Source organism: Pecten maximus, chromosome 14 (assembly GCF_902652985.1).
Source record: "Pecten maximus chromosome 14, xPecMax1.1, whole genome shotgun sequence".
Classification (NCBI taxonomy): domain Eukaryota; kingdom Metazoa; phylum Mollusca; class Bivalvia; order Pectinida; family Pectinidae; genus Pecten; species Pecten maximus.
The window spans coordinates 2,930,098-3,045,432 of NC_047028.1; the positions used below are offsets into that span (position 1 = coordinate 2,930,098).

Genomic DNA, 115,335 nt, shown 5'->3' on the forward strand with positions numbered 1-115,335 from the left:
CACAACATAGGTAACGTTAATGTGCATATGATGACGTCAGAATAGATAAACGACGTGCGCAGCCGATTAAAAGCGTTCCAGGGAACATAACTCTAACGAGATTTACCGGATTGGAGGTCGATACCGAGTGTATACTACCTGAGTGAGGCACTGAACAGAGCTGCCAGGAACAGTCCAGGGAGACAGGGGGTATCCTGGAATATATCTCTTACCATCACTGCTATCAACTGTAAAATAAATCACAGACATTTAAGGATTGATTGTCAATTTTGTTGCTTGCATGGACTGATGAAGGGAAGTGAACCTCGTGCAAATGAAGTGAACTGCGAAGCAGTTCATGTACCATTTGCACGAGGTTCACTTCCCTTCATCAGTCCATGCAAGCAACAAAATTTATTTGCACGAGGTTCACTTCCCTTCATCAGTCCATGCAAGCAACAAAATTGACAATCAATCCTTATATTTACGTTAACCAAATTTAAAACTTCGCCACCAGATTGCAAAATTCGGTCGCAACAGTGTAACGTAAGTGCGTCACTTTGTAACATTGTTATACTTATCGTACATGTGTGCACAGTAGTGGAACAGCAGACAGTCAACTATTCTCGTCGCCAAGGCAACACAAAATATAGTGCCATACACGTTTTGATTATTACGATGTTGATACACAAAGATACGATATTTTCAAGGTAAAATATTCATTCATAACAAATATTTATGATTTTGTATAATAAAAACTTAGCAATACCCATATAAATACGAATTTAAAGTGCAGTGTTGACAGTATAGTATGTGTGTGATTTGGTCACTCGAGACACAGGGACTCGGTTAAAAAAAATGATGTGATACAGTCTAATAGCCGGGATATTCAGAGCTCGAGAAAAAGTGTAACAATGTGGATTTTAGTCGCAGGTTAGCTGGTGATGTACATGGTGATCTTGACATATTGGATTTCATTGTCGCACTGGCGTTTTGGGATGTAAATTCTGATAATAGTAAGTAAAGAAACATTGATTTGAAAATTGGCGGTATTCGACAGCCGGAAACTTGTGTCCTCCATATGTTTAGATTGAGTCAAATTACGACAATAATGTGTCCCTGTTCTCGATATAGCATACTTCTGCAACTAGTCTGTTTTGTGTTGTTAAATAGTGTTTAAATTGAGATTTATTTTCTGTGACCACTGAAATGGTATTAAGCATGGCATTCGAGATACAGCTAACGTTAGACCTACTGCGCTACGTAGGTCATGAGCTCGGTGCTATCGAGAGTGTCAGTGTTCTGTCAGATCCTGTTTTCTAAACTGTCTGCATTATACTGGCATTTTTATTAGCACATAAAGCGGCTATTCCGCTTGTGTTCATATACGTTTATAACAATGTTACACAATTCACAAAGTGAAAGTGCATTCAAATCTGAGGCGGTACAGAACTCGATCGCCATTGTAAACTCAGTTAATGTATTCACACGCCGGCAAGAAAGTGATTCGTCTCTCAGAACAGAAGCACGCGACCCAAAATCTTCAACGGGAAATGAAGTGATCTGAGTTTACTATGTTCATTGAGGCGGAGCGAAGTGAAAATGTAAATATTAACGATTCTATTTCCTAGACCGAATTTATATTTGTTCTTCATTATCATCGAGCTAACCTATTAAAATCAACTTTAAGCCATAGGAGCGATGACTGTGACGTTATCAACCAAAACATTTAATAAAACGTTTATGAAGTGACCTTAGACTGATTTTTTCAAATATGATTAGCTTTACCCTACATGCTCATATATCATGACGTCCACAATTCTAATGAATCTTCAATGGTAATAACAATAAAATGCAAAGGTCAGTAACTTTCTCGTCGCTGTACCTGGTTCTGGTTGTTGACTTGATTGGCTTCAAGAGGATCACAACCTTTGGAATGGTAATAAGCGAACATGACCGCCCCTTCCATGACCGCCAGTCCAGATATAAACACGAACATTATCGACGCAAGTAAAAACATTCTAGATATAAAGTAAAATATCATATTAAGTTCAAATAGGCAGATTAGCTATCATATAGTGATTTATTAAACTGATTAAGTTAAAACTGAAAAAGAACAGAAAAAATAGGGTGAGGGGTTCGATTAGACTACTAATCGGAACTTTCTATATATTTCATCGAGCATCGAAGGATGGCTGACGAAAAACAAATTGCAGCATTTTAACAATTATTAAAATATTTGAGATAAATTACAATGACAAATTTCCAGTGAGTAATACACTGAATTGAGTTCTACAAATACTTTAAACTATAATAGTATAAAACAATAATGTACGTCTGGTGTTCAAAATTACTTAATTTGGAAGATAACTCATAAAATGTGGTGAATATAGTGTGTTGAGCAATCCGTATAGCTTAAAGATATAAGTAAAATATGTACTAAGGATAAATATACAAAAATTACAAAGACGAATAGCCCATGAGGTAACACGGGAAAGTAAGGTACATTTGACATGACCTATTTTACCGTTTAGCCGATGCTAATGTAGGAGTTGCCTTAACCCTTTGGAATGTTGGTTGAGCAAACTGCAACCGCAATCCATTAATAAGACCCCCAACAAATAAGCTCCAGAAGGACTGACGTAAGGTTGGATCCGGGTTAAAACTGAAATTAATCAAAACATAACATAAAACAGTACTTTATTGTTTTACATAATACATGGTAAAACATGATGCACATCTCTATACATCATAAATTGTTTGTGGACTTGCTTTCGTGGTTTGGAACTTTCAAATTATTTCGTGGATATATATTTTCGGGGTTTGGAGCTTTCACATTATTTCGTTGGTATACAGTTTTGTGGTTTGGAGCTTTCAAATTGTTACGTGGGTTTAAAACTTCGTGGTTTGGAACTTTCAAATTATTTTGTGGGCATAAACCTCCGTGGTTTGAAGCTTTCAAATTATTTCTTGGTTATATATTTCCGTGGTTTGCTAGTGCAACATTAATATGACACACAACAACATGTATTGTATTCATATTCCTGGTTCCAAAGCAACCACGAAAACGAAAATTAATACACGACGAGCATTTCATGTTATACAATATTTATATGCAGATTTTTAACACTCCCTCGATAAATCATGTATTATTTTCAAATTTCTGTTTAGTTGCCAAAGCTTAATATATATGATACGTTTGGTAGTAGTTGGTGATATCGCGGTAAACCACAGGAGACTAATATTACTTATGTCCTGTCTGGGCTCTGCTTTACGATCTCGAGGTCAATGCCGCCTAGCTAGAATGATATAAAGCTGTGGATCACTGCGTAATGACGGCATCTCTATAGTTATATCGATGGATATCGAGGGCTGCACTGACATTCAGAATAGTGATATTATCTGTAGTGACAAAGCTTTTATGATTGTTTATTTCGTAATCCATGGAAAAATCACATATGGACAGGATATAAATATCTGTTTCATGCAAACAACCGCACCATCGCAAAATAATATAAGAAGGAAATACAAAACTCCCAATCTTGTACACCGGATACACAGTTATATATCAGTTGTATTTGTTCTCTTGCCTTACCATGTAACCGGTGTAATTATTTAATTGAATGCATGACGTTTACTATACTTACTCTAACATATTTACCCGTCCTTTTTCCCAGATTATGGTCCAAGTATTACTTAGTCCCCCAGCCTCCATAGTGCCCTGTGTGAAATAAATAATTTAAGATTTCAGTTTTTTTTTAACTATTTATTATTTTGTTACATTTGTTGATATATTCTAAAGAATAAGCATAATAATTTGTATCACTATCGAACATCAATATTTGTTTTTATAAACACGAATTTGATGATTGAAAACAGACAGGACTAAAATCTATGATAATTTAGGGCCATTTTCTCGACTAAGAACGTAAATACGACAGTGACATCTGAAATCAGATACATGTAGATAGGTCATTTATCACCCACAATCTGAACACATTTCACACATAATTTTATTCGACCAAAGTAGGAAATTATATCCCTTTAAGGAACAAGTTGAGCTTTATAAGGATTGTTTTTCTGGGATTTCATGGGTTTTCGATTTTTATAATTAGTATCGATTTTTTTATTTTGCTTAGCAAGAATTCGTTAAATATTAAAGTAATTCGTTGGCGTAAATATTAACGTATGCTAATTAGCATAAAACACTAACCTCCTGACTAGAAAAAAACGCATCTTATTTTAGCGAAAAGACGATGAATCAATCTGTGAAAGCATCAGGCAGGATACGTCAAATCGTATATCTTACAGGTAAAATAAATATCAATACTACCTTGATGAGAATCGCGAACATTCCTCCAAACATAAGAACGGCTTGAAAGACATCCGTCCATATCACCGCAGTAAAGCCGCCCTACAGAAAACGACATTTCAGAAATACATAAATGACTCCGGTGACAAAACAGTTTAGTATAGAAAACTTTACAAGAATTGGCCACACAAGTAAGTAAAAACAGTCATGGTTATGAAATACTTACAATAATGGTGTATATCAGGACAACGCCTGTCAGTGTGATAATAGAAATCCACATAGGTATACCGGTCACTGTAATAGAGTATATCATACTGGTCACAGTAATATAATATATAATACCGGTCACTGTAATAGGGTATATAATACCGGTCACTGTAATAGAGTATATAATACCGGTCACTGTAATATAGTATATCATAACGGTCACTATAATAGAGTATATAATACCGGTCACTGTAATAGAGTATATGATACCGGTCACTGTAATAGAGTATATCATACCAGTGACTGTAATATAGTATATAATACCGGTCACTGTAATAGAGTATATAATACCGGTCACTGTAATAGAGTTTATCATACCGGTCACTGTAATAGAGTATATCATACCGGTCACTATAATAGAGTATATGATACCGGTCACTGTAATAGAGTATATCATACCAGTGACTGTAATATAGTATATAATACCGGTCACTGTAATAGAGTATATAATACCGGTCACTGTAATAGAGTATATAATACCGGTCACTATAATAGAGTATATGATACCGGTCACTATAACAGAGTATATAATACCGGTCACTGTAATATAGTATATATAATACCGGTCACTGTAATATAATATATCATACCGGTCAATGTAATAGAGTATACAATACCGGTCACTATAATAGAATTTATCATACCGGTCACTGTAATAGAGTATATCATACCGGTCACTGTAATAGAGTATATCATACCGGTCACTATAATAGAGTATATAATACTGGTCACTGTAATATAGTATATATGATACCGGTCACTGTAATATATTATATCATACCGGTCACTGTAATATAGTTTATTATACCGGTCACAGTAATAGAGTTTATCATACCGGTCACTGTAATAGAGTATATCATACCAGTCACTATAATAGAGTATATAATACTGGTCACTGTAATATAGTATATATGATACCGGTCACTGTAATATAGTATATCATACCGGTCACTGTAATATAGTATATCATACCGGTCACTGTAATATAGTTTATTATACCGGTCACTGTAATAGAGTTTATCATACCGGTCAATGTAATAGAGTATATCATACCGGTCACTATAATAGAGTATATCATACCGGTCACTGTAATATAGTATATCATACCGGTCAATGTAATAGAGTATACAATACCGGTCACTATAATAGAGTTTATCATACCGGTCACTATAATAGAGTATATAATACCGGTCACTGTAATAGAGTATATAATACCGGTGACTGTAATAGAGTATATAATACCGGTCACTGTAATATAGTATATCATACCGGTCACTGTAATAGAGTATATAATACCGGTGACTGTAATAGAGTATATAATACCGGTCACTATAATATAGTATATCATACCGGTCACTGTAATAGAGTATATAATACCGGTGACTGTAATAGAGTATATAATACCGGTCACTATAATATAGTATATCATAACGGTCACTGTAATAGAGTATATAATACCGGTGACTGTAATAGAGTATATAATACCGGTCACTGTAATATAGTATATCATACCGGTCATTGTAATATAGTATAGTATACCGGTCACTGTAATAGAGTATATCATACCGGTCACTATAATAGAGTATGTAATACTGGTCACTGTAATATAGTATATATGATACCGGTCACTGTAATATAGTATATCATACCGGTCACCGTAATATAGTTTATTATACCGGTCACTGTAATAGAGTTTATCATACCGGTCACTGTAATAGAGTATATCATACCAGTCACTATAATAGAGTATATAATACTGGTCACTGTAATATAGTATATATGATACCGGTCACTGTAATATAGTATATTATACCGGTCACTGTAATAGAGTATATCATACCGGTCACTGTAATAGAGTATATCATACCGGTCACTGTAATAGAGTATATAATACCGGTCACTGTAATAGTGTATATCATACCGGTCACTATAATAGAGTATATAATACCGGTCACTGTAGTATAGTATATAATACTGGTCACTGTAATAGAGTATATAATACCAGTCACTGTAATATAGTATATCATAGCGGTCACTGTACTATATATTTTTTTTATATTTATGTTATTTTTAAGACATTATCAATACATAAATACATAAAAGTCACACACACAAACGCACATCGATTCCAGTATGACTGGTTTGTTATCAACATATAGTCTTAATTTCATCTTCAATGTCATAATTACTTATATTTTTCATCATCATAGTCTCATCATCCTACTTAAACATTAAAATCATCATCGTAATACTAATCATCATCATACTAATCGTCATCATCAACATACTCATCCCCATCATCATCATCATAATCATCCTCAAAGTCATCTTCATCATAATCTCATCATCATCATCATAATCATATTAATCATCCTACGAATCATTATCATCATAATCATCATACTCATAACCATCCTAAAATCATCATCATCATCATCATCATCATCATCCTCATCATATCATCATCATTATATCATATTCTCATCTTCACAATCATATCATTCTACGAATCATTACCATCATAACATCATAATCAGCATCATCATCATTAGTCATCATCACAATCTCATCATGATATCATCATCATCATAGTCATCATCATCATCATCATCATCATATTCTTATCTTCTTCATCATCATAATGATAATAATAAACCTTAAATCATCAGCATCATCATCATAATATCATCATGATATCATGTATATATAGTCATCATCATAATCATCATCACACTGTACTATATTATATAATACCGGTCACTATAATATAGTATATCATACCAGTCACTGTAATGGAATATATCATACCGGTCACTGTAATATAGTATATAATTCCGGTCACTCTAATAGAATATATAATACCGGTCACTGTAATATAGTATATATAATATAGTATATCATACCGGTCACTCTAATAAAGTATATAATACCGGTCACTGGAATAGAGTATATAATACCGGTCACTGTAATAGAGTATATAATACCGGTCACTATAATAGAGTATATCATACCGGTCACTGTAATATAGTATATAATACCGGTCACTGTAATAGAGTATATAATACCGGTCACTATAATATAGTATATAATACCGGTCACTGTAATAGAGTATATAATACCGGTCACTGTAATAGAGTATATAATACTGGTCACTGTAATATAGTATATAATACCGGTCACTGTAATATAGTATATCATACCGGTCACTCTAATAGAATATATAATACCGGTCACTATAATATAGTATATATAATACCGGTCACTGTAATATAGTATATCATACCGGTCACTCTAATAAAGTATATAATACCGGTCACTGGAATAGAGTATATAATACCGGTCACTGTAATAGAGTATATAATACCGGTCACTGGAATAGAGTATATAATACCGGTCACTGTAATATAGTATATCATACCGGTCACTCTAATAAAGTATATAATACCGGTCACTGTAATATATTATATAATACCGGTTACTATAATAGAGTATATCATACCGGTCACTGTTAAATAGTATATCATATCGGTCACTGTAATAGAGATTATAATACCGGTCACTGTAATAGAGTATTTAATACCGGTCACTGTAATATAGTATATCATACCGGTCACTGTACTATTGTATATAATACCGGTCACTGTCATATAGTATATAATACTGGTCACTATAATATAGTATATATAATACCTGTCACTGTAATATAGTTTATTATACCGGTCACTGTAATAGAGTATATCATAACGGTCACTGTAGTATAGTATATAATACCGGTCACTATAATAGAGTATATAATACCGGTCACTGTAATAGAGTATATCATACCAGTCACTGTAATATAGTATATCATACCGGTCACTGTAATAGAGTATATAATACCGGTCACTGTAATAGAGTATATCATACCAGTGACTGTAATATAGTATATAATACCGGTCACTGTAATAGAGTATATCATACCCGGTCACTGTAATAGAGTATATCATACCCGTCACTGTAATAGAGTATATCATACCCGTCACTGTAATAGAGTATATCATACCCGTCACTGTAATAGAGTATATCATACCCGTCACTGTAATAGAGTATATAATACATGTCACTGTAATTGATAGAGAGTATTTTATGACGGCAGCTTGTTCATAATTATATTGATACATTCAATTTGATGACGAAAGAAGGAATACAGAAAATGAGATAACACTATGTCAATTAGAATTGATAGAAACATGGCAAAATATGGAGTTGAATATTTGATCTGCGAGGGAATATCAAAAGCATTACCCATTTCCATTGTGACAGCTGGTACAAATACCACACTCCCAAGGTAGTTGGCCTGTTTAAAAAACAAAATTGCGAAATTGTAAAGTTGTCCATCGTGAATTTATAGATATCGCAACTTTTATTTGAATACTACCCCATACACACGAAGAGCCTACAAACACCCACCAAAACGCCTAGCCAGAAATACCCGCAGCTTATACTGCTGCACCACATCCTCGATATTAAAAAGAACGTTTCAATTGCGTATAGATGGTCTGTCCTATTTCCTGATATGATCACAGTGGAAGTCGTCTATTAGATGAAAGGAATACCCGGATCGCAATGTATAAATATATTTATCTATCCTCACAAACAAGCAATCCATTTAATCATAGTAACATGTCCTCATTTATATACCTATAATCATATTATATTAGTATCATAAAACCACATCTATGATCACATTCTATTAAAATATTAAAACACCATCTATAGTCACGTATAATATAACCACATATATAGTAATATTCTATTAGTATTATAAAACCACACCTAAAGTAACATTGCAATAGTATCATGAACAACATCTTTAGTCACACTATATTAGTACCATCAAACCACATTTATAGTAATATTCTATTAATATCATAAAACATCATATATAGTCACATTCTATAAGTATCATAAACAACATCTATAGTCACATTCTAATAGTATAATAAAACATCATGAATAGTCACATTCTATAAGTATCATAAACAACATCTATAGTCACATTCTAATAGTATAATAAAACATCATATATTGTCACATTCTATAAGTATCATAAACAACATATATAGTCACATTCTAATAGTATAATAAAACATCATGAATAGTCATATTCTTTTAGTATCATTAACACAACATCTATAGTTACATTCTATAAGTATCATAACACAACGCCTATATTAATAGTCTATTAGTATCATAAAACAATACCTATACTCATATTACATGGTGTTTGGTAGCTTATTCTATTTCAACTTTCATAATTTCATAAAATCAAGATCACTAACTTCCAGTATCAAAACATTCACATTGTAAATCTTCGTGAATCACAAAATCAAACCGCATACGCTTACCGATGAAAGCAAGCTGATTATTGTTGCAAATAGCCTGAGTTTACGGGATTTGTACCGAAGCTCGAAATACTACAAAGAGAAAAGAATATTTTAATATATTAGTATATTACTTATGTGGATTGTTCCAAACAATATTTGCAGTGTCGTCTAATGTGATTCCTTAGAAACAATGTGTTACACTGGTTATGTTGTTGTTGTTGTTATTGTTGTAATTTTTAAGCTTTTAACGTCGCAATATTTAAACGTAGGAAATCAAGGATGATATGGTATTACCACCCCTTCCTACTAAGTATATAAACATCACTGTTCTGACCTAAGTATATAAACATCACTGTTCTGACCTAAGTATATATACATCACTGTTCTGACCTAAGTATATAAACATCACTGTTCTGACCTAAGTATATATACATCAATGTTCTGACCTAAGTATATAAACATCACTGTTCTGACCTAAGTATATAAACATCACTGTTCTGACCTAAGTATATATACACCAATGTTCTGACCTAAGTATATAAACATCACTGTTCTGACCTAAGTATACATACATTAATGTTCTGACCTAAGTATATATACATCAATGTTCTGACCTAAGTATATATATATATACATCACTGTTCTGACCTAAGTATATATACATCAATGTTTTTATCTAAGTATATAAACATCACTGTTCTGACCTAAGTATATATACATCAATGTTCTGACCTAAGTATATATACATCAATGTTTTTACCTAAGTATATATACATCACTGTTCTGACCTAAGTATATATACGTCACTTTTCTGACCTATGTATATATACATCACTGTTCTGATCTAAGTATATATACATTAATGTTCTGACCTAAGTATATATACATCAATGTTCTGACCTAAGTATATATACATCACTGTTCTGAGCTAAGTATATAAACATCAATGTTGTGACCTAAGTATATATACATCACTGTTCTGAGCTAAGTATATAAACATCAATGTTCTGAGCTAAGTATATAAACATCACTGTTCTGACCTAAGTATATAAACATCACTGTTCTGACCTAAGTATATATACATTAATGTTCTGACCTAAGTATATATACATCACTGTTCTGACCTAAGTATATATACATCACTGTTCTGACCTAAGTATATAAACATCACTGTTCTGACCTAAGTATACATACATTAATGTTCTGACCTAAGTATATAAACATCACTGTTCTGATCTCAGTATATATACATTAATGTTCTGATCTCAGTATATAAACATCACTGTTCTGACCTAAGTATATAAACATCACTGTTCTGACCTAAGTATACATACATTAATGTTCTGATCTCAGTATATATACATTAATGTTCTGATCTCAGTATATATACATCAATGTTCTGACCTAAGTATATATACATTAATGTTCTGACCTAAGTATATATATATTAATGTTCTGATCTAAGTATATAAACATCACTGTTCTGACCTAAGTATATATATATATACATTAATGTTCTGACCTAAGTATATATATATATACATTAATGTTCTGACCTAAGTATATATACATTAATGTTCTGATCTAAGTATATATATATATACATTAATGTTCTGACCTAAGTATATATATATATACATCAATGTTCTGACCTAAGTATATAAACATTAATGTTCTGACCTAAGTATATATACATTATTGTTCTGACCTAAGTATATATACATTAATGTTCTGACCTAAGGATATATACATCAATGTTCTGACCTAAGTATATAAACATTAATGTTCTGACCTAAGTATATATACATCAATGTTCTGACCTAAGTATATATACAAAATGTACATTACTGTTCTGATCTAAGTATATATACATCAATGCTTTTATCTAAGTATATATACATTAATATTCTGACCTAAGTATATAAACATCACTGTTCTGACCTAAGTATATATACATCAATGTTCTGACCTAAGTATATATACATTAATGTTCTGACCTAAGTATATATACATCACTGTTCTGACCTAAGTATATAAACATCACTGTTCTGACCTAAGTATATAAACATCACTGTTCTGACCTAAGTATATATACATTAATGTTCTGACCTAAGTATATAAACATCACTGTTCTGACCTAAGTATATATACATCACTGTTCTGACCTAAGTATATATACATCAATGTTTTTACCTAAGTATATAAACATCAATGTTCTGACCTAAGTATATAAACATCAATGTTCTGACCTAAGTATATAAACATCAATGTTCTGACCTAAGTATATAAACATCAATGTTCTGACCTAATTATATAAACATCACTGTTCTGACCTAAGTATATAAACATCACTGTTCTGATCTAAGTATATAAACATCACTTTTTTTACCTAAGTATATATACATCAATGTTTTTACCTAAGTATATAAACATCACTATTCTGACCTTAGTATATATACATCACTGTTCTGACCTACGTATATATACATCACTGTTCTGACCTAAGTATATAAACATCAATGTTCTGACCTAAGTATATATACATTAATGTTCTGACCTAAGTATATATACATCACTGTTCTGACCTAAGTATATAAACATCAATGTTCTGACCTAAGTATATAAACATCACTGTTCTGACCTAAGTATATATACATTAATGTTCTGACCTAAGTATATATACATTAATGTTCTGACCTAAGTATATATACATCAATGTTCTGACCTAAGTATATATACATCAATGTTTTTATCTAAGTATATAAACATCACTGTTCTGACCTAAGTATATATACATCACTGTTCTGACCTTAGTATATATACATCAATGTTTTTACCTAAGTATATATACATCACTGTTCTGACCTAAGTATATATACGTCACTGTTCTGACCTATGTATATATACATCACTGTTCTGATCTAAGTATATATACATTAATGTTCTGACCTAAGTATATATACATCAATGTTCTGACCTAAGTATATATACATCACTGTTCTGAGCTAAGTATATAAACATCAATGTTGTGACCTAAGTATATATACATCAATGTTCTGACCTAAGTATATAAACATCACTGTTCTGACCTAAGTATATATACATCACTGTTCTGACCTATGTATATATACATCACTGTTCTGATCTAAGTATATATACATTAATGTTCTGACCTAAGTATATATACATCACTGTTCTGACCTAAGTATATAAACATCACTGTTCTGACCTAAGTATATATACATTAATGTTCTGACCTAAGTATATATACATCACTGTTCTGACCTAAGTATATAAACATCACTGTTCTGACCTAAGTATATATACATTAATGTTCTGACCTAAGTATATATACATCACTGTTCTGACCTAAGTATATATACATCACTGTTCTGACCTAAGTATATATACATCACTGTTCTGACCTAAGTATATAAACATCACTGTTCTGACCTAAGTATACATACATTAATGTTCTGACCTAAGTATATAAACATCACTGTTCTGACCTAAGTATACATACATTAATGTTCTGATCTCAGTATATATACATTAATGTTCTGATCTAAGTATATAAACATTAATGTTCTGATCTTAGTATATATACATTAATGTTCTGACCTAAGTATATAAACATTAATGTTCTGACCTAAGTATATATATATATACAGTAATGTTCTGACCTAAGTATATATATATTAATGTTCTGATCTAAGTATATAAACATCACTGTTCTGACCTAAGTATATATACACCAATGTTCTGACCTAAGTATATAAACATCACTGTTCTGACCTAAGTATACATACATTAATGTTCTGACCTAAGTATATATACATCAATGTTCTGACCTAAGTATATATATATATACATCACTGTTCTGACCTCAGTATATATACATCAATGTTTTTATCTAAGTATATAAACATCACTGTTCTGACCTAAGTATATATACATCAATGTTCTGACCTAAGTATATATACATCAATGTTTTTACCTAAGTATATATACATCACTGTTCTGACCTAAGTATATATACGTCACTGTTCTGACCTATGTATATATACATCACTGTTCTGATCTAAGTATATATACATTAATGTTCTGACCTAAGTATATATACATCAATGTTCTGACCTAAGTATATATACATCACTGTTCTGAGCTAAGTATATAAACATCAATGTTGTGACCTAAGTATATATACATCACTGTTCTGAGCTAAGTATATAAACATCAATGTTCTGAGCTAAGTATATAAACATCACTGTTCTGACCTAAGTATATAAACATCACTGTTCTGACCTAAGTATATATACATTAATGTTCTGACCTAAGTATATATACATCACTGTTCTGACCTAAGTATATATACATCACTGTTCTGACCTAAGTATATAAACATCACTGTTCTGACCTAAGTATACATACATTAATGTTCTGACCTAAGTATACAAACATCACTGTTCTGACCTAAGTATACATACATTAATGTTCTGACCTAAGTATATAAACATCACTGTTCTGATCTCAGTATATATACATTAATGTTCTGATCTCAGTATATAAACATCACTGTTCTGACCTAAGTATATAAACATCACTGTTCTGACCTAAGTATACATACATTAATGTTCTGATCTCAGTATATATACATTAATGTTCTGATCTCAGTATATATACATCAATGTTCTGACCTAAGTATATATACATTAATGTTCTGACCTAAGTATATATATATTAATGTTCTGATCTAAGTATATAAACATCACTGTTCTGACCTAAGTATATATATATATACATTAATGTTCTGACCTAAGTATATATATATATACATTAATGTTCTGACCTAAGTATATATACATTAATGTTCTGATCTAAGTATATATATATATACATTAATGTTCTGACCTAAGTATATATATATATACATCAATGTTCTGACCTAAGTATATAAACATTAATGTTCTGACCTAAGTATATATACATTAATGTTCTGACCTAAGTATATATACATTAATGTTCTGACCTAAGGATATATACATCAATGTTCTGACCTAAGTATATAAACATTAATGTTCTGACCTAAGTATATATACATCAATGTTCTGACCTAAGTATATATACAAAATGTACATTACTGTTCTGATCTAAGTATATATACATCAATGCTTTTATCTAAGTATATATACATTAATATTCTGACCTAAGTATATAAACATCACTGTTCTGACCTAAGTATATATACATCAATGTTCTGACCTAAGTATATATACATTAATGTTCTGACCTAAGTATATATACATCACTGTTCTGACCTAAGTATATAAACATCACTGTTCTGACCTAAGTATATAAACATCACTGTTCTGACCTAAGTATATATACATTAATGTTCTGACCTAAGTATATAAACATCACTGTTCTGACCTAAGTATATATACATCACTGTTCTGACCTAAGTATATATACATCAATGTTTTTACCTAAGTATATAAACATCAATGTTCTGACCTAAGTATATAAACATCAATGTTCTGACCTAAGTATATAAACATCAATGTTCTGACCTAAGTATATAAACATCAATGTTCTGACCTAATTATATAAACATCACTGTTCTGACCTAAGTATATAAACATCACTGTTCTGATCTAAGTATATAAACATCACTTTTTTTACCTAAGTATATATACATCACTGTTCTGACCTAAGTATATATACGTCACTGTTCTGACCTATGTATATATACATCACTGTTCTGATCTAAGTATATATACATTAATGTTCTGACCTAAGTATATATACATCAATGTTCTGACCTAAGTATATATACATCACTGTTCTGAGCTAAGTATATAAACATCAATGTTGTGACCTAAGTATATATACATCAATGTTCTGACCTAAGTATATAAACATCACTGTTCTGACCTAAGTATATATACATCACTGTTCTGACCTATGTATATATACATCACTGTTCTGATCTAAGTATATATACATTAATGTTCTGACCTAAGTATATATACATCACTGTTCTGACCTAAGTATATAAACATCACTGTTCTGACCTAAGTATATATACATTAATGTTCTGACCTAAGTATATATACATCACTGTTCTGACCTAAGTATATAAACATCACTGTTCTGACCTAAGTATATATACATTAATGTTCTGACCTAAGTATATATACATCACTGTTCTGACCTAAGTATATATACATCACTGTTCTGACCTAAGTATATATACATCACTGTTCTGACCTAAGTATATAAACATCACTGTTCTGACCTAAGTATACATACATTAATGTTCTGACCTAAGTATATAAACATCACTGTTCTGACCTAAGTATATAAACATTAATGTTCTGATCTTAGTATATATACATTAATGTTCTGATCTAAGTATATAAACATTAATGTTCTGATCTTAGTATATATACATTAATGTTCTGACCTAAGTATATAAACATTAATGTTCTGACCTAAGTATATATACATTAATGTTCTGACCTAAGTATATATATATTAATGTTCTGATCTAAGTATATAAACATCACTGTTCTGACCTAAGTATATATATATAAACATTAATGTTCTGACCTAAGTATATATACATTAATGTTCTGACCTAAGTATATATACATTAATGTTCTGACCTAAGTATATATACATCAATGTTCTGACCTAAGTATATAAACATTAATGTTCTGACCTAAGTATATATACATCAATGTTCTGACCTAAGTATATATACAAAATGTACATCACTGTTCTGATCTAAGTATATATACATCACTGTTCTGATCTAAGTATATATACATTAATATTCTGACCTAAGTATATGTACATCACTGTTCTGACCTAAGTATATATACATCAATGTTCTGACCTAAGTATATAAACATCACTGTTCTGACCTAAGTATATATACATCACTGTTCTGACCTATGTATATATACATCACTGTTCTGATCTAAGTATATATACATTAATGTTCTGACCTAAGTATATATACATCACTGTTCTGAGCTAAGTATATAAACATCACTGTTCTGACCTAAGTATATATACATTAATGTTCTGACCTAAGTATATATACATCACTGTTCTGACCTAAGTATATAAACATCACTGTTCTGACCTAAGTATATATACATTAATGTTCTGACCTAAGTATATATACATCACTGTTCTGACCTAAGTATATATACATCACTGTTCTGACCTAAGTATATATACATCACTGTTCTGACCTAAGTATATAAACATCACTGTTCTGACCTAAGTATACATACATTAATGTTCTGACCTAAGTATATAAACATCACTGTTCTGATCTAAGTATACATACATTAATGTTCTGATCTCAGTATATATACATTAATGTTCTGATCTAAGTATATAAACATTAATGTTCTGATCTCAGTATATATACATTAATGTTCTGACCTAAGTATATAAACATTAATGTTCTGACCTAAGTATATATATATATACAGTAATGTTCTGACCTAAGTATATATATATTAATGTTCTGATCTAAGTATATAAACATCACTGTTCTGACCTAAGTATATATATATAAACATTAATGTTCTGACCTAAGTATATATACATTAATGTTCTGACCTAAGTATATATACATTAATGTTCTGACCTAAGTATATATACATCAATGTTCTGACCTAAGTATATAAACATTAATGTTCTGACCTAAGTATATATACATCAATGTTCTGACCTAAGTATATATACAAAATGTACATCACTGTTCTGATCTAAGTATATATACATCACTGTTCTGATCTAAGTATATATACATTAATATTCTGACCTAAGTATATGTACATCACTGTTCTGACCTAAGTATATATACATCAATGTTCTGACCTAAGTATATATACATTAATGTTCTGACCTTAGTATATATACATCACTGTTCTGACCTAAGTATATAAACATCACTGTTCTGACCTAAGTATATAAACATCACTGTTCGGACCTAAGTATATAAACATCACTGTTCTGACCTAAGTATATAAACATCACTGTTCTGACCTAAGTATACATACATTAATGTTCTGACCTAAGTATATAAACATCACTGTTCTGACCTAAGTATATATACATTAATGTTCTGACCTAAGTATATAAACATCATTGTTCTAACCTAAGTATATATACATCACTGTTCTGACCTAAGTATATAAACATCACTGTTCTGACCTAAGTATATAAACATCAATGTTCTGACCTAAGTATATAAACATCAATGTTCTGACCTAAGTATATATACATCAATGTTCTGACCTAAGTATATAAACATCAATGTTCTGACCTAAGTATATATACATCAATGTTCTGACCTAAGTATATAAACATCAATGTTCTGACCTAAGTATATAAACATCAATGTTCTGACCTAAGTATATATACATCACTGTTCTGACCTAAGAATATAAACATCAATGTTCTGACCTAAGTATATAAACATCAATGTTCTGACCTAATTATATAAACATCACTGTTCTGACCTAAGTATATAAACATCACTGTTCTGATCTAAGTATATCAACATCACTTTTTTTTTACCTAAGTATATATACATCAATGTTTTTACCTAAGTATATAAACATCACTGTTCTGACCTTAGTATATATACATCACTGTTCTGACCTACGTATATATACATCACTGTTCTGACCTAAGTATATAAACATCAATGTTCTGACCTAAGTATATATACATTAATGTTCTGACCTAAGTATATATACATCACTGTTCTGACCTAAGTATATAAACATCAATGTTCTGACCTAAGTATATAAACATCACTGTTCTGACCTAAGTATATAAACATCAATGTTCTGACCTAAGTATATATACATCAATGTTCTAACCTAAGTATATATACATCAATGTTATTACCTGGTTCATACTCGTGATGGGCAGTTTCCTTTGTGACGGAATAAGTACATGTAGCGTCAACAAATGGGAAAAGAAACTCGCAATGCTGCTCATGAACCACTGCATCCCATACATGTACACTTCCGCCGGAACTCCCAGCATCATAACACCGGATTCATAAGAAACCATTAGAGACAGGGCTACCGGAAACGTCCACATATTTCATCTCCTAGTATAAATTGTTTAGTGGTTCTTTGTTTAGTTCCTCGTAAGGAATAAAATAGACCAATTCCCAACGAGAAAAACAAGGTAACTGCAAATATGACGTAGTCTTCCCATTTTAAAAATGTCATCTTGCCTACAGCAGTGGTATATGTTAAAGAGACCGTGGGGATGCTGAAAAGAAGACATGAAAGGATTTTGATTTAACTTATAATTGCATTCGGTTTTCCAAGCATTTTTTACTTGACATAATGATATAGATCATCCATACCAAACATCAGTCTTTCCATAGCAAACCTACCTAACTACATACATACATTAACAAGTCTCGCAATATATTTCACTTCATACATACAGAATACTAATGCAAATTACAGAGAATATAGCACGTAGAAAACTTTCACACCTTTCATCCAGACTCATTTGTATGTTCTAACCATAGTTAATCTCCCTGACCACCTATAGATATTTACAAGTCTCGCAATATATTTCATTTCATACTTACGAATTACTGATGTAGATTACAAAGTACATAACAAGTAGAAAACGTTCACACCTTTGATCCAGACTCATTTGTATGTTCTAACCATAGTTAACCTCCCTCACCACCTATATATATTTACATGTGCCGCAATATATTTCATTTCATATATACCAATTACTGATGTAGATTACAAAGTACATAACAAGTAGAAAACTTTCACACCTTTGATCCAGACTCATTTGTATGTTCTAACCATAGTTAACCTCCCTCACCACCTATATATATTTACATGTGCCGCAATATATTTCATTTCATATATACCAATTACTGATGTAGATTACAAAGTACATAACAAGTAGAAAACTTTCACACCTTTGATCCAGACTCATTTGTATGTTCTAACCATAGTTAACCTCCCTCACCACCTATATATATTTACATGTGCCGCAATATATTTCATTTCATATATACCAATTACTGATGTAGATTACAAAGTACATAACAAGTAGAAAACTTTCACACCTTTGATCCAGACTCATTTGTATGTTCTAACCATAGTTAACCTCCCTCACCACCTATATATATTTACATGTGCCGCAATATATTTCATTTCATATATACCAATTACTGATATAGATTACAAAGTACATAACAAGTAGAAAACCTTTCACACATGTCATCCAGACTCATTTGCATGTTCTAAACAATCGATATTCGTTCCAAAGTAATAAAGACCCAGACAGAAAGGACACCAGCTTTTAATTAACACATATAATTAGAGGTAAAGTCGAACACAAAACAAATTAGTGTACAATGAAGGAATAGACCGACAAGACATTCAAGTCGTCGTTTATAGGCCTGACAGAAAGATGATGTGCCTTCACTTCACCAAAGATCAATGCTACTTTTATGAATCTTAGCAATGCCATTGGTCTATTTAATATATCATACGTTCTATTTATGTATTGGAAGGACGTATGTGGTTACAATGTATATATATATTGTAATGATAATATTGATTGATGTTACTATTATATTATATTATAGCTTTGTTCATTCTCCTGTGGCCAATTTAACATTTTGTATATATGTAAATACCCTGTATACATATGTTTACACTGATGAGTCGTAAGACTTAAAGGAATAAATGAACTTGAACTTGAACTTGGTTCCTCTCACCTAACTCTTGTATAAATACATTTAACTTTCATACTTCACAATTATTCTCTAGGATCAATAGAGGGGGTGTAACATCTTTCTGTCAGGTCTAACCTGAAGTCATTCTGGAAGAAGACGTATATAGGCTTAGCCTGTTGTCTTATCCCTTTAGTAATGCTGTATTTGTATGCATAAATATTTGTATGTATTATATATGTATATGAGATATCCTTTTTATCAATGTTCTAGTAATGACAATGAATTCAGGTTTACAATCTTATAAGTTTATCCAGATCTTTCTGATGCTAACTATAGAGCGGCCTCAACGACCCAGCTGTGTTTTAGCCGGCTATATCAGCAATGAACAACTATTAAGCATTTTTTAGATGCTGCTGTATAACAATAGGATGTGATAGATATAAACAATGAAATAAGATAATTCATACCTGGAAAGTCACTGGCTTTGTGTAGATGCTGCTGTATAACAATATGATTATATTGATATAAACAATGAGAAGGCTAATTCATACCTGGAAAGTCACCGGCTTTGTGTAGAGGCTGTCGTATAACAATAGGATAGGATAGATATAAACAATGAAAAAAAGATAATTCATACCTTGAAAGTCACCGGCTTTGTGTACAGGCTGTCGTATAACAATAGGATTAGATAGGTATAAGCAATGAGAGAGATAATTCATACCTGGAATATTTGTTTTTTATGTTTGTTGCGGAATCGTGAGCTAACATTAAATTACAGGGATAATAAACATGATCATACAAATGTAACAGGCGATAACTTACTTGTCCAGACGTGAAAATGTACTGTATCAAGGTTCTGTACTCAAGGTTACGTACTGGTAGTAGAATATCACTGAATAATCAGGAAATGTAGATGCACATTCAATAATATAAGTAATATATTTATCATACTCTGTTGATATTTTACACAGCCTAAACAATGCCGCAACCTTTTCTACGTAAACACCTACTATATAACTTTGACTACATACACGCTTTGTAAACCACCCACAGAGAGAGAGAGAGAGAGAGAGACAGAGAGACAGAGAGACAGAGATAGAGACAGAGACAGAGAGAGGCAGAGAGACAGAGACAGAGAGACAGAGACAGACACAGAGATAGAGACAGAGACAGAGAGAGGCAGAGAAAGAGAGAGAGAGAGAGAGAGACAGAGACAGACAGACAGAGACAGAGACAGAGACAGAGACAGAGAGACAGAGATAGCAAGAGAGAGAGAGAGAGAGAGAGAGAGAGAGGACATGTAGACAGATAGACAGGTAGGCAGAAAGACAGATAGATAGGCACACAGACAGATAGACAGAAAGACGGATAGATAGGCAAACAGACATATACGACCGTTATTCATACCCTACACAACAATACGTAATATTAACTAATACATAGAAAGGTTGCTTACGGAAGAATAAATAGTTGAATTGAATAGAGTATTTACTCATGTTTTACATAAACTTATTAAAAGACTTTGTATCAAGCATTTGTTACATACTTACTTCTCTCACACATAAGTACATTCTAACATTTATAAGGGGAATGGTTATTTCTTTAGCTTCCCCGAAACACCTCGCACACTCATTTCTTTAAAAACCCAAATCATCCTCATATCAAATGAGCGCGTTCCCCAGTAGGCCACCACCCTCTTGCTGCTTTCTTAGAAAATATATATTCAACATGCCTCGAATGTACTCAACATATTATGATGTTGGTATATAATGCAGTGCCTTTTCTTCGGTCGCGAAAAGGCAAATTGATAGGAAACAAGATAGAGTGCTTGGTCAGATAATACTTATTTACTTACTGGTGGGAATCTGTTATTGACTCCTTGTGATATTAATGACGTTATTTTCGTGTATTGAATCAATTGGTCATATGTTGTCTATGAAGAATGTGTTTAGTGTTACTGACTAATGTTATAACCTCTGTGGTATTGTATGTACTTATTTCAAAGCTAAATTTGTATTAACCTGCCATCTGCTGTCAAATCGACCATCGGCATTGCATTGTTACTGTTACTGTAAAATTACATTAAAACAACATATGTGTCAAATGGTTTTTATTGTTAGACATTTGATGAATTAATATTACACACTTGGTCAATGTATTATTTTTTTCATTATTTGTAGACATTTGATGAATTTATGTTACACACTTGGTCAATGTTTTAAAGTTTTATTATTGTTAGACATTTGATGCATTGATATAACATACATTTGATGCATTGATATAACGTACTTGGCCGATGTATTAGATTATTAATATTTTTAAACATTTGATGCATTGATATAACATACTTGGTCAATGTATACAATTTTTATTACTGTTAGACAGTTGATGTATTGATATAACATACTTGGTCAATGTATACAATTTTTATTATTGTTAGACAGTTGATGTATTGATATAACGTACTTGGTCAATGTATACAATTTTTATTACTGTTAGACAGTTGATGTATTGGTGTTAAACACTTCATGTTACAAAAGATGAAATTTACTCTCTTAAATACTTGATCAAATATGTTAAACATGAAGAAATCATATTTACTCAAAAAAAAAGAGAAAGTGAGAGAAGAAAGGCGACAGAATTGGCAAATATACCGTTTATTTTTATCTTCCACAAAAAAGGAGTGACATTTATCTTCAAAGTCATCAATTAGTCGTTACTACTTTTGTATGTCTTACAGATTTTACCAAACGTGATTTACTTCGTGAAATCAAATTTGTATTCCCAATATAAACATTATCTGGATACATGTTTGCCAATTATCAAAGCATACTCATAGTTAATTACTTGTTGTGATTTGTAATAAAATATATATTTCAGCATATTTCAAAAAGTGTCAGTTTTGCATTTCTATTAGAGGCATTATACTTTATATAATTTGGTGTATATAGATCCGGTCAATCCATCCTCGGCTTTTTTTGTAGAAGTAGAATCAGGTCATACAATCCCCTGGTTGTTTTTATATATATTTTACACTCGTAAGTAACAGGTTTCAAAAGTTACTAAATCACTCATTAAAGCTGGTGTTTTTGTAACTTTTGAAAAACAACTATCGGGAGAGAAAGATATACCATACAAAACAACCATTCGGCGTGTAACCTCTTTATCTAATGTCAATCCTTATGGTGTGATACGAAATACAAGAAACGCACAATGTTGACAGATGGTGAATTTAATAACGTTCTGCTTGATATTGCGCCATGCTAGACAAGAATTGTTGTACATATTTTCTCGTTTAGTATTGTGAATATGTACTATATCATACGTGTTTGTATATACATTTTTAGGGATACCTTAATACAATTGATGTAGTTACCTTTACCATGGTAGTTTGTATTATAATTGTCTTCTACACACCAATGACGATTTTACCCTGACATCAGCCATTACTTTACAATATATTTCTTGTCAGCACGAATAGAGCATGTATGCATTTAGTGCCATGGTTTGCTTGAAACGTCCTAATAGTAATAGAAAAAAATGCATGCGTAATGGTATATCAATCGAATTCGTTAGGGAAATTAAGCTATGAAGAAGGAGATACCATCGGGGGATAATATTCATGATCCAGTCTGTCAAATTTTCGTAAAATTGTAAATATAATTCTGTAATAAATGTCATACGTATGCATGATATCCTGTCCCGGACCATTGGGTACTGTGGTACAACTGTCTCGTCAGAAAAGCGATATCAAGGGTTATAGCATCATAATGATGGCATATATGTTACAGTGAATGTCACGGGCGATTGGAGCCGGTATAAGTACGCACTAATGCAACATAAATTATCAATTAGGTAGTAACTACAATTGCGTGAGTTCTATCCATTGAATGCAGTGCCGATTGCGACGTCGAGGTTCCAAGGTGTACCATCAGAAGTCGTTAGTGGTGAGTATTCAAAATACCTTTCTTAACAGAATATTGTAGGCTTAAAAAATAAGAAGCTTGATGAATGAATTTCTCTTCATATATTGCCTTTGATTAATTTTAACCCCGTTTTTTTTATTATTCCTATGTAACAAACATCGTAATAAGATTATCACTGCTTCGCATGGCAAGAACTTTTATTATTATAACATCGGTTTAAATACAGACCAAGAACATTTCGAGGTAGCTTACCACACTATAGTATTTAACGTCGACTCTCACATATACATAACTCAGTATGTATGCAACACTTTTATCTGTTACCAGTGTACCACTGAAGACTATTTAAACCTTAAATAAGAAAAATAATCAAATTCTTTAAAGGCCTTTACCTACAGCATGTGCTGTTCCGGATGAATCTTACAAATAGAACCAAATATATGTTCAAGTAAGATAACAAATATAAAGAGTATGATTGTGTAAAGTCACACAGGTGTTTTTATCAAAACATTATTTGGACTTAAAGACAACAAGAAATATCTTTTAAAAAGATAAACGGCATAGTTTTAATGCTGATGGTTATAATGTAAAACTGCTGGTCAAATAAATTAATGAACTATAATGCGTTTTAGCACGGATAACAAAATAATATCAGTTTGAATTATTTTAGGTGCTAATAATACTGCATTTGAATCAGAAATATAATTTTATTAATGTGTCATTTGAATAGATACATCCACTTATTCATGTTGCATTCAATCTTAACTTTGTTTCGTTTTTTGCATTATGCATTTACCACTACATTGACCAATCACATACTTCATCTTGACCAGTAACGCCACATGTCGCCTCATATCCGGGGCCAAAAGAATATTATACGTCTATGCCGAAAAACGATTTAAATTCAACATATTTTTTATTGTGAAACAATTGGAGTGAACATTAGGATTCAGCCTAAACCAAAGTTATCTCCACAACATAGTAAATATATTACAAACAATGAATCTCAGCTTATAAGTCAGGAACGGAAAATATAGAATATATATTGATAGAGAGCTGATGAATATTTGTAAATGTTACATGTAACCCTGGTAAATACTAGCCGAAATCTACCGCTCGGCTAGAGAGATCTTCTCTATCAGTTGAGCGTAAGACTAGTACAAGTAAGCCAGAGGCCCCGGGTTCGATATTTAGCGGATGCAGTGATTTAAGTTTAGTTAATCATGCACTCTGTAACAATTATAACGATAATTTATGATATTGTAATACTTTTGTTCAGGAGACAGACAGTTGCTGGCTCAAAACCAAAGTTTCATTCATTAATATCTTTTGGTAATATTCAGTAGTCTTCCACCCATGCAGGGGTCAAAATAGGTGGTATTCCGTAGTCACTCGGATACCAAATTTCTCCTCGGGACACCAACCCTCCTTTCCCCGGTATTCTGTGCGGATTATCGATCTTTCGCGTACATCAATCGGTATACAATGTACATTAATGTATAAGAAGATCCCGTTTATTATGATATTTGTTTCTATCGTGACGGGGTTGTATTAGCTAATACTTCAGGCAAGTTGTTTGTGTAACCTGGACAATAGGTCTGGCTAATTACGTCGCCCGATGTGAATACATGTCAACTCTTCTGTAAATTTTGTGATCCTAATCGTGATCTTGAGGATGAATTACATTTTTTCCTTATATGTCCAGTTTATCAATATCTAAGGAAAGAATTTATAAAAAACAATAATTGGAGAAAGCCATGTGTATTTAAGCTTGTCCAACTATTAAGCACAACAAATGTAAAAGAGCTAAATCTTTTAAGTAAATTTGTGTACGACGCAAATAATTTGAGAACATCTCTGATGTAATGATGTTGTCCATTCTCTAATTAATTGATATAATTATATGTGCAGTGTCCCGTATGTACGTCAACTGAATTTTGTACTATTACATCTGTACAATGCAAATGAGCTGTAAAGCTAAATGCAATAAAGAAATTTGAAATTTGAAACTCGAGGTATTTTTTACACCTCGCTTCCACCCAGTCAGCCGATAACAAAAGTCAAAACAAAGTATCCGCGGTAATTAAGTGTCGTCTTAAATATACCGTAAGCCAATTGGTATTCAATTAATGAATTATCATTCTCATTTGAAAACAAGCATTCATTTCACGGTAAAATTTAACGATTACCTTGACAGACGCCTTGCGATATAAGCTGTGATTTTAATGAACATATTACTTTGGAAGGAAGACATGTGCTTTCAATCATTTTAGCTATAATTTCGTGATTGCATGAACAGTTAATTTCCTCGTATATTCGTGAATAAAGCGTCAAATCAGCACAAATAGGCCTACGTCCTGGCAGCATGATGCCAGAATTCGATTCAGAGTTCACTTTATTGTCCTTAAAAAACTGAAGACGACTGCTTTATTCATAATGTATGCCGTTTTAGATTTAAAAAATGACCGATAATTGGTTAAATCATTTTGTTTATTGGGTTAATCGGAGACGTATGTCACCAAGTTGACGATTTCACCGCACACTAGCTGGACGTGTGATCGTAACGTGATCGTAATACTTTGACATCACGAGGCAAAATAATAACGCAAGCAGCAGAAAACAATTACTGATCAATAAACAGAGATGCGATACCAGATATTCAGGCGGGATACTAGGTCACTGTATAATGGTATTCCGTCTGGAATACCACATGTTTCAGCTTAATTTCTACCCCTGCCATGAATTGATGAAACATGCATTTCCCTACCGCGTATAAATTGGTTCATTATAAGGTTTTAGAATGAATAGTAACAATCACTTAATTAATACCGCATAACCAACACAATTAAACCTTAAACCGTCCTTAAAATAGAGAGGGTCAACACGAGTGTCTTAAAATATTAGTGAAAATAATATACAATAACCATGGTTATTAAGCCTTTCTCAATGTAGAGATAGTTCTTAACAGGTGTTTTATCAAAATTTTATCAAAACATAGGTGGAAATTACAGACAATACCCCATATAATTAAACATTCCTTAAGGGCTGAGGGCTCTACACAGATATTTTATCAAAACATATAATTGAATAATCCATAAGTAAAACAAACATGATTGATTCTACCATTGTATTATAACATGTGATATGAAAAACAGTTACTATTTCCCAAAATTGTTCATATTAAACGCGTAGAGTCCAAGACAAATTTTCACAAAAACATCGTCCGTTTCGATTGATGTCACAGTACAATGTGTAATACACAACTAATTGAAACTTTATTTAATCTCCAATATTACGTAAAACGTTTGTTACGTCTGGTAAAATTAAAAATCGGTAGGTGATTATTAAATAAAGTCGAATGAAACTCATTCGTGTGAACTCCAAATAATCAGATAGCTTCATGTGCGCACCTGGTAAGCTGGAGTAAGATGTCAAAGAAAACCCCACGAGCCATGGTAGTAGCCGGCGAAAGAGGACAAAACTTTATTTGGCAATTTCATTGTTTACACAGATCCCTCTCTGTCATACAATGTATACATAAATGCCTATAACACAACCGGCACAGAAAATATACCTACAATGTATATATAGAGGATATATCTCGAAACTAACTAACTTTTGTAGCAATGCCAATCCATCGTTTCACGACAATCATACTTGTGTAAATCTTATTCTGGTTTAAAAAACACTCATCGTCACCACTGGATTACTCCAAGTATAGTAATAAATTTTAGGTCAGCGCGTTGGATTCTGGGATATCATCGATGCATAATTGATTAGCTTCGATTTCCGTTCAGCTTAAAACTATCACCAGTATCTAGTCAATTCCGTTTATATAAGTGAAAAATGAATTATTGTTATAGGTATTGATTTATTCATTACGTCATCATGAGAGTCTGTCCCGGAGAACTGAGCATCATTTTCACTCATGAATAATGTTTACTTTATGACTTTAAATGTGTCCGTGTGAACAGACTTTTTAAACAGAATTATGTGTTTTGTGAGATTGCGAACTCATAAATAGTACATCAGTTAGTTTATATTGATACAAGCCGTTAGAGATCGACTTCATATATCATTCTCTGAAATGTCTTTACTGACAACGCATTAAACTTTGTACATGTTACACCGACAATGGAGGGTTAGAATATCTATTTACAATTTGAAATGTTATAAAACATTAATTGAGGGTGGATCTAGTTTGCTTTAAATACTATTTTACTGTCTGTATATATACATGTATCGCGTGTTGTTTTTGTTATTCAAATCTTCCTTAATAAAAGCACAATCATACCGCAATTTATATTGACGGCCATCGTGGTACTATGATGTAAGGGTTTATGGATTTGTTACATATTTCAGATTCCAGATTATTTATATACTCGGTCACGCTTATAGTGTAAAACAAGGGGTCATTTGATTAAGCAAAATTGGCTGATAAATCCTTGACGTACACTAGCCATATCATCGTAGAGAAGGTTGACATACTTGGAGGGCGCAGGACTTGCGTCCCCTTGTATCAGGTGGCGCGGTGACGCACTCGGAGGGAGCGCAAAGCGTGAATATGGCGTGAGATACGAGCATGAACTTCTTTCGATCCGATCTCGGAGAGGGATATCGATAGCTAATTTAATTTTAATCATTTTTGTATGTTCAGCAATAACTAATCTATCGTTGTGGGGTGTTGGTTTCAGCGTAGAATTCAAGATTTACTGATCAAGCTAAGGCACATTAATGACGCGAGTGGAGACGAAGGATCGTTGTTTATGTTTTCACTGCTAAGAACAACAAGCCTGTGACGGTCTCGCGTATACTATAACTTCAGAAGTAATCAGATTTAGATGCTCAAGTTCAAGTTCAAGTTCCTTATTTCCTTGAGCCTTACGCTCATCGGTTCAACAAATATATACATGTACAGAAATGATACAATACAAAACCACACACTCGCATACACACACACAACCGGACAAACACATACATTGTAATCAGTAGTATTCTAACATGTTTTTGGAAGTTTACACATTTTGGTTCCTGTGAAACGTGTCAACTTCCATTGTAGAAATTATCACCTGTGTCTGTGTAATAACTGCATGTTTAAAATGTTCTGAACATAAAAGAAACACATATATAGTAAATAAGTTCTTGTAAGATAATCTGTCGTCTATCATCGCCGGAAATCTGTCTAATATTGACCCGAAAATTGACATATATTTAAATGGGAATGTAACAAAGACCATTTTTCAATCATATCTGCACTGTGTAAATTTTGAATTTTTAAAGCCATCTAAAACCTTATTCTCCTTGAACGTTTTAACGGTTCCCATGGAATCTATGTTAAATATTTTGGTGATACTTTGCCCTCTTTTAAGCGTTCGTTTTAATAACCAATCTTATAATACTGTACAAGTGATGGATTATAATAACTTTCAAGTATATTGGATATACATGTACTATTTTGGTAAAATATTCTATGACTGTAATAGCTTGGTCTTGATATTGCTTATATCATATGTTAAATATATAATATTAACAAAGATCGTAAGTTAATGAGAAACGGATTTGTAACACCGTGCATGTATTATTGCGAATACTGTCAAACCAACAGGAAATAAAATCATATTTTGATTTTCAGATTTGATTTCTTTTGCATTCAACTTTTTTGTACTTCATATTAATTACACAAGTAAATATGTATTAATGCAAAAGAATTGTAACTAGCTCAGTAGCTAGTTTTCTAATCCGATACAAAATGATAAATTATACTGTATCTTTAAACATTCAGTCAAAGACGATATACATCTGGTTAAAGTTATTATAAAGACAGTCTTAGGAATTAAAAATTTGTGTATATCTTGCAGGTGTAAAATGGAGATATATAGGTTATCAATTCAACTCCCTCCCAAATCCCCACTTCCCTTCTGGTACAGTTGTGAACCCTTTTGTAACTTGGACAGTACAGGTATAGCCTCGGGAAACCTTTCAATACACTGGTCAATTAGAGTAACACTGGCCTGTCAATTATCTTCCCAGGTGTGAAAAATTAATCTTCAAATATGGTAGAAATAACTTCAATAACTATGAATGTATAAGGTGGCTAAAAGCGTAGGATGGAGTAATTTATATAGTTGAAATATGTCTTATTGTTCAGTAAATCTACATAAAACAAGTTATACAAGCAAATATTTCATACAGAAATTGAATCTAATTAGTCAATTATATATAGTTCATGATTTTACATCAAGGTAAAGTAATTATATAAACTAGAAATGGCGTCACATTTATATTATTAATATAGAAGACCACATAAAAATGGAAATAATCACATTTTACAGTGCCCTGCACTCACTCTTTCTTATGTAATATGTATTTATGTCTAAATCTTCATCACGATAACAAAGTCACGACTTAGCTATGTTTTTTGCTACCTATAATGAGTCACAAGTATATAATATTTTATCAAGAACAACAGAGAAGATCTGTTTCCAGTAAATGTCATTTTATTAAATGACGAATAACATGGCAGGCATGGTAACAACAATGTCAGCCATGCCTGCCTTAACATATTTACAACATAAACAGTATCTTGATATTATATACAACATAAACAATATCTTGACATTATATAGCCAAAAAGGTGGAGCACAAAATACGTCAACAACATACAGTATTTTGATATTATTTACAACATAAGCACAAAATACGCCTATTATATAGCCAAAAAAGTGGAGCACAAACTACGCCTGAGATGAAGTACAGCTTCTAAAACGAAGGGTGGGATGGTGGGACAACGAAATTCCGAGCACCAGTCTTTTGAAAGTAAATATTAGAAATGATCACGTGGCATGAATCCGACTGTCTGATTGGATGTCGGATCATGTGTGGGTGTACTTGGTTCCCCTCCATCGTGTCATATTACCGTCATCGATTACGGGTTTTTTTGTGGGAGAACTCGATTTACTTCAGCCATGTTATATAAGTATTCACTCCATTAATTTGGCTACTTTACACACATACATAATATTACGATGTACAACATAAATTTATTTATTTGCATAAATTCCATAACAATGGATAATACTGTATCTTAAATCTTTTATTATTTTTCCTATTTTGTGTTATACACGTTCATGTGGAATTTGCACAATGAGCATGTTGGAATTATAAAACATAATTAAATGAAAGAGATATCTTCTAACATAGAAATAACATGATTCTGAAAAGTTAAATGATAAGCAACATTTGTGTTGATTATTGAATCATATACAGTTTATTCAAGTGTCTTCAATATTTTAGTATATGTCTTAATAATTATGTTATTTCAACAACATATATTAAATCAATATTCAACACGGACGGCATAGGGCCGCGAATCACGAATTATTAAAAAAAAGGTTTAGAATACTTCTCGGTAAAAAAAAACCCTCATATTTTACATACAATACAGTTGCGCAACATGAAGAACATTTTGGTCCATGATGCCAATTTCAACCCCAGTTTCCGCCGTGTCAGTAAATACACAAGTCCGTCTCGGCAAATTCCCCAGCCCAACCAAACACCGTTGTCAGCTCCATGTATTCTCCCTCATAACTCCGTCCCCCATTTCGCTAATTCATGGCATTGACACAGACAAATAATACATATAGAAACCTCCTGGAGGCATCGACCAAGCAATATATATCACGTACGATGTTTATACAATATGCGAAACCGTCACAGACTCGTTGTTTTTAGCAGTGAAAACAACGACCCTTCGTATCCACTCGTGTAATTAATGTGCCTTAGCTTGAGCAAATCGCGAACTCTTCGCTGAAATCAACACCCCACAGCGATAGATTAGTTATTGCTGAACATGAAGAATTAATTAAAATTAGATTAGCTATCGATATCTCTCTCCGAGATCGGATCGAAAAAGTTCATGCTCGTATCTCTCGCCATATTCACGCTTCGCGCTCCCTCCGAGTGCGTCGCCGTGCCACCGGATACAAGGAGACACAAGTCCTGCGCCCTCCAAGTATGTCAACCTTCTCCACGTTGCACATTAACATCAAAACCTTTTCATTTTCATAATTAAGGATTTTGCTTGCTCATACTTAAACAAAATATACAAACCCCAAACATATTATGATAGTAGCCCCTCTCTGTACAATACCACTATACCGTTAAACACATTCTGAATGACCAAATATATATTTAGTATCATTTATGTATTTGTGCATCTTTGTGTATTTATTTGAGACAGTAATTTCTGCTGGTAAAAGGCGAGGTATCGCAGGTTAGTCGTTAGTCTACTCGTTACATTGTGGGGTTGTTGTTTTTTTGCGGAAAATGATAACGGTTCAGATATACATTCAACTTCGTTTATAACGAATTTTGTTGAGCCATTCAAAACACTTCTTTGTATCAGGAATTCATTATTTCCGACTACAAGGTTTTCTATGAAGGAAATGATAAGACAAACTACTAAATTCAAATTATAGCATGAATTTAATTCGAAGAATCCAATGTCCAATAAGCAATGAACACAATGTATTCAAGTGAATATGTTTGTTTTATATACAAACTAGCCTACACAGCTGTACATTATCTTATCACAGATATTTTTAATTGCATTTATTAATCGGAAATGATCGTCTGGTTTTCAATTTTAATTGTTTTTCGAAAAGATTCTCTTGTGTATCAACACAAACATAATATGTATCAACACAAACATAATGTGTATCAACACTAACATAATGTGTATCAACACAAGCATATTATTTATCATCAATGTCAACACAAGCGTTCTATGTTTAAATGACCCCGTATACAACATTATCACATTGTTTAATTATGACATCAGATAATTTGTTCTCAATCAATCGTCGTCTTGGTGATCGAATATTTGTCTCCTAATAAATCTGAAAATCTATCAATATTCACACTACAGACTAAAAGGACAAAACATTCGTACGTGTGAATCACATATGAAAACTCAAAAGCTTATAAACAGTGGATGTAGGTGGTTAAGCTACATTATGCCAGTTCTTGTCTGATGGGATTGAAGTTGAACTTCTCAATAGTAATTTTATATTACTAGTACAGAATATGTCTTAAGGTAATTTATTTGCTTTGATAATCTCTGTTCAAGTATCAAGCATTACCAACATATCAACCTATACTTTGAGGGACATATCTAAACGAGTTCGTGAACAAAAAACGATGTGTTAAATGCGTTGACAGTAAACGAGATAAAACATCTATTTACATTATGACAAGCTTGAATTATATATTATCACACCTCGCTATCATTAGAGTGGTGATGGCATTACTGCAGAATTTATACTGACAAAGGTATTCGTGATAAAATGATATTCTCACACACATAACACAGAAAGAAGCATAGTTAGGTTTGTTGACAAATCCATATTAATCATTAAAACATAAATATTTCCCTAATGCCTGGAATCCAGACATTGAATATTCTACTGCCTATGTTGACATGAATAACTGATGAACTATCAGTCAATTATAAACTTTATCTGACTGGATTGTTTTGTATTGCATTGCATGCGATGGGCTGTATTACTCCCCCGAGTCCCCTTGGAGATGATGAGAGATTATCAATGTGATACTTCAGCATCAATATATATAAAGTATCTAATTGGTTGAATAAGGCATCAAACGTCGCTTTAATAAACATGTCAGGTCAAACACACTTGGGACACGAGCTTATAAGTATTTTAAAAGTTAAAGTGGATTCCCGGCCACGCTTTGTATGACAAAGTGACGGTACCTTGGAAAACCACCGACCATGCACTTTTTTATCAGTAATACATTTTTTCTGACGTTTTTTTTATTTGCAATGACCTTAACTATTTGATACATGACAACTCGTTTATTTTCTAATGATGTGTTTGTGTAACGACACACAGGTGATTTTCTTATCAGTGTTGATCAATGTTTTGCAATACGTTGGAATGATTAATTGATGGTAAATTTGCATAAAGTTTTATTGGAATGATTATGAAGGTTTCCTTTATCAAGGAATACCTATATGTTTGAAGGAAGAGAAAGGCCTTATAGATCCCGAACTGACGCCTTGAAACTTAGTTCACTGTACATGACTGCCACCAGAAGTATGGGAGTGTACGCCTGACATGTGAACGCCTATAGCTAGTGTACGGATACACACAGCGCCTTGAGATGCCAGTGTCATTCCAACAGTACTATTAATTTGTGAAAATTAACATTATATTTTATAGAATTAGAATCATGAAGAAATGGCAGTCTGAAATACGAGACACATTGTGTAGTTACATTTATCCTACAGTCATGAATTGCTTCTATCATAAATATGAGATTCCTAGCACGAAACTGCATGATAAGTGCTTACAAGTTAAAGGACCTTACTCGTAATTAATTCATAGAAACAGGGTAACAAACCTGTAAACACTCGATAATTGACTCGTAATTATCAGAAAATTAAATTTACCATATATTCTATATTCCCAGTGATAAAAAAAATAGTACGTTCATTCACTCTAACCCGTGATTCAGTGACAATATTCGATCGATATGAACGCTGATATAAAAAAAATGTAATGGGAAAAGTACACCATGTATGTATGGAGACGGCATATCTTGTTATGACGGAGTGTTATACTTATACGTTAAAGTCGCAAATATACTAAAATATTTTAAATAATATTTTCAAATATAATGAAAATATAAAGTATATGTACATAATTATTATTCTATTGTTGGTCGAAGAATGCGTCTTTCTGATATTTTGAGATCTTTTTTCATACCTCGATGGGAAAAAAACGAAAATGGCGCGAAAAACGTGACGTCACAATACGGCGATTGACATTGCCCATTGATCTGTGAAAAAGAATTACTTATAATATCATTAAATTGTACATAAAACATGTTTTAATTTTGATAATCAATTTCAAGAATTAATTAAAAGCGTCAATGTCAATTATTTTCTAGTTTCATAGGGGTATTTTTCAAACATTTTTTTTATACCCAATGAAATTAAGAAAGATTCACATCAATGCTTAAATATAATAAACATAGTTTTTTATGTATGAAACGTAAACGTTTAATTAGTTTAGATAAAAAGAAGTTTGTCATACATGTTTCAAAGTAAGATCCGGATAGAAGAATTAAAATGTGAGAACAATAATTGTTCTCAAATGTTACAGCTGTTTATCTTCACATACAGTATCCTAGCAAGTGGCGAATTATGCACATGTATAATCCTGTGTTATGCTACTGTATCAGTAATATCCCGTTTTAGAAGCGTTTGGTGTTTACCACATGGTTCATTTTCATAGTTATTTTCCTAAACAAAACCACCTTCAAGTCAATGTACACTGACAAAACTATTTTTCAGCCCGGTTTTAGAGTTCAATCATCAGGCAGACCTCTTTCCGACCGGTGAACATGGCCGACGACAATGGTGAATCGCTTAAAGATGTTCTCAAAGATCTAGGAGAAAATACATCAGTTCATGGTATTCCAAAAATACTGACTTCCAAAAACAGGTTGCTGAAGGTATTTTGGTTGGTTGTGTTCTTGGGAACTTCGGCCTATCTATGTCTCCAAATGTATGCACTGTTCGAGGATTACTACTCATACCCTATAGAAACTACGGTCTCCCTCAAGTTCAATGCCATTCAGTATCCAGCTGTGTCATTCTGTAATATGAACCCTCTGAAGAAATCCATGCTGCCCGAAACTCCACAAAAATTGCAGGATTCCCTGAAACCAGAACAGGTACGTTGATGTGTTACATTTCCTCATGTGTATGAACAACCATGCACATTGCACATTGATAGCTTTAATTTTTAGAGTTCGCTGAGGTTTAAAATAACGTGTCTTCATTAGTTGTTTTTTGTTATACACAAGACATACAAGACATATTTCCTCTCAATTGCGAGAAAGAGTTTGGAACATATTTCTAATTATGTTCTCATTCCGTTCATACTATTTGTAATGTGTATTTGTTATTTGCATTCTACACTCAATTCTAAAGTACGTCGGGATAGGTACCCTGGTAGTCGTTACATAATGATTACCATGGTTATCATCTGTCAATAACATTCGATAATGAATGTGTTCACTGGTGTTCATCGTGTGTTTTGGCTTGTTCTATTTAATTAAATAAAGTGCTGTATTTTGTTTTATTTCACCTTGAACTATTATGTTTTGACAGAAATCGGGATTTTGTCGGTTATTTTTGTTGACATAGACTCGATCAGCTGGTTTAGTTTACGTTTTGTTATTTTGAAATACATCACGCTCGCCGGGTAGTGAGATTATGCTATGGACATTGAAATATACATATGTAAACGTTGAGATTTCCCTTGGGCTGCAGACTTCAATGATCTTTTTGAATTTCTCAATATTAGATAAGTAATCGACATTACATGTAAAAATAAAGTGAATATCCGGATTCTAGATATCTTGGAGATATGCAATCAGTTCCATTGATTGATTGCCTTATTTGCCATTTCGGAGCCATAAACTAATAACCAGAAACTGTAGTTTTATCTATTGTATTTAAAACTTAACACATGTTTTGATTTTCCAGTTTTATGAAACTGCATGCTGAAACTCTTAATAGCAGTTTAGTAGTTTAGACTTTAAGTCTGTGGCTTTAAAAAGACAACTCAGTGTCGTCATAAATGACGTGACGTCACCATTAAATACGTTCACATAACAAGATAGCGCTTTTTTATCTTCTTTATTTTCTAGTGAAACATTGTCAGATGACTGTAATTGATATATGGGTAATACATTAATTTAATCACTAGAACAATCATAGATATACTTATTGACATTCATATCCTAAGGAGTAAGGGTTAGGTTGTTATCTATGTACAGTTATGCGTATCCTACATTAATTAATAGTTTAACCTATATATAAAACATCCCCACATTCAGAACACATTACAGCATATATTTAAAAAAAAACTGATTTGATATTCACAAATTTTCTTTTCTGTGAAATTTAGGCCATTTTAAGCATATACGTACTACTTTGAATGTTTATTATGTAAACTAGAGTTGTTGTCAAAAAGTTTCCTACATGGCCACAAGTTTGCTTCAACTCGTCACATCTATATTTCATCACGGAATATACATTGGAATTCCGTGGATTAAACGTAGAAACAAAAGGAATTAGCATTGTGTTACGTTATTGTTTGTGAATACGCGATATAGAGTCCCTTCTTGGTAGTTTTTCTTATGCCATGTTCTATCTTTAAGATACTGTAAAAGTGGAAATATTCGCGGTGTGGAAATTTTCGCTTATTTCGCTATCAGTAAATCTCCGCGAAAATTTCCACACGCGAATATATTAACACATAAAAATACTTAATATAAAAGATACAAGTTAGCGCAAAAATATCTTGACGGCGCGAAAATATCCACACCGCGAACTCTTTGGAAGCTGGCTAAGCGAAAATTTCCACACGCGAAAATATCCACTTTTACAGTATTGTTTTCACTGACCAGGTCTGGTACTTGTTTTTGCTGACAGTACTGCTAATTTCGAGGCAAGGTTTTAAAAAGAATATTTTCTTTTGTATGATAACTATGATTTGAATATAGAAAAGATAATTATGAGCATCCGTATCTTAGCAATACAGATTAGTTGTAATTTTACTTATGCATTTATCTGAATCAAAGCATCTAACAATGATATTGATATTTCACTACACTCCGTGATATATTAAATTGATGGGTGCAGAACATTCAACATCCATAGAAACATCAACAGGTAAGTTATTTCTTTCAAATATATTTGTATGTATAATTTAGGAGTTGTCGCCAGAAGGCAAATCTAACAACACAGATGACTACTACTATGATTATGAATATAACTACAACTATGACAACGAGGAATACCTGAACGAAATCGAGGAATACTTCGAAAATCCAGATCCACTACAAGAAGAGTATCTGTTATTACAAAATCCAGATGTTCCAAAAGACAAATGGACACAGCGGATTGACAAATTCAAGACGGAGTACAGGAAAATATCAAAGTAAGTGTTGGCGCCAGTCATGACAACTCCATGTTATTATACAGAAAAGTATTTAACATGATGGCGCTTATATAGTGTTTAACATCCTTCGCCTACTCACGAGATCAATGTAGTTAAAAGTCTCGTATTCTGATAACTCGAGACTATTTATAACTAAGTGAGAACTTATTTTGGACAGTAAAAAATATACATTATTGTATATACCGGTTATGTCATAGTTTTTTTTATGAACTTTCTTACTTAAAAATTAACGTTTCCAGTTATTCGATATTCAATTATGGCCTTCAGGTGAGGTCTATACCTGATTTACGAACCTGGTCTGAACAATATCCACCGAGACCGAAGGTAGTCGATATTCAATTCTCTCTCGTCAGTTTTTATTTTATCGCTTTTTGTTATTTAGAAATAATAGTCGATACGCCAAATAGATCTGTTGCCATCACTCTCTTTTGAGATTGTAGTTTCACCAGGATCTGACCTAGATTTATATGGCGGGTGTCGTCGATCTGACCTAGATTTATATGGCGGGTGTCGTCGATTTGACCTAGATTTATTTAAGCAATAAACTGCCTAGATGCGGCAGACCTACTGGTATAACTGCCACATGTGTCACAGACAAACTGAATGGTGCGCGCTACGCTTATATTTACGTTCTATTAATGAATCGCAAAAATAAAAAAATATGAAAAAAATCTTCCAAAATTCAAATTTCCCGCTTTCTACCGTCAGGGCAACTTCAGTTATACTCTCATAGATGAAGCTGCTTTTGGTAGGGATTTACTAGTAATATATAAGGGCATTGCCACACCAAATGTAAATATATGGCGGGTGTCGTCGATTTGACCTAGATTGATATGGCAGGTGTCGTCGATTTGACCTAGATTTATATGGCGGGTGTCGTCGATTTGACCTAGATTTGTATGGCGGGTGTCGTCGATTTGACCTAGATATGTATGGCGGGTGTCGTCGATTTGACCTAGATTTGTATGGCGGGTGTCGTCGATTTGACCTAGATATGTATGGCGGGTGTCGTCGATTTGACCTAGATTTATATGGCGGGTGTCGTCGATTTGACCTAGATTTTTATGGCGGGTGTCGTCGATTTGACCTAGATTTTTATGGCGGGTGTCGTCGATGAAGCAGAGGATGCTTACCATACCGGATCACATTTAATTGTCTTAATTTCATTACATTTCTTTCATAAGCCTACATGCACATTGCCCTTGTTATGACAGATGTTTAGCTTGCATTATTGTTTCATTATGATGCCTGTATTATCTATTGCTTTTGTCACTTGACGCCTCCGTGAAGAGTCGTTAATCAACCATCTGAGCTAACAATGTAGGATGCAAACGTTGTACGTGTAGCTTTTTCCAGGATATTTATTTCAAAACCTATTAATTTATCAGTTATCAGAAACAAGAGTTTGGTCATCAGCTAAGCGACATGCTCGTATCTTGTACCTTCAACAAACGGCGATGTAACTCAAGGTAATGTCTAACATTTTATTATCAAGATAATATTTAAAAAGGTAGTTTAACATACGACAAATATTCCATGATCATTATCTCAATATGATTGCAAAATAATATTATCCATGCTTAACGAGTCTTAATATTAGCAAGAAATGTCAATTTTTGATTAATATACAAATTCAATCCAGAAATCATTTTGTTACTACGCAATTTTATATATCTTTGGTAGGGTTGTTTCATTAACATATTTATCTTCCAGTTACTTCACACACACTCTCAGTTTAGATTACGGCAACTGTTTCACCCTCTCCTCAGACAAGTTATTAGCACGTAAAGCCGGCCATTTGTACGGTAAGTTATTGCAAAAAACGACTTCATGTTAAAGCCGGCCATTGCATGCTACAATAACGATACCACGTATATTTGGTATAAAACTATATTGAATATATTAGTATGTTGTTATCCATTTATATGCGTAAGTTCCCTCATACTTGGAAAAAATTAGTTCAATTGAATGTCATAAAAGTATCCCCCTGTAGTATGTATATCCCCTTGATTTGTTAATGGTCCTATACCATTGCCTTAACGCAATAGGTCTACACTTGATACTAAACCTGGAGGTGTCGGAGTACATCACGTCTCTGTCTGCTGCATACGGCATAAAGCTGGTGGTCCACCAAGCTAAGACCGCGCCCTATCCGTCTGTTAACGGATTGACTCTCAGCTCTCGACAGGAAACAACAATGTCGCTAAGAACGGTAATCTTTCTTTGATATTGGTTAATAAATGGAGTGTTCTTAAAAGGAGAGTAAATTTATGGCATTTTGTTCTCGTAAGATTCAATAATGACAATGAATTATGTATGACGTAATAACACAACATGTTTTCATAATTAGTCAGCACAATACAATGTTTGTAAAAATCAGAATATTCTCAGTGACTCAACACAATACACAATATATCAACAATATAGATGACAGTGAGTCTATATATTAAAAGTGAGTCTGTTTTTATATTTTTTTCAGATCGAGGTCAATCGCCTCGGAGGAAACTATGGAAATTGTATGGATTCATTAATTCGGGGCAACGGTCAGCTGTACACACAAGCGGTATGTAGTCAGTATGTTCAAATCCTTATCTGATTAAAATGCATATCTTTATACACTACGGAGATATGAAGACACTATGGTTTTTTTTTCTCTCCCAGAATGCCTCATTCAAGATGGCTGCAAATTGGGTAGCCATCTTGAAATGAGGCATTCTGGGAGAGAAAAAAACCCCATAGATGTCATCAATTCTCTCCCCTGTATCTTGGTTTTCAAAAACAGAAGTGACATACCTTTCTTTGTATTTTCTTGAGATTTTATCTTTTTAGGTTCTTTTAGACATCTTCTTCTTTCAATATCTGTTGTTGATGATTCATGGCTAGCCGGGTTGGTTTTCGTGACGTTATGGACTTTCGGCATGCTAGTATAGTATGTAAATGGCTAGCCGGGTTGGTTTTCACGACGTTATTGACTTTCGGCATGCTAGTATAGTATGTAAAAGGCTAGCCGGGTTGGTTTTCATGACGTTATTGACTTTCGGTATGTTAGTATAGCATGTAAATGGCTAGCCGGGTTGGTTTCCATGACGTTATTGACTTTCGGCATGCTAGTATAGCATGTAAATGGCTAGCCGGGTTGGATTTCACGACGTTATTGACTTTCGGCATGCTAGTATAGCATGTAAATGGCTAGCCGGGTTGGATTTCACGACGTTATTGACTTTCGGCATGCTAGTATAGCATGTAGATGGCTAGCCGGGTTGGTTTTCACGACGTTATTGACTTTCGGCATGCTAGTATATAAGACTCTATCATATGTGGTCATGTAGGATAGGGATATTCCACCCGAGGGGTTACAAAATGTGGTAAAACCCGAGGCTCCGCCGAGGGTTTTACCACATTTTGTGACCCAGAGGGTGAAATATCCCTATCCTACATGAACCACATATGATTGAGTATTTTTTTCTCATTCCCCAACCTAAAATATGCAAAAATAGGCACTATCTGTCGATAGCTTTCTCAGATAGACGCCATTTTTTCTCAATCCAAACTTTTTTCTACTGCATATAATAAAAAAAGAACAGTGCCAATCGATTTACCATACCCCATATATGCAAACGTTGTTTGCTGTTCTAAAAACGAAGGAAACCATTCATTTCCACAGTCTAACGTTGTTTCAGCAGCCCTGTCATTGCAAGCGAAGCCAAATCACTTGATGTCGGCCAAGCTAGTGTGTCCTTTCGCGTGAAAATATAGTTCCATGTTTTATTAATAAAAAACAATAAAAGTACGTGTTTTTTTTACATAATTTATATCATAAATAAAAAAAAATATTATCTGATTACATATCTTAATTCAATGTATTGTTGAAATGTTTAAATCATGGAGAGATTTACAGTACCGGCGACCTACTTTTGTATCATTGCGCGCGCGTGGCTATCCTACACCGGAAGCGAGGTAATACACACACAGCAAGCATGGGTGTATTTACCTGGACAGACCAGTATGATACCGGTAGGGATGAGAGAATAGTATGCAGATGGCTAGCCGGGTTGGTTTTCACGACGTTATTGACTTTCGGCATGCTAGTATAGTATGAAGATGGCTAGCCGGGTTGGTTTTCACGACGTTATTGACTTTCGGTATTCTAGTATAGTATGTAAATGGCTAGCCGGGTTGGTTTTCACGACGTTATTGGCTTTCGGTATGTTAGTATAGTATGTAGATGGCTAGCCGGGTTGGTTTTCACGACGTTATTGACTTTCGGCATGCTAGTATAGTATGAAGATGGCTAGCCGGGTTGGTTTTCACGACGTTATTGACTTTCGGTATTCTAGTATAGTATGTAAATGGCTAGCCGGGTTGGTTTTCACGACGTTATTGGCTTTCGGTATGCTAGTATAGTATGTAGATGGCTAGCCGGGTTGGTTTTCACGACGTTATTGACTTTCGGCATGCTAGTATAGTATGTAGATGGCTAGCCGGTTTGGTTTTCACGACGTTATTGACTTTCGGCATGCCAGTATAGTATGTAAATGGCTAGCCGGGTTGGTTTTCATGACGTTATTGGCTTTCGGTATGCTAGTATAGTATGTAGATGGCTAGCCGGGTTGGTTTTCACGACGTTATTGACTTTCGGCATGCTAGTATAGTATGTAGATGGCTAGTCGGGTTGGTTTTCACGACGTTATTGACTTTCGGCATGCTAGTGTAGTATGTAGATGGCTAGCCGGGTTGGTTTTCACGACGTTATTGGCTTTCGGCATGCTAGTATAGTATGTAGATGGCTAGTCGGGTTGGTTTTCACGACGTTATTGACTTTCGGCATGCTAGTGTAGTATGTAGATGGCTAGCCGGGTTGGTTTTTATGACGTTATTTGTCAGTTTTGTCATGATTTTGTCATTATTTTGTCATGTTTTGTCATGATTTTGTCATGTTTTGTCATGTTTTGTCATGATTTTAACATTTTTGTCATGATTTTGTCATGTTTTGTCAGGTTTTGTCATTATTTTGTCATTTTCGTCATATTTTGTCATTATTTGTCATGATATTGTCATGTTTTGTCATGTTTTGTCATTATTTTGTCATGTTTTGTCATGTTTTGTCATGATTTTGTCATGTTTTTTGTCATGTTTTGTCATGATTTTGTCATGTTTTTGTCCTCATTTTGTCCTAATTTTGTCCTCTTTTTGTCCTCATTTTGTCCTAATTTTGTCCTTTTGTCCTCATTTTTTCCTCATTTTTTCCTAATTTTGTCCTCATTTTGTCCTTTTTTTCCTCATTTTTTCCTAATTTTGTCCTCATTTTGTCCTTTTTGTCCTCATTTTGTCCTTTTTATCCTAATTTTGTCCTCATTTTGTCCTTTTTGTCCTTTTTGTCCTTATTTTGTCCTTATTTTGTCCTCATTTTGTCCTCATTTTGTCATTTTTGTCATGTTTTGTCCTCATTTTGTCATTTTTGTCATGTTTTGTCATGATTTTTCATTTTTGTCATGATTTTGTCCTCATTTTGTCATTTTTGTCATGTTTTGTCCTCATTTTGGTTTTCATGACGTTATTGGCTTTCGGTATGCTAGTATAGTATGTAAATGGCTAGCCGGGTTGGTTTTCACGACGTTATTGGCTTTCGGTATGCTAGTATAGTATGTAGATGGCTAGCCGGGTTGGTTTTCACGACGTTATTGACTTTCGGCATGCTAGTATAGTATGTAGATGGCTAGCAGGGTTGATTTTCACGACGTTATTGACTTTCGGCATGCCAGTATAGTATGTAGATGGCTAGCCGGGTTGGTTTTCATGACGTTATTTGTCAGTTTTGTCATGATTTTATCATTATTTTGTCATGTTTTGTCATGTTTTGTCATGATTTTGTCATGTTTTGTCATGATTTTAACATTTCTGTCATGATTTTGTCATGTTTTGTCAGGTTTTGTCATTATTTTGTCATTTTCGTCATATTTCGTCATTATTTGTCATGATATTGTCATGTTTTGTCATGTTTTGTCATTATTTTGTCATGTTTTGTCATGTTTTGTCATGATTTTGACATGTTTTGTCATGATTTTGTCATGTTTTGTCATTATTTTGTCATGATTTTGTCATTTTTGTCATTATTTTGTCATTATTTGTCATGATTTTGTCATGTTTTGTCATTATTTTGTCATGATTTTGTCATTTTTGTCATTATTTTGTCATTATTTGTCATGATTTTGTCATTTTGTCATTATTTTGTCATTATTTGTCATGATTTTGTCATTTTTGTCATGATTTTGTCATGATTTTGTCCAAATTTTTGTCCTTTTTGTCTTCATTTGGTCCTCATTTTGTCCTCATTTTGTCATTTTTGTCCTGATTTTGTTATTTTTGTCCTCATTTTGTCCTTTTTGTCCTTATTTTGTCCTCATTTTGTCCTCTTTTTGTCCTCATTTTGTCCTTTTTGTCCTCATTTTGTCCTCATTTTGTCCTTATTTTGTCCTCATTTTGTCCTTTTTTTCCTCATTTTGTCCTCATTTTGTCCTTTTTGTCCTCTTTTTGTCCTCATTTTGTCCTTTTTATCCTAATTTTGTCCTAATTTTGTCCTTTTTGTCCTTATTTTGTCCTTATTTTGTCCTCATTTTGTCCTAATTTTGTCCTCATTTTGTCATTTTTGTCATGTTTTGTCATGATTTTTCATTTTTGTCATGATTTTGTCCTCATTTTGTCATTTTTGTCATGTTTTGTCCTCATTTTGGTTTTCATGACGTTATTGGCTTTCGGTATGCTAGTATAGTATGTAAATGGCTAGCCGGGTTGGTTTTCACGACGTTATTGGCTTTCGGTATGCTAGTATAGTATGTAGATGGCTAGCCGGGTTGGTTTTCACGACGTTATTGACTTTCGGCATGCTAGTATAGTATGTAGATGGCTAGCAGGGTTGGTTTTCACGACGTTATTGACTTTCGGCATGCCAGTATAGTATGTAGATGGCTAGCCGGGTTGGTTTTCATGACGTTATTTGTCAGTTTTTTAATGATTTTGTCATTATTTTGTCATGTTTTGTCATGTTTTGTCATGATTTTGTCATGTTTTGTCATGATTATAACATTTTTGTCATGATTTTGTCATGTTTTGTTAGGTTTTGTCATTATTTTGTCATTTTCGTCATATTTCGTCATTATTTGTCATGATATTGTCATGTTTTGTCATGTTTTGTCATTATTTTGTCATGTTTTGTCATGTTTTGTCATGATTTTGTCATGTTTTGTCATGTTTTGTCATGATTTTGTCATGTTTTGTCATGATTTTGTCATGTTTTGTCATGATTTTGTCATGTTTTGTCATTATTTTGTCATTATTTTGTCATTTTTGTCATGATTTTGTCCTCATTTTGTCATTTTTGTCCTGATTTTGTCCTCATTTTGTCATTTTTGTCATGTTTTGTCATGATTTTTCATTTTTGTCATGATTTTGTCCTGATTTTGTCATTTTTTTCATGATTTTGTCATGATTTGTCATGGTTTTGTCATGTTTTGTCATGATTTTGTCATGTTCTGTAATGATTTTGTCATGTTTTGTCATGATTTTGTTATTTTTGTCATGATTTTGTCATTTTTGTCATGATTTTGTCATTATTTGTCATGGTTTTGTTATTTTTGTCATGCCTTGTCATGCTAATTTAGCATGCTAACGTGCTGTTTTAACGTGTTGATTCGGTGTTTTAGCATGCTAACGTGTTATTTTAACGTGTTGATTTGGTGTTTTAGCATGCTAACGTGTTGTTTTAACGTGTTGATTTGGTGTTTTAGCATGCTAACGTGTTGATTTGGTGTTTTAACATGCTAACGTGTTGTTTTAACGTGTTGATTTGGTGTTTAAGCATGCTAACGTGTTGTTTTAACGTGTTGATTTGGTGTTTTAGCATGCTAACGTGTTGTTTTAACGTGTTGATTTGGTGTTTTAGCATGCTAACGTGTTGTTTTAACGTGTTGATTTGGTGTTTTAGCATGCTAACTTGTTGTTTTAACGTGTTGATTTGGTGTTTTAGCATGCTAACGTGTTGTTTTAACGTGTTGATTTGGTGTTTTAGCATGCTAACTTGTTGTTTTAACGTGTTGATTTGGTGTTTTAGCATGCTAACGTGTTGTTTTAACGTGTTGATTTGGTGTTTTAGCATGCTAACGTGTTGTTTTAACGTGTTTATTTGGTGTTTTAGCATGCTAACGTGTTCTTTTAACGTGTTGATTTGGTGTTTTAGCATGCTAACATGCTGTTTTAACATGTTAGTTTGACACTTTTTAGCTTTTATGTGTAAAAAGTTTGAAAATAGGCAAAAAAATGACTAAATTATGCAAAAAAATGAACAAAAAAATAGTAAGAATATATAGTGAAACTTGCAAATTTTGTGTTGAAAAAAGATTAAGGAAGAAAAATTCAAAACTTTGTTAAGAATTCTGCAAAAAATGGTTAAGAATTCTACAAAAATGACTAAAACATGCAAAAAAATGAACAAAAAAATAGTAAGAATATATAGTGAAACTTGCAAATTTTGTGTTGAAAAAAGATTAAGCAAGAAAAATTCAAAACTCTGTTAAGAATTCTGCAAAAATGACTTAAACATGCAAAAAAATGAACAAAAAAATAGTAAGAATATATAGTGAAATTTGCAAATTTTGTGTTGAAAAAAACTAAACAAGAAAAATGCAAAATTTGATTAAAAATTCTGCAAAAACTGGTTAAGAAATCTGCAAAAACTGGTTAAGAAATCTGCAAAAAATGACTAAAATATGCAAAAAAATGAACAAAAAAATAGTAAGAATATATAGTGAAACTTGCAAATTTTGTGTTAAAAAAATAAACCAAAAAAATGCAAAATTTGATTAAAAATTCTGCAAAAAATGGTTAAGAAATCTGCAAAAAAAAGGGTTAAGAATTCTGCAAAAAATGACTGAAATATGCAAAAACAAAAAAGTATAAACAGAATTTTTTAAATTTCATCACTACCTCTTCACCATTAGTTTGTCTATATATAAATCTAAAACACCTGTATATCCTTTTCTTACTATACCATAGGTATCAATTTATCCCCAATACATACATTCTATTTACAGGTTTTCTGGGATTTGGATTAACTTTACCTCCTCTGTCATACTCACATGCCTAAATATCATTATTGACTTTTTTCTTCTTTTTGTAGGTGGCATCTGAACATGAATCTGATGAATTATCACAATACTCTCCTAGAATGCCAATCTTATCACCAGCATCACCCACCATGCCAACTTCACCACCATCCAGACCATCAAACCAAGCACTGATGAACTCCCCTAGAATGCCAGTCTGATCACCAGTGTCACCTATAATGCCAATATTATCACCAATATCACCTATCATGCAATATTATCACCTGCCAGACCAGCAAACCCTTCATTGATGAACTCACCTAGAATGCCAGTCTTATCACCAGTATTACTTAACATGCCAATATCATCACCAATTAGGCTAACTTCAAACACTTCACAAATTGCTGGAACATCTAACACTTTTGGAGAAGATGGTGATGATGATAATGATGATGAGAATGTGAGTAAATTTTTGAACTCTATATTGTCCTTTTTAGTTCATTTTCAGAAAAGTATATATGATGAACTTGTTAGTATTGTTCATTTTCAGAAAAATATATAATGAACTTGTCATATAATGTAAAAAAAAATGTTAAAACATTTTTCCCCCCCCTTTTTCCACAATCCTCCCTCTGGAATCTAGAACAGCAATCATATATTTGTTTTTTATTTATCAATTATGTTTTTATATAGATACATCAACAATGATTTTTTTCATTAGGATTTAGATAGACTGATCTCAGTAAGTATTTCATGAATGTGTCAAATTTTGTTTTTAGGATCTTAATGATCTCAAATTTTTGTTTTTAGGATCTTGATGATCTCATAGCAGTAATTATTCAAAATGTAGCAAACTTTTTTAATGAAATATACAAACAAATGCTTAAAAATAATGCATGTCCTTTTTAAAAAAATGTTTTAACATTTTTTTCACATTATATGACAAGTTCATTATATATTTTTCTGAAAATGAACAATACTAACAAGTTCATCATATATACTTTTCTGAAAATGAACTAAAAAGGACAATATAGAGTTCAAAAATTTACTCACATTCTCATCATCATTATCATCATCACCATCTTCTCCAAAAGTGTTAGATGTTCCAGCAATTTGTGAAGTGTTTGAAGTTAGCCTAATTGGTGATGATATTGGCATGTTAAGTAATACTGGTGATAAGACTGGCATTCTAGGTGAGTTCATCAATGAAGGGTTTGCTGGTCTGGCAGGTGATAATATTGCATGATAGGTGATATTGGTGATAATATTGGCATTATAGGTGACACTGGTGATCAGACTGGCATTCTAGGGGAGTTCATCAGTGCTTGGTTTGATGGTCTGGATGGTGGTGAAGTTGGCATGGTGGGTGATGCTGGTGATAAGATTGGCATTCTAGGAGAGTATTGTGATAATTCATCAGATTCATGTTCAGATGCCACCTACAAAAAGAAGAAAAAAGTCAATAATGATATTTAGGCATGTGAGTATGACAGAGGAGGTAAAGTTAATCCAAATCCCAGAAAACCTGTAAATAGAATGTATGTATTGGGGATAAATTGATACCTATGGTATAGTAAGAAAGGATATACGGGTGTTTTAGATTTATATATAGACAAACTAATGGTGAAGAGGTAGTGATGAAATTTAAAAAATTCTGTTTATACTTTTTTGTTTTTGCATATTTCAGTCATTTTTTGCAGAATTCTTAACCCTTTTTTTGCAGATTTCTTAACCATTTTTTGCAGAATTTTTAATCAAATTTTGCATTTTTTTGGTTTATTTTTTTAACACAAAATTTGCAAGTTTCACTATATATTCTTACTATTTTTTTGTTCATTTTTTTGCATATTTTAGTCATTTTTTGCAGATTTCTTAACCAGTTTTTGCAGATTTCTTAACCAGTTTTTGCAGAATTTTTAATCAAATTTTGCATTTTTCTTGTTTAGTTTTTTCAACACAAAATTTGCAAATTTCACTATATATTCTTACTATTTTTTTGTTCATTTTTTTGCATGTTTAAGTCATTTTTGCAGAATTCTTAACAGAGTTTTGAATTTTTCTTGCTTAATCTTTTTTCAACACAAAATTTGCAAGTTTCACTATATATTCTTACTATTTTTTTGTTCATTTTTTTGCATGTTTTAGTCATTTTTGTAGAATTCTTAACCATTTTTTGCAGAATTCTTAACAAAGTTTTGAATTTTTCTTCCTTAATCTTTTTTCAACACAAAATTTGCAAGTTTCACTATATATTCTTACTATTTTTTTGTTCATTTTTTTGCATAATTTAGTCATTTTTTTGCCTATTTTCAAACTTTTTACACATAAAAGCTAAAAAGTGTCAAACTAACATGTTAAAACAGCATGTTAGCATGCTAAAACACCAAATCAACACGTTAAAACAACACGTAAGCATGCTAAAACACCAAATCAACACGTTAAAACAACACGTTAGCATGCTAAAACACCAAATCAACACGTCAAAACAACACGTTAGCATGCTAAAACACCAAATCAACACGTTAAAACAACACGTTAGCATGCTAAAACACCAAATCAACACGCTAAAAAAACACGTTAGCATGCTAAAACACCAAATCAACACGTTAAAACAACACGTTAGCATGCTAAAACACCAAATCAACACGTTAAAACAACACGTTAGCATGCTAAAACACCAAATCACACGTTAGAGCATGCTAAAAACACCAATCACAACACGTTAAAAACAACACGTTAGCATGCTAAAAACACCAAATCAACACGTTAAAACAACACGTTTGCATACTAAAACACCAAAATCAACACGTTAAAAAAACACGTTAGCATGCTTAGAACACCAAATCACACGTTAAAAACAACACGCTTAGCATGCTAAAAACACCAAATCAACACGTTAAAAACAACGGACCGTTAGGCATGCTAAAACATAACCAAATCAACACGTTAAAACACACGTTAAGCATGCTAAAACACCAAATCAAACACGTTAGCCATGCTAAAACACCAAATCAACACGTTAAAACAACAGCGTTAAGCATGCTAAAACAACCAAGTCAACACGTTAAAAATAACACGTTTAGCATGCTAAAACACCGAATCAACAGCGTTAAAAACAGCACGTTAGTCATGCTAAAACACCAATCAACACGTTAGCATGCTAAAACACCAAATCAACACGTTAAAACGACACGTTAGCATGCTAAAACACCAAGTCAACACGTTAAAATAACACGTTAGCATGCTAAAACACCGAATCAACACGTTAAAACAGCACGTTAGCATGCTAAAACACCAAATCAACACGTTAGGTAGCAGTGTACAGTAAAAATGCCAAATTCTGAAAAATATGGCACATGCTTTAGATATGTAAACATTGCCAGTTAACCTTACATATAACCTCTAATAAAGTATATATATTTGAAATCTGTACAACATTTGCAATTTTAATAGAGCTCTGAAGGATAAGTAAACTGATATTTTCTGTGATTTTTAGAGCTGTGAATACCATGGTAACAGCTTAAAAAATTCTCAAAAATTGCAAAATATTATGATATTTGACCCAAAATGGCACAATTCTCTACACAATTTTTTTTCTGAAACCTATTTAAAGTTAAATATCTCTATCCCAAAGACAGAATTAATCTTGTTTGGACATATGTTGTAAATTAAGTTTTTCCGCTATCTTACCTTTTCTGTGGGCTTCCATTTTGCGCTGTAGGCGAAACTAAATTTCCTGTGTAAACACACGTTCGGAAAATCCGGATATTTAAAATCCGGAACCAATTTATTGATTTTTGTTTTAATAAATGTGAAGCCTGTATGTACTACTTCATACTGGATATACCAATTATAGTGTACATTTATTTTTTCATTTTTTATACATATCATAATACAGGAGTTATTTGCTTAACAAAAAAATTGCCCATGGCCAGGCTGTCTTACTGTGGTGTGCTACCTTATACATCACTTTTGTTAATTCTAATTTTACTAAAAACCCCATGAATGTCTAGAATATGTTCCGACGAACAAAATGACATATCGGGTTTCTGTGTATCTTTAATCATCACCGAGTATTGCTGATTTCCCTGAGAGGTGTATTTTGACAACTTTTTCTCCCAATCCAGTAATAAGGGGAGGTAATTTTAAAGATGAAAACTCCCATAATTCTGTATATCTCTTGAATAAAGTTGTGTTTTGAGTTGAATGTGGTACTTTGAGTCTCTGTGCATGTAATCAAGCAAAAAATACTATACAACTATCAAATTTTGCCTTGTAATATGACGTCATAGTTACCATGACGTCATCAGTAACTATGATGTCATCAGATGGTATCTATGACGTCATAAATACTCAATGGTGTCATAATAAATAACCAAATTCCTTTCCAAACCTCAGCTTAGCAACACATGCAATATTCTAACTGATAAATCATGACATGACATCCAAGATTTCAAAATGTCATGCCTATGACATCACAGTCATCTGTTTCCACCCCGGTAATTCAGATATGTACCAATGATCATATGAAAGTGTCCGCTGATCCCATTTTATGCGGAAAATGCTATTTTTTTCTGCTTTACCGAAGGAAGTGACAATAATTGACAATATTGTATCAACCGTACACTCCATCAATTGAAATTACATGCTTACCAATGTATAAATAAATTGAAAATAATGGTTTCACCAAATATTTCAAAAAATAACACTTACTGTAATAGTTTCCATGGATACGGGGTAATAAATCAGGTAAAACAAACCAGAATTCAGTCTATATGGTTTGTTAGATACCCAATAAGTTATTTTGGGTTTGTTATAAAACATAGAATATCTTTTCAATTTACACTGACTCATTAACATTATGCTTAATTAACCCACCCTTAAAATGGGTAAATATGCGAGTTACCTCCCTTGATTCCTCTAATATGACAAGCCAGATAATAAACAAGTTTTAAATTGTTTTTATGCATTTTTGAGCAATAATGAACTAAAATGAAGCTTAATCAAGCATAATTAAGCACAATTTCCAAAAAATAACATTTTTCAGCCCTTATAAGGTAGCAGTGTACAGTAAAAATGCCAAATTCTGAAAAATATGGCACATGCTTTAGATATGTAAACATTGCCAGTTAACCTTACATATAACCTCTAATAAAGTATATATATTTGAAATCTGTACAACATTTGCAATTTTAATAGAGCTCTGAAGGATAAGTAAACTGATATTTTCTGTGATTTTTAGAGCTGTGAATACCATGGTAACAGCTTAAAAAATTCTCAAAAATTGCAAAATATTATGATATTTGACCCAAAATGGCACAATTCTCTACACAATTTTTTTTCTGAAACCTATTTAAAGTTAAATATCTCTATCCCAAAGACAGAATTAATCTTGTTTGGACATATGTTGTAAATTAAGTTTTTCCGCTATCTTACCTTTTCTGTGGGCTTCCATTTTGCGCTGTAGGCGAAACTAAATTTCCTGTGTAAACACACGTTCGGAAAATCCGGATATTTAAAATCCGGAACCAATTTATTGATTTTTGTTTTAATAAATGTGAAGCCTGTATGTACTACTTCATACTGGATATACCAATTATAGTGTACATTTATTTTTTCATTTTTTATACATATCATAATACAGGAGTTATTTGCTTAACAAAAAAATTGCCCATGGCCAGGCTGTCTTACTGTGGTGTGCTACCTTAGCATGCTAAAACACCAAATCAACACGTTAAAACAACACGTTAGCATGCTAAAACACCAAATCAACACGTTAAAACAACACGTTTGCATACTAAAACACCAAATCAACATCCGTTAAAAAACATCGTTAGCATGCTTTTAAAACACCAAATCAAACACGTTTAAAACAACACTTAGCTGCTAAAACACCAACATCAACAGTTAAAACAACACGTTAGCATGTCTAAAACACCAACTCACCAAGTTATAGCATGCCTAAAACACCACATCAACCACGTTAAAACCAACACGTTAGCATGCTAAAACACCAGTAACACCGCTTAAAATAATCACGTAACACGTTAGCATGCTAAAACACCGAATCAACACGTTAAAAACAGCACGTTAGCATGCTAAAACACCAAATCAACACGTTAGCATGCTAAAACACCAAATCAACACGTTAAAATAACACGTAAGCATGCTAAAACACCAAATCAACACGTTAAAACAACACGTTTGCATACTAAAACACCAAATCAACACGTTAAAAAAACACGTTAGCATGCTAAAACACCAAATCAACACGTTAAAACAACACGTTAGCATGCTAAAACACCAAATCAACACGTTAAAACAACACGTTAGCATGCTAAAACACCAAATCAACACCTTAAAACAACACGTCAGCATGCTAAAACACCAAATCAACACGTTAGCATGCTAAAACACCAAATCAACACGTTAAAACAACACGTTAGCATGCTAAAACACCAAATCAACACGTTAAAACAACACGTTAGCATGCTAAAACACCAAATCAACACGTTAAAACAACACGTTAGCATGCTAAAACACCAAATCAACACGTTAAAACAACACGTTAGCATGCTAAAACACCAAATCAACACGTTAGCATGCTAAAACACCAAATCAACACGTTAAAAAACACGTTAGCATGCTAAAACACCAAGTCAACACGTTAAAATAACACGTTAGCATGCTAAAACACCGAATCAACACGTTAAAACAGCACGTTAGCATGCTAAAACACCAAATCAACACGTTAGCATGCTAAAACACCAAATCAACACGTTAAAATAACACGTAAGCATGCTAAAACACCAAATCAACACGTTAAAACAACACGTTTGCATACTAAAACACCAAATCAACACGTTAAAAAAACACGTTAGCATGCTAAAACACCAAATCAACACGTTAAAACAACACGTTAGCATGCTAAAACACCAAATCAACACGTTAAAACAACACGTTAGCATGCTAAAACACCAAATCAACACCTTAAAACAACACGTCAGCATGCTAAAACACCAAATCAACACGTTAGCATGCTAAAACACCAAATCAACACGTTAAAACAACACGTTAGCATGCTAAAACACCAAGTCAACACGTTAAAATAACACGTTAGCATGCTAAAACACCGAATCAACACGTTAAAACAGCACGTTAGCATGCTAAATTAGCATGACAAATCATGACAAAAATAACAAAATCATGACAAATAATGACAAAATCATGACAAAACATGACAAAATCATGACAAAACATGACAAAATCATGACAAAGCATGACAAAACCATGACAAATCATGACAAAATCATGACAAAAATGACAAAATCATGACAAAATCATGACAAAAATGAAAAATCATGACAAAACATGACAAAAATGACAAAATGAGGACAAAACATGACAAAAATGACAAAATGAGGACAAAATCATGACAAAAATGAAAAATCATGACAAAACATGACAAAAATGAGGACAAAACATGACAAAAATGACAAAATGAGGACAAAATAAGGACAAAATAAGGACAAAAAGGACAAAATGAGGACAAAATGAGGACAAAAAGGACAAAATGAGGACAAAATGGACAAAATTAGGAAAAAATGAGGACAAAAAGGACAAAATGAGGACAAAATAAGGACAAAATGGGGACAAAATGAGGACAAAAAGGACAAAATGTGGACAAAATGTGGACAAAAAGGACAAAATGAGGACAAAATGAGGACAAATAAGGACAAAAAGGACAAAATGAGGACAAAAATGACAAAATCAGGACAAAAATGACAAAATTAGGACAAAATGAAGACAAAAAGGACAAAATTAGGACAAAATCATGACAAAATCATGACAAAACATGACAAAATCATGAGAAAAATGACAATATCATGACAAAACATGACAAAACATGACAAAATGATGACAAAACATGACAAAACATGACAATATCATGACAAATAATGACAAAATATGACAAAAATGACAAAATAATGACAAAACATGACAAAACATGACAAAATCATGACAAAAATGTTAAAATCATGACAAAACATGACAAAATCATGACAAAATATGACAAAACATGACAAAATAATGACAAAATCATGACAAAACTGACAAATAACGTCATGAAAACCAACCCGGCTAGCCATCTACATACTACACTAGCATGCCGAAAGTCAATAACGTCGTGAAAACCAACCCGACTAGCCATCTACATACTATACTAGCATGCCGAAAGCCAATAACGTCGTGAAAACCAACCCGGCTAGCCATTTACATACTATACTGGCATGCCGAAAGTCAATAACGTCGTGAAAACCAACCCGGCTAGCCATCTACATACTATACTAGCATGCCGAAAGTCAATAACGTCGTGAAAACCTACCCGGCTAGCCATCTACATACTATACTAGCATGCCGAAAGCCAATAACGTCGTGAAAACCAACCCGGCTAGCCATTTACATACTATACTAGCATGCCGAAAGTCAATAACGTCGTGAAAACCAACCCTGCTAGCCATCTACATACTATACTAGCATGCCGAAAGTCAATAACGTCGTGAAAACCAACCCGGCTAGCCATCTACATACTATACTAGCATACCGAAAGCCAATAACGTCGTGAAAACCAACCCGGCTAGCCATTTACATACTATACTAGCATGCCGAAAGTCAATAACGTCGTGAAAACCAACCCGGCTAGCCATCTTCATACTATACTAGCATGCCGAAAGTCAATAACGTCGTGAAAACCAACCCGGATAGCCATCTACATGCTATACTAGCATGCCGAAAGTCAATAACGTCGTGAAAACCAACCCGGCTAGCCATTTACATACTATACTAACATGCCGAAAGTCAATAACGTCGTGAAATCCAACCCGGCTAGCCATTTACATGCTATACTAGCATGCCGAAAGTCAATAACGTCATGGAAACCAACCCGGCTAGCCATTTACATGCTATACTAACATACCGAAAGTCAATAACGTCATGAAAACCAACCCGGCTAGCCATTTACATACTATACTAGCATGCCGAAAGTCAATAACGTCGTGAAAACCAACCCGGCTAGCCATTTACATACTATACTAGCATGCCGAAAGTCCATAACGTCACGAAAACCAACCCGGCTAGCCATGAATCATCAACAACAGATATTGAAAGAAGAAGATGTCTAAAAGAATCTAAAAAGATAAAATCTCAAGAAAATACAAAGAAAGGTATGTCACTTCTGCTTTTGAAAACCAAGATACAGGGGCGAGAATTGATGACATCTATGGGTTTTTTTTCTCTCCCAGAATGCCTCATTTCAAGATGGCTACCCAATTGGCAGCCATCTTGAATGAGGCATTCTGGGAGAGAAAAAAAACCCATAGTGTCTTCATATCTCTCACTACGTTATGAAGAGGTTATGTTTGATTGACATCAATGCTTGCCATACTATACGATTTTAGTTGTTTTTTTGATACGGTCGATAATGGTTTATTAATCTACAAAAAATATCGAGTGAGGACGAAGTCCGGGGTAGATTTAATACTCCTATAATCAAAGTTAATGCCTGACATATATCAAAACTTACACGGCGGATCAATATGACTTGATGGCGCGATGGGTACAGACATATTAGTTTGGCTGACAGTCAGATACTATCTTTTCAAAAGGACCACACTGAGGTTGCCAAGCGAAGGCAGGTTCTGGAAAAGTTTAATCAGTTGAGTTATTGGTTCCTTGAAAGGTCATTTGAACATAAATCCTAACTGGCTACCGTCATAACGTAAATGTAAAGATGACACGTATTTTAATCAGATTGTTAACATCTATGTATTAATTCGATGTGTTCACTATCCCAGTATGTGTTCAGTGTGTTCATTATCCCGGTATGTATTCAGTGTATTCATAATCCCGGTATGAATTCTGTGTGTTCATTATCACGGTATGTATTCAGTGTGTTCATTATCCCGGTACGTATTCTGTGTGTCCATTATCCTAGTATATATTCAGTGTGTCCATTATCCCGGTATGTATTCAGTGTGTTCAGTATCCCGGTATGTATTCAGTGTGTCCATTATCCTAGTATATATTCAGTGTGTCCATTATCCCGGTATGTATTCAGTATGTTCATTATCCCGGTATGTATTCAGTATGTTCATTATCCCGGTATGTATTCAGTTTGTTCATTATCCCGGTATGTATTCAGTGTGTCCATTATCCTAGTATATATTCAGTGTGTCCATTATCCCGGTATGTATTCAGTGTGTTCAGTATCCCGGTATGTATTCAGTGTGTCCATTATCCTAGTATATATTCAGTGTGTCCATTATCCCGGTATGTATTCAGTATGTTCATTATCCCGGTATGTATTCAGTATGTTCATTATCCCGGTATGTATTCAGTATGTTCATTATCCCGGTATGTATTCAGTGTGTCCATTATCCTAGTATATATTCATGTAACCGGGGATATCAAATAACCACTTGGACATGATTTGTTTGTCGTGAGTTCTTTATTTTGACAAGTTCAGTAGGTTAAAACACCTACACTCTGTAACAAACATAAAAGACTAAAATTACACAAAGCACATACATTGCAAGATACAATCAAGGGAGATAACTAGCGAATCACACTAGTTATGCTAACACGAAATATAATCTGGACACATGCAATACATTAACTAAGATATTAACTTTGTAATAATTATCTTTACAACTATCTTATTGAAATTACAATAAATATAGATCATATACATTTAACATGAAATTTATCTTTGAGACGAAAGATCTACTCTAGTACAAATCACCTATAAAGAGATTTGTATCAACATATATAAACAAACTGGATTCTCCCATAATAAGTTACACAATATTACAATACACTAAAAAGGTATTCACCTGTGTATGGCACAGAGCCAATTCAACCTCATATCATCACCAGTATTCCATGTTTCTTATGACAATCTAAAAAATGCATAAAAACAGTTCTTTCTAATAATACTGCAGATCTGTACATATATAATGGATTAATTTAACCATTACTCACTTATATATATATATTACTGAAAAATACTGCTCTGTATATACAAAGTTACAATTCAAAATAGAGATTTTGAATAAAGATAATAATTTAACTTAAATGCCAAACTTATAAAGTTCATAGCAAATCTACAATATAAGCTAGTTAGATACAATACATTGAAACAGTAATAATTCACTAGAACCATAACTTACCTATAAATTCTCTGTCTTTCGGTCCTTTGTCACAAATGTCCGACTCAATATATGTATAGGTCTGATCAGTTTGGCAGACTGTAGAGAACTAACTTCCTTACAAAGAGATTCCCGCCAAACTGACCAAAGGCTATTATAATATCTTGACCAATAAAAAGTATAGAAACCTATCACATGTACGTCATGTGATGTATAAAAATATAACTATACAGGTAAGGTAACTTAAAAATAGACATACAGGTAAGTCAGCAATAATCACTCCCTGTAATCTATAACACACAAACACCTCTTCTGTTACACACACACTGAACAATATGGGCACAAATAAATAAATAACACAAGTCAATAAAATATATACATACAAATTATATAAAGCATGACATTAATCACCCTATTACATTCAGTATGTCCATTATCCCGGTATGTATTCAGTACGTTCATTATCCCGGTATGTATTCAGTATGTTCATTATCCCGGTATGTAATCAGTATGTTCATTATCCCGGTATGTATTCAGTGTGTTCAGTATCCCGGTATGTATTCAGTATGTTCATTATCCCGGTATTTATTCAGTGTGTTCAGTATCCCGGTATGTATTCAGTGTGTCCATTATCCTAGTATATATTCAGTGTGTCCATTATCCCGGTATGTATTCAGTATGTTCATTATCCCGGTATGTATTCAGTATGTTCATTATCCCGGTATGTATTCAGTATGTTCATTATCCCGGTATGTATTCAGTGTGTCCATTATCCTAGTATATATTCAGTGTGTCCATTATCCCGGTATGTATTCAGTATGTTCATTATCCCGGTATGTATTCAGTATGTTCATTATCCCGGTATGTATTCAGTATGTTCATTATCCCGGTATGTATTCAGTATGTTCATTATCCCGGTATGTATTCAGTATGTTCATTATCCCGGTATGTATTCTGTGTGTCCATTATCCTAGTATATATTCAGTGTGTCCATTATCCCGGTATGTATTCAGTGTGTTCAGTATCCCGGTATGTATTCAGTGTGTCCATTATCCTAGTATATATTCAGTGTGTCCATTATCCCGGTATGTATTCAGTATGTTCATTATCCCGGTATGTATTCAGTATGTTCATTATCCCGGTATGTATTCAGTATGTTCATTATCCCGGTATGTATTCAGTGTGTCCATTATCCTAGTATATATTCAGTGTGTCCATTATCCCGGTATGTATTCAGTATGTTCATTATCCCGGTATGTATTCAGTATGTTCATTATCCCGGTATGTATTCAGTATGTTCATTATCCCGGTATGTATTCTGTGTGTCCATTATCCTAGTATATATTCAGTGTGTCCATTATCCCGGTATGTATTCAGTGTGTTCAGTATCCCGGTATGTATTCAGTGTGTCCATTATCCTAGTATATATTCAGTGTGTCCATTATCCCGGTATGTATTCAGTATGTTCATTATCCCGGTATGTATTCAGTATGTTCATTATCCCGGTATGTATTCAGTATGTTCATTATCCCGGTATGTATTCAGTGTGTCCATTATCCTAATATATATTCAGTGTGTCCATTATCCCGGTATGTATTCAGTATGTTCATTATCCCGGTATGTATTCAGTATGTTCATTATCCCGGTATGTATTCAGTATGTTCATTATCCCGGTATGTATTCAGTGTGTTCAGTATCCCGGTATGTATTCAGTATGTTCATTATCCCGGTATGTATTCAGTGTGTTCAGTATCCCGGTATGTATTCAGTGTGTCCATTATCCTAGTATATATTCAGTGTGTCCATTATCCCGGTATGTATTCAGTATGTTCATTATCCCGGTATGTATTCAGTATGTTCATTATCCCGGTATGTATTCAGTATGTTCATTATCCCGGTATGTATTCAGTGTGTCCATTATCCTAGTATATATTCAGTGTGTCCATTATCCCGGTATGTATTCAGTATGTTCATTATCCCGGTATGTATTCAGTATGTTCATTATCCCGGTATGTATTCAGTATGTTCATTATCCCGGTATGTATTCAGTGTGTTCAGTATCCCGGTATGTATTCAGTATGTTCATTATCCCGGTATGTATTCAGTCTGTTGATTATCCCGGTATGTATTCAGTATGTTCATTATCCCGGTATGTATTCAGTGTGTTCATTATCCCGGTATGTATTCAGTGTTCATTATCCCGGTATGTATTCAGTGTGTTCAGTATCCCGGATTGTATTCAGTGTGTCCATTATCCTAGTATATATTCAGTGTGTTCATTATCCCGGTATGTATTCAGTATGTTCATTACCCCGGTATATATTCAGTGTGTTCATTATCCCGTATGTATTCAGTGTGTTCATTATCCCGGTATGTATTCAGTGTATTCATAATCCCGGTATGTATTCTGTGTGTTCATCATCCCGGTATGTGTTCAGTGTGTTCATTATCTCGGTATGTATTCAGTATGTCCATTATCCCGGTATGTATTCAGTATGTTCATTATCCCGGTATGTATTCAGTGTGTTCATTATCCCGGTATGTATTCAGTGTGTTCATTATCCCGGTATGTATTCAGTGTGTCCATTATCCCGGTATGTATTCAGTGTGTTCATTATCCCAGTATGTATTCAATAGGTTCATTATCCCGTTAGGTATTCAGTAGGTTCATTATCCCGGTAGGTATTCAGTAGGTTCAATATCCCGGTATGTATTTGATGTGTTCAGTATCCCGGTATGTATTCAGTGTGTTCATTACCCCGGTATGTATTCAGTGTGTTCATTATCCCGGTATGTATTCAGTATATTTATTATCCCGGTATATATTGAGTATGTTCATTATCCCGGTATGTATTCTGTGTGTTCATCATCCCGGTATGTGTTCAGTGTGTTCATTATCTCGGTATGTATTCAGTGTTCATTACCCCGGTATGTATTCAGTGTGTCCATTATCCCGGTATGTATTCAGTATGTTCATTATCCCGGTATGTATTCAGTGTGTTCATTATCCCGGTATGTATTCAGTGTGTTCATTATCCCGGTATGTATTCAGTATGTTCATTATCACGGTATGTATTCGGTGTGTTCATTATCTCGGTATGTATTCCGTATGTTCATTATCCCGATATGTATTCAGTGTATTCATCATCCCGGTATGTATTCAGTGTGTTCATTATCCAGGTATGTATTCAGTGTGTTCATCATCCCGGTATCTATTCAGTGTGTTCATTATCCCGGTATGTATTCAGTATGTTCATTATCCCGGTATGTATTCAGTATGTTCATTATCCCGGTATGTATTCAGTGTGTCCATTATCCCGGTATGTATACAGTGTGTTCATTACCCCGGTATGTATCCATTATGTTCAGTATCCCGGTATGTATTCAGTGTGTTCATTATCCCGGTATGTATCCATTATGTTCAGTATCCCGGTATGTATTCAGTGTGTTCATTATCCCGGTATGTATTCCGTATGTTCATTATCCCGATATGTATTCAGTGTATTCATCATCCCGATATGTATTCAGAGTGTTCATTATCCAGGTATGTATTCAGTGTGTTCATCATCCCGGTATCTATTCAGTGTGTTCATCATCCCAGTATGTATTCAGTGTGTTCATTATCCAGGTATGTATTCAGTGTGTTCATTATCCCGATATGTATTCTGTGTGTTTATCATCCCGGTATGTATTCAGTGTGTTCATTATCCCGGTATGTATTCAGTGTGTTCATTATCCCGGTATGTATTCAGTGTGTTAATTACCCAGGTATGTATTCATTGTGTTCATTAACCCCGTATGTATTCAGTATGTTCATTATCCCGGTATGTATTCAGTATGTTCATTATTCCGGTATGTATTCAGTATGTTCATTATTCCGGTATGTATTCAGTGTGTTCATTATCCCGGTATGTATTCAGTGTGTTCATTATCCCGGTATGTATTCAGTGTGTTCATTATCCCGGTATGTATTCAGTGTGTTCATTATCCCGGTATGTATTCAGTGTGTTCATTATCCCGGTATGTATTATGTGTGTTCATTATCCCGGTATATATCCAATGTGTTCATTATCCCGGTATGTATCCAATGTGTTCATTATCTCGGTATGTATTCAGTGTGTTCATCATCCCGGTATGTATTCAGTGTGTTCATTATCCTGGTATGTATTCTGTGTGTTCATCATCCCGGTATATATTCAATGTGTTCATTATCCCGGTATGTATTCAGTGTGTCCATTATCCCGGTATGTATTCAGTTTGTTCATTATCCCAGTATGTATTCTGTGTGTTCATCATCCCGGTATATATTCGGTGTGTTCATTATCCCGGTATGTATCCAGTGTGTTCATTATCCCGGTATGTATTCAGTGTGTTCATTATCCCGGTATGTATCCAGTGTGTTCATTATCCCGGTATATATTCAGTGTGTTCATAATCCCGGTATCTATTCAGTGTGTTCATTATCCCACCATAATGTGACTTGTGGTAGACAGGTAATTTTCACATCAATCAGTTTCTACCTGGGTCATCAGTCAGGTGTGACCACACGCCATTGTTATGTAATAATGCCAGACCAGCTAACTAATTACTACTTTTACACTTTGACACCTGCGTGTGTATATGGTCAATTTCCTAGCTGTCTAAGCAAAATATCCTATAAACTTTTAAATACAACATCGAGTCAAAGAGGGGGGGGGGGGGGGGGGGATACAAATACTACAGGTGATAGCCGGATTCTTAGTGGGGATACAAAAAATGATATGTTTTTTAAGGATTGAAATGCTTTCATTTGGAAGTTATGGGCTGATGAATGCCAGCTGGACAAAGGCAAATTCAACATGAAGCGCGCTTCATGTTGAATTTGCCTTTGTCCAGTTGGCATTCATCAGCCCATAACTTCCAAATGAAAGCATTTTAATGCTTATATTTATATTTGACAACGAATTTGAAAGAATATATCCAGGAATTTTACTCTGATAATGAATGAACAAATTATTATCGCCAAAGACGGAACAGCCTTTTCAACAGCCATATTTCGTTATCGCCGACGTGACAATTATGACGTCACTATAATAATGACGTCATAATAAAGATTTGGAAGTTGATTTTGAAGTTATGGACTCATAACTTCCAAGTGAGCTTGGTAAAGTTATATAGTGGGGCTGCAGTAATATTCAATTTTATTTAAGGGTTAACTGTAATATTTTGTTTACGTTAGTGAGCAATAACACAAAAAAACTGGTGTGTACTCTGAATATATGAAAAGAGCACACCCCAGTTTTTTTGTGTTATTGCTCAATAACGTAAAAAAAAATATTACAGTTAACCCTTATAATTTAATTAACAACGGATAAGAAACATTTTCATTAAGCTTAACATGTTTATTTTGCTCCAGATATTTAAAAACACATCGATAAATACAAAATCCCTTGAACAACGATTACTCCGCTGACGTCACAGTTTATTTTTTTTATGTTATGAGACGGTAACATAATTTTTTGAGCCAATGAAAATGCTTGTTACAAGCAAAATTAAATTATTTAAGGATTAACATCAATTATTTTTTCTGTTATACAGTCATAACAGAAAAAAACTGGAGCGTACTCTAAATAAACCGCGAAGACAGTACACTCCAGTTTTTTTTTATGTTATGACTGTATAACAGAAAAAAATAATTAATGTTAATTCTTATAATTTAATTTCGTCTTATACACACCAAGATATTTCACTTTCTTTGGCGAACTCTTTTCTGTGACAAATTATTACGCAACGTCATCAGCCAATCAAAAATGACGTTACATTTCGCAACGTCAAAAATTTTGTTATGGAGGTATAACAAAATTATTTCAGCCAATGAAAATGCGTGTTTCATACAAAATTAAATTATATATTTATATAATATAATCTTTATCCTTTCAGGAGGCTCGGATAGATTAGCAAATTCTCTTTGGTTTATATATTATACCAGATATCTGGAAATCAGAAAATATACAATATAAACAAAATGAGAAATTCTCCTATTTATATCTCGCAAATTACACTATAATGTACACTTGTTGAAGATTTTCCCAAGAATTTATATAAACACATCTCTATCAGTAGGTTGCGAGTTTTGACATATTTGTGATTGTCAAACAATGATTGGATGATTTCTGATTTGCTAAATGTTGTTTTCTTTGCAGTCCTGTTTGAACTTATGCGTCCAGCAAAATGTTATAAATATTTGCAAATGTCTACCCACCTCAATTGAAGACTCTTTGTTGACCAGGCCTGAATACACCAACCTTGATTTCTGTGAGAACGGAGACTTTGAAAGTAAGTACATGCTGATGTTTATCTATAAGCTGCTTTTAAATCCTATCACAATTGTTTACAGCTACGTATTTGTTCTAAATTTATATACTTGTGTGTGTTGACGTAATGTACGTATTTGAAAATATGAATATTCATATATTTTATTGCGATTTATATATTTACTATATCATATTTAATTTTACAGTGTTATATAATGTATGGTATTGTTACACGAGTGTTGATTGATGTATACTGTTACTATCATAATTTGGTAACTTTGCTTATTATGGTTTATAACTATTATAACTATATGTGAACTAAACAACGAATGTGACCAGTATAATTCGATCACAAATTTAAGGATTTAAGTGTAGAAACATTTTGAATTGCCGTGCTATTACATCTCAGTTTATAATTCTGAATTGCCGTGCTATTACATCTCAGTTTATAATTCTGAATTGCCGTGCTATCATATCTCAGTTTATAATTTTTGAATTGCCGTGTTATTTAATCTCAGTATATAATTTTCGAATTGCCGTGTTATTTAATCTCAGTTTATAATTTTTGAATTGCCGTGTTATTTAATCTCAGTTTATAATTTTTGAATTGCCGTGTTATTTAATCTCAGTTTATAATTTTTGAATTGCCGTGTTATTTAATCTCAGTTTATAATTTTGAATTGTCGTGCTATTAAATCTCACTTTATAATTTTTGAATTGCCGTGCTATCATATCTCAGTTTATAATTCTGAATTGCCTTGCTATTATACCTCAGTTTATAATTACAGAGATGGTATGTCAGTTCAAGATAGAAAAACAACAGCTCGATGGAAGCTTGAACTGTGACTGTCCGACCCCGTGTAAGTAAGTATATTGTTGTAGATTATAAGGATGCTATTTGTTCACATGTCAACCATCTCCTGCAATCTCTCGCCCAACAAGGTAGACTCAAAACGCATTAAAAATTCTTTGATATGTATATCATCTTAATGATAACAACTTTATTTTTCTGGTTATTTATTTGGTTAAATAACAAGCATACCCAAAGTATTTTATGTCAGGTATCTATAAAACATATAAGGGAAAAATGAAACTTGAATAATTGCCAAAATATTTAGTTTTAAGCAGAACTAAACATACTCTTGTCTTTTTTAGTTTTTCATTACAACGTAACTGACGAACGAATATCGAAGATTTGGCAAATCTTAAACCAGTTGTATTTGCTGCAATTACTTCAATAAAGATATCCCTATCAATTGTATTGCAAAAAAAAGCAAATAAATTAACAGGGATATATATATGTATTGTGTTATTAAACGGGAGATATATCTATTGCGTTATTAAAAAGGAAATATTTATTTTGTGTTATTAAAAGGGAGATATATCTATTGCTGTATTGAATTGGAAATATATATATTGTGTTATTAAAAGGGGAATGTATCTATTTTAGTACAGTATAAACGGGGAAATGTATCTATTTTAGTATAAACAGGGAAATATATTTATTGTGTATTTGTATTATTACCATATCGATATATGATATATGGTATTTGATAAATAACCAATAATACTAGAATTATAGCAGTGCTGATTGAAATACCATGAACACTTTTGATTTCGGAAATAGTTCAAAATAACCAGGCTTGTTCATTTCATTTATAATACTTTTTTTAACAGTGAAATTGTGTATACGAAAACGCTGTCATCCAGGACTTGGCCTCATGACGAATATTTGGTAAGAACAGTTCCTCGTTTAAACAACATACATAATTGAGTAAAATACTAAGCAAACTATACATTGTAGCAATCATTATCTTGTGTGACAGTGACTTGGCCTGGCTGTACATTACGTTATTATTAGTATTATTACTTTTCTGTTTAAAGTAACATTTTTTATTTAACATGATAAATATCTATTTTGTTTAAACATCCTGGATCTTACAGATTTAGTATGCTACACGGAGAAAATGGCGTATCCAAATGTGTGTTAACAAATTTTGGTGCATGCTAAATCTGCTTAGTTGAGTCTATGTGTTTGAAGTTTAGAATTCCATTTGAACAAATCTTATCGAATATATGCTACATCTAGAATACCATTCAAGCCCATATAATTTTTTTCCATCGGTGGCTAGACTGGTATGATAACTTACGCTGTGTTGGGAAGTCAAGTTCATTGTCTTTGTGGCCTTAATTAGGATAGCCCCACATTGGTTCTTCATGATATGTACTGAAGAGTTATAACATTTTTTAATGAATTAATACTGTCTTACTGTTAGAGGATGACCTTCTTCATTCACGTAATGTCTTATTGTAGTGAGAACGTTCATTAAATAGGATAATAGAAAGTTGAAATAGATTTAGCAAATATCTAAAATACATAAATGTAAACGATGAAAGAATTAAAGGGAGATAACTTGAAATTGAAATATTCTTTAATAATACTACATGTATATGGTTAACAAAACAACAAATTTGCTTCTCTGTATGTTTTACAATCTGTTGAAGTGTGTTGTATTTCTTTCAAAAGTCTACTTTTGCCGTCTTTTTGTCTTCAGTGACTTTGAATTGCTTATGGCCATAGGGAAGTTAAACGGTGTTACAATATCTAACATAATGTTGGCTGATATATCCTGTTTACACGGTTACCTGTAATGGTAATATTGTTAATGTTCCAGCGCCAGTTCCTTATGGTGAAGGTGTGCGCTAAGAATCTGACGTCGGCAAGCGATGCCTGCAAAAAGTACAAAGAAAATCCCAAAACGTTCGACGGGTCAAGGTAACACATCTCTCGATATTTAGTAAGGAAAGAAATGTCATTACATTAAACCAAGTGTAGGTACTGTGTTACCACTATTGTGGTATCGTGTTACACGTGTAATATATTTCATGATTGACATCGAGTTACACGTGTGATATATTACATGATTGACATCGTGTTAAATGTGTAATATATTACTTGATTGACATCGTGTTAAATGTGTAATATATTACTTGATTGACATCGTGTTAAATGTGTTATATATTACATTATTGACATCGTGTTACATCTGTAATATATTACTTGATTGACATCGTGTTAAATGTGTAATATATTACTTGATTTACATCGAGTTACACGTGTAATATATTACATGATTGACATCGTGTTAAATGTGTAATATATTACTTGATTGACATCGTGTTAAATGTGTTATATATTACATTATTGACATCGTGTTAAATGTGTTATATATTACATTATTGACATCGTGTTACATGTGTTATATATTACATTATTGACATCGTGTTAAATGTGTTATATATTACATTATTGACATCGTGTTAAATGTGTTATATATTACATTATTGACATCGTGTTACATGTGTTATATATTACATTATTGACATCGTGTTACATGTGTAATATATTACATTATTGACATCGTGTTACATGTGTGATATATTACTTGATTGACATCGTGTTACATGTGTAATATATTACATTATTGACATCGTGTTACATGTGTGATATATTACATGATTGACATCGTGTTACATGTGTAATATATTAGTTATTGACATCACGTTACATTTGTAATCTATTATATGCTTGACGTCGTGTTACATGTGTAATATATTTCATGATTGACATCGTGTTCAATATGTAATATAATAGATTATTTGGCCTCGCTTTACATGTGCAATATATGACATGATTGACATCGTGTTACACCTGTAATATATTACATGATTGACATTATGTTACACCTGTAATATCTTACATGATTGACATCGCGTGGAACGTATATTATATTACATAATTGACATCGCGTTACATGTGTAATATATGACATGAATGACACTGTGTTACACGTGTAATATATGACATGATTGACACTGTGTTATACGTGTAATATATGACATGGTTGACACTGTGTAACACGTGTAATATATGACATGATTGACACTGTGTTACATGCTTGCTAAACATGTTTATCAGACTAGAATGATGACTAAATGTGCTGCTGTCATGCTTTGATATTATGTTATTTTCCACGTTAGACCATGCTGTTAGAACAGACTGTCTGGTATAATTTGAACACATTGTTCTAGTTGTAGTTATTTTGAAAGTCATATGTAATAACATTATATTCTAACACTATATCATGAGCTTGTGTAGCATATAACAATGTTATATCTGGCCCCGGAGTGAAATGTGTACTTTCTGATGTCACATAAACCTAATCAAAAGTCGAACCATAGTAAAGTGTTCTGTGAGTATATTTTCTCGTGATATGGTGTTTTTTTTCACCATCAGTGTCGTGGACAACTTTTTAGCCGTCAACATCTATTTCGAGGATGTCAACTACGAGGTGATCACAGAGTCCGCAAAATACGACGTAAGTTTCGTTCAAAATTACTTTGAAGCTAAGCATAAAGACTATTTCAAAAGCCCTAAAATGGTAATAAAATAATCATAAAAAACTGACATACACTCAAATGGTTAATTCCACTTAATATATATAATAGTTTAGCATCATTGGAAACTGCCATCTTATGATATTACGAATTAAATCGCCATGTGATTTAGGACCAGAAGTCTGATGATTGACAAACAACCTTTAACATCGGCTAAAATAATAGTCAGCCATTATTCACTGCTTTAATATAACATACTTGTGATAAAGTGTCTCCAGCCTATACATCTTTATGTTTACCAGTAACGTTTTGATTTTAATGGAGCACTTAAAAAAAGATATATCATGTTAAACAATACCTGGAAGTTAAATAAGGGTTAAATACCACCGATTGACATTGGATGATTTATGAATTTAACGTGATTTGTTATTCTTAATAGAATACGTATTCCAATTGTTATGATCTACAATGCACATAATGAGCGCTTCGGTTTTTACTTTAATTACAAAATCTAAGCTATGAAAACAAGAATTACGCTAATAAAATGATAATGAAATGAATTGTAGACATTAACAAAATGTAAAATATGATGTATTTTTCCTTAAAACATTTCAGCTTTGCACCAAATATTTATATGATCAGAACGCTATATTGGAGAATGAAAATCTAAGAATATTATGATAATTAGCGAAAACAGACGCGATAATGTTATCCAATGGAGAAATTTTAATATAACAACATGTATTGGTATAACACCCAGGGCGGGCTAACACAGTAATCACATCCATATTTACGATTGCTCCAAAATCATTCATATACATACAGTCTGATCACCGTTGAGGTGGCAGCTTAATCTTATTTGCATCCTGTTTCAGGAGTTCCAAGTGCTGGCCAGTGTTGGGGGAACACTCGGACTGTTTGTGGGAGCGTCCGTTCTGAGTTTTGTTGAAATAATTCAGGTCATACTGGAAGTTTTTATCTACCTGTGTAAAAGGAGGGTCAGGAAGAACGAGGTACAGCAGATACATCTAGGGGGAAGTGTGATAAACGAGAAGGCTTGAACAACGATACACGAGGGACTGTAATGACTCAGACTGCATTTCGCTCTCTTTAGCACTGTAGAATCATCAATATTCTAAACATCATTTAATTTACCAGTCAAGGGATATTACAGTCGATAGGGGACTGTCAAGTGTTTTGGGACCAATGCCATTGTATCATAACTGTGCGCATTTAATCTTCTTTTTTAATTTGGAAACGTTGCAAATTATACCATAATGATGGAAAAATTACGATTATAATTTTGTTTCTTATCAAGACATATGGTTGGATTTTTTTTTTTTTTTTCATTTGCAATTTCGTTTTTGCTGACCCTAGTTTCTATTTTAACATGAGAAACAACTCTTACAACAGAAAAGTGGTTTCGACAAAACCTTCGCTGTAGTGAACATATTAGTTTCATCAGATTGATAATTTTCTATATTTCACAGGCAAAATTGTAATAAATAATAATGGTAAGCACATGTTTTTCAATTGATAGGAATTCACCCCACCCCCTGCCCGAACAATATTGTGTCCTCACACAGGAGGGGCTTTCACACTGCACACATTTAAGATTATTCATATTACATTTTAAGGGTGTTTCAAAAAGAGAGTAGGAAATAAATAAAACTCAATATGTTATCAAGTGGAACAATATAATAATTATTAGAAAATCAAATCATATCATGGTTATAAGGCTTACCAAGGTTATAAAGAGACCAAAATACATGAATAAACAAGTCAGTATATTTTTGCAATAGATAAATAAATGAACAAATTAATTAATTAAAATAGAAATAAAATAAATAAGAATAAGAAAAAATAAAACACAGAATTGAAAAATACCTTGTACGGGGCTAGGAAGCGGACAACTAGCGTGCTAGTTACCGTTATCTCTTTTATCTATATCGTACCACTTTCAACTACCATTCCTACATGTTTGTGATAACACTGCCAACAACCTGCATACCACGTTTAACTATCATAGCTGTGTACTGTAGCTGTTATACTATTTCAAACTACAAAAGACCAGCAAAGGGTGAGGGCCGCTCTAAGGTGGTTATCAAACAGTTGTTTATATATATATATATTTATCCACTTTACATGGATGTCACTTTTTTAAAACTTTATATGCAAGGTTATACGTCTCTTGACAGTATCCATCTATGGTAGGACCTATGTTATTTGTGTCTACATTATTATCATATAAATGTCCAAAATCATTACATGTAAAATTACATCTTAAAAGTCTTAAAATCTTAAAAGATTTGCATTTATTTTATAACCTTATAATTAAAGTTTCTTTTTTATCTTACTTCACATTACAATCTATAAGGCAACGCTTTACCTTTTACTACAAGCTTCATGTCGGTCTATAAGGCAACGCCATACAGTTTTTACTTAGCGATACTTTTTGTCTATAAGGCAACGCCATACATTTTTTACTTAGCGATACATTTTGTCTATAAGGCAACGCCATACATTTTTTACTTAGCGATACATTTTGTCTATAAGGCAACGCCATACATTTTTTACTTAGCGATACATTTTGTCTATAAGGCAACGCAATACATATTTTTGCTTAACGATACATTTTGTCTATAAGGCAACGCCATACCTTTTCTTTCTGCACACTACGTTTTGGTCTATAAGGCAGCGCTATACATTTTTCACTACACGCTACACATTGGTATATAAGGCAAAGTAATAACTTTGTTTACTACACGCTTAATGTTGGTCTGTAAGGCAACTTTTTTTTAATATGCGATAAATATCAGTCTAGAAGGCAGCGCTTTACATTTTTTAATTCATATGTTACATATTAGTCTATAAGGCAATGCCATAACATGTTCAGTACATATGTTTAAGTTATTGGTAAATAATGCGGCATAATAACGAATTTTACTACATTCTACAGGTATAAATTCGTATTTAAGTCAACGCAATATCATTTTTACTTCAAACTGCATTTCTATGTATAAGACAACGGAATGGATTTTTTTTTATTAAGGCTACAAATCATTCTGTAAAGAAACGCAATAACATGTTATTGCACGCTACAGTTTGGTCTCTAAAGCAATGCAGAAACTTTTTCTACACACTACATTTTTGTCTAAAAAGCAACATAATAAATAACCTTCAACTAATTATCAAATTTTGTCAACAGAGTTTGTAGAATTTCATGCTTTTCATGTCAAATAAATGTGCTGTGTTAAAACTACAGTTATATCCTGATATTATGATTGTTCTCTTTTTGTTTAGTTTTTAAGGTTTCCTTCCTTCGTATAGGGTATGTTTTGGTCACGTGCTTCTTGTACTGACTTGAAATTTTATTCTGAACGAGCCTCACTTAATTGTTAAAATGTCACCTGAGAGTTTCCAGTGTCATCTTGCATGAAATGAGCGAATTAATTTAATCATCTACAAAAACAAAGGTAAAAAAAACAGTCTAAATGTATTAATTAATTGAAAGCATCAATTGATGCAATAAAAGAGACATGAGTAATAAAAACAAGAATGAATATGAAGAAATTATCCGAAATGTCAAGAAAATAAATGTAAAATAATAGAAAAAAAAATGGCTACGGAAACAAATCTTCGACTGTAAAACTTAAAGAGAGACCTATGTAAAAGAGGCACAGACACAACGACAGCTATCAAAATAGATCGTAAATCAAAGCATTGTTAGTACAATCGACATTTTCCTTTAAACATGTACCAAGTTGATAGACAATTGACTCAGCAGTGTTGAGTTGGATGGTCTTTCGTCCACATGCGAATGGACGGATGGACAAATGGACAGATGGACGGACGCACACGCTGATTTCAGTTTACAGTTTCGTTACGGTGGATTGATTCTGACATTTTACGAATGACATATAAAGAATTAATACTGTTTGATAAAAGCTGATAGCTGGATAGAGTGGAAAACATTATCTATCAGCATCAGAAATGTATCCTTTAGTGACTGGTTACGTAAAGATAAGGGCCTGAAACGTTGAAACCAAGAAGGAGAATGCGGAAACCTGAATATTTTGGAAATGTTTTCAAGATCTGGCCATTCTGCAACAGCTGCATACCTCATTAAAACCATAGATAATGTTCAATAAATAATAATAAATCCAGGCACGATTTAAATTAATTAAAACGTGACATGCAAGTTACTACAAATCGTTGGTATTAACGCCTACTGGCAGCGTTTACCACATGCAATCTCAAAGGATTGTAAAAAAGACGTAACATAAGCTAATAAGTATTCAATACCATGACTGGTGTGGCTAGGATCACAAAGAAGTTGCTGATGTGAATAAATATTCGTTTTTGTTTGAAAAGTGTTCTTTTTAAAATGTACTAATTAAACTTCATCTTATCGAGCGTACATTGTTGATCTAGTCATTTAGAGATACAATGTGTTCAAATGCAAGTATTCATGAAAAAAAACAATTCAAAATTAATTTTAGCTTCGACACGTTGCTTGATTCTGAAATCCGAGCAATACGTTGGCAATACACGATGGCCTTCCCTGTGTTATGTTGTACAGTGAATACGGTGATTTGGTTGTTTTGTTGTAAATGAAAACCTATATTTTACAGTTGCCCTGTGAAGTTTTACTTTCGAGGTTTGCAAATGCTTGATGAGCATAGAATAGGATAATGGTCTGAAAATAAAAACAACTATGATATTTACATCGATAGGCCAATCAATCATTACAAGGTTACCGATTTTAAAACATATAAGTGAAATGGTGTATTGATAATAAAGTTGTAATATTAGTCATTATAATCAATGATCGTTTAGGTTTAAAACCAGGGTTAGGGTAAGGGCTATAGTTATGTCATTATTTAACCAAGGCGATATATTTGATACTGCGGTACAGGTTGTATACGAAATCTTTCTAACAGTAGGAGAACATCAAGTATTGTTGCAATACACAATACACGTGGGGTAAATTAACGATTCTTTCCGTGCAAAAATCTTCGTCGCCTATAGGAGAGGAAATTTAATGTAAATTTGTGTTTTTTCCCATAATTCATCATTAAATTTCACTGCGCATGTGCTTTTTAGCGATAGAATGGACGGAAATGTGATATCCATATCAAATTAAAACTTGTGCCTTGCACCCCATAAGTTCTCAGACATAACACTTCAGCCCATAAGTCGATCTTGTCCGTATCACCGCCCACTCTGCCAGAGTTACAAGGTTACACAAATATAACCGGAGAACATCCAGTTTTGTTACACCACAGTGTATCCCCTTCAAATCGGATATTTAAGAAAATATACAAAATGGAAATTTTACCCTACAAAATTGGGTGTAATGCCATCCCCTAACAAATACCATCAATTATAATTATATCATGTGTGGTAATACAGATGGTGATTTGGACTTTATCTCATAATCTAGTTCTAGTCAGTTTTTGTTTGCATTACAGGAAAACACACTTCACAATATCCAAATTACCACTACATGACTTTGTTGATTGACTGTTTAATGTTGACTTACCTGTATAGTTTAATCAATAAGGTATGATTCATTGTGTTGAATAAATTTATTCATTCAAATCCATTTTTAAATAATAAACATTTTGTTTTCGTTCCTTCCTGTTTTTGCTTTTTGTTTATTTTCTGAATATGCCAATGCATAGGCTTTCCGTTTGTTGTTAAGGTAGGTCTAAATTTAGACTTAGTTGCCTCATCGAAACAGACATTTTGTCAAACATGAACGCAAATATAAATGAAGGCTTAGCTTAGTTAAGTTTCATCACTTTATTTTAAAAGTTTTAGAATAGTTTAAATCATTAATGACAAAATAGCACTCATTTGACATTTGACCTTGATGACAAGGTCACAAATGTCCTAAAAGCCCATCGGCTTGCAAGCATGATACAAGTTTTGTCAATATACCTTCAACGATTTGGAAGTTATGGCCTGGACAAACATCACTATAATATCTAAAGATCCAGAAACTGATAAAGAAACAGAATGAGAAGAACCACTACTTATACATCATATCTCCATTCGTTCGATGGGGAAACATAATTAGAACATGGAATAATATATACATTGTTCCTATGTGTACCAAGGCACAAAATAAATTATATATTTGAAATAATTGGTATTCATAAAATTGGCTCACTGTGATCTACGTTTTGACTATGGGTTATTTTTTTTCAAATTGGTTTAATTAAATTTTCAACACATCAATGCATCATAATTATGAGGATTTATTACTGAGTTTCGTCAAAATAGGGCCAATAGTGGAAATTGAACCTCCACTTTACTCCCTCATAACTCGACATGGTCTCTGACCTTAATTTCATGTCATGTCATGACCACCTAGTCTCAAGGTATCTATAAACATAAATAAAACTGATACATTAAACATCTATAACCGCCTCAAATCAAAATATATTTACACAGAAGCATAGTTCTTTTCCCCTGTGGTCTTTAATCCACTACGGCTGCATGCAAGTGCATAACATTAATAAAAGCAGGTTGCAGTGAATAGTATAGTCACCTAGTTATATAATTCAATTAGAATTTCAAATGAATTCGAGACATTTAAAGAGCTATACGATACTTAGATACGTGTTGTAATCACAGTTTTGAAGCAGGTGGTGGGCCTGTCACATTAGTATACAACTTAAACATATGTTTTGGAAGGTCATACGACCAGTCTGATTGTACTATCATCCTAGCAGCAATACGTCCGATCTCGTCGCTTGATTTCGCCGCCCATCCATTGTCACCCATGACAACGCCAACCGTTGGAGTGACAAGATCAACGTATGGTTGTGAGTTAGGCGTCACCATAGTAATGCAAGCATCGCCATGGTGGCTGAGGAACGTTACCCCTGGACAGAAAGAAACCAGACAAGATATAACAAGACCACACAGAAGAACAAAGCAAAAAGTGATACTTGATTGATCAATATGTTGTTTACTTATCTATATTAAAATACATTAATAATGATAAACATGAATAAAATGTAGTTCTTAAAGGTGAGTTAAACACTGACAATTTATGTCATTAAGTTAATGTTTTACCAGGTAATAATCTTTGTAGAAGTCGAAACATTTGTTCTTCCAAAGCCTTGTCCCCTTCTCCGCAGTACCATTTCTGCATTTCAGACACTTGTAAAGGACCTTTCAAAATATCATCGCTGTGACCTAGCTTGATATAGTATTTACCTAGAAATCAAGAGAAGTAGTGAATATCTGTATTACTATTACATGATAATCAGGACAACTGACAATACTGAAACCTGTGTTAATGACGTTTGAAAGTATGCTCACGATTGAGCTAATGATGAGGTTTCTTATTCATGTATAGCAGTATTAAGGTATTATATGGCCGTTCAGCATACAAATAGACTCATATACTAAACAAATAACATAGTCTTTTCACTGTGGAAAACATCATAAAGACGCCATATACAAAAAAAAAATACATTTGCTCCGCATTTTCCCATTGACACAATGTGCTAACAAGATAATGTAAATATGTTTCTTTTACAATATGTAACAGGTAATTCATCAATAGTCAAATTGCAGTTGATAAAGGGTTTCGTCTGTCTTACCATCAGGGTACCTGACAGGAGGAAGCATGTAGAAATCGATTTGATCATTGTTGTTCCTGAGGTAATCGGACGGCCAAGACGGCTCTCCATATCCTCTGTACTTCAAAGATGGCATGTTCCTAAAACATCACGTTATCAATTACCAGGACGGATACATCAATAGTATACGTATGTACCCATACAATGTTAAGGTTGTACGACAAAGTAACTTCCAGGTAAGTGATTGGTCCAAATACCCAGGATTTCAGCATCAAATGTTATCGGTTACCATAATCAAGCTCCAAAATCCAAATATTTATGCCATCATCAAGTCTAGATTGACAAAAAGGACTCAATTTAATATAAAGTATGAAGTTGCTTAAGACAATTGAATGAACCAGCAGAAGTTGAACGGCGTTCTACGGCAAGTGCTTCAGTGCCATTGTCTCCGTAGGCATGTATTGGTTCGTGACCACAAATTACATATGATCTGATATGTCTTATAAATAATACCGCTGAAATATGATTGCGCTTATCTAAGAATAGTTATATTATATTATATTGCATTTATTGTGGGGGTTCTGATTCATCATAATACCAATCTGTTAAAGATAGGTATAAATGCGCCTAAATGAAAGTGCACAAAAACATGTACGTTTACATTATGTAAGTACATTTTCACAGTAAATTATTGATATCTCAGCAATGTAATGAATCTTCGATCCTCGTAGCCATTTTGAGATTAAAATACACGATTAATACGTGACGTCAAATATAAATAGCATTTTACCGTAAACGTGTTGCATCTTGGGGCGAAATCTCGGCCAGAGTAACAGTCTGTGGCATGGGTACGTAAAGCGGTCTGATATCACCGAGGAGATTATGTATCTCTGTAAAAACATTTGTCGCCAACAGCACTTTTCTAGTCATTATTAATCTCCCATTTTCCGTGACAACTCGACTGTTTCCGTCTGGTTGTCGAACTATCCCAGTCACTGTCTCACGTATTACGTCACATCCGTTTTTTGAAGCCACACTTATTTGTGCCATTACCATTTTTCTCGGGTTTATAATACCTGCAGTATTTTCCTCAGCAATGCCTTGATCTTCTGATGAAAAATTGAAGAATGGATATTTGCGCCTTAACTGTTGACTGTCCAATATGTCCATGCTATGTGCATATCCTTGGCTATTGGCTTGTTTTTCTACTTTGTTAAGATACTCAGAGTTCCTCGTTCCGACGGTTAGTGATCCTACACTGTCGTAGAAATGCACACCTGGATTTTAGTAAATACATAATGAGTACAGTAAGGAAGGAGATTTTTATTCTCTATAGTCAAATCATCAAATGTTTATAACACGTTCAAATAAACCGAAGGTAGCTATTCAAGTTAACGAACAGAAAATTATAATAAGATTATAACATTGTTAGTATGGTTTTTCGTGAGAACACCATTCCCATTGCAAGCCCACAGCTAAAGTGGTACTCGCAAATAATTGTCTGGCAGATTCATCATTCGGTTGCAATCAGAAAATAACTCTGCCCCATATTTTTATGGTATCGCACCGTTGTAATTGTTTGTGGTATATGATTTAGAAGAAAAAAAGTAATGAAAGGACAAAAGAGGCGACAGTTGTGCACCAAAGATTTATTATGAGAAAGCGGTATCGCTATAAAAAAAACCCTGTCGGTAAATAGTGAAATGAAGATAACATTTTTGGAAAAAAAGAAAGATTTTTTTTTTTTTTGCATTGCAGGGTGTCAACTATCCCGTGACAATTAAACCCTGTAAATTTCCAAAACGGGAATAGATTCTTAACTCAACGCTGCCTGGTGTTTCAATACGGACAGTTAATACTATTGATTGTTTTTATTAAGTTGTACAAATGCAAAGTTAATACATGTACTAGTGAAGGTTATGTCATTAAGCAAATGAAATATGTATATGAAATAAATACCCGAAATAAAACAAAATGCAGGTAAGATTAACCAGAAAGTCTTGTAATGTATTTTATTTCATGACACTTTTTGTAATCGCTTAAACACTTTTTTTGAACGAAAACAATAGTGAATACAGCCGAAATGATGAAGCTGTAATTCTAACCCTACCATACAAAGTGCAGGGAGAATTAGGTCATGTGCTCCGGAATGGCATGCGTCTTCTGCTTCGTCGATGACACCCGATATGCTCGACTTATAATCTAGGTCAACTCCATGACATAATCTCAACATGAAAACTAAGGTGGTCACAATGAGACACGCTGACGGGATTTATCTTATGATTACACCTACCCGACAGATGTTCCAGCTCACTGTATCTACGAATGGACCTCTCTGCCAGTATACCCCAAACTGGAACCTTGGATGACGTCGATGATGCAATCCTAGCTTCATCATAGTGTGCGCCGAAAACTTCCTTACCCGTGTTAACTTTTCGTACCTGTATTATTTTAAATGCATCATGAATTATATCTTCCCCTTATAATGACTGAAATGAAAAAAAAATGTACACAATCATTGATCAAATTAAATGCTCCCGTGATATAGTAGACGATTGTCTGTTTTGTAAGGGCTTCCATACCTGTAGTGTACTATATATTTACTGTATGTCCTAAATGCTAGGTCAGTACACATAAAGAAAGCCCACGCATTGTGATCGCCACTGCATGTTAACGTGTACACATAGGTAATGTAAACACGCGTGTGATTGGTTTCATGTACCCTAATCGATCGTTATTGATAAAAAGTAACAAAGCAATAAGTAGCATATTCAAACAAATCAATATTGGTTTACACATACATTACATGTGTAACAATGCGATTTCGCAATAGAGATTTCGAAAGTCCAGACCCTTTACCTTAGGTTCAGCTGGTCCAACAAGGCACACCTTGTAATTATCGATTATCGAGGCCTCGCGAGCAGCCGCGGCGCCTGTCATTCCTGCCCCTACGACACACAGGTCGTACACAAACGCCATGTCGTCTCCAAAGTCCCTTGTGTAATACCAAACCTGTGCCTTATTCCTGTAGTTTGCTGTAAGTTTATACTGAATGACGTAGACACAATACTACAGTACTAGATTTGTGTTCTTCCCTGATATAACAGCCTGTGCTATATCACATGTACATGAATCTTGATAGCATGTCTGTGTTGAACTTTTACGTCGCTGGCGACTTTTGTAATTTGATACAAGCAAACCAATACATTATGCACTTGTATTGCACACAATGCTGTGCATGTATGTGTGTATATAACTTGACTTATTTCAAGGTGACTTGACTAGATTATCATTGTCTGTGTGTGTGTATTACTGATTTCCCATTGTCTTTGATTTGTTTAGGTGTGTTTGTTAATACGGAAACAATATTTTAAAACATGAAGAGCTTAGTATGTCTCCTAATCATCAAAAGATGAGGAAATAGTTTTTGTAACTGCGTCTGGCATACCTTTTTAGAATGTACATTCAAGTCTATTATATATAATCATCTATATCTTCCACACATGCAATAGAGCTATGTAATATGTATTATTGAAGACTGTTGTTTCGGATGTGCTATTTACGTTGTTTTTTTTTAAATCAACAAACAAGAAATATCTTTAAAAAAAGATAAACGGCATAGTTTTAATGCTGGTGGTTATAATGTAAAACTGATGGTGAAATAAATTAACGAACTATATCCGGGGTCAAAAGAAAATTATACGGCTATGTCGAAAAAAAATAGTGATAAATAGGGAGTCTCACTCTTAGACTTGCGCGAGTTCCTAGCATCTAGTCTTTAATTCATGTTTATCAATTTTATGTTTAATTTACACACAATGGTTGAATCTCGTATTGGCTGTCTTATGACATAATGAAGTGAATGCTCTGAATATGTTCTAATATCGTTTGTCGTACTTATCTATATTGGAAAGGGTTTATCTAATCTATTTGAAATAATTAAGCATTGAACTGCTTTAAGTTGGAAGTTATGGGCTGATGAATGCCAACTGGACAAAGGCACATTCAAAATGAAGCGCGCTTCATTTTGAATGTGTCTTTGTCCAGTTGGCATTCATCAGCCCATAACTTCCAACTGAAAGCAGTTCAATGCTTATATTTACATTTTACAACGATTTTTAAAGACTATATCCAGGAATTTTGCTCCGACGATGAATGAACAAATTATTATCGTCAAAGACGGAACAGCCTTTTCAACAGCCATCTTTCGTTATCGCCGACGTGACAATTATGACGTCACTATATTAATGACGTCATAATAAAGATTTGGAAGTTATGGACTCATAACTTCAAAGTGAGCTTGGTAAAGTTATATAGTGGGGCTGCAGTGTAAATGTAAATATTTGAAGATAACTGACACAATAGAAAACAAAACAATTTACCCCATCTCCAAAAATCGTAAAAAGAAATAAGAAGAAAAAAAAACTAAAATTCAACACGCCCAAACAGAAACACTACTACATATCTCAATGTGACTACTTTGAGGTTGTAAGACTGAATCAAAAAATACAAGATTTCGTCTGCAAAGTCAGATATGTTATGTTAGTTAGCTATCAGAATGTGAATGTAAATGAGCAAAACATTTAAATACCAAAGTTAAGTATAATACTGCTAAAACAAATTCAATATGCATTACGTTACTTAATGATATAAAAATTAAGCAGCTTTATTTTTTCAATACTTCGATAAGATAGATATACGTACAGAGTATAGATGAGTGAGCTATAGTAATAGTTATGTTATAACTTGAAAATTGAGATACATGTATTTATATCAAGATAAGTACTTGTAAGTATATAATTGCAAATAGAATAAGTCAAGATGACGGATGCAATTCTTTATCAGGGAACATTATATCAAAATACTGAGATATAATATTGATGTGATGACCCCTATTAGCTTCTAGTGATGCCCCCTGGTAAGACTTGTATTGTGTATTTATTATAAAACAAAGCGCCTTGATACAGCTGTTGATGTCGCTGCTGAACCGCCGTCGTCATCAGCCATGTCCATCCATCGTCGAGGGTTCCAATCCTTGTTCTGGAACTCTCCGGATGGTGGATCTGCAAGGATGATCAGTCCTTACTCTCTGACGGTTGTCTTCCAGCTACCTTCTCCACGCCGCATCCTCAGACATCGTGATACTCGCTCCTGCCCCAACTCTCTGACTAACCTTTCTGTGATTCCAAGGGATGCGAACATCATAAAGCATGATTGGGCTGGAATCCTCTGCAGCCTACTTCCGCAGGAAAGCTCCATGCCTGCTAGCCTTTTCTGCCATACTCCTCTGTCAGCTCTGCATACTTGCTCTTCTCTCATCCAAGTGCTGATTCACACCTTGTCTCCCATGACACAGTCAGTTCCAGCATCATCAGTTGTTTTCTTGCTTGATGATAACAACAATATGTCTGTTCGCAGTGTTGTCTCCACAACCTTCGGGAAAACCAGTTTCCTTCCGCGAAGATCGACTTGCACCTCCCAGTCTTCTGAACCTCCAAGAATCCCTTCGTTGGTGTTCCTTGCTATTCCTAATGGTGTCTGTCCCTCTCTGAGGAAACGCATGAATTGTGTCCCTTCTGTGCCCCACGCCCCTTCTTCCTTTCCTTCTCATGCATGTGAGCAAGTTATCCTAACACCTGGTCATGTCTCCACGTGTATCGGACTTGTGACAACACCACCTCACAGGAGGAGATGATGTGCCCCATGCTTCCTGAATTTCCACATTAATGAGTCTTCCACCAATCCTCATCTGTGAAGGTTTTTCTGTGTTAGGAGCACATCATAAACAGCCATGTGAGTGAGCTGTACCTGCCATGCTGTGTATCTCCAGATCTCGTCCATGTGGATTTAGATATGGATTTAGCTGTCCCATCTAGTCTAAGCGACTTGACACCCCATCTCCACTTCGTTCACCTTCCTTGCCAATCTAATTAAAATTAGACTTGTAATTGCCACTCCTCTGCGATACTTTACCATACACTGAAATACAAGATCTAATGATACCCCGTAAAAGGTCGTCTCATGACCCTAACCCTTACCCTGCTGCATTAGCATCCCTCCATCTCAGCGATTGCCCTCTGCCTAATCCTCGCCTTTCAATACACACTGTCCCCAAAATGTCCTTGTGTCTGAGTCTTTCTACCTCTGCATCTGCCTTGTTGGCTGACAACTTCCTTCCAGTCTTCACCTCCGCTCCTGCTTGCCTGACTTTCCCATCCCTGGAATCTTTCAACGTCATAATCAGCCTTGCCTTCCTTGTCTTGAACTCTTCCATCACTGATGATAATTGGAGTTGCAGATTCGGTTGCAGATTCGATGTCCAACTGTATAGTTCAGTTGACAAGAAGTATTGGGGAACCCCAAGCCATCTTCTCAAGATGTTTGTTGATCTTTCTGTCGATTCACTCTATAGTCGTCAGAGTAATCTTATACAACATCAGAGGACAGGAAAGTTGCGGATATAAACCATGTTCGAATATCCATGCCATGAGCTTTCCCAGTCTTGTCGATGTTCCTCAATCCTTTGGAAACCTGCTTCTCCAGCTTTTCACAGTTGTTGTTGTCCTTCGAGCTGTCGTCAAACTATTTCCCCAGGCACATTATTAGGTTGTCCATGATAGATGGAATCTCTTCTCCCTTGGATAAGAAGATTGAATTGTCTTGTCACACGACCCTTTTTCAGGATGTGCCATCGGAGCCCCACTCGATTTGCACTCTTCTCAGAAAAGAAGCCTTCTAAGATCTCATTCCGTTGGATGTAAATCGAGTAAACCGAGAGAATATAACCCAAAATAAACAAGTTTTAAATTTTCTCAAACACTATGATACAAACACATGCATGTATGTGTCATATATCCTTCTCTAGTGAAACTCATCACTCGCACACTTAAAACATGGTCGCCGCCATCTTGGAAGATAACTCTTCCAGCTTCGAGACGGAAGAGGTAGAAGATCTTCCAGAAGCAGAAGAGCTTCAAATCGAGTGACCGGAAGATATATTCTAGAAGGAGAAGAGTGCAAATCGAGTGGGGCTCAGAGGGTTTAGCTAGTTTAAACTTCATTTTAGCCCAGGATACAGTATCATCCGGTGCTGTCGGGATCCACCTTGGAGATGAATTATTACAGTGATGGTTAGATCATCCATGAATCATCTGCTCGGCGGTCGCCTGATGTTTATCCTGGATAGTAAAGAGTAAACTATTAACTATAAAGGAACATTTAATTCAGATGTTTGTATTTAAATTAGATATATACACGTCTTTATAATCAAATTACAGACATCTGCATTCAACATAGAAATAGTCAGATATTTGTACTCTACGTAAGCTATTTCCATTATTTCCTTGTTAATTGATCAATCCATCACTTAATCTAGATTGTATATGTGGACAGTGATATCGAAATACCGGAATTTAATGATAATAATCAGATACGTTATTTGTGATAATAACTCAATTGCATATATCGCAACCTAAACAAATAACGTATAGGCGCCAACATATTTAATGTTATCTTATACATGGTTCCCCAACTCATACCGTGTATATTAGGAGTATGTAATCAACAGAACAGAGCATATCATGTAAATTGGATACCTAAGTATAATCACAGGCGTTTGCTTCTGGTTAGTATTAATAGAAAAAAAAAATAGACCCTACTCATAATATATTGATATAGTATGAGTAGGGTCTGATATTATTTTCTTTCAATACTAACCAGAAGCAGACGCCTGTGATATATTTTCCTCCAATTTCTACATTCTGACACCATAAACCGTTCTTCTTCATAGCAAATTGAAATTGCCATATTTAAGCAAGAATGAATGTGAATCGATATATTTGATATTTTGAAACTTGTATAAACATTAAGTAATGAAATTTTGAACATCATGTTGATAACATTTTAGGCTGAAACTGAATACAAATTACTAAATTTACTTGATTTGTCACTAGCCTTTATACAACCGCAAACTTGTTAATGCAATTAATGATCAAAACGGTTATGTCCTTTGTAACGAGTCATGGACTTAATTAATTGACTTATAAATTATTATTGCGGTTGTTTGGTTTTAGAAATAATTTTGTGTTAGAAACCTGCATGTTCACGTTCCGGAATAGGGAATTGTTATCGCTCGGTAAAATCCACGTTACATGTGTGTTATCTCACATTGTTTGACTGACGGTCTTCGAACAGATTAGAACTACGTGTAGGATCTCAATAGATATCTCGGTAGGATTAAGTAGCACAAGATTATCGGGCACACGGGACAGTAAGTTACTGGATACATGTAGTTGACAGAGAAAATAATAAAAACAAACAATGTTTCATGATTCAAAAAGCAGGAGAAAACAGATGGTTCAGGAGCAGGGGAGAAGGAGAACCCGTTGGTACACATGATAGTGTCTCCGGAAAATCAAACCACAGGGCCTGTCATCAGGTCATGATAGTGTCTCCGGACAATTAAAACCACGGGGCCTGTCATCAGGTCATGATAGTGTCTCCGGACAATTAAAACCACGGGGCCTGTCATCAGGTCATGATAGTGTCCCCGGACAATCCAAACCACGGGGCCTGTCATCAGGTCATGATAGTGTCTCCGGACAACCAAACCACGGGGCCTGTCATCAGGTCATGATAGTGTCCCCGGACAACCAAACCACGGGGCCTGTCATCAGGTCATGATAGTGTCTCCGGACAATTCAACCACGGGGCCTGTCATCAGGTCATGATAGTGTCCCCGGACAATCCAAACCACGGGGCCTGTCATCAGGTCATGATAGTGTCCCCGGACAACCAAACCACGGGGCCTGTCATCAGGTCATGATAGTGTCCCCGGACAATTAAACCACGGGGCCTGTCATCAGGTCATGACAGTGTCTCCGGACAATTAAAACCACGGGGCCTGTCATCAGGTCATGATAGTGTCCCCGGACAATTCAACCACGGGGCCTGTCATCAGGTCATGATAGTGTCCCCGGACAATCCAAACCACGGGGCCTGTCATCAGGTCATGATAGTGTCCCCGGACAATCAAACCACGGGGCCTGTCATCAAGTCATGATAGTGTCTCCGGACAATTAAAACCACGGGGCCTGTCATCAGGTCATGATAGTGTCTCCGGACAATTAAAACCACGGGGCCTGTCATCAGGTCATGATAGACAGATGATACTATCTTGTCGTACCATGCTTTTTGAGAAAAGTTAAACATTTTAGGCTGAAACTGAATACAAATTACTAAATTTACTTGATTTGTCACTAGCCTTTATACAACCGCAAACCTGTTAATGCAATTAATTATCAACACTGAATCACTGAATCACTGGAAGACATCGATATAAGTCTTATTTGACTTCTTTGATGCATCTTGACGTTTTCCCACAGCTAATGAGTCTTTCGCGACTTCGTTGCGGTTGCACACACACTTAATATTCACAAACTTATATGTACACTTAAAGTTCTAAAATACATAATGTATACTCAGAGTATATTATCGAAGTTGGTCACAAAAAACTGAGGTATGTCTTACTGAGAAAGGTAGACGTTACTACTATATATATACATTTATCGGTTAACTGATAGTCCAATAGTTCTACTATGGTTATATTGTATACACAGTTTGTAGGATACTTATGACGTAGTTACCCAGTGGAGCTGGATTGGAACTCGCACATTCTACATGTACTTATTGTGTTATTTCTGATCTTTGTGTTCCAGGTTAGTTGAACGAGGGTTCAAATTTCAGGGAGTGATTACGCCAGTGCTTGTTTAACCTGTCCTTAAAGCTATTTACTGACGGGGCTGAAACCACACATTCTGGTAGCGAGTTCCACTTTAACACCACTCTGTTGCTGAAGTAGTTTTGGGTTTTCTGCTTTTTACATGGTTTTTTAAATAACTTCTTTGAGTGGCCACGAGTAGCGCCATATTCGCACAGTGTGAAGAGTTTATCCTTCTCCAAGTTTTCCATGTTGTTGAGAATTTTATAGACCTGCAGCATGTCCGCTCTTTCCCTTCGATATTGAAGGGTTGGTAGTCCTAGTAATCTTAGTCTTTCCTGGTATGGTTTATCTTTTAGGGATGGCACTCGTTTGGTAGATCTGCGTTGGATGTTCTCAATTGCCCTTTTGTCCTTGATGTACATAGGTGACCAGATGACAGAAGCATATTCCAGATGGGGTCTTACCAAAGATTTATATAATTGGATGAACATGTCTTTGCTCATATAAGTAAAACTTCTACAGATGATCCCAACTATTTGATTGTTTTTTTTTCACTGTTTTTTGGACATGAACCGAAAAAGTTTAGATTCTCGTCTATTACGACGCCTAGATCTTTCTCACTTGTTGTTTTTCTATGTTGAAGGTGTTATTGAGTTGGGTGAGGTATAATTTGTTGTCCTTTGCTTAGATCCTAACTCCAGGTGTTTACATTTTTCAACGTTCAGCTTCATCAACCAATTTTCTGTCCATTGACACATTTTGTCTATGCTGATTTGTAGATTGAGTTGTTCTTTCCGTGTTGAGTTTTTGGTGTATAATACGGTTATGTCCTTTGTAACGAGTCATGGACTTGATTAATTGACTTATAAGTTATTATTGCGTTGTTTGGTTTTAGAAATAATTTTGTGTTAGAAACCTGCATGTTCACGTTCCGGAATAGGAAATTGTTATCGCTCGGTAAAATCAACGTTACATGTGTGTTATCTCACATTGTTTGACTGACGGTCTTCGAACAGATTAGAACTACGTGTAAGATCTCAATAGATATCTCGGTAGGATTAAGTAGCACAAGATTATCGGGCACACGGGACAGTAAGTTACTGGATACATGTAGTTGACAGAGAAAATAATAAAAACAAACAATGTTTCATGATTCAAAAAGCAGGAGAAAACAGATGGTTCAGGAGCAGGAGGAGAAGGAGAACCCGTTGGTGCACATGATAGTGTCCCCGGACAATTAAAACCACGGGGCCTGTCATCAGGTCATGATAGTGTCTCCGGACAATTAAAACCACGGGGCCTGTCATCAGGTCATGATAGTGTCTCCGGACAATCCAAACCACGGGGCCTGTCATCAGGTCATGATAGTGTCCCCGGACAATCCAAACCACGGGGCCTGTCATCAGGTCATGATAGTGTCCCCGGACAATTAAAACCACGGGGCCTGTCATCAGGTCATGATAGTGTCTCCGGACAATTAAAACCACGGGGCCTGTCATCAGGTCATGATAGTGTCTCCGGACAATTAAAACCACGGGGCCTGTCATTAGGTCATGATAGTGTCTCCGGACAATTAAACCACGGGGCCTGTCATCAGGTCATGATAGTGTCTCCGGACAATCCAAACCACGGGGCCTGTCATTAGGTCATGATAGTGTCTCCGGACAATCAAAACCACGGGGCCTGTCATTAGGTCATGATAGTGTCTCCGGACAATTAAACCACGGGGCCTGTCATCAGGTCATGATAGTGTCTCCGGACAATCCAAACCACGGGGCCTGTCATTAGGTCATGATAGTGTCTCCGGACAATCAAAACCACGGGGCCTGTCATCAGGTCATGATAGTGTCTCCGGACAATCAAAACCACGGGGCCTGTCATCAGGTCACGATAGTGTCTCCGGACAATTAAACCACGGGGCCTGTCATCAGGTCATGATAGTGTCTCCGGACAATCCAAACCACGGGGCCTGTCATCAGGTCATGATAGTGTCTCCGGACAATTAAACCACGGGGCCTGTCATCAGGTCATGATAGTGTCTCCGGACAATTAAACCACGGGGCCTGTCATCAGGTCATGATAGTGTCTCCGGACAATTAAACCACGGGGCCTGTCATCAGGTCATGATAGTGTCTCCGGACAATTAAAACCACGGGGCCTGTCATCAGGTCATGATAGTGTCTCCGGACAATCAAAACCACGGGGCCTGTCATCAGGTCATGATAGTGTCTCCGGACAATCAAAACCACGGGGCCTGTCATCAGGTCATGATAGTGTCTCCGGACAATTAAAACCACGGGGCCTGTCATCAGGTCATGATAGTGTCTCCGGACAATCAAAACCACGGGGCCTGTCATCAGGTCATGATAGTGTCTCCGGACAATCAAAACCACGGGGCCTGTCATCAGGTCATGATAGTGTCTCCGGACAATCAAAACCACGGGGCCTGTCATCAGGTCATGATAGTGTCTCCGGACAATCAAAACCACGGGGCCTGTCATCAGGTCACGATAGTGTCTCCGGACAATTAAAACCACGGGGCCTGTCATCAGGTCATGATAGTGTCTCCGGACAATCAAAACCACGGGGCCTGTCATCAGGTCATGATAGACAGATGATACTATCTTGTCGTACCATGCTTTTTGAGAAAAAGGATAGAAGATTTTCAGAGAGAGACGTCTAGCGGTCAGAAGTATCAGAAGTACGGAGGAGTCCAGTCAGGAGGAATGGAGGATGTACCAACTGTACCCCCTCCGCCCCCCCCCCCCCCCCCCCCCCACACACACACACACACACACGCACACACACACACACACACACACCTCCCCCTCCTCCTCCAGCTTCTAGCTTATAGCGAAAAATCATAAACACATCTACGATTTAGATAATAATACAAATATTGTTTTATTAGGATAATCCACTTAATTTATGTTTAATAATTTTGTCTTTGATGCCGTGCTTTTTTTGTCACTGATTTGAAGCTAATGATATTTAACAAATTAACAGCTGTCGATCACATGTATGTCATTTTTTTTATTCTTTTTTTTCCCATGTTTGTCTTTGTTTGCGTAGAAGCTGCGGAAACTATAGGTTAACACAACAAACAGGTGTATGTCATATAGTCTAAGAATATCTTACCTGCTTGCTGACGTCTAAAATAATACTGACTATTATTATTTAATTTTTAGTTTCTAATTGTGTCTTTTTCCCACTCGGGATAAAGCTGCTAGTCCATGTCAAATAATTGTGTCTACCATAATTTATTTACATACCTTTAGGTGTGTTATGAAATGTGATTTGTTAAAATTAAAATTGAAATGATTGTTATAAATCAGTCATTAACATTGCACGTGATTGTCAAATAAATTTCTAATTGTTCTACGTCAATTACAGCAATAACATGTCGCAGCAAATCACTCCGATTGTCTATTTCTCGGAAGCTTAAAAGTCTTATCTCTTATCGACAACGCTTCTGGAATAATTTTCATGGACATGTTTTTTGTACATATTATATCTACAAAAAAATGTACACAAGTACAATTTATATCTACAGAAGTACAAATTGTACCTACAGAAGTACAAATTATACCTACACAAGTACAAATTATATCTACAGAAGTACAAATTGTACCTACAGAAGTACAAATTGTATCTACATAAGTACAAACTATATCTATCTACAGGACAAATTACAGTTGTATATCTATATAGAACATCATGATCAAAAGATATTAAATCCCGTCAGTATAGGGGGACATCCGTTCTAAATGTACTTTTAAAGTAACTTAATATGAAAATATAAAGTAACAAAATCGACCTATTACAATTAGTTACTAATTAATATAATCTGCAAACTTAATTAAACTCCATTGACATTAAATCCAGGAGCTGCATTCTGTAGGTATTCTCTCCTCGTCTCGGATCTCTTGACACAGAATCAAATCAATTTGGACCGTTTGTCTAAATTAATAAATGACGCTTGTAAAAATTATCTAATAGTGTTATATAAGATTTAGAAAAATCATCATATTATCAGTTAAATCATTCTGTGCGCCGATGTTAAGCTATCGATATAACCATAATGTAGAAAACATATACATATGTATTTATATTGCATTCTTTAAAATTATTCGAAATTTTAACGGGATGGACCATTACCGGGCTATTATTTTGCACCTACACCGGAATGAGCGGAACTCTTTATATTTTGAGGAGGGAAAGATATACTCGATATAAACATGGATCCGGCACGTCAACACAGCTTCCGCGATTAATGATATTTATTTGATGCTATTTTACGAGATGGTGCTCAGATAGAATGACTGACCATGGACAATGTCTAACAGTTCACATTCGTGTTCGGGGCACTTTGCCAGTCCGTCAGTCCACCAGACACTAGACGAGTTGGATTTTGGAAGAGGAATATGGATGTCTGCGCTTGATGGAGATGTTGACGAAGTTGAGAAACATTTATCGAAAGGTGTATCTCCAAATCTCACTGACAATTCCGGTTATACAGCTCTGGTTGGTGTGACATTGTGTACTTCAACTAAAAGTTATGTTGGACAGATCGGTAGTCTGCCTGACTCGCTATACTCTTTGTATCAAATGCGCTCAATAGATTAATGGGTGTTAATTATCATGATATATTGTATACATCACATAAGTACTGGCCTTGTCTGCCAATCGACTGAATAGATTATTTATTGGGTGTATATTGACAGTCGAGCTAGTACCTGTAATATTGTACGATTTTCCTGTTTAATGTAATGTAAGGGAGGCTACTCCTATGTGACTATATATTTCATGCATTTTAACAAAAAATACTTAAACTTTTTGGTGATTTACAAATTAGTTGTTATTCAAGAAAAGAAATATGCAGAATTTTCCTTTAGTCCTGTTATATATTGAAATAATCCCAAGGTTTACATGGTGATTTTTAACGTTTATCATCAACTATTTACATTTTTGTTATTTGTCGATCCCCAACAAATTCTTGTTTGCGGTTAAAGGGTTTTAGACACAAAAAGATTAAAGTTGTCTATAGGTTGGTTTTCTGAAAAACCAGTCAAATTACCCTCACACTCCTGGGGTTGTGTATATACACGCTGAGATACAGGGCACAGCATGGGCCCATCTGGACAACTGACCTATACGCAAAATTTCATTCTGATAACGAGGTCGGTCAGCCTCCTACGTCACAGGTTCACTGCTGCCGAGATGATAGTATAACTAACGTTATAAACACCCAAATGTGTGTCGCATTAAATCACTATTGACACACTATCTACCAAAGGTTTTGTTATGTGGGAATACTTTACATTAATAATATTATTATATTGGGTTACAACAGTGAATTGGTTACTCCAGTGATGATCCCGTTATTCATTAAACAACTGTATTAAATTCAACTTTATTCCATAAGTTTTACAGCTTATTGGATAAAATAGTATATAACATTAATGGACAAAGGCATCCACTCTTACATGATTTATAATTCAATAAACTAATTTGTCAGATTTGTTACAGGGAAACAGAGAAATAATCATTAAAAATGAATATATTCTAATTAAAATCTTATAAAAATCTTTCCTTTAGTTTATTTGCTAGTGATAAATATTTTCCTAAATCGTTAAGTTCTTTTATATTTTCTACTTTGAGTAACTGAATACGTTTAAACATACTATAGTATTTAAAATGATATGTTTTAATCAAATCAATACGAATGTCTGCGTAACATTTTCACCACATCAAATACATTTCCTTCATAACCTTCATAAAACATTCTTAAGGAAATTGTCAAAAAAGGACGTTGTTTGAATACATTACTGTAAAATTGATCAGAACAGTAACTGATTTCTTCAAACATTTACCCAAGACTGACAGTTCAAAGTTCTTGATTTAAATAAAGAATCCAAGGATCTTTAGTTTCCAACATGTCATCATAACATGCTTTGAGTAAAAAATTATCTGGACGCTTTAATTTCAACCAATATTTAAAAATTCTTAATTTAATATGTACAAAGGAAATCCTCAAAGTTCAATGTACAAAAAACCCATGTATCGTCTCAGATAAAAAAAATCAGTTCTGTGATTACGTACTATCTAATTAAATTACATCAGGATGAGACAACTGTATTTCAAACTACTGCATTTTTATCAAATCTTTATCTTGCAAAATTAAGAAATGGATATTTTTATGTTAATATTACGTCAGGAAAGGGTAAAACATGTTCTTAAAAGTGTACAAAATCTTATCAAATTATGCCAAAAATAAAATGGTTAACAAGGCTAGGAAAATTAATCACCGTAAAAAGACTGCACAAGTGAGATCATTTTGTCACCTCACTGTATAGTAGACCAGAGATGTATATATCACATATGTGATATTTACATCTCTGAGTAGACCTATAGTGTATATGCCATTGTTTGAGTTTTTAGAATAAAAAAAAATATAAAAAGATGACATGTGATATTAGTAAATTACCAAGGTTATGATATTGTCCGCTGGTCTACTATTTTGATCATACAACTACAGACATGAGGTGTGGAAAGAAAATCTAAACATGTAAGATGATAAAATCAGGACATTCACTGTCATTGCTTTCAATGTTTACAAAATAATATGGGGCTCTTTGAAGTTTCCCTCTATAAATGCATATAATAGGGCAGATTCTAGCCTAGTGATACTGGTGAGGTGAACCAGATGACGCGTCGGACCACGTGACCACCTAGCTCATTAAAATTTGTCAGCCAGCAGCAATATCCCCCTACTGGCCTAAAATAGATAAACAGCTTTGTGAGGCGAGGTAAAACCTGTGTCAGCCAACATTTATGGGGTCGGGCTAACAGAAAATGGAAAAATACCCTATGTGTCCAAAACCCTTTAAGGGACAATAAGGGTACACTACACTTTTGTGTTATATCTCCATAACATAAACAGCATATTCAAGTTAATGGTCCTTGATTAAAGCAAATTTAAATTTTCATCTTTGAAAATATTTTTAAACCATCATGCCTTAGTGTTTTTAAGTGGTTATGTGTATATTTATACATTTCATTGTGTTCCTATAGCATTATGCATGCCGACACGGGAGGAAGTTAGTATGTGAACTGCTTCTGAGACATGGCGCCGATGCCAACTCCATGACTAAATCTGGAAGAGTTACCCCCCTTCATCGAGCAGCATATTGTGGGCATGAAGACATTGTCTCCATTCTATTGAAGAACAGAGCAGATCCTCTAATTAAGGACGTGGATGGCAAAACAGCATTACACAAGGTGTGTACCAATCAATTACTGTTTTAGATATCTTTTATACTTATACAGTATACATTTTAAGTGATTATTTACTGAACATAAAACTACCTGCTTTATACTGTTACCATAGGTTGCAGTGAACAAAAATGTTAATCAGGAAGATTAATTGTTTTTTTCCATTTTCCAAATTTCAAAAGGGCCTTACTGATTATAAAACTACATGACAAAATACTATCCAATCGCTTATTTATATCAGTTGGAAAAATATTTGAATGACATATTGAATTCAACAGGTGGCATATCAGGTATTATCGTTATGTAGTTATTTATAAAAAGATATTTAAAAAAAAAACACTGATTCAATATTTTATATTTTGAGTTTAATTTCATATATGTCAGAGATAATTTGATAATTTTTTGAAGAAATGATTGATATATATAAAATCTGTAGATGAATGATCAAAATAATATAATTTTATTGCAAAAAAGATTGTAAGTTATCTCCCTTAGAGAATAGAATCTATTTTGAGACGCATGTATTTCTAGATTACTCTTTAGTTGTTAATTATGTCCCACAGTTTGAGGACATATTGTTTTTGCTCCATATCTTTTCATCATTACATTCATTTCTTCCACTGTCTTCCTTTGACTTGGTTTCCAACACATTTCCCGAAAACTGTAGAGCAGATCGAATTCAATAAAATTTTACATTAGTGTTCATGAATGACCAGCGGTGACCAAGCGTATTTTTATTTTTTGGTCAGTAATTTTGACAAGACAACCAGACTGGCACCCCTTATTAGTCAAATATAGACATTGTCCAATTTTGATGAAATTTGGTATATTATGTGTAGTATGACACTACACTGTTGCTATATCAACTACTTTGATTATTATTGCAGGGTTGTTTGGGGGATGTTTATAACAGTGCCTGTTTGAAGTGTACTTGTAATACAGTACAAAGTATAACGTGTTCAATGATTATTTGTTGTTGTTTTACAGGCTGTAGAAGAAGGGAAGACAGCTGTGATGAAGCTGATTGTAACACAATGTCCGAGTTGTACCTCTGTCGTGGATTCTAAGGACAAGAAGCCAGTGGATTATTTATCAGCAGATCAACAGGAAAACCTGACATTTCTTAATCAGGCAGAACAAAAACACAAAATGGAGAGAACTTTACAAAACTGAGATATTTTAAAAGATTAGTTGGGTATTGTACTGGACACCAGTGTTAGTCCATTGGAATGTTTCTTACGGCTGTTCAATGAACACACTGATATGCTATTTCCTTTAAGAATATTCACATTTGAGGCATGTTGTTTTTGAATTCCATCCAATGATATCATTCCTTTTATCTACTGTTTCATTCAAAATACCAGCCTATCATCCAAACCCACTCCCAGCCTCTACAGGTTTGATTCCAAGTAGACATTGAAAAAAGAATGACGTAGATCATAATGAATGCCACCATATTGAACGGTCTATTTTGTTGTGGCAAATATATATGTGTACATAATAAAAAGTTCATTGTGTATTTATTAAAAGTGGTTATTTACAATCTGAAATAATTTATGCTATTTTTTGTTTTCAGTTTCAAAAATTGTCAGCCAATGGTTTGTCTCGATGCATGATAAACTGACATTTGTTTTGTGACTTGTGTCCTATGTATTGCTCATTTTACATCATATGTAATCTTGTTCTCTTACGGGCTTCTGATCAACGTCTTAACCAGGTACATCCTGGTCAATACTGGTGTATGTATCTAGATATAAAAAATAAAATAGGTTCTATTCCTCTGGGTCAAAAAAGGGATATTGATTTGAAGCTTATAATACAGCACAGCGTTTTGTTACAGATATGCATAGGGGCTTAACCGCAATTATGTGAATATTAAAAAAAGTCATAAAAACCTGAAGCATTAAAAAAAAAAAATGCCTTTTTTTTCAAACTTAATTGGTTTGTTTCAAAGCTCATATATGTTAATGAACAGTGCATTTAATGTTTTAATTTGGTAGTAATACACAGTACTTTTCTATTTCTTTATAACTACAGAAAAAAGAAAATGGCATCCAAATTTTTTCTCAAACAGCTACAGATCTCATAAAATGTTGTACCACACAATCCTTACATTAACATAACTCCATGAATAGTGGATCAAGAATTCACTTGATCAATGTAACATAGTTATCTGAACAATTTCAGCGACATAATTTAGTGATAAATAACATAAGTTTATTATGGATTAATTTTTCATTATTATTTTTTTCGCACTCTGAGCAAAGATCAAAGAATTTTTTCATTTGCAGAACAGCAAATTATAAAATTACAAATTTATGTATTTTCATATCTCGTTGCTTATAAGTTGGTTACACTCATGGATTAATTTTAATAATTACTCTGATTAATTTTAATAATTACTCGGTACTTACTTGTTCTTGCTAATTTTAGTTATCATTGTTATCATATCAATATAACAACTATTATTTTTTTATTTTAATACTGATTTGAAATACTGATAGTATCCATCCAATCTGTGAGTTAATTTGTCACTGATTATTTCTCATTTACCATTACTAAAACAACGTTTGAAATTCAGTTTTCATTACCTCATTAGTCTGTAAAACTTGTAGTATAGTCTGTGTGACAAGGTTAGAGGGTATTGCTGGGGTCAGTTTGTATCTAGGCCCTTCTCTGTCTACAAGCAGTATTCTCTATGGATATAGATTTGGTTATTTTTCTGTGAATATAATTCAAACTTTGGCTGTTTTGTAAGCAAATGTGAAGACAGTTGTTTATCCCTTGTATATATTCGATTTTGACCAATTTTTAGCTCACCTGCCCGAAGGGCAATGAGCGTATGCCGTGGCGCGGCGTCCGTCCGGCGTCCGGCTGTCTGTCCGGCGTCAACTTTTCCATTCAAGCAACTTCTTCTCAATAACCAAAAGGCCCAGAGACCTAATATTGGGCCTGTAGCATGCTGGGGTGAAGGGCTACCAAGTTTGTTCAAATGAATAAAGTTGACCTTCATTCAAGATCACAGGGGTCAAAAAGGCTAAAATCTTTAAACGACTTCTTCTCAATAATCAAGATTCCCAGGGAGTTGATATTGGATCTGTAGCATGCTGGGGTAAAGGGTTACCAATTTGTTCAAATGAATGAGCTTGACTTTCATTCAAGGTCACATGGGTCAAATATGCTAAAATCTTTAAACGACTTCTTCTAAATAGCCAAAAGACCCAGGGACTTGATATTGGGTCTGTAGCATGCTGGGGTGCAGAACTACCAAGTTTGTTCAAATGAATGACCTTGACCTTCATTCAAGGTCACATGGGTCAAAAAGGCTAAAATATTTAAAAGACTTATTCTCAATAACCAATAGTCCCAGAGACCTAATATTTGGCCTGTAGGGGGTGAAGCGCTCCCAAGTTTGCTCAAATGAATGACCTTGACCTCCATTCAAGGTCACAGGAGTCAAATATGCTAAAATCTTAAACGACTTCTTCTCAATAACCAAGAGTCCCAGAGACCTAATATTTGGCCTGTAGCATGGTAGGGTGAAGGGCTCCCAAGTTTGTTCAAATGAATGACCTTGACCTTCATTCAAGGTCACAGGAGTCAAAAATGCTAAAATCTTTTAACGACTTCTCAATAACCAAGAGTCCCAAGGAGTTGATATTGGGTCTGTAGCATGATGGGGTGAAGGGCTACCAAGTTTGTTCAAATGAATGACCTTGACTTTCATTCGAGGTCACAGGGGTCAAATATGCTAAAAAAATTAAACGTCTTCTTCAAAATAACCAAAATACCCAGGGACTTGATATTGGGTCTGTAGCATGCTGGAGTGAAGGGCTACCAAGTTTGTTCAAATGAATGACCTTGACCTTCATTCAAGGTCACATGGGTCAAATATGCTAAAAAAAACAATTAAACGACTTCTTCTTAATAGCCAAAAGACCCAGGGAGTTGCTATTGGATCTGTAGCATGCTTGTGTGAAGGGCTCCCAAGTTTGTTCAAATGAATGACCTTGACCTTCATTCAAGGTCAAGGAGTCAAAAATGCTAAATTTTTTAAATGACTTCTCAATAACCAAGAGTCCCAAGGAGTTGATATTTGGTCTGTAGCATGACGGGGTGAAGGGCTATCAAGTTTATTCAAATAAATGACCTTGACTTTCATTCGAGGTCACAGGGGTCAAATATGCTAAAAAAAATTAAACGTCTTCTTCAAAATAACCAAAAACCCAGGGACCTGATATTGGGTCTGTAGCATGCTGGGATGAAGGGCTACCAAGTTTGTTCAAATGAATGACCTTGACCTTCATTCAAGGTCACAGGGGTCAAAAAGGCTAAAATCTTTAAACGACTTCTCAATAACCAAGAGTCCCAGATACCTAATATTTGGCCTATAGTATGCTGGGGCGAAGGGCTCCCAAGTTTGTTCAAAGGAATGACCTTGACCTTCATTCAAGGTCAAAGGGATCAAAAAGGCTGAAATATTTAAATAACTTTTCAGTAACCAAGAGTCCCATTGGAGTCTTTAGCATGCTAGGGTGAAGGGCTACCAAGTTTGTTCAAATGAATGACCCTGACTCACATTCAAGGTCACGTTGATCAAGTATGCTTAAATCTTTAAATTACTTTTAGTGAATAGCCAAAGTGCCGAGAGACATTATATTGGTCCTGTAGCATGCTTTCAAATAACTGCAGGATCCATATATGTATGAAAAGATCACTGCATTGCAGGTGAGCGATTCGGGCCCATTGGGCCCTTGTTGCAAAAAGTTCTCCAGCTATCCATTCGGGTATTTTTGAGCAAATGATGTTACAAACATTGTCAGTTATAATTTGACCTACTTTATTTTAAATTATTGAAAAGAGGGTACATACAGCACATATTATTATACATCAATGCCTGGTCAAAAACACAGACCTGGGATAGGGATACAAAATTGTACAAATGGTGGGGCTGACCCCCTGGGGCGCCTGAGGGGCGGGGCAAAAAGGAGTCAATTTGGCTAAATTGATATAAACAATTAATTGTCTGGAGGAAAGCGATGAATATCTATCATATTTGACTGGTAGCATCCCTAGGGGTGTGGATTCAACTAGAAATGGTCCAGCTGACCCCAGGGGGCTGAGGGGTGGGTCTAAATGGTTCAATTCGGCTAAAAAAGATATATATAAGAACTTCTCTAAAACTGATTTATGTACATCGCTCATATTGGATTGGTAGCTTCCTTATGGGGTAGGGATTCAAAATTGTACACATGGTGGGGCTGATGGAGCTGTTGGATTATGCTTTTATCAAAATTTCGTATTTGAATGCATTTCAGTGGTTACATCCCCAGGAGGCTGGGATTCAAATTTCTACAAATAATGGGGCTGACACCTCTCCCTTGGGGTTTGGGGTCTTTCCCCCACCCTTGAAGACTTATTACTGTTGTTTTATATGTGAAACCATTCAGATCCCCAACCCAAAATCATATATAGCCTTGCTGGGCATCAAGAGATGAACACAATCCTGATGTAAAAATAGGCCCAAGGGTTGAACTGTTCGTTCCCTACCCCAAGGGTTATGACCATGGAACCATAACGAGTTTACCTGTTGCACTGAACTGTACGCCAATTGTATATAAATGATGGTATAATGTTTTCTGTCCATTCGTTTGTTTGTGTCTGGAAATCATCCCTTTGGTCGGATGGCAAAGTGGTAACACACTTGTCTTTCACCTGTTACTGATACTGTTGATATGTTCATGCTTTTTCGCTATAAGCTGGAGGAGGAGGAGCACTCCAGTTGGTTTTCCCACCGTTCCCAATCCTGACTGGACTTCTTCATAGTTCTGGTCGCCACCTGTTTGGTTGAGCTGGCTCTGAAGATTTTCAATTTTCTTCTCAATCAGCATCGCACGATAGGCGGGAGTATACATTTGGAAGTTATTTCTGTACCTAAAGAAGAAAACCATTCCACATATTCCACATCCAACCAAGACTACCGAGAGGGCCATTCCTACACAAGAAAGGACAAGAACAAGACTGCTGCCGTTCTCAGAACATCCTTGTGTGGCACACCAACTTAAACCCCCGCAATTATAGCCCGCCGATATCCCACATATACTCAAGCTACAAACGGAGAGTCCATAGAACAGACCATACTGGAAAAGAAACATGATACCCAGATTGAGTGTATTGTATTATACAACAATATCATTACCTACATATTATGGATAATTTTACGGATGATATCATTTGGAGATTTGTTTGCAAAACTGAAGCTCCTTAAAGACAGTTGTTTGTGTATAATAATACCATCATTAAATTACTTTTAAGATAAGTCTTCGTGTACGGCCAGATATTAACTGAAATGTTATTTTATAAAAAGGCTCCATTTGTTTGATTCCTGCTAACGTAAAGTATATCCTATCATCTATCGTTATAAGCATAACCTTCTTTTTGTGACTATCACCGAACTTACACAGAAAACAAACAAAATACAGTATATTTTTATCTAACATTGTATACGTGATAAGAATGACAAAGTCTAAAAATAGACTCTTGTAGTCTCAACTGTAATTGAATTGGTATTGATATCGTTAGTGGTGAAGCAAACATAAATTATAAACATACAGAAAGTGATCCCTGGGCTAGATTGTGTAACAAGGCATTAATACTAATATATAGAAAACATTCCGATATCAATTCCATTCAACGTTTCGGCATTGTTTGTATACAGGGAAAAACACAATTACGTGTGAAATATATAAACTTTGATAAAAAGAAGGGTGGAAGATTTATACCTTGCATTTCAAATCCCTTCGGATGTCCTGTTTGAGGTTTTCAGACGTTCGGGAAGTCATGATACCTACCGTTCCGACCACAATCATCTAAAGCAAAATATATCATTACTTATTTTTAAATGTTTTAAAGATCTGAAGGGGTATTCAAATTTTCGTTGTATTTATGATTTTAAAGTTTTAGCCTTTCCTAAAAAAAATGGTACATGCTAATAAACTGCCAGAAGAGGTTAATAGAAATGGTATTTAGGGGTTATACTTGATTCATATCGGATAAAAGCAGGTACAACATTGAAATACATCATTTTCGTCAGTGTTTTTTGTTAGCTAAAGGGAACATATTTTCAGAAATAACCAGTATAATGGACTTTGGCATTTACAATCGTTTGAAAAACTTCATGCTGTTTGAAACACACACTTACATAGACACCAGACCATATAGAAACACCTGTGTTCAGAGGATATACTCTTTGTGACTCGTCCAGGGACACGATTATTACGATCCCCAATACGGCGTTGATCGTCCCCAACACCGCCATTCCGTACGACAAGCGGGCCATGTTTGACAATGCCTGTACACGTCGTTGGTACACTTTATCTAAATCGAAATCAAAATATGCATGAAGTCCATAAAGAATTGTGTGAAGAAAACTACCTGTATCACATGTAATAGATCCCCTATTCTGTCGATCTTTCTGATTTACATCAACTTAATGCTGTATCCTTGTTTATTCATGAATGTTATACATTGTACACGGACGTAATACATTGTACACTATTGTAATACATTGTACACTGATGTAATACATTGTACACGGATGGTATACATTGTACACGGACGTAATACATTGTACACTATTGTAATACATTGTACACTGATGTAATACATTGTACACGGATGGTATACATTGTACACGGATGCAATACCTTTTACCACAATAGGTGGGTGTTATTCAACTCCCAAGGAATGACATAATCATTACAACTGTTGAATAACATTCAGTTTATACCACACGTGCAATAAGCTCTAAATGCGTTTTGATTGGTTGAAACTTTGAGCTTTGACCGGGACTGTTTTTTAATCACATGATCGAATGTAATTTCTTGGGCAAACACTGGAATGCCGCTTCACGATGTCCCGGAAATGATAACGCACAAGAAGTAGTTCACATTTGCTTTGTTTTATTTTTGAAAAATATGTATAGATTTTTATCAATTTGTTGCTTTGAAAGAATTATTATTTTGTTATGATTTGAAATAAATTGTAATATTTCCATACATTTTCATTTTTTTTTTTCATTTTTTGATTAGCGGCATTTCAAATTAGACCATATCCTTACGCCAAACCTCATATTATGAAAAGAACACAGGTTGACACAAAAAAGTCATTCCTAAGAATAACTTTTCGCTTGTGGTAGAAACTGATCACACAAACTAGCGGTTGCTATATATGGTATTTGTTTTACTCTCGTAAGTTATTTTTTCAAAAGTTACAAAAAAAATCACTCGCTTGTAACTTTTGAACTCGAGTAAAAAAATACCATATACAACATCCAATCGTTGTGTGACCTCTATGTACATGTACACGGCTATAATGCATCGTACACTGATGTAATACATTGTACACGGATGTAATACATTGTACACGGATGTAATACATTGTACATTGATGTAATACCACCTGACTACCACCTACAATCGCAAAAGAACATATAACAGTCCACCAACAGTATCTACCACCTACAATCTCAAAGGAATATACAAAAGTCCACCAACAGTGTCTACCACCTACAATCTCAAAGGAATATACAAAAGTCCACCAACAGTGACTACCACCTACAATCTCAAAGGAATATACCGAATTGTACATCACATCCTTATTGAACCGTGACGACGTCGTCATTGCTGTCACAGTTGTGTCACTTATGTTTAATTAGATAACTGCGTTGTTGGTAATATATATTTGCAGTGTAGATACGGTATAGCAAAAGACAATAGTAAATGCATGCATTGTCTTCCTGTGATATTTACAATATGTATAGCCATTTTTGCAGAGCGGACAAACATAATTATTAGCTTTTTCCAAGTTAATATATAAAATGTACAGTTGACAAATGCTTTCCACACATCAATATTGTGCTATTACATGTGTTTCTAATACGTTAAATAGTTTACCTGCTGTTGACAAATCGATATTACAACAACTGACATTACAATTATCATGTTATACATAGATTATACGACACCAGATACTCTCACCATTTTCAGCATCTGTTGGTGAAGAAGGAAGCAGGTTTGACTGTCCTGAACAATACATATTGTACCACCGACAACAATGGAGTAAACGAAGTTTTCTTTTATGTACTATGTTTATCACTGTACTTTGGAACATAAGTCATATCTCGGGCTTCAACTGGTTAATACGTTTTGATATTAATTTAATTCAGTATTATCATCATTAATGATACCGGCCAAGTGGTTATAAACCACTTACATGGTAGTTAATTCTTTGGAATGTGCTCTCAAGAAGCTTTGTTTAGTTTGTCAAGCTGTGGATCTAAAACATCAAGTCAACATTGTATATGTACCCTATGTATATAGATCCTGACATGTGATATATCATATGTAGTTTACCTGTCTTAGATAACAATAACGACGATTTGCGCATCAATTCAACACCTGTATGCATGTCAACGAGCGCAATAGCATTGAAATCATGGTTATTATTCATATCATTTCAGATCTTTCTATGGTAGATAAATGGTAATTAGACAACCTACAGAAGTCTTCTCCTCGTAAACAGTAACAGTTATCGTGTTTAACGTTATCCATCAATAAGTAGAAAAGGATTATCAATCCAACAGTGATAAATGGCGTGAGAGTTATAAATAAATGTCGTCTGATACTCTCAGTTACATGTAGGTGGAATATACAGAAAGGAAAGGCCAGTCACTGATATATGCTGTTATCATGTTTGACAAGATAAACGGAATTAAATCTGACCCATGTTTGTTTTCTGTATACTAAATGTTATTATGATTTACTACTGTGGTCGTTATACAGAAACGTATAGAATCTTTGATAAATGAGACTTGGTGTCATCTTCAGGATAGAGATATTCATGCTGGTATTAGTTTCTGAACATCATAGCAGAGATAGAGTTCATTAGAATATGTCTTTGAGTAGTGTAGTCAGGGCAATGAAAATATCGTGATATTCAACAGGAGAACTACACAACCAAGCAGGATCATCCTTACATAGTCAGAGGATAAAAACAATTCTAGAGTTCTAATACATTAACCCAGGTAATATTTCGAAATGTACATTGTATTACATAGTGATATGTTTACGTAGTAAGACATAAGTAAGCGTCTACGTAACGACTGGTGTGGTGTACAGCGTGTTCAGCATTCTTCAAAAGCTTATTTACATAAGTATAATATTGTATTGTTCACATTTCTGCAGTCATATACAAATATATTCACATGATAACACAAAAAAACATTCTGGGTTGGAGTGTTGATCGCAGTGACATAGGAACACAACTACATTGATATCAGTAACTTTGATGTGACATTATACACTGAAAGTTATACATATATAATCAGTCTGAACCCTTCATCGATATACAACACAATGTAATCCTATCTATGGCTGGCTTTGTATAGTAAACTAAATAGGTCACGTTTTACCCATTATATAAAGCTGTCCAATCTATCGATGTTACGGTGGCGTGGTAGTACATGCGATATATAAACGTGTAAAATGAGGTTCCTTAAGGGAGCAGATAATCATTCCGATTCGAATAATGTATATATTTACATATGGTAAAAAGTACTGAAATACGTATCTAATAATGTTTTTATTATTGAAGGAAAATTAACATTTATTTGTTTTAGATCAGTTGCTATTTGTAAATTCGAAACTGATGGACATACGTTTGATACCAAAAGCTCCCAGTTGCAGCAAACTAATATATGTATATAGAAATATGAATCATTGTCGGCTCACGATTACATTTTCAAAAATATCTGTGATCATTGGCAATTGGCAATTGGCCAAAACTGTTCATAGATATATATAATGGTGACACTCATTACGATGATTTCTTTCGGTTCCCATTGGGAACGCACAAAATGATATAAGAATTATGTAATGGCGATTTTAACCAATAAAATCTGATATAGTGACAGCGGTCTCCTGCATCACATATCTTTTAGAATGAAAAAGGCAGCCGCTATTTTGTCGCCACACACTAGCAGGGGTACGCGTTGTACGTTCACTTCCGTGATCCTGATATATGTATTCCTTATTGTTGATAAAATTGATCATTATTTGATAGATAATTCATATAAATATTGTTTATAAGTATCTTTGGTGGCCTCATTTCTCAAATCCTACTATGATTAACTAGGTAAGTATCAGTAAGTAGAGGACGGTTACCAACCAGGAACACATGGTCCCGCATTCATGAGACCGCATGCTCAAATATGAATTCTGTGCTCAAAACAACTTTCTTACGACCCGCTCAATTAAAGAAATAGCAGTTAAAAATAAAGAAAATTGAATCCCACTTGAATTAATTCTGAAACTCTTCAAAATCATTCGGAAAATATCAGATTTATCACGAAAAGTATTTGAATATGAACACAAAATGTTTACAGGAGTGTGAGTATGAGATCGTTAATACGGGCCCAGATTATTTCACCATTGATTTCGGTCTGTTTTTATTAATTATATTTACTCCAAGTGTCAGTATTCTTGTAAGTCCGTTTGGGTTATTGTCAGAGTAAGTACAGTATTGACGGAGTCATTGACATATCCCAGTAAAATAGAGTATTGGCGGAGTCATTGACATATCCCAGTAAAATAGAGTATTGACGGAGTCATTGACATATCCCAGTAAAATAGAATATTGATGGAGTCATTGAGATAATATCCCAGTAAAATAGAATATTGATGGAGTCATTGAGATAATATCCCAGTAAAATAGAGTATTGATGGAGTCATTGAGATAATATCCCAGTAAAACAGAGTATTGATGGAGTCATTGAGATAAAATCCCAGTAAAATACAGTATTGATGGAGTCATTGACATATCCCAGTAAAATACAGTATTGATGGAGTCATTGACATATCCCGGTAAAATAGAGTATTGATGGAGTCATTGAGATAATATCCCAGTAAAATAGAGTATTGATGGAGTCATTGAGATAATATCCCAGTAAAACAGAGTATTGACGGAGTCATTGACATATCCCAGTAAAATAGAGTATTGATGGAGTCATTAACATATCCCAGTAAAATAGAGTATTGACGGAGTCATTGAGATAATATCCCAGTAAAATAGAGTATTGATGGAGTCATTGACATATCCCAGTAAAATAGAGTATTGATGGAGTCATTGACATATCCCAGTAAAATACAGTATTGATGGAGTCATTGACATATCCCGGTAAAATAGAGTATTGACGGAGTCATTGACATATCCCGGTAAAATAGAGTATTGATGGAGTCATTGACATATCCCAGTAAAATAGAGTATTGATGGAGTCATTGACATATCCCAGTAAAATAGAGTATTGATGGAGTCATTAACATATCCCAGTAAAATAGAGTATTGATGGAGTCATTGACATATCCCAGTAAAATAGAGTATTGATGGAGTCATTAACATATCCCAGTAAAATAGAGTATTGATGGAGTCATTGACATATCCCGGTAAAATAGATTATTGATGGTGTCATTGAGATATCCCAGTAAAATAGAGTATTGATGGTGTCATTGACATATCCCAGTAAAATAGAGTATCGATGTAGTCATTGACATATCCCGGTAAAATCGAATATTGACGGAGTCATTGAGATAATATCCCAGTAAAATACAGTATTGATGGAGTCATTGACATATCCCGGTAAAATAGAGTATTGATGGAGTCATTAACATATCCCAGTAAAATAGAGTATTGATGGAGTCATTAACATATCCCAGTAAAATAGAGTATTGATGGAGTCATTGACATATCCCGGTAAAATAGAGTATTGATGGTGTCATTGACATATCCCAGTAAAATAGAGTATCGATGTAGTCATTGACATATCCCGGTAAAATCGAATATTGATGGAGTCATTGAGATAATATCCCAGTAAAATAGAGTATTGACGGAGTCATTGACATATCCCAGCAAACAGAGTATTGATGGAGTCATTGACATATCCCAGTAAAATACAGTATTGATGGAGTCATTGAGATAATATCCCAGTAAAATAGAGTATTGATGGAGTCATTGACATATCCCGGTAAAATACAGTATTGATGGAGTCATTGAGATAATATCCCAGTAAAATAGAGTATTGACGGAGTCATTGACATATCCCAGTAAAATACAGTATTGGCGGAGTCATTGACATATCCCAGTAAAATAGAATATTGATGGAGTCATTGACATATCCCAGTAAAATAGAGTATTGACAGAGTTATTGACATATCCCAGCAAACAGAGTATTGATGGAGTCATTGACATATCCCAGCAAACAGAGTATTGATGGAGTCATTGACATATCCCAGTAAAATAGAGTATTGATTGAGTCATTGACATATCCCAGTAAAATAGAGTATTGTTGGAATCATTGACATATCCCAGCAAACAGAGTATTGATGGAGTCATTGACATATCCCAGTAAAATACAGTATTGACAGAGTTATTGACATATCCCAGCAAACAGAGTATTGATGGGGTCATTGACATATCCCAGTAAAATAGAGTATTGACAGAGTTATTGACATATCCCAGCAAACAGAGTATTGATGGAGCCATTGACATATCCCAGTAAAATAGAGTATTGATTGAGTCATTGACATATCCCAGTAAAATAGAGTATTGTTGGAATCATTGACATATCCCAGCAAACAGAGTATTGATGGAGTCATTGACATATCCCAGTAAAATACAGTATTGATGGAGTCATTGAGATAATATCCCAGTAAAACAGAGTATTGTTTGAGTCATTGACATATCCCGGTAAAATAGAGTATTGACGGAGTCATTGACATATCCCGGTAAAATAGAGTATTGATGGAGTCATTGATATATCCCACTTAAACAGAATATTGACGGAGTCATCAATATATCCCGGTAAAATAGAGTATTGACAGAGTCATTGACATATCCCGGTAAAATAGAGTATTGACAGAGTCATTGACATATCCCGGTAAAATAGAGTATCGTCAGAGTCATTGACATATCCCAGTAAAATAGAGTATTGACAGAGTTATTGACATATCCCAGTAAAGTACAGTATGGACAGAGTCGTTGACATATCCCAGTAAAACAGAATATTGACGGAGTCATCGACATATCCCGGTAAAATAGAGTATTGACAGAGTCATTGACATATCCCGGTAAAATAGAGTATTGACAGAGTCATTGATATATCCCGGTAAAATAGAGTATCGATGGAGTCATTGACATATCCCAGTAAAACAGAATATTGACGGAGTCATTGACATATCCCGGTAAAGTACAGTATTGACGGAGTCATTGACATATCCCGGTAAAATAAGTTGTTGTTGTTTTACAGGCTGTAGAAGAAGGGAAGACAGCTGTGATGAAGCTGATTGTAGCACAATGCCCGAGTAGTACCTCTGTTGTGGATTATAAGGACATGAAGCCAGTAGATTATTTATCAGCAGATCAACAGGAAAACCTGACATTTCTAAATCAGGCAGAACAAAAACACAAAATGGAGAGAACTTTACAAAACTGAGATATTTTAAAAGATTAGTTGGGTATTGTACTGGACACCGGTGTTAGTCCATTGAAATGTTTCTTATGGCTGTTCAATGAACAAACTGATATGCTATTTCCTTTAAGAATATCCACATTTGAGGCATGTTGTTTTTGAATTCCATCCAATGATATCATTCCTTTTATCTACTGTTTCATTCAAAATACCAGCGTGGTTATTTACAATCTGAAATATTGATGCTATCTTTTGTTTTCAGTTTCAAAAATTGTCAGCCAATGGTTTGTCTCGATGCATGATAAACTGATATTTGTTTTGTGACTTGTGTCCTGTGTATTGCTCATTTTACATTACATATATGTAAACTTGTTCTTTTACGGGCTTCTGATGAACGTCTTAACCAGCTACATCCTGGTCAATACTGGTGTATATATCTAGATATAAAAAATAAAATAGGTTCTATTCCTCAGGGATATTGATTTGAAGCTTATAATACAGCACAGCGTTTTGTTACAGATATGCATAGGGGCTTAACTGCAATTATGTGAATATTAAAAAAAGGTCATAAAAACCTGAAGCATTTAAAAAAAAAAAGCCTTTTTGTTCAAACTTAGTTTGTTTCAAAGATCATATATATATATATGTTAATGAACAGTGCATTTAATGTTTTAATTTGGTAGTAATACACAGTACTTTTCTATTTCTTTATAACTACAGAAAAAAGAAAATGGCATCCAATTTTTTTCTCGAACAGCTACAGATCTCATAAAATGATGTACCACACAATCCTTACATTAACATAACTCCCTGAATAGTGGATCAAGAATTCACTTGATCATTGTAACATAGTTATCTGAACAATTTCAGCGACATAATTTAGTGATAAATAACATAAGTTTATTATGGATTAATTTTTGATTATTTTTTTTTTCGCACTCAGAGCAAAGATCAAAGAATTGTTTCATTTGCAGAACAGCAAATTGTAAAATTACAAATTATGTATTTTCATATCTCGTTGCTTATAAGTTGGTTACACTCATGGATTAATTTTAATAATTACTCGGATTAATTTTAATAATTACTCGGTACTTACTTGTTCTTGCTAATTTTAGTTATTATTGTTATCATATCAATAAAAGAACTTTTTTTTTATTTGATACTGATTTGAAATACTGATAGTATCCATCCAATCTGTGAGTTAATTTGTCACTGATTATTTCTCATTTACCATAACCTAAAACATTTGAAATTCAGTTTTCATTACCTCATTAGTCTGTAAAACTTGTAGTATAGTCTGTGTGACAAGGTTAGAGGGTATTGCTGGGGTCAGTTTGTATCTAGGCCCTTCTCTGTCTACAAGCAGTATTCTCTCTGGATATAGATTTGTTTTTTTTTTCTGTGAATATAATTCAAACTTTGGGCTGTTTTGTAAGCAAATGTGCAGGCAGTTGTTTATCCCTTGTATATATTCGATTTTGACCAAATTTTGCAAAAAGTTCTCCAGCTATCCATTAGGGTATTTTTTAGCAAATGATGTTACAAACATTGTCAGTTATAATTTGACCTACTTTATTTTAGATTATTGAAAAGAGGGTAAATACAGCACATATTATACATCAATGCCTGGTCAAAAACACAGACCTGGGATAGGGATACACAATTGTACAAATTGTGGGGCTGACCCCCTGGGTGGCCTGAGGGGCGGGACAAAAAGGAGTCAATTAGGCTAAATTGATATAAGCAATTAATTGTCTGGAAGAAAGCGATGAATATCTATCATATTTGACTGGTAGCATCCCTAGGGGTGGGGATTCAAAAAACTAGAAATGGTCCAGCTGACCCCAAGTGGCTGAGGGGTGGGTCTAAATGGTTCAATTCGGCTAAAAAAAGATATATTAAGGACTTCTCTAAAACTAATGTATGTACATCGCTCATATTGGATTGGTAGCTTCCTTATGGGGTAGGGATTCAAAATTGTACACATGGTGGGGCTGAGGGGGGCCTAATGGGCTGAGACAAAAGGGGTCCATTTGGCAATATTGATGTTAATGACTTCCTCTCTTGAACTTAATAATCTATGACATTGATATTTCAGTGGTAACATCCCCAGGAGGCTGGGATTCAAATTTATACAAATAATGGGGCTGACACCTCTCCCTTAGGGTTTGGGGACTTTCCCCACCCTTGAAGACTTATTACTGTTGTTTTATATGTGAAACCATTCAGATCCCCAACCCATAATCATATATAGCCTTGCTGGGCATCAAGAGATGAACACAATCCTGATGTAAAATTAGGCCCAAGGGTTGAACTGTTCTTTCCCCACCCCAAGGGTAATGACCATGGAACCATAACGAGTTAACCTGTTGCACTGAACAGTACGCCAATTGTATATGATGGTATAATGTTTTCTGTCCATTCGTTTGTTTGTGTCTGGAAATCATCCCTTTGGTCGGATGGCAAAGTGGTAACACACTTGTCTTTCACCTATAGGCGTCCGGGCTTCGATTTACCGATCGGATATGAAAATGTGTGGTGTTTCCTGCCCGACCATGTGGGATTTCCCCGGGTACTCCGGTTTCCTTTCACAGTAAGACAACTCGCTCGCTTCAATCTTGGCCAACAACCGTGATAAATATAAGTTGATATAGTTTGGATCGCAATCAATCGTTGTTAAACAAATAAAGTTTACAACGCTCCTCTCAGTTTACAAATGATCTCTTTGACACTTTGAGTTGCAATGATGACATGTGCATTATAATTCTCGTTTTCTAAGCTATAGTTTGGTTAAACATCTTTTTAAAGAGTCGTTAATTTTGACCGGGTATCTGTTACCTCGGTCGTTGATCAAACCTTAAGAACTTAGGAAGTTGTTGGATTATACTTTTATCAAAATTTCGTATTTGAATGCATTTTAACATAGAAAAGTACGTTTTTACCACGTGACTGCCGTAAATTGGCAGGCCCAGCAATATCCTTATTTTGTTAAGGTCCCACAACAAGATGATTGAGAAGAATTGATATTCCATGTTATTCGACGTGTCATTCATTTTCTTTTAATTAACTAAAATCTAATACTGTATCATTTTTGCTGAATTTTTGCTCAAATTATTTCTCCCGAACCGATACTGTTGATATGTTCATGCTTTTTCGCTATAAGCTGGAGGAGGAGGAGAACTCCAGTTGATATATCCACCGTTCCCGAATCCTGACTGGACTCCTCCATAGTTCTGGTCGCCACCTGTTTGGTTGAGCTGGCTCTGAAGATTTTCAATTTTCTTCTCAATCAGCATCGCACGATAGGCGGGAGTATACATTTGGAAGATATTTCTGTACCTAAAGAAGAAAACCATTCCACATATTCCACATCCAACCAAGACTACCGAGAGGGCCATTCCTACACAAGAAAGGACAAGAACAAGACTGCTGCCGTTCTCAGAACATCCTTGTGTGGCACACCAACTTAAACCCCCGCAATTATAGCCCGCCGATATCCCACATATACTCAAACTACAAACGGAGAGTCCATAGAACAGACCATACTGGAAAAGAAACATGATACCCAGATTGAGTGTATTGTATTATACAACAATATCATTACCTACATATTATGGATAATTTTACGGATGATATCATTTGGAGATTTGTTTGCAAAACTGAAGCTCCTTAAAGACAGTTGTTTGTGTATAATAATACCATCATTAAATTACTTTTAAGATAAGTCTTCGTGTACGGCCAGATATTAACTGAAATGTTATTTTATAAAACAGGCTCCATTTGTTTGATTCCTGCTAACGTAAAGTATATCCTATCATCTATCGTTATAAGCATAACTTTCTTTTTGTGACTATCACCGAACTTACACAGAAAACAAACAAAATACAGTATATTTTTATCTAACATTGTATACGTGATAAGAATGACAAAGTCTAAAAATAGACTCTTGTAGTCTCAACTGTAATTGAATTGGTATTGATATCGTTAGTGGTGAAGCAAACATAAATTATAAACATACAGAAAGTGATCCCTGGGCTAGAATGTGTAACAAGGCATTAATACTAATATATAGAAAACATTCAGATATCAATTCCAATCAACGTTTCGGCATTGTTTGTATACAGGGAAAATCACAAGTACGTGTGAAATATATAAACTTTGATAAAAAGAAGGGTGGAGATTTATACCTTGCATTTCAAATCCCTTCGGATGTCCTGTTTGAGGTTTTCAGACGTTCGGGAAGTCATGATACCTACCGTTCCGACCACAATCATCTAAATCAAAATATATCATTACTTATTTTTAAATGTTTTAAATAATCAGAAGGGGTATTCAAATTTTCGTTGTATTTATGATTTTAAAGTTTTAGCCTTTCCTAAACAAAATGGTACATGCTAATAAACTGCCAGAAGAGGTTAATAGAAATGGTATTTAGGGGTTATACTTGATTCATATCGGATAAAGCAGGTACAACATTGAAATACATCATTTTCGTCAGTGTGTTTTTTTAGCTAAAGGGAACATATTTTCAGAAATAACCAGTATAATGGACTTTGGCATTTACAATCGTTTGAAAAACTTCATGCTGTTTGAAATACACTTACATAGACACCAGACCATATAGAAACACCTGTGTTCAGAGGATATACTCTTTGTGACTCGTCCAGGGACACGATTATTACGATCCCCAATACGGCGTTGATCGTCCCCAACACCGCCATTCCGTACGACAAGCGGGCCATGTTTGACAATGCCTGTACACGTCGTTGGTACACTTCATCTAAATCGAAATCAAAATATGCATGAAGTCCATAAAGAATTGTGTGAAGAAAACTACCTGTATCACATGTAATAGATCCCCTATTCTGTCGATCTTTCTGATTTACATCAACTTAATGCTGTATCCTTGTTTATTCATGAATGTTATACATTGTACACGGACGTAATACATTGTACACTGATGTAATACATTGTACACTGATGTAATACATTGTACACGGATGTTATACATTGTACACGGATGCAATACCTTTTACCACAATAGGTAGGTGTTATTCAACTCCCAAGGAATGACATAATCATTACAACTGTTGAATAACATTCAGTTTATACCACACGTGCAATAAGCTCTAAATGCGTTTTGATTGGTTGAAACTTTGAGCTTCGACCGGGACTGTTTTTTAATCACATGATCGAATGTAATTTCTTGGGCAAACACTAGAAGGCCGCTTCACGATGTCCCGGAAATGATAACGCACAAGAAGTAGTTCACTTTTGCTTTGTTTTATTTTTGAAAAATATGTAAAGATTTCTATCAATTTGTTGCTTTGAAAGAATTATTATTTTGTTATGATTTAAAATAAATTGTAATATTTCCATACATTTTCATTTTTTTTTTCATTTTTTGATTAGCGGTATTTCAAATTAGACCATATCCTTACGCCAAACCTCATATTATGAAAAGAACACACGTTGACACAAAAAAGTCAATTCATCCTAAGAATAACTTTTCGCTTGTGGTAGAAAACTGATCACAACCAACCCACCAAAATTAAAACCCCCAACAAAAAACAAAAAAAACACCCAACTTTTAAACCCTAAAAAAAAACCAAATTAAAAACCAACAAAAAATTTAAAATAAACACACCAGAAAACCAAAACAAAAACAAAAAAAAAAACCACCAAAAAAACCCAAAAAACCAAAAAACAAACCCCACCAAAAATTTTTAAAAAACAAAAAAAAAAAAACCAAAAACATTTACCCCCACACAAAAAAACAAAAAAAAACCAAAAACCAAAAAAAAAAAAACCAAAAACAACACCGAAAAACAAAACCCACCACAACAAAAAAAACTCCAAAAATTTTTAAAAACAACAAAAAAAAAACACACACCATATTTAAAAAAAAACCAAACCAAAAAAACTTTTTAAACAAAAAAACTTTTCCCAAAACCTTTGGCATCAAAAACTAAAACAAATCCCCACATCAAAAAACAAAAAAACAACAGTTACAAACCCCCCACAAAACAAAAATTTTTAAAAAAAAAAACTTTCCCAAAAACAAACAAAAAAAACAAAAACCTTTTAAAAAAATAAAAAAAACAACAAACAAACAAAAAAAACCCAAACCAAAAAAAAAAAAAAAACAACGCCCCAAAAAAAAACCAAAACCAAACAAATAAACGGCCCCCTTTTTTTTCCAGGTTTTAACCTAGTACATCCTTATTGAACCGTGACGACGTCGTCATTGCTGTCACAGTTGTGTCACTTATGTTTAATTAGATAACTGCGTTGTTGGTAATATATATTTGCAGTGTAGATACGGTATAGCAAAAGACAATAGTAAATGCATGCATTGTCTACCTGTGATATTTACAATATGTATAGCCATTTTTGCAGAGCGGACAAACATAATTATTAGCTTTTTCCAAGTTGATATATACAGTTGACAAATGCTTTCCACACATCAATATTGTGCTATTACATGTATTTCTAATACGTTAACAGTTGACAAATGCTTTCCACACATCAATATTGTGCTATTACATGTAT

General features: G+C 34.1%; 5 protein-coding genes across 6 annotated transcripts; 3 read left to right on the forward strand and 2 right to left on the reverse strand.

Moving 5' to 3' along the window:
* Positions 1 to 36,039: 36,039 nt before the first annotated feature.
* Positions 36,040 to 36,381, forward strand: LOC117342619 (acid-sensing ion channel 5-like). The gene has a single exon (XM_033904817.1). The coding sequence runs from the start codon at positions 36,040 to 36,042 to the stop codon at positions 36,379 to 36,381; it is 342 nt and encodes a 113-aa protein (XP_033760708.1).
* Positions 36,382 to 41,167: 4,786 nt separating this feature from the next.
* Positions 41,168 to 70,989, forward strand: LOC117341670 (acid-sensing ion channel 4-A-like). The gene is made up of 7 exons (XM_033903539.1): positions 41,168 to 41,232; positions 65,157 to 65,289; positions 66,056 to 66,131; positions 66,945 to 67,002; positions 67,943 to 68,043; positions 69,565 to 69,646; positions 70,541 to 70,989. The coding sequence occupies exons 1-7, from the start codon at positions 41,188 to 41,190 to the stop codon at positions 70,724 to 70,726; spliced, it is 681 nt and encodes a 226-aa protein (XP_033759430.1). The 5' UTR covers positions 41,168 to 41,187; the 3' UTR covers positions 70,727 to 70,989.
* Positions 70,990 to 75,589: 4,600 nt separating this feature from the next.
* LOC117342917 lies at positions 75,590 to 80,336 on the reverse strand. The gene is made up of 6 exons (XM_033905215.1): positions 80,126 to 80,336; positions 79,560 to 79,707; positions 78,057 to 78,543; positions 77,288 to 77,406; positions 76,755 to 76,898; positions 75,590 to 76,561 (listed from the first exon to the last, which is right to left on the reverse strand). Exons 1-6 carry the CDS (start codon positions 80,243 to 80,245, stop codon positions 76,305 to 76,307), a joined length of 1,275 nt encoding a protein of 424 aa, XP_033761106.1. The 5' UTR covers positions 80,246 to 80,336; the 3' UTR covers positions 75,590 to 76,304.
* A 10,851-nt stretch (positions 80,337 to 91,187) lies between these two features.
* Positions 91,188 to 108,994, forward strand: LOC117342195 (ankyrin repeat domain-containing protein 39-like). Of its 2 annotated transcripts, none has more exons than XM_033904248.1 (3): positions 91,188 to 91,511; positions 94,062 to 94,268; positions 108,622 to 108,994. In XM_033904248.1, the coding sequence occupies exons 1-3, from the start codon at positions 91,323 to 91,325 to the stop codon at positions 108,805 to 108,807; spliced, it is 582 nt and encodes a 193-aa protein (XP_033760139.1). In that variant the 5' UTR covers positions 91,188 to 91,322; the 3' UTR covers positions 108,808 to 108,994. The 2 variants fall into 2 exon arrangements, with proteins under 2 accessions (XP_033760139.1, XP_033760138.1); XM_033904247.1 differs by lacking the exon at positions 108,622 to 108,994 and adding an exon at positions 95,250 to 95,900.
* LOC117342192 lies at positions 99,580 to 103,465 on the reverse strand. The gene is made up of 4 exons (XM_033904244.1): positions 103,301 to 103,465; positions 101,464 to 101,639; positions 101,045 to 101,131; positions 99,580 to 100,402 (listed from the first exon to the last, which is right to left on the reverse strand). The coding sequence occupies exons 1-4, from the start codon at positions 103,431 to 103,433 to the stop codon at positions 99,974 to 99,976; spliced, it is 825 nt and encodes a 274-aa protein (XP_033760135.1). The 5' UTR covers positions 103,434 to 103,465; the 3' UTR covers positions 99,580 to 99,973.
* Positions 108,995 to 115,335: the final 6,341 nt, after the last annotated feature.

Coding starts and splice junctions, on each gene's coding strand:
- LOC117342619 (XM_033904817.1), top strand. CDS start 36,040: ATGGCCGACGACAATGGTGAATCGCTTAAAGATGTTCTCAAAGATCTA.
- LOC117341670 (XM_033903539.1), top strand. CDS start 41,188: ATGGATTCATTAATTCGGGGCAACGGTCAGCTGTACACACAAGCG. Junction 41,233..65,156: donor GTCAGCTGTACACACAAGCG/GTATGTAGTCAG, acceptor TTTTCTTTGCAG/TCCTGTTTGAACTTATGCGT. Junction 69,647..70,540: donor CAGAGTCCGCAAAATACGAC/GTAAGTTTCGTT, acceptor ATCCTGTTTCAG/GAGTTCCAAGTGCTGGCCAG.
- LOC117342917 (XM_033905215.1), bottom strand. CDS start 80,245: ATGGCGTTTGTGTACGACCTGTGTGTCGTAGGGGCAGGAATGACAGGC. Junction 78,544..79,559: donor TGAGCTGGAACATCTGTCGG/GTAGGTGTAATC, acceptor ACTAAAATCCAG/GTGTGCATTTCTACGACAGT. Junction 77,407..78,056: donor CAAGATGCAACACGTTTACG/GTAAAATGCTAT, acceptor GTGATGTTTTAG/GAACATGCCATCTTTGAAGT.
- LOC117342195 (XM_033904248.1), top strand. CDS start 91,323: ATGTCTAACAGTTCACATTCGTGTTCGGGGCACTTTGCCAGTCCGTCA. Junction 91,512..94,061: donor ATTCCGGTTATACAGCTCTG/GTTGGTGTGACA, acceptor GTGTTCCTATAG/CATTATGCATGCCGACACGG. Junction 94,269..108,621: donor GCAAAACAGCATTACACAAG/GTGTGTACCAAT, acceptor GTTGTTTTACAG/GCTGTAGAAGAAGGGAAGAC.
- LOC117342192 (XM_033904244.1), bottom strand. CDS start 103,433: ATGTTCCAAAGTACAGTGATAAACATAGTACATAAAAGAAAACTTCGT. Junction 101,132..101,463: donor CTATATGGTCTGGTGTCTAT/GTAAGTGTGTGT, acceptor ATTTTGCTTTAG/ATGATTGTGGTCGGAACGGT. Junction 100,403..101,044: donor GAAGGGATTTGAAATGCAAG/GTATAAATCTTC, acceptor TTTCTTTTCCAG/TATGGTCTGTTCTATGGACT.